The sequence below is a fragment of the Rhinoraja longicauda genome, chromosome 6 (assembly GCF_053455715.1).
Source record: "Rhinoraja longicauda isolate Sanriku21f chromosome 6, sRhiLon1.1, whole genome shotgun sequence".
Taxonomy (NCBI): Eukaryota; Metazoa; Chordata; class Chondrichthyes; order Rajiformes; family Arhynchobatidae; genus Rhinoraja; species Rhinoraja longicauda.
Window position 1 is genome coordinate 232,366 of NC_135958.1, and position 105,733 is coordinate 338,098.

The following is a 105,733-nucleotide window of genomic DNA, read 5'->3' on the forward strand; positions in this document are numbered from 1 at the left end:
CAGTAACTAGTGGGATACCGCAAGGCTCGGTGCTGGGACCGCAGCTATTTACAATATACATTAATAACTTGGATGAAGGGATTAAAAGTACCATTAGCAAATTTGCAGATGATACAAAGCTGGGTGGTAATGTGAACTGTGAGGAAGATGCTATGAGGTTGCAGGGTAACTTGGACAGGTTGTGTGAGTGGGCGGTTGCATGGCAGATGCAGTTTAATGTGGATAAGTGTGAGGTTATCCACTTTGGTGGTAAGAATAGGAAGGCAGAATATTATCTGAATGGTGTCAAGTTAGGAACAGGGGACGTACAACGAGATCTGGGTGTCCTAGTGCATCAGTCACTGAAAGGATGCATGCAGGTACAGCAGGCAGTGAAGAAAGCCAATGGAATGTTGGCCTTCATAACAAGAGGAGTTGAGTATAGGAGCAAAGAGCTCCTTCTGCAGTTGTACAGGGCCCTAGTGAGACCGCATCTGGAGTACTGTGTGCAGTTTTGGTCTCCAAATTTGAGGAAGGATATTCTTGGTATTGAGGGCATGCAGCGTAGGTTTACTAGGTTAATTCCCGGAATGGCGGGACTATCATATGTTGAAAGACTGGAGCGACTAGGCTTGTATACACTGGAATTTAGAAGGATGAGAGGAGATCTTATCGAAACGTATAAGATTATTAAGGGGTTGGACACGTTAGAGGCAGGAAACATGTTCCCAATGTTGGGGGAGTCCAGAACAAGGGGCCACAGTTTAAGAATAAGGGGTAGGCCATTTAGAACGGAGATGAGGAAAAACGTTTTCAGTCAGAGTGTTGTGAATCTGTGGAATTCTCTGCCTCAGAAGGCAGTGGAGGCCAATTGTCTGAATGCATTCAAGAGAGAGCTAGATAGAGCTCTTAAGGATAGCGGAGTCAGGGGGTATGGGGAGAAGGCAGGAACGGGGTACTGATTGAGAATGATCAGCCATGATCATATTGAATGGCGGTGCTGGCTCGAAGGGCCGAATGGCCTCCTCCTGCACCTATTGTCTATTGTCTATAGCACATAAAATGAAACTCCTGAAATGAGCAGCCACTCCAGTCATGCTCTGGGGACTCAGAAGAATTGGTCTAGAGTTGAATGGCACTTTTATTCAAGACAGGGAGCATTAAGATATCACGATTGCTTAGTGTGTCAGTCTTCAGCTGAAATCAGTACAATATTTCAATAGGTAACCACATGACATATTCTGTTAAGGTAGTAACCTCAATAACCTCAAGGTAGCAGTTGCTCCTAATAGTTAACCCTACAATGCTTCCTCTTTAACAGACAAGTACACCATGCTGTGTGAATGCCCTGTATGCCCTCTTGTACCCATTTGCCCTGTATCTCCATGTTACTCCAGATCTACTGTCCCTTTGAACGGTTCCAGGGAGATGTACAAGCTCGCTCCACCTGTCTCACGGACTCTACCTGTGTCTCTATTTCTAATGTTGAAATGGAATCTTCTCAGAAGCTGCTCCTATCCACTGCTCCCCCTTCAACTTGCCCTCGTCATCTTCAGATCTTTGCTCTGGCCTCCGCCTGCGGCCAAACACAACAAATCCATTTGTGCCACAGTGAAGTGATGGCACATTGGGCAGATGATATCCAGTTAAATTAGTCTTTGCCTTATTGAGGAGATTTACTGATCAGTCATAGTTAGTTCCTGTGCATTCTTCTCTCAATTTGTCCAGCTTCATCTGAAACTTTCACTCCTGTCAAAAACACCATAACTGGCGAGTCTAGGTCAGAATAGCCATTAAAAAAAGGATTCTATATGCTTTGGTCTTAATATTGGTTTATTATTAGGTGTACTGCGATACTGAAATATTGTTTTGTGCTATCCAGGCCAATCCTATGTACAGCAGGTAGTGCAAAAGAGAACATGAACAGATTGCACAATAGTGTTACAGGGATACATCTTTGAGATACATAATTGGTGTTTAATGTAGTCTCGCTACAAAGTGTATGTAGAATACCAGTCATGCTTTTCTTTGGATCTTTCCTTCCTCATGACCAACATCCCAGTGTTGCATTTCTTCCAGCTTTGGTGAATCAGCCATACTCAAACTCTACAGATTCCCAGAGAATATTTACCATTCCGATCGCTCAGAGGAAAGCTCCATTTACCCCCATTGTTTCACTGATCTACACCGAGTCACTGTATACAAATTCCTCTCTTGTTTCTGCATCTTTATACTGATTTAAATGCTCCTGTTCTTGGGTCACTTTGTTGCCTTGGTGTAGCTGACCGTATCGCCCGAGTTTTAGTCTCAACAAACTCAAGTGCTCTTCACCTATGACATTCACATAAGCTGACTTTGATCAAACTTAATGTGGGTATCAATATGGGTCTTTATTAAAAAGAAAAGTCTTCACGTTGAGAAGTCTTCACAGCCCCTTTCAGCTTTGTGCGCCGTTTTCCTTGGTGCAGATTTTTCACAAACTTCAACTATCTATTTTCACTATTCCTTCACACCATTTAACTCACATGTCACTTATGGTTCTTCATAGCACATCTTCTACCCTGAATAATTCAGCTGCTTCTCTTGCAATTCTACAATGACTTGCCTTGTTGCTCAGAGCTTCCCATAAGGTCTGTGCTGCTGTGCACCTTTCTGGCGGCCACATGTTGCAGCTGCTGACTTGCAGTATCACTGTGACCTGCCCGGGCGCTTCCTGCCACCATTTGCTTTGTTTGGCTAACTGCCTTCCTCCTTGTCACCAGGCCAAATCACAGCCAATACAAGGGATTCTGAAGGGAAAGACTTGCACACTCAGTCCTTACTTTGAACTGCTCCACCAACTGTGCCAGAGCAGACTGGTTTAGCGAGGCAATGCACCAGTTAGTTTCACATTTTTGACAAAGCCTTGGTTCACTAGTTTCCTCTTCATTGTTTAATCTAAACGTTTACAGTTGAATCCACCTGCAAAAAGCTTAGCTGGGGTGTGCACAGGAATTTAAAATAGCCACCATCTGTTGGAAAGGTTTGCAACTCTTGAATGCATAGACTCATGTCTTTGTAAATGATTACTGGAGAACCGGGGGTGTGGTGGGGGAGAGAAAAAGGAATCATCCCACGAGACCCTAACTTATACACCTCTGAGCGGAGTGCAAAAACTGTCATGCGAAACAGGACAAATATTTAACACTTTTAACATTGTAATCTGATCTCAGCACCCAGCCTCAGAATTCCTAACATTTATGGCCACATTATATCATTCCCAAAAGCTCCAACCTACTGAAACAAAACATCTCAGAATATCCAAAATGTCAGAGACTTTTTTAAAGCTATCTGCAGTTTGATAAAACAAAGTGTTTCAATCACATGGGTACAGGTGTCAAACCTACATCAGGTAAAAAGTTGATTCTTTCTGCTGTGAAGTATTTCTTATTTCAATAAGTCCTTACACCTTGAACCACCAAGCCTGTCACACACCCAACTTCATGGTGGACCACTTGCTGCCTTCTCAAAAGCTTCTCACCCACCCCACATCCACCACCACTTCCCCACCATGGCCTGTTATTTTGCTTCATTGTGGTTCCCAAGTTGTGAATAACGGAGGAACTGCATCACTGGCCCCGGACTGACGAGGGGATTAGCCGTCTGCCTTTATTCAGTTCCCACCATCTGCCTCCATTGCCATCTTTAAAGCAAAACACAAATTGCTGGAGTAACTCAGCAGTTCAGGCAGGATCTGTGGTGGGAATAAACAGGCAATGTTTCAGGATCGGACCCTTCACACTGATTCCCTCCAAAGATGCTGCCTGACCAGCTGAGTTCCTCTCGCACTTTGCGTTTTGCTCAAGATTTCAGATTCAAAGTTCCTTGAGTTGTCAGTTTTACAATGGTTATTTAATTGTTTATCTTTGTTTCTCTTGGGTGGCACAGCGGTAGAGTTGCTGACTCAGCGTAGAGTTGCTGACTCAGCGTAGAGTTGCCACCTCACAGCGTAGAGTTGCCATCTCACAGCGTAGAGTTGCTGACTCAGCGTAGAGTTGCTGACTCAGCGTAGAGTTGCTGACTCAGCGTAGAGTTGCTGACTCAGCGTAGAGTTGCTGACTCAGCGTAGAGTTGCCACCTCACAGCGTAGAGTTGCCATCTCACAGCGCCAGAGCTGCTGACTCAGCGTAGAGTTGCCATCTCACAGCGTAGAGTTGCCACCTCACAGCGTAGAGTTGCCATCTCACAGCGTAGAGTTGCTGACTCAGCGTAGAGTTGCCATCTCACAGCGTAGAGTTGCCACCTCACAGCGTAGAGTTGCCACCTCACAGCGTAGAGCTGCCACCTCACAGCGTAGAGTTGCCACCTCACAGCGTAGAGTTGCCACCTCACAGCGTAGAGCTGCCACCTCACAGCGTAGAGTTGCCATCTCACAGCGTAGAGTTGCCATCTCACAGCGCCAGAGCTGCTGACTCAGCGTAGAGTTGTTGACTCAGCGTAGAGCTGCTGACTCAGCGTAGAGTTGCCATCTCACAGCGCCAGAGCTGCTGACTCAGCGTAGAGTTGCTGACTCAGCGTAGAGCTGCTGACTCAGCGTAGAGTTGCTGCCGCACAGCGCCAGAGACCCAGGTTCCATCCTGCCTATGCATGCCGTCTGTACCGAGTATATACGTTCTCCCCGTGACTGCGTGGGTTTTCCCCGGGGTGATTACTGGTTGGTACGGACTCGGTGGGCCGAAGGGCCTGTTTCCGCATTGTTTCTCTAAACTAAACTTTGTATAATTACATTCACTGCTACAGGATTAAACATTACATATGTACAGAGTTTGTTATCACAGGTTAAACTTGACACTTCATGTAGAAAGCTGCCAAAGCTAGCAGCTCTGACACAGATCGCTATTAAGGAAGGCAGGTGGTTAAAGATCGCAGGTCTTTTCTAACCAATGTGTCTGTTAAAGGTGTACCTAAAAGAAAGGTGTTTGGCAGCTTGGTTTCAGAACTTCAGTAAACTAAAAAGAAGTTAGAGCACAGATGACTAAGTGACAAAGTCAAGAAACAGAAAATACAAAGCAATGGAGAAGCACTCGGAAGAGAGAATTTATTCCTCAAAACTTCAAAGCAAACTGGCTTATCCATGGCTCGACATCAACAGCGAGCTGTTCTACTACCTTAACTTTCAAAGTTTTGTTGTTAAATACATGCAAGTGTAAAACAATTATTCACACTTAAAATCTTGATGGTATTCAACATCGTTTCTAGCCTTTGGACACAAATCCCAAGTCACTTACACTGTGGTGCTCAGTGCAGTCAGTATGTAGTCAAAGTTCAGAACTGGGATGTGCGATTCTGTGCTCAAACACCATCGCCAAAGGTTAAGCAGTCCAAACAAATATTACCATTTCACGCAGGAAACTTTGTATTACAGACATCTCTAAATACAAGTAACACTGCTCCCTCGGTCGAGCCATCCATCTCATGGGCTTTCTGGGAAAGGGTGGGACCGAAAGACTGAAGATATGATCCGTCCCCCTGTGTTAATGATGATATCACTGTCAGAGCTGGATTCTGCATCAGAGTCACTGCTGCCCGAGTATGCCCCAAGACCAGGCAGTATCCCCACACACACAGAAGCTGAAGGATGTTGGATTGCCACACTGCTCGAGTAAAACTGTGTTTGATCACAGGAGACATCATCTGAAGAAAAATTCAAATGAAATGTCAGGAAGCAGCATAGCCTACTTACAGCATAACATTTTCTAGCATCCGCAGAGAATAGGTTATATACGCATTAGTTAACAATGCAGTTAAGATTCAATGCTGCTCGATTGAATATGGCACCAGAAGTCAGAGATAATATTCTCAAATGTTCATCTCCTATGAGCCTTGGGACTTTGAGGCTAGTTAGATTTACAAATGAATTAAAAAAAAATAAAAAAATTTAAAAACCTAAGCAATAAGCACAGATGATGAAACTGTAATTCTAATACATTGTATAATATGTTCTGTGGCATAGCACTTAATAAAAAGCTTAGGCTACCAATACTGGGTTACATGCAGTAATAATGCTTCAAAACAAGGTGAGCACACTTGTTCATAGCATTCTGCACCCAGCCTTCTCCACCTGTACAATAGGTGCAAGGCATTTAATTTAACATTGTGCTAGCTACATTTTGAACTTGTGGCTGCCTCTCCCTTAGCGATGGGCCAGAAAGATGGAATAAAGTGAGGAAGAGACACAATGTCCCTTCTACCAATGACTCCTTCCTTCCACCACACGTCACATCCTCCCCCCCCCCCCACACCCTGCCCTCCCCTGTACCCTGCCCCCCCCACACCTTGCCCTCCCCTGTACCCACCCCCTCCCCTGTACCCTGCCCCCCCCACACCCTGCCCTCCCCTACACCCTGCCCTTCCCTGTACCCCACCCCTCCCCCCTCCCCTGTACCCCACCCCCACACCCTGCCCTCCCCTATACCCTGCCCTCCCGTACCCTGCCCCCCCTGTACCCACCCCCGCCACACCCTGCCCTTCCCTGTACCCCACCCCCTCCCCCTTGTACCCTGCCCATCCCTGTACCCCACCCCCTCCCCTGTACCCCACCCCTCCCCCTTGTACCCTGCCCTTCCCTGTACCCCACCCCCACCCCCCTGCCCTTCCCTGTACCCCACCCCCTCCCCTGTACCCCACCCCTCCCCCTTGTACCCTGCCCTTCCCTGTACCCCACCCCCTCCCCGCTGCCCTCCACTGTACCCACCCCCTCCCCTGTACCCTGCCCCCCCACACCCTGCCCTCCCCTACACCCTGCCCTTCCCTGTACCCCACCCCTCCCCCTCCCCTGTACCCCACCCCCCACACCCTGCCCTCCCCTATACCCTGCCCTCCCGTACCCTGCCCCCCCTGTACCCACCCCCCCCACACCCTGCCCTTCCCTGTACCCCACCCCCTCCCACTTGTACCCTGCCCTTCCCTGTACCCCACCCCCTCCCCTGTACCCCACCCCTCCCCCTTGTACCCTGCCCTTCCCTGTACCCCACCCCCTCCCCTGTACCCCACCCCCCCCCTCCTGCCCTTCCCTGTACCCCACCCCCTCCCCCCTGCCCTTCCTTGTACCCACCCCCTCCCCTGTACCCTGCCCCCCCCCACACCCTGCCCTCCACTATACCCTGCCCTTCCCTGTACCCCACCCCCTCCCCTGTACCCCACCCCCTCCCCCTTGTACCCTGCCCTCCCCTGTACCCCACCCCCTCCCCCCTGCCATTCCCTGTACCCCCCCCCTGCCCTTCCCTGTACCCCACCCCTTCCCCCCTGCCCTCCCCTGTACCCACCCCCCACACCCTGCCCTCCCCTACACCCTGCCCTTCCCTGTACCCCACCCCCTCCCCTGTACCCCACCCCCTTGTACCCTGCCCTTCCCTGTACCCCACCCCCTCCCCCCTGCCCTCCCCTGTACCCCACCCCCTCCCCTATACCCTGCCCTCCCCTGTACCCACCCCCCCACACCCTGCCCTCCCCTATACCCTGCCCTTCCCTGTACCCCACCCCCACACCCTGCCCTCCCCTATACCCTGCCCTCCCCTGTACCCTGCCCCCCCTGTACGCTGCCCCCCCTGTACCCACCCCCCACACCCTTCCCTGTACCCCACCCCCTCCCCCTTGTACCCTGCCCTTCCCTGTACCCCACCCCTCCCCTGTACCCCACCCCCTCCCCCTTGTACCCTGCCCTTCCCTGTACCCCACCCCCTCCCCCTGCCCTTCCCTGTGCCCCACTCCCAAGCCTCAGGCTCCTTCAGTCTCACAGCTATTCCCAGGGCTTTCACTCAGAGGGGGGTGGACACATGGAACGAGCTGCCAGAGCAGGTGGTTGAGGCAGGTAAAGGAACAGCATTTACAAGACACTTGCATAGTACATGGAGAAGAAAGGTTTGGAAGTAGGGATATGGACCAAGCTTAAATCTGTTCTACTGTTGTGTGAGAAAAATCACTGGCCTCCATCCAGAAAACTCAGAGCTTCATGGGGTAAATTTCTTAGAGTCCCCAGATGGTTTATATAATGGAATTGGAAAGGGCCTCCATGTGCAAGTTTGTGGTGAACCTCCACCCATTGATAGCTCACAACCTACAGTGTGACTGGTTTGGTGACATAGCTGATCAATGCAGAGCAGCTCGATCTTCCTGACTGACCATTAATCATGGTTTGCTGACACAATCCTAGCTTGTTAGAATGTAATAAAAAGGAACTGCATATGCTGGTTTGCTGCAAAGATTTACACACAATGATGGAGTAACTTAATGAGTCAGGCAGCATCAAGAGGTTCAACTGCCTCAAAGCATTGTCGATGCCTTCACATTTACTTTTCATTTTCTGCTTTCTATTCTTCCTGGCCTTGCAATAATGATTGGGCTGCATTACAGTTTGCAATAAGTTACCACAAAGTAAAAAGTCTTACAGCGCATTTCCAGAGTAGTTAAGCATTGAAAGCTAGATGTGTAGAAAGGAACTGCAGATGCTGAACATAGACACAAAGTGCTAGAGTAACTCAGCGGGTCAGGCAGCATCTCTGGAGAAAAGGGTTTTTGACATTTCGGGTTGGGACCTTTCTTATATTGCACCATTCTGCAGCAATCTGAAGAAGGGTCCCGACACAAAATGTCACCCATCCTTTTACTCCACAGATGCTGCCTGACCCACTGAGTTACTCCAGCACTTTGCGTCTCTCTATTGAAAGCCAGATGTTCTGGATGACTGCAGGGCACTCTGTTCCTCATGTATGGACCTCTCAGCAGAGAGATAGTCCAGGTAGATCTTGTCCTCAAAAAGCTGCCAGTTCCTTCCCCCCCTGTACCCTGCCCCCCCTGTACCCTGCCCCCCCTGTACCCTGCCCCCCCTGTACCCTGCCCCCCCTGTACCCTGCCCCCCCTGTAACCCCCCCCCCCCCCCCCCCCACAGGAGCCCATAAGCTGCTGCTGGTGCAGTTTACCATCTTTCACAATGTTATGTAGAATGGAACAGTGATGGCTCTGCAATCTCAACCCTGCCTGGGGCTTGGACGACATCTCTGTCCCCACTTGCAGGGGCTTCAGCTTCTCCAGATGAATTGCTCCTCAGAGGTGAATCCTGGACACACTCACAGAGGAGCAAAGGACGAGCCTCGTTACCGCACAAGAGCCACAGCTTATCACAGCTCGTGTGGTAAATGGTGAGGGATTAAGGGAGGGAAGGAAGAACTCAGTCAGGGCTGCTTCCATGACGATGCAGTGATTATTTTACATGTTGATGATGAATACAAACGTTGCATTCAGAACAGGTCAGCGCGATGCAGTGTACAGCTAGTAAGCTGGGTTACCTGCACCACACCATGACGATGCAGTGTACAGCTAGTAAGCTGGGTTACCTGCACCACACCATGACGAGGCAGTGTACAGCTAGTAAGCTGGGTTACCTGCACCACACCATGACGATGCAGTGTACAGCTAGTAAGCTGGGTTACCTGCACCACACTCAGATACATTGCTTCTGCCTGGGTAAATAGTTGAACAACACATCTCAACTGGAGTTAACTCTAAGTTTTGTTCTATGGAAGATTGCCTAGGTTTTTTTTGGTGGAAACAAGTTATAATGACTTGAAGATCATTTGTAATATGAACAATACCACAAACATACATTAAAGGTCTTCAATAAAAATTCTCCTCACAGAGAGAACACTCCACACATAAGACTAACACGACACGCTTATACTGACTGATGTGGAACAGATGGCACACAATATGATTTGGGAATTAGTACTCACCATCTAGCCCACTTCCCTCAACATTATCCACCTTCTGCTTTTTGACCATTTCAGAACTTGTTGAGCTGGAGTGAAGTGACAAGAGTGAAAGTGAAAGTGAAATCAGCATTTTAATATATTTGATCCTTCCTGCTGTGATTGATAATGCATTAAAATTCCCTGTGATTCACTTTGAGATTGGAAGAACAATCACCGTTATCAGGAACAGCTGCTGTGACAGATCAAGTAAAATCACTTAAATAGTTCTTTATGTTTTAAAACAATATTTGTAGAATAATATGGTTAAACTAAAATTGTTTTCCAGACTGTGTGCATAAGGTATGTTTATCCAATACTGCTTGAATCAGATTAGCTTGTTGAAAGATCCACACCAACAGGTACTGAAAATGTCTTTAATGCAGAACCCAGTGGTTCACAGCAGCAGAGACCAGCCCGGGTTACATCCTGACTCGGGTTGCTGTCTATGTGGAGTTTGTACTTTGTCCCAGTGACCACATGGGCTTTCCGCAGTTGCTCCAGTTTCCCCCCAGATTCTAGAGATGTGTAGGGGTTGTAGGTTAATTTTGCTTCTGTAAATTATCCCTAGTGTGTATGATGCAAAATTGGGATAACAGAGAACTAGTGTGCAGCTGGTCGATGCTCAGCATGGACTCGGAAGGCCGAAGGGCCTGTTTCCATGCAGCATCGCTGAACTAAACTCACCGCACCATACAATAGACAATAGGTGCAGGAGGAGGCCATTCGTACTTTCGAGCCTGTACGCACAGCCATTCAATGTGATCATGGCTGATCATTCTCAATCAGTACCCCGTTCCTGCCTTCTCCCCATACCCCCTGACTCCGCTATCCTTAAGAGCTCTATCTAGCTCTCTCTTGAATGCATTCAGAGAATTGGCCTCCACTGCCTTCTGTTTGGAGGGAGGATCAAAGCAAAAGTTACAAAATTAATGAGCAAGGCAAAGAAATCATATTTATATGTGCCTGTCGTAATGTTTCATCAAATGAACTCACATATTATTGTTAAAGAATTTTTGAGACTTATAATTTAATAAAACAAACAACCCCGACAGGATGTCCACGCACACAATAATCCATTAGGGCCTGATACAATAGTAGAAGCTGCACCACAACTGGAAAATACTTTCACAAGTTGAGCAGATTCCACCAGTCAAGATTATTTAAGTCGAAGATAGACACAAAATGCCAGTGTAACTCAGCCGGACAGGCAGCATCTTTGGAGAGAAGGAATGCGTGACGTTTCGGATCGAGACCCTTCTTCTGTACAAGGGTCTCGGCCCAAAACGCCAGTATGAAGAAGGGTCTTGACCCGAAACCTTACCCATTCCTTCGCTCCAGAGATGCTGCCTGTCCCGCTGAGTTACTCCAGCATTTTGTGTCAACCAGCATCTGCAATTCCTTCAAACGCAAGATTATTTAAGCTCTGGATTTGGATTTTCAAAGAGCTTTCAACAAGGACACACATGATGGCTTCCAAATGAAAGTATAACCCATATGAATCCACAGTACACGTGTGACTGAGTTACTTGAATTTATTAAACAATTAACCAATGTAAATGGTATGGTGGCACACTGTGAGAATGGGTGGTAATGTAAGTGTGTTGCTTTGTACTTAAAGGAAGTTGCCTTGAAGCCAATACTGTTATTGTTAAAACAGCAGAACACAATAACTAACTCAGGGTGCAGCTAACTCAGGGTGCAGCTAACTCAGGGTGCAGCTAACTCAGGGTGCAGCTAACTCAGGGTGCAGCTAACTCAGGGTGCAGCTAACTCAGGGTGCAGCTAACTCAGGGTGCAGCTAACTCAGGGTGCAGCTAACTCAGGGTGCAGCTAACTCAGGGTGCAGCTTACTCAGGGTGCAGCTAACTCAGGGTGCAGCTAACTCAGGGTGCAGCTAACTCAGGGTGCAGCTAACTCAGGGTGCAGCTAACTCAGGGTGCAGCTAACTCAGGGTGCAGCTAACTCAGGGTGCAGCTAACTCAGGGTGCAGCTAACTCAGGGTGCAGCTTACTCAGGGTGCAGCTAACTCAGGGTGCAGCTTACATCTTAAGTATCTGGACAAACAAATGAAAACATACATTGAATCCAATACAGACATAAAATAAAGAGATTTAGATTTAGAGATACAGAGCGGAAACAGGCCCTTCGGCCCACCAGGTCCGCGCCACCCAGCGATCCCCGCACATTAACACTATCCTACACACACTAGAGACAATTTTTTTAAAACATTTGCCCAGCCAATTAACCTACATACCTGTACGTCTTTGGAGTGTGGGAGGAAACCGAAGATCTCGGAGAAAACCCACGCAGGTCACGGGGAGAACGTACAAACTCCGTACAGACGGCGCCCGTAGTCAGGATCGAACCTGAGTATGATCAATGTGCCCACGATTAATAGTACTGTGGCGCGCCGAAAAGCCCGAAATAAAGGCGAGGAGCCACGTATTTCGGGAGGGATTTAATCGTGGTGTCTCTAGACCAGTCGAGTCTGCCAGAGAGAGATCGCGCCTAAACTCCGTTCTTTATACCCGTAGCTCAGAGCCACCCCCCTGGACCGGTCCATTCCCGTGCCGAGGGGTCGGTAGTGGTATGGCCCAACCCTTGGGAGCCGCCATAGGACCCCCCACAGAACCGGAGGCACGAAATGCACTGGCGGTCGCACAACCCGACCGGACCACGTACAAAAATCGGCCGACAGAGGGGCCGGCGGAGGCACAGGTGGGGGGACAGGTGGTGGGGACAGGTGGGGGGACAGGTGGAGGGACAGTTGGGGGGACAGGTGGAGGGACAGGTGGAGGGACAAGTGGGTGGACAGGTGGTGGGACAGTTGGGGGGACAGGTGGGGGGACAGGTGGTGGGACAGGTTGAGGGACAGGTGGGGGGACCGGTGGGGGGACAGGTGGGGGGACAGATGGTGGGACAGGTGGTGGGACAGGTGGTGGGACTGGTGGGGGGACTGGTGGGGGGACCCGCAAAGGTGGACGACCTCGCGGCCGAGGCTGGGCAACCAGCACCGGTGGGTCGATGTCCAAGTGCGCCGGCTTTAAGTGGTCAATTGACACGGCCCCCATGTCCAACACAAAGGTTGTCTGTCCGTGCTCCAGCACCCGGTACGGGCCCTCATACGGCCTCTGGAGTGGCGTCCGATGGGCGTCACCGCGCAGGAACACGTAGGCGCAGTCCTGGAGGGCCGATGGCACGTACGGGCGGAATGTCCCATGGCGGGACATTGGCACCAGTGCGAGCTTGCCCACTCGCTCACGAAGGCGCTGTAGGGTGGATGAGGGCGGTTCCTCTCGCCCTGGCAACGAGGGCACGAACTCCCCGGGCACCGTGAGCGGCGACCCGTACACGGGCTCCGCTGAAGATGAGGCCAGGTCCTCCTTAGGCGCAGTCCGGATGCCCAGCAAGACCCACGGTAGTGCGTCCATCCAGTCCGAGCCGGAGAGTCGCGCCTTCAGCGCTGCCTTCAGCTGCCGGTGGAACCTCTCCACTAGGCCGTTTGCCTGCGGGTGATAGGCCGTGGTGTGGTGCAGCCGCACGCCCAACAGGTGAGCCATGGCCGACCACAGCTCAGAGGTGAACTGTGGCCCCCGGTCCCACGAGATGACCACCGGCAGCCCAAAGCGAGCGATCCAGTGCGTGGCCAACGCACGAGCACATGTAGCTGTGGCTGTGTCAGCCAGCGGTATGGCCTCCGGCCACCGCGTGAAGAGGAGGTGGCTGAAGCCTCGGGACGGCGGGAGAGGGCCCACAATGTCCACGTGCAGGTAGACCGATCTCCTGCAGCGGCGCCCGGACTTGTCGTTGGATCTTCGCCGTCTGGCACGGAATGCTGGTGTCTCTCCATTGCTGTCATAATGGAGCCGAAATACAGAACCGACCGTCCGTCCAGATCACCGGCCGACCAGGCCCCGTCTATCGACGTAGTCTCCATCAAACTCCCGACGTTCTGGACCACCCGGCCTGGCGTTCGGTTTCACCAAGCGGAGGCTCAGTTCCAGCTGCGGGGCATCACGATAGACGACACCCACTGTATCCACCTGGTGGGAGCCCTTGACCAGGACACGGCCGAAGACGTCAGAGAGTTCCTCGAGGACCCCCCGGCCCACGATAAGTATAAAGCCCTTCAGGAGCTGCTGCTCCAAACTAATGGGCTGACCAGGATGGAACGGGCTGAAAGGCTCCTCCACATGCAGGGCCTAGGCGACCGGCGCCCATCTAGCCTCCTCAATGAGATGGTCGGCTGCTCGATGGGCACAGGCCGTGCCTGATGTTTGAATACACCTACCTGCACCTGCTGCCGACCGACATCCGCCTGCAGCTCACGGACGCCTCCTTTGATGACACCCGGGCCCTCGGCAGGCGCGCTGTGGATGGAACGACGGGATGACGTCAGCGCGCTGAACAATAGACAATAGGTGCAGGAGGAGGCCATTCGGCCCTTCGAGCCTGTACGCACCGCCATTCAATATGATCATGGCTGATCATTCTCAATCAGTACCCCGTTCTTACCTTCTCCCCATACCCCCTGACTCCGCTATCCTTAAGAGCTCTATCTAGCTCTCTCTTGAATGCATTCAGAGAATTGGCCTCCACTGCCTTCTGATGCAAAGAATTCCACAGATTCACAACTCTCTGCCAGAGAGCGATCGCGCCTAAAATCCCATCCTTTATCCTCATCTCAGTTCTAAATGGCCTACCCCTTATTCTTAAACTGTGGCCCCTTGTTCTGGAACCTCACTCGAACAGCGCCCGATTTTCTCTGGTCGGGCGGGGGAGCTGTGGAAGGAGTGACAGCTGCTCCCCGGAGGCCTGTGAGATCGCCCCCCGTGGCCATTGCGGGTCCTGCACCTGCAGTCCCACACCAGCAGGCTCCAGCCAGCACCAGCAGGAGGCACTGGTGCTATTACCACCAGCGCTGGGGTACTGCAGCCCGACGATGCCGCCAGCTGTGCAAGTTCCCGGGAAACGGCGGCCGGCCAGATTCACCGCCTCTTCGCCTGGGATCGGCGCTCCGGGGGCCGCTTCCTCGTGGATACCGGGGCGGAGCTGAGCGTCCTGCCCCCTTCGCTGCTGGACATTAGTTCCGGGAAGCGGGGGCCCTTCCTCACCGCTGCAAACGGAAGGCACATCCGTACTTATGGGACACGTCGTTTACGGCTCCGGCCATTTCACGTGGCGGTTCACAATCGCGGACGTTTCCCAGCCGTTGCTCGGGGCCGACTTTCTGCGGGCTCATTCTCTCCTGGTGGACGTCAGGCAGCAGCGCTTGGTCCATGCTGCCACGATGGAGCCCATCGCGTCGGGGTCACCAATGTGGCGCGTCGAAAAGCCCGAAATAAAGGTGAGGAGCCAGGTATTTTGGGAGGGATTTAATCGTGATGTTCTCTAGACCAGTCAGGTCTGCCAGAGAGCGATCGCGCCTAAAATCCCATCCTTTATCCCCCTAGCTCAGGGCCGCCCCCTTGCCCGTGCCGAGGGGGTTGGTAGTGGTATGGCCTGACCCTTGGGAGTCGCCACAGGACTTTCAATTTCGACATGATGTAGAGCAGCAATTAAGAAAAAAATTGGACAACACCACAACAGATGGAAACTAACTGGAAAGCATCTAAAATGAATAATCTTTTAATTATACAGCTTAACAAGTGAAGCATAAGTTTTGAAATCTGGCAAGATAATTAAACAAAACCTATGTGTGTATTCTGCACACATACTCAGAATAATGGTTCAAGTAATGTCAGAACTATTCGACATGATGACAAATTTAACTGAATAAAAAGTTTATTTTAAACAGATCAGAAAAGAAATTATTCTCAGTGTACCGAGCATTCAAAATAGACTTCCAGATGAAGTAGAATCATGAATGATATGGACTGTGTTAAACTACCCAATCTAATCCAACAATGCCAATATATGGAAGTCTTTAAGAAAAAATCCTCTCATGGGGAGAACACTACACACTTCAAGAACCAGAGGGCGTAGCGTTAAGGTGAGAAGGGAAAGATTTAAGATGGTGGGTATGTGGAACAGGCTGCCAGAAGAGGTAGTTGTGGCAGATACTGTAACAGCATTTAAAATCCACTGGAACAGGTAGGAACGGTTAAGAGGGATGTGATTCAAATGCAAGCAAACGGGACTAGCTTTCGGGCCTGTCCCAATTAGGCGATTTTTTAGGCAACTGCCGGCAACTGTCATAGTCGTAGCAGGTCGCCCAAAAACCAGCGACTGGACACCCCCTAGGACAATGTCTACAACAAGCTACAACAACCTACCACCTAGTCGATGTCAACCTATGGCAAGCTATTGACAACCGGCGACCAGCGACCCAATCGTCACACGTAGGACGTCCACCTACGACCGCACCTACGACGACATCTACAACAACCTACCACCACAGAGGCGACAACCTACGACAACCGAAGTCAACCTACATCCACCCGCGACAAGCTACGACAAGCTACGACCCTGAAGACCGAAGACAACTGAAGACAACTCACGTTTCACCCAGTTTCCCTATAAAAGGGGGTGTACGGTCGGGTTTCCAATCATTCTGCATCATGACTGTGTGAACGTGATGCCATGAGAAACTACTCTGAAATACAATAACTTCCTACATCAATTTTCCATCAAAATGTCAAGAATTTCCTTTATTGATATTGAAACAAACAATTTTTTTTTTAAGGTTGATAAGAACATACAACAGTGTTTACAAAAATATTGTAATAAACTTCAATAAATTTCAATAAACTTCAAACGTCAAAATTCAAACTTTAAACAGAATACGTGCAAAAACATACAAAATCTAACATCATTTATGGACACATTACACTGATGGGTGATCAGATCAAGTCCACACTTGGAATTCACCGAAGTCAGCACCGGCGACAACCTGCGTCACCTGGCGACAACCTACGTCACCTGGCGACAACCTACGTCACCTGGCGACAACCTGCGTCACCTGGCGACAACCTACGTCACCTGGCGACAACCTACGTCACCTGGCGACAACCTGCGTCACCTGGCGACAACCTACGTCACCTGGCGACAACCTACGTCACCTGGCGACAACCTACGTCACCTGGCGACAACCTGCGTCACCTGGTGACAACCTGGCAACAACCTACGTCACCTGGTGACAACCTGTGTCACCTGGCGACAACCTACGTCACCTGGTGACAACCTGCGTCACCTGGTGACAACCTGGCGACAACCTACGTCACCTGGCGACAACCTACGTCACCTGGCGACAACCTGCGTCACCTGGCGACAACCTACGTCACCTGGCGACAACCTGCGTCACCTGGTGACAACCTGCGTCACCTGGTGACAACCTATGTCACCTGGTGACAACCTGGCGACAACCTACGTCACCTGGCGACAACCTATGTCACCTGGTGACAACCTGCGTCACCTGGTGACAACCTGGCGACAACCTACGTCACCTGGCGACAACCTACGGCAGCGCCTACATCAGGAGACGTCAAGCTACGCTCATTGGCGTCAAACCCACTGTCGCCGAAAAATGTTCACCATTCTGAAAATCCAGCGGCGACCAGAAAGACGCTATGACTCTTTGGAGACGACACACGACGTACAGGCGGCACCCCGGCGACCGTGTGGCGACAGCCTCGTCGCCTGTAGTCGCCTAAAAAATGGCCTAAGTGAGACAGAGGCTTTAGTTTGGGCATGTTGGTCGGCATGCATGAGGTTTCCCTGTCTCCATGCTGTATGACTGTGACTTCCAAGAACTATTTAACATTTCTGCCTCTAACACCAATCCACGACATTGAATTCCAAACCCCTGCAGCACTTTGGGTGAAAACTGTTTCCTCATTTCCCAATTAATCTTTCCATCTACATCTTTGTGCCCCAGTTTTGAGCACTCAACTGTGAGAAAAATCGATTAGGAATTCGAGAAATGGCAGAATGCTATTGAAGAGATCCTAGGGTGACGGAGGAACTGAAGGAAATCCACATTAGGCAGGAAATGGTGTTGGGTAGACTGATGGGACTGAAGGCTGATAAATCCCCAGGGCCTGATGGTCTGCATCCCAGAGTACTTAAGGAGGTGGCGCTAGAAAGTATGGAAGCATTGGTGATCATTTTCCAATGTTCTATAGATTCAGGATCAGTTCCTGTGGATTGGAGGGTAGCTAATGTTGTCTCACTTTTTAAGAAAGGAGGGAGAGAGAAAAATGTAAATTATAGACTAGTTAGTCTGACATCAGTGGTGGGGAAGATGCTGGAGTCAATTATAAAAGACGAAATTGCGGAGCATTTGGATAGTAGTAACAGGATTGTTCCGAGTCAGCATGGATTTACGAAGGGGAAATCGTGCTTGACTAATCTTCTGGAATTCTTTGAGGATGTAACTAGGAAAATTGACAGGGGAGAGCCGGTGGATGTGGTGTAGCTTGACTTTCAGAAAGCCTTTGACAAGGTTCCACATAGGAGATTAGTGGGCAAAATTAGAGCACATGGTATTGGAGGTAGGGTACTGACATGGATAGAAAATTGGTTGACAGACAGAAAGCAAAGAGTGGGGATAAATGAGTCCCTTTCAGAATGGCAGGCAGTAACTAGTGGGGTACCGCAAGGCTCGGTGCTGGGACCGCAGCTATTTACAATATACATTAATGACTTGGATGAAGGGATTAAAAGTACCATTAGCAAATTTGCAGATGATACAAAGCTGGGTGGTAGTGTAAACTGTGAGGAAGATGCTATGAGGTTGCAGGGTGACTTGGACAGGTTGTGTGAGTGGGCGGATGCATGGCAGATGCAGTTTAATGTGGATAAGTGTGGATAAATTTTGGTCTCCAAATTTGAGGAAGGATATTCTTGCTATTGAGGGCGTGCAGCATAGATTTACCAGGTTAATTCCCGGAATGGCGGGAATGTGTCATATGTTGAAAGACTGGAGCGGCTAGGCTTGTATACACTGGAATTTAGAAGGATGAGAGGGGATCTTATCGAAACGTATAAGATTATTAAGGGGTTGGACACGTTAGAGGCAGGAAACATGTTCCCAATGTTGGGGGAGTTCAGAACCAGGGGCCACAGTTTAAGAATAAGGGGTAGGCCATTTAGAACGTAAATAAGGAAAAACTTTTTCAGTCAGAGAGTTGTGAATCTGTGGAATTCTCTGCCTCAGAAGGCAGTGGAGGCCAATTCTCTGAATGCATTCAAGAAGTGAGCTAGATAGAGCTCTTAAGGATAGAGGAGTCAGGGGGTATGGGGAGAAGGCAGGAACGGGGTACTGATTGAGAATGATCAGCCATGATCACGTTGAATGGTGGTGCTGGCTCGAAGGGCCGAATGGCCTACTCCTGCACCTATTGTCTATTGTCTATTGTCTAACATATGTTCACAATGTACAGCTCTCCAGTTTTCACGTTTGATTTGTGTTAATGTTTAAGGATGTCAAAATCATCCTGGAACCGACATTATAACTCAAATAAATTAATATCTTTTATTTACAATATTCTCCTTGACATTGACATTCCGTCATCAGAATCTTATAGACGAGCATGGGAGGACGAATTGAATCAAGTTATAATGCAAGATATATGGGATGAAAGTTTACAACATATACATCAATGTTCATTGAATACTAGACATTCCCTAATACAATTTAAAATAATACATAGATTACATTATTCGAAGACGAAATTAAATAGGATTTTTCCTAGTATCTCTCCTATGTGTGATAAATGTCAATTTCAAGAAGCTAATTTAACTCATATTTTCGTAACTTGTATAAAAATGCAAAACTTCTGGTTGGAGATTTTTTAAATAGTTTCTAAAGTTATTAATAAAAAATTAGATATGGACCCAAAATTAATTATATTAGGATTATCAGAACATACTACAAATTTTACAGTAAGTCAGGTACATTTTCTTGATTACAGTCTAATAACTGCGAAAAAACTAATACTTAAATTTTGGAAAAAACCAATAACCCCCACAATTAAAATGTGGACTATGGAAATGACAGAGACCCTGCATTTGGAAAAAATAAGGTTTGCCTTAATCGACAAACCTGAGTTATTTTTAAAAATATGGTCTCCATTTATTGAATTTTTAGAAAAGTAAATGGGCTTGGCACAGGACTAAAATAAAAAATAAAAAATTTAAATAAAAAGTTGAAACTTGAGTTGGGGGTTGGATGTACAGCTGTGGTTTTTGTCTCCCGGATCTACTCCCGTTAATTTTTATTGTTAGATCCTTTTTTCTTTTTTTTTTTTAACCCTCTTACTCTCTTTCTCCCCAAGTTTATAGTTTTATATTTTTATTTTTACTTTCTCTCTTCAAAAATTTAAAAATTGAAGCTATGTAAGAACTTTGTAACAAATGTGTTTTTTCTTATTTCGATTTGTACATATGCTTTTCAAAAAAAAAAATAAATAAAATAAAAAATCATCCTGGAACCAAAAGTAAAAGTATCTCCTAAATCCACTCTGATAAAGACCAAAGTAATTGCATTCTTGTTACTGTCTCGATATCTGCAAATGGAAAGGTAGTCATTTATAATTATAATTGAACCATTTCTGCACACACAATAGATCACTGAGCATTATCGCTGATTGGTCTAGCATTAAAAAGTAACACATTTTTTACACACTTGATTTGATTTCCCCTTCAGACTACCTTTCACATGGCTTGTGAAAGTAACTGCATTTCTGACTATCGGGAACTGTGCATCCACAGTACTGTGTGGATAATCCGAACAATGACACAACCTTTTCCTTTTATTCGTCATATACAAGTGCCTTTATTGCTTCCCTTAAATTCTCGAAATGGCAACTGTGTGAATTGTTACAAGCTTATTTTCCTTCCCGTTTGAGATAGTTCTGCATCTCACTCTCGAACTGAGGGATAACATCACTCCTAAAGCTGGAAAATACTCATTCTTTAATTTAACAACCAAAACAATAGCAGCAATGGTTTCAAGTCGGATCCATCCCCAAAGCCCTTGCTTTCCACTGGAAATCTGTCTCCTATACTGAAGACTTCTCCAGGAGACAGGCATGCTGGTGACTTTACAACCTTGCATTTGACGCAGAATAATATAGTTCATGATGCAAACAACAGTACAATTAAAGAGTATTATTTTAAATAAATGGTTATTCACAGTCAAATACCACTGCCCTGCATTCCAGATGAAATGGATTTCAATAATTTATATGATAGAAAAGGTCCTTTTGCTCTTTTGCTACGTTGTGATATTAATGGAAATGACATCTGATAGTCCAGGGAATCAGCCAGTCCACCAAAGTCCCAAATGTGCCGAATTATTGACCTGTTACTGAACATGGTGACATCCTATTGATCTCTGATGCTTCTGAATTGTAAAACCTAAACTGGAAATCCCACCACCATCACTTAAAGCAATAAGGGATAGCCAATAAATCGCCCCACAAACTAGGAATAATATCATATATGTAATGGATCTAAAGCAGTTTTGAAACATTTTCTAAATGTCACATACCACTATATATGCATTTTGTGGCTTAATTATATACTATATTCATAATTACATTGTTTTAAAACCAAATAATAAAGATCTAAAGTAATTGAACACTTGGTGGCACAGCGGTAGAACTGCTGCCTCACAGCACCAGAGATCCAGGTTCGATTCTGAATATGGGGGCTATTTGTGTGGAGTTTGCAAGTTCACCCTGTGATTGGGTGCTTTTTCTCTGAATGCTCTGGTTTCCTTCTACTATCCAAAGACAAGCAGGTTTGTAGATTAACTCTCGTCTGTAGGATGCGAATGTGTACTAGTGTACGGGTGATCAATGTTCCATGTGGATCTGGTGGGCCGAAGGGTCTGTTTTTATACTGTATCTCGAAACTAAACATAAAATCTGGCATGATTCTGAAAGGTTTTATATTACACTGACTAGCTGATAATAAAAATGCAATAAGTTGCTCCAGAAGATTCTTCAGACCTTTGATGTATCATCTCAAATTAAATGTAAATACCTTGCAGGCATTAAAACTTCCACAAAATGAATAGCCAACATAATGAAAATACCACATGGTGTGTTAGCAGCATCCAGACCAATGCAAGCTATCTCTAAATTCTCCATAAAGATTTATGGAGCGCATTAACAATAAGTCGGCTTCGCACTTTGCATCATAAATATCCAATAATCACTAAAAATGTTTCTGTGCAGAAACAGGATTAGGCCATATTGTACTGCACTGCATGATGAAGTCAAATCATGGAGTCATACCACCCAACCCGTCCACCCAATGCCCCATTTGCCCACATTTAGCCCATATCCTTCTAAACCTTTCCTATCCATGTTCATGTCCCAATGTCTTTCCAGTGCTGTTTTTACACCTGCCTCAACAACTTCCTCTAGCAGCTCATCCAATATTCCCATCACTCTCTGTGAGGTTATCCACTTTGGTGGTAAGAATAGGAAGGCAGATTCTTATTTGAATGGTGTCAAGTTAGGAAAAGGGGACAAACAATGAGATCTGGGTGTCTTAGTGCATCAGTCACTGAAAATAAGCATGCAGGTACAGCAGGCAGTGAAGAAAGCTAATGGAATGTTGGCCTTCATAACAAGAGGAGTTGAGTATAGGAGCAAAGAGGTCCTTCTGCAGTTGTGCAGGGCCCGAGTGAGACCGCACCTGGAGTACTGTGTGCAGTTTTGGTCTCCAAATTTGAGGAAGGATATTCTTGCTATTGAGGGAGTGCAGCGTAGGTTTACTAGGTTAATTCCCGAAATGGCGGGACTGTCATATGTTGAAAGACTGGAGCGACTAGGCTTGTATACACTGGAATTTAGAAGGATGAGAGGAGATCTTATCGAGACATATAAGATCATTAAGGGGTTGTACATGTTAGAGGCAGGAAACATGTTCCCAATGTTGGGGGAGTCCAGAACCAGGGGCCACAGTTTAAGAATAAGGGGGAGGCCATTTAGAACGGAGATGAGTAAAAACGTTTTCAGTCAGAGAGTTGTAAATCTGTGGAATTCTCTGCCTCAGAAGGCAGTGGAGGCCAATTCTCTGAATGCATTCAAGAGAGAGCTAGATAGAGCTCTTAAGGATAGCGGAGTCAGGGGGTATGGGGAGAAGGCAGAAACGGGGTACTGATTGAGAATGGTCAGCCATGATCACAGTGAATGGCGGTGCTGGCTCGAAGAGCCGAATGGCCTCCTCCTGCACCTATTGTCTATTGTCTTTATCTTCTGAATGAATTTCACAGGTTTATATTCCACATTGCACTGGGGACCAGAGCATCTCAATTATTCGTAACCCTATCAGCAGTGCGCAATGTTCACACAGTGAAGCAGCGTCTACCATACACACCCAGCACCACTGACAGGCAGGAATCTGCCCTTAATCCCAGGGAGAGATTCATTAATTTAATCAGGCACTCAAGTTAGCTTGAGAATATATCTTCAGCTCCAGTAAATGAGTCTTACGGACCAGTTACATCAGTGTTTTGTGAAATCATGGGCAGCATTCTGAAATTCTCTAAAAGCAAGGCCCAGCAAATAATTACATCCAGTAGCCACTCAGTCTACACTTACTCAATGGGGAAACATTTTATACAAAGTCTCCCAAGGAATTGCAAGATGGTAATGACAGAGGGGAGGGGAGGGGAGGGGAGGGACAGGCCGCAGATGCATCTGAGAGTTGCACGTAACCTCGGTTTTAGTTTTTGCATTTGGAGAAACAGCATGAAAACTTGCCCTTCAGCCAACAAGGCCATGCAGACCGTAGGTCAACTGTTCACACTAGTTCTATGTTCTCCCACTTTCGCGTCCACTCCTTACACTCTGGCGAGCAATTAATAAAGGCTAATTAACCTATAGACCTCCCCCCCCCCCCAAGTCTTTGGGATGTGGGAGGAAAACTGAGCACCCAGAGGAAACCCACACGGTCACAGGGAGAATGTCGATATTCCACACAGACAGCACCTGAGGTCAGGATTGAACCTGTATCTCTGGTGCTGGGAGGGACAGCTCTACCAGCTGTGCCACTGTACCATCTATCAGTATATTGCTCTTCAATTACAATGCAGCATGTTTGCACCAATAATTACATTCATTGCTGTAGAGAGTAAACATAAATGCAGAGCCAAATTGATTTGAATCAGCACACTCAAGCAACCATTCAAAATATAATAATCCAGTAGATGAGTAAAATTACATGCTGTATCCAGGACATAGTTTCCTCCAGCAAGTGAAATGTCCTCCCTTACAACTCTCCAGTTGAAAGAAGAACATTGCGGATCCAGATCCAAATATCTGAACAAGAGCCAAAGCATCACTCTCCAAAAGATAATAATCATAATGGACAATTTCAGCAGCTGTGCTCAATCGAGAGCTTCACCACTAAAATGATTTAAGGTTATTCATTTAGTATTTGAAAAAGAGCACTGCTACATTTGAATAGCTAATAAAGAGAATGTCACCTTCAAGAGTTTTTTCCCCTCCTATTGGGAGCCACCCACTAACTGTGCCGAACAGTGAACAGTATCAGCCTTCTGTGCCCAGTAAAGACGAGTGGCACGGTGGCACAGCTGCAGCCTCACAGCGCCAGAGACTTGGGTTCGATCCTTGAGTGCTGTCTGTGTGGAGTTTGCACATTCTCCCGGTGATCGCATGGGTTTGCCCCAGGTACACAGTTTTAGTTCAATTTAGTTTAGTTTCGAAATACAGCGTGACCTTATCAAAGGCTTTCTGAAAGTCTAGATACACTACATCCACTGGCTCCCCTTCATCCATTTTACTTGTCACATCCTCAAGAAATTCCAGATTAGTCAAGCATGATTTCCCTTTCATAAATCCATGCTGTCTTGGACTTATCCTTTTACTGCTATCCAAATGCACCGTTATTACCTCTTTATTAATTGACTCCAGCATCTTCCCCACCACTGATGTCAGGCTAACTGGTCTGTAATTCCCCGTTTTCTCTCTCGCTCCTTTCTTGAAAAGTGTGATAACATTAGCTATCCTCCAATCCACAGGAACTGATCCCGAATCTATTGAACATTGGAAAATTATCACCAATGCGTCCACTATTTCTAGAGCCACCTCCCTGAGGACCCTGGGATGCAGACCATCAGGCCCAAGGGATTTATCATCCTTCAGTCCCATTAGTCTACCCAATACTATTTCTCGCCTAATGAAAATTTATTTCAGTTCCTCTACCCCCCTAGATCCTCTGTCCTCTAGTACATCTGGGAGATTGTTTGTGTCTTCCTTAACGAAGACAGATCTGAAGTACCTGTTCAACTCTTCTGCCATTTCCTTGTTACCCATAATAATTTCACCCGTGTCTGCCTTCAAGGGACCCACATTTGACTTTGCTACTTTTTTTCTCTTAACATATCGAAAGAAGCTATTACTGTCCTTTATATTCTTGGCCAGCTTCCCCTCGTACTTCATCTTTTCAGCCCGTATTGCCCGTTTTGTTACCTTCTGTTGTCCTATGAAAGTTTCCCAAACCTCTGGCTTCCCGCTACTCTTTGCTGTGTTATACATCTGTTCTTTTAGTTTTATTCCATCCCTAACTTCCCTTGTCAGCCACAGTTGCCTCCTACTCCCCTTAGAATCTATCTTCCTTTTTGGAATGAAATGATCCTGCATCTTCTGGATTATGCCCAGAAATGCCTGCCATTGCTGTTCCACCGTCATTCCTGCTAGGATCCCTTTCCAGTCTACCTTAGCCAGCTCCTCTCTCATGCCTTTATAGTCCCCTTTGTTCAACTGCAACACTGACACTTCCGATTTAACCTTCTCCTTCTCAAATTGCAGATTAAAACTAATCATATTATGATCACTACCTCCAAATGGTTCCTTTACCTCGAGTTCTCTTTATCAAATCTGGTTCATTGAACAACACTAAATCCAGAATTGCCTTTTCTCTGGTAGGCTCCATTACAAGCTGCTCTAAGAATCCATCTCGGAGGCACTCTACAAACTCTCCTTCTTGGGGTCCAGAACCAACCTGATTTTCCCAGTCTACCTGCATATTGAAATCCCCCATCACCACAGTGGCAATACCTGTCTTACATGCCAGTTTTAACTCCTGCTGCATCTTACACCCTACATCCCGGCTACTATTTGGGGGTCTGTAGATAGCACCAATTAGTGTCTTCTTGCCTTTACAATTCCTCAACTCAATCCACAGTGACTCTACCTCGTCAGTCCCTATGTCACCCTCACAAGGGACTGAATTTCATCCCTCACCAGCAGAGCTACCCCACAGCCTCTGCCCACCTGCCTGTCCTTTCTATAGGACGTATAACCCTGAATATTAAGTTCCCAGGCCCGATCCTCCTGCAGCCACGTCTCTGTAATCCCCACAATGTCATATCTACCAACCTCTAACTGAGCCTCAAGCTCATCTACTTTACTTCTTATACTTCGCGCATTCATATCCAATACTTTTAATTCCTTACTCATCTCACCCTTCACATCGATCCCTATTACACTTGGCCATACCCTCCTATCCCTTTGTCAGCTTTCTTTCCCGTTAATTCTGGGGTCATTAACTATCCCATTACTCTCTTTCCCTTTAACTCCATCCTTGACTATCCCATTTGACACCCCCCCCTTATTTAGTTTAAAACCACCCGTGTAGTAGTGGCATTTCACATACCTTTGCAAAATTTCAACAGGATTATGATGGTCATAGTGACAACAATAAAACATTATCTGTTCACATTTCAATAAACAATGTATAGAATGAATGAGCAATGCTCAGAAGTTACTAACCGACAATGATGCTTTTGCTCAACAATTCCATCCCTGATCAAACCAATTTAAAATTACTTCTTTTTTAAAAGAAAATTTATTTAAAATAGGCACAAGCCTGAATCTTTGCAGCTAAATATTCAAGATTCAAGTCAATATTCATTTCACCAAATAAAGAAAGGAAAAGAGTAATACTCTGAAGTTTAAGTTCATTACCAACGCAAGAACTAACTTTAGACTTTACTTTAGACTTTAGACTTATAGCGTGTTAAACAGATCCTTCGGCCCACTGAGTCCGTGCCAAGTAGCGATCAAGCTGGGGACAATTTACAATTTACAGAAGCCAATTAACCTACAAACCTATACTTCTTTGGAGTGTGGGGGAAACCAGAGGACCCAGAGTAAACCCACACAGTCGTGGGGAGATCATACGATCTCCATGCAGGCAGCACCCGTAGTCAGGATCAAACCCGGGTCTCTGGTGCTGCAAGGCAGCAACTCTACCACTGGGCCACTATGCCACCCTTGTTCAACTGGACAAATGAAAAATCTTGATCCTGCATTAGAGATTTCGATGAAGGGATTTTCTATACTTGCATATAAACAGAAATTAATTACTAGCAAAAAGAAAATTACACATGCTCAGTTACGATAGATCCACAAGAAGTAAAAACATGGGATTTAAGTTCATATAACTGTTGCATAACCTCGGTTTAAAAAAGACAGAGAATCTAGAAATTCAAGATGGAGAAAAAAAGAGATGCTATAAAGAACTGGATGTGAAGAAAAGATGAGAAGTGGTGATTTTAAAACAGACTAGGTTAGATAAATGCATTCTCCAGAAACAAAATACTGCATAACAATTTACCACAGAGATTTAACTGCTTTTGATTTCCGAACAAGTACTTGTTATCTCCTTTTATACACACTGGTTAACAAGCATGAACACATTTTTTAATGGATGTAAGACCATACAGCAAAATTGATCATGACTCTGGTACTAATTGACAATTTCACAGAACATAGAACGGTACAGCACAGGAACGGCCCCATCAACCCACAATGTCTATGCTGAACATGATGCCACAATGAACAAATCTCATCTGCCTGCACATGATCTATAACCCTCAATTCGCTGCATGTCCATGAGCCTCTCTAAAAGCCTCTTAGATGCCACTATTCACCTGCCTGGCAGTACATTCCAGGCACCCAGCACCTCCTGTGTTAATAAAAACGTGCCCCACAAATTTCCCTATAAACTTTGCCCCCTCTGATCTTAAAGCTGTGCCCTCTAGCCTTTGACTTTTCCACCACTGTGTACCTTATTCAAGTCTCTCCAACCTTTATATACTTTTGTCAGATCTATCCTCAACCCTCAGTGCAAACGATCCAAGACTGTCCAACCTCTTCATGTAATGAATACCCCGATACAGCTGCATTCTGATAAGTCTGCACCATCTCCAAAGCCTCCACATCCTTCTTGTAATGGGGCGAACGGAATTGCACACAGTGCTCCAAATGCAGCCTAGCCAGTCTTAGAGAGCTTCATCATGACTTCTTGACTCTTATATTCATTGCCCCGACCAATGAAGCCAAGCATAACATTTGCCTTCTTTACCACTCCATCTACTTGCTTTGCCACTTTCAGGGAGCTATGGACTTGCACCCGACCTCATTCAGAATTATGGCACATGAAAACATAAAGTGGTAAAATAACATTTTAAATCTGGTTTTCTTCAAATGAATTCTCTTTTGGAGCACACAGCAAGTTAACAAGTTCAAGGGTGCACCAAATATGCAGCTGAAATGCTGCACAAGATTGCATAATAGGATTTTCCATTTGTATTGTGTAAAACCAGTTTGTTTCGATCTTAAATTAAACTAGTAACCTCCCCTGCAAAATAGCAGCCAGCACGGATCAAAAAAACAGACTGGGAAGCATTGGGTTCAGATGTTGGCTATTCAAATTAGGTGTGTTAAACTGGCCATAATAAAACGATTACAACTTACTTCAGTTCACCCAAGGTAAAGTGGAAGCAAAAAATAATTCTCATTGATTAGGGTTCTTGAATATTATTCCTACCTTGTAGTAAAATAACCTGGCAAACTGTACCATCAATGATCCTAATTGAACAACAAACCGATAAGAATGACAGACTAGTAAAGATAGAAACATTTGATTGAAATAAACAAACAAACAAGTTAAGCTTTGAAAATTAATTATTCATGACCACTGTTAACATTAGGTTATAATGGAAATTAATTGGTTGTAATATTTATCACATCTTGTTGGTTTTCTTTACTAAATGGTACAAACCTTTTGCGTTTTACTGCTCCAGCCAACAGCTTTGCTTGAGAGAATTTATTCTTGTTTTCTGCTGGCTTGGCAGCCATTTTCCTTTCTTGGTCTTTATTAGATTCAACACTTGCCGTTAGTTTTGTGCGGGCACTGTTGGTACACAGTTAAGGATTAAAAAAGACAATTTCAGATTACATTTCTGGATATTTGAGTCTTGTGGTTTGGAAGTTTCCTGCTAACAACATGTGAGAAACAATTTAAAAAAAATAGAAAGCACTGCACTGGTTACAATGTAAGCCTCTAACAACAAGCAATCCACTCACACCGACTAAATTTGGTTTTTTTTTAATTCACAGGATATAAACATTATTAACAATGTCTACATTTGTTGTCTTTCTGTAATTGTCCCCAAGCTAAGAATGTAATTAAGTGTCAATATATTTGTGAATTTTGAGTCACACACAGGAGCAGAAATTTTAACTGATGGAGCAGCCAATTCCAAAGCTGAACAAAAATATGAAAGGATATATATAACATGGATATGTGTCAGATACTACATATATCAAGGTACAAGTCCTCTACAAATTGTGTTTAATAACCTCTGAACAAAAGTACAAAAGATTTAGAAAGGTTTTGTCGTGCTTCTTGAGTATAGAACAAGACAAACTGAATCATGAATATAGAACTAAATGGTGGAGTATAATCAGGGGGAGGATGGAATGAATTTGCACACATAATACTTAACATCAGATCACTAAATTTACAAAGGACTATGGTCAGTCCTTGCACTATTGTGCCAAACACTTGGCAAATAAGGAAACATCTGTGTTAATGTTTCAGATTGATTACTTTATATCAAAGTCATCTTTCTCTACAGATCCAGCTGACATGGTTCTTCTGATCAATAAATAAAATCTACTTCAAAAAGAACAATAAATTAATAGAGAGATGGTTGGTTGAGAAATGTGCTATGTTGGAACATAAGGGACTAAGCCAAGTGGTTCACTGATAAGGATGGGTTATAGAGTCTCCTTTAGGCATTGAACATAACTCAAAGAATATTTAGAGAGTGCAGGAATGTTCAAAGCTCAAAGGAGAGGAGATACAATCTCCAAAATCAAAATACAGAATATGTTAGAATTCTGAAATAAAAAAACAGCAGATAAGGCAGCATTTGTGGTCAGAAAAATAAATATATATTTCATGGATGTAATCTTTCATCAGCACTCCGTTTCTTTCTCCATTCAATTTGCCTGACCTGATGTATTTTTAATTTTATAATTGAATGTGACTGTTTGGGTACCTGCAAAATACAGGGAGAATATTTAAGGATGTGTCCCTTAGCCTTCTACAATGTTCCCACTGAAAGTCCCCTGGAACAAAAGCCACTTTCAACCTCACTGTGCAGCACACTAACAGCCACACAATGACAAGGAGGAGCCAGTGCTGCCCTCGCAGCTGCGGCTTGCCTGCAGTCCGTTTGTCTTTTGTGTTTTTTGTCTTAATTGTAGTTTAAATATGATGTAGTGTTTGTGGTTGTGTGTTATGTGGGGGGGGGAGGGGGTGGGAACTGTAAAAGTGTCTCTCCCGAACGGAGACGTGACCTTTGTTTTTGGGCCGTGTCTCCGTTCCCGCTGCGGCCTACCACCGGCCATGCACCTGGAGCTGGCGGGCTCCGGCTGGGACCACCTGGGCTCTGGTTCGCAGAGCCCGCGGCCCGGACTCACCACCTGCGGCGCTGGCTGCCTTCGGATGCTGCGGGAGAGGCTGCGACTTGTCTCCGGAGGCTCCGGCGCGGGCCGCCTGGACGTCGGAAGCCCGCAGGCCCCTGGGTGGGGGCCGACATCGGGAGCTCCGGCAGCGGCAGCGGCAGCGACAGCGTCTTCGCCCGCCCTGAATCGTGGGGCTTGGGTCGGCCCGCCACGGACCTTTCTCCGCCCGGCGGGGGCTTCAATGTCGGGAGCCACGACTGCCCCGATGTGGCAACTCCAACAGCCTGACCGCGGGAGAAGACGGCAGGGGAAGAGAAAAAGACATTCTGGCCTTCCATCACAGTGAGGAGGGGACTGGAGGAGACTCACTGTGATGGATGTTTCTTTTGTTTGGTGTTGATTTATGATTGTATGTGTTATTGCATATTTTTATTGCTTATTCTTAATGGTCTTATTGTTGAACTGCGGGTAATTTTTCATTTCACTGCACATTTATGTGTATGTGACAAATAAATTGACTATTGACTATTGACCTGCACTGCAATTTAGTAAGAACATGTAGAAAGAACTGAATTATTTGATAAAATAATGAGATCCATTAGAAATTATTTGAAAAATGCCTGGAATAAACAGGACCAAAAGTATTAAAACACTTAGGTGTTAATTACATAACACATGCAATAAAAATAACAGACCATGTGGACCAACTGGCCTGTTTTATTGTATGCACTGCATGGAGCTTCTCCATCCTCTCTCTCTCCCCATCAGTTCAACATGTCCCTTGCCCACCACTGTCTAAACATATATTTACCTGACTCCTGCTTAAACTGCCTTAATGCTCTTTACCAATAAATGACCCCATTACCACCATCATGTTCTCTTAATACCTTGTTCACGCTTCAAACCATTAGGCCAAGTAACGTTCTGAATGTCATTCTGCAAAAGAATCGATAAACTAACAATGAATTTAGGGAAAAGACTGGCGGTAAAATGGGTCAAATAAACCACAAGTTGCAGAGATTCTAACACCATTTTTAAACACAATGTTGTATTTTGAAATAGTATCACAGATATACTTTGCAACTTGCATTTATTTTTAAGTGTAGCATTTCATTTCAGAATATTAGGTGTTTGGTTTATCTTTAGCTTTAACAACTCAAGAAAACAGTAATCCTGTATATTAAGGTCATTTTAATAGATACTTTACTGTAAAGGTAATTAAGGCACATTTCCAATGGGAAATGTATTCAAAATAAAATGATTCAACATTTTATTTTTCACTTGTTTGTAAACCCATTTAATCCAACAGCAACCAGCTTACTAGTTCCCATGCAAACAAATCTTTCCATGCTAATTACCTGCGCCTGTATGATTTGTTACGCAAAGTGGTAAAGATTCTTAAAAAATTAAATGTGAGGAATTGTCTTTTCATCCCCATGAATTTCAACCCAGAGGAAAAGAAACGTACAAGAGTCTGTGAGCACAGCTCACTCCCCCTGGACAAAATAAACAATCACCCTCCAATTTGCATTAACAGCTGTGACATTATCTCTCCCATGTACAATGATTTTCAGCTGGCTGGCCCAGTGCCTATCCATGGAGTGGGTCAGGCAGCTGAAGATCACAGCACGTGGTAGAGCGCTGCGGAAACCAAGGAACTGAACAAAGACAAAAGTTAAACAAATTAGACCTTTTTAAAACACCTCAAAGATGGCAAATCATCTCATGTGTTTTGATGCCAAGTCGAAGGTAACGTGAAATCATGTAATTAATGCAGACGAAGGTAGATAGTTATAAGAAAAGGAAATAATTAAACAAGCACAGATCTATGGAGGGAACAGCATAGCATCTCAAAGAGGAAATAGAGGTAAACAGGTACAGAAACAGCTTGACAGTTGAACACATGGCCACCAAGTATGGAGTGACTGAACTTGGAGATGTTCAAGAGCCCAGAACAAGAGGAGCAATGCCCGAGTGGGACTGAAGTGTGAGAGGTACGTACAAAGATAGGAACGGCCAAATACCACAGAGACAAATGAAACCAGGAATGAGAACATTAAAGTCTAGACATTGCTTAATCAGGAACCAATGTAAGTCAACCAAAACAGGGAAAACAGATGAACAGGATTGAAGCAAGCTTGGACACAGGCAGTAGAGTTTTGGATAATCTTAAACTGTTGGATGGTAGAATGGAGAATTAGGTCTTTAATTAATATTTCTCATCTGTATTCCTGAAGGAGGATATTGTAGTGGAAGAAGTCAGGGAGGAGGACAGTAAAATTCTGAACTGGTTACCATCTATATACTAAAACTCTTGTTTGTTTGTTTGTTTGTTATTATTATTAAGGGGTTGGACACATTAGAGGCAGGAAACATGTTCCCAATTTATTCACAAAATGTTGGAGTAACTCAGCAGGTCAGGCAGCATCTCGGGAGAGAAGGAATGGGTGACGTTTCGGGTCGAGACCCTTCTTCAGACTGATGTCAGGGGGGCGGGACAAAGGAAGGATATAGGTGGAGACAGGAAGATAGAGGGAGATCTGGGAAGGAGGAGGGGAAGGGAGGGACAGAGGAACTATCTGAAGTTGGAGAGGTCGACGTTCATACCACCGGGCTGCAAACTGCCCAGGCGAAATATGAGGTGCTGCTCCTCCAATTTCCGGCGGGCCTCACTATGGCACTGGAGGAGGCCCATGACAGAAAGGTCAGACTGGGAATGGGAGGGGGAGTTAAAGTGCTCGGCCACCGGGAGATCAGTTTGATCAATGCGGACCGAGCGCAGGTGTTCAGCGAAGCGATCGCCGAGCCTGCGCTTGGTTTCGCCGATGTAAATAAGTTGACATCTAGAGCAGCGGATACAATAGATGAGGTTGGAGGAGGTGCAGGTGAACCTTTGTCTCACCTGGAAAGACTGTTTGGGTCCTTGGATGGAGTTGAGGGGGGAGGTAAAGGGGCAGGTGTTGCATCTCGTGCGGTTGCAGGGGAAAGTGCCCGGGGTTGGGGTGGTTTGGGTAGGAAGGGACGAGTGGACCAGGGAGTTACGGAGGGAACGGTCTCTGCGGAACGGAGAGAGGGGAGGGGATGGGAAGATATGGCCAGTGGTGGGGTCCCGTTGTAGGTGACGGAAATGTTGGTGGATGATATGTTGGATCCGCTGGCTGGTGGGGTGGAAGGTGAGAACGAGGGGGATTCTGTCCTTGTTGCGAGTGGGGGGAGGGGGAGCAAGAGCGGAGCTGCGGGATGTAGAAGAGACCCTAGTGAGAGCCTCATCTATAATGGAGGAGAAGGAATGGGTGACGTTTCGGGTCGAGACCCTTCTTCAGACTGATGTCAGGAGGGCTGCTCCCCCTCTGTGTTTATCAACATGTTCCCAATGTTGGGGGAGTCCAGAATCAGGGGCCACAGTTTAAGAATAAGGGGTATGACATTCTGAATGCATTCAAGAGAAAGCTACATAGACCTCTTACGGATAGCGGAGTCAGGGGGTATGGGGAGAAGGCAGGAACGGGGTACTGATTGAGAATGATCAGTCATGATCACATTGAATGGTGGTGCTGGCTCAAAGAGCCGAATGGCCTACTCCTGCACCTATTGTCTATTGTCTATTGTTTGTTCCTGAACTACAGCCAAAATGGTACAGGATAGCGCAACAATTTTAGGCCCACCTTACTTACCGTCGTCCCTTTGGTGCTAATGGAAGAAGTTTCATTGAAATCGGGGTTATATATTTAAAGTTATTCACATTTTAAAGTTTAAATCTATCTCCTATGAAGGGCGGGAGGGGGTTGGAGGGAGGGGGGAGGGAGGATAAGGGTGGTTGAGGGGGATGGATTGGGGGGAGGGGAGGGGGGAGAGGAGGGTGGAGAGGAGGGGAGGGGAGAGAGGGGATAGGGGAGCCAGCATGGAAATTGGTACGCCAAGAGGCAGCTGCATGGAAGTTGGAAAGAGGAGCTAACCAACCATAGATTCTTGGCAAATGCAAGAAAAACGTGCAGAAGCAGGAGGAAGAAGAATATTGGGGTCTATTGCATGAAAGACTGTGATCAATTCAAGACAAGGAGTTATCCCATAAACCAGTAGATGTCTTTACAGACTTTGGTACAGAGGTAGCAGCAGGAACATGACTGGAGGCAATAAAACGTGGAACTCAGGACAGAAGAGAATGACTTCCTAACACAACTGCCCATTCAAGAACTGTTCAAGACAGGTTAAATGAAAGGATACATGATGTAAGCAAATTCAAAAGATAAGGAAAAACCAAGTGCATATTGAGCAAGGTGGACAGCAAGGTAATAGGCACAGGAGACTCAAAAGTTGACCATAAAATGACAGCAAAAGAATATTAGAGAGACAGAAGCAAACAAGCCAGAAATAGAATGCAAGAACAAAAAGACTTAATCGTGACCATAAAGTACACCAGATAAACCATCCAGTAAATGCTTAGGTTTCTGCTTTCACTAGTTTCACAAAGCCTTGTTGAAGAGATTATTCAGTTGATTATCAAAATGATTTGATTTCACTTTGCCAGTGACCGCAGCTGACAACCCAAAACATTGGGCCTTTGGCAAATCTCTTTATTCATTAAAAATGAGATGAAAGGGAAGAATTTTTACTTGAGTCAAGTAATAACAGGTAATATGGGAGGGAAAAGCATATATAATTAAACTGAATCTACAATGAAGAAAGCTTTCAGTTTTATGATGAAATGAAACTAATTTCCCAAGATCCTGCAATCAAGATTCAATTGTGCTGAACAAAAGGATATTCTCCATTCTTTTAGCTCTTTGTCATCCTCTTCTCTCCGTTGCGTCTCTATGAGCAGCCGCTGCCTGGAAACTTCATCGAGGTAGCTCGTTTCATCTTCGTCGAGACCTCTTACCATATTTTCTGAATGAAATCATAAAATCACAACATTGTTCTAAAGTTCATCAGAAGGAACTTGCCACATAAATCGCACTACCTAGTAAGTCTTTTATTCACAAATTATTTTTAAAAAGAATGGATGAACAGAAATACTTCCAAAACATAAACGTCAAATGTTTTCTACAATAGTGCACAAAAAATAAATACATTATTTTATGTATCCAGCACTGCACTGAAAATAAATGCACAGAATAAATGCATATATAAAAGCAATTTATATATTTATATAAATTGATAAATGTACAGCTATTATATTGCCTCTTTATAAAACGTGAATGTAACGAGATGAACTAGCAATCTCTTCATGTCTTCAGTATTGACACAATCATCTAAAGTTATGTTTCGTTTAAATCAAGTCCGATGTTTAAAGCACACCCAAGAAACCTGCTCAAACCAGACAATGAAAGGTTTCTAGTTGGTTCGCGATCCCCTTCTCTGGGCAAGAGACTCTGCGCTTCTACCCGATCTATTCCTCTCATGATTTTGTACACCTCTATAAGATCACCCCTCATCCTCCTGCGCTCCAAGGAATAGAGTTCCAGTCTGCTCAACGTCTCCCTGTAGCTCAGGCCCTCGAGTCCTGACAGCATCCTTGCATGCGACCAAACTGCTTTCCTCCTCGTAAACCTTGCACAGCTCATCCAGTGGAAATTTGCAAAGAGAAGCTGGCCAGCCATACACTACAGTGAAGCGAGAGGCTGCACAGTGGAAGATCGTTGACCATATAATTGCTATCAAATGGGACAATTTGGGCGTTGGGAAATGAAAAAAAGAGACCAACTTTAACATTTAGAAGCATTCAAATACACTACCATTTTTAAAAGATCAAAAGACCTATAAATAAAATAAGGCTCAGTCCGCCTTAACCAACCTGATCTCCCGGTGGCTGAGCACTGAAGTTTGAAGAAGGGTCTCGACCCGAAACGTCGCCCATTCCTTCTCTCCCGAGATGCTGCCTAACTTGCTGAGTTACTCCAGCATTTTGTGAATAAATACCTTCGATTTGTACCAGCATCTGCAGTTATTTTCTTATACTTCAACTCCCCCCTCCCACTCTCAGTCTGACCTTTCTGTCATGGGCCTCCTCCAGTGCCATAGTGAGGCCCACCGGAAATTGGAGGAACAGCACCTCATATTTCGCTTGGGGAGCTTGCAGCCCAACGGTATGAACATTGACTTCTCCAACTTTAGATAGTTCCTGTATCCTTCTCTTCCCCTCCCCCTTCCCAGTTCTCCCACTGTCTTCCTGTCTCCACCTATATCCTTTCTTTGTCCCGCCCCGACATCAGTCTGAAGAAGGGTCTCGACCCGAAACGTCACCCATTCCCTCTCTCCTAGATGCTGCCTGACCTGCTGAGTTACTCCAGCACTTTGTAATACCTATAAATAAAATAAAATAATTTGGAAATAAAATTCCCCTTGCAGCTAGTGCTTTCCATTGGAATAAATAAGCAAGTTATCCAGGTGTCGGTAAAATGGTGTTTGTGCAGAAATACTGAAGTTATTACAGTCAGGAGGGAACTAATAACGGTCAACATGGGGCCAGCATTTATTTTCAAAATCAATTCTTCTTGCAAAAAGTCTAACATGATAGAATCCTGTAAGGCACATACAGGGATGAGGTCCACACTGTAAACACACCAAGCAGCTAGCTTTTATAGACATAATTTCATCAACACAAAATAATATGTTGTAGCGCGTCGATAAAGGCAAGGAGCCAGGTATTTCGGGAAGGTATATTTTATTGTATCGTGGGTCTCAGACGGGTCTAGTCTGCCGGAATGGCTTGGCGCCCAAACCTTGTCCTTATATACCTGAGTCCAGGACCGCCTCCCGGGACTGGTCCATTCCCGTGCCGAGGGGTCGGTAGTAGTATGGCCCGACCCTTGGGAGCCGCAACAATGTTATTGAACTGCTCCTATATTTCTTCAACTCAATAAGCAGCTGGGTGTTCTGTCATCAATTCATTAGCAACAATAAATACTTTGCAGGAAAGGTACACTTATATTGAAAGGTACACCACAGTAATTGGGAGATTTTAACTACAAGTCCCCAGGAAGTAAAGCTCAGGAGAAGTCTTACTAAATTTAAACTGCTCCTCGAATTCAGACTGTTTCTTATCTTTTTGTTCTTGAAGCTTTTCAAACAATGAACGAGGATCGTAAGCCTCCTCTGGGCATTCTGTAATGGAGAAAGAGGAAAAAAAATCAATGGCTGTAGCCAGTTAGTCCTTTATGCAATTCATCCATTTGTTGTGTACATTTTTCAGAATTTTAATTTTTTCCAGCATGTTTTGTAAATTACAAAATGAACATTATTTAAATAGGTGTCATCCAATTTCTGGCCTTGAAATATGTGCCGGAGATTGTATAAAACTAAGGAAACATGTTGCGGTTAACTATTAGTGAGAGTTCAACTCCTCAAAAGTCATGTAATGAGGTGGATAGGCAACAACTCACGAATGAAGAGAAAATCTTTGTGTTTCAGCAAGAATATTTTTTTTACTCAATAATGACACCAGACCATTATTCTGAAACAATTCTAGTTGCTAATCTCAGCAGTGGTGGGGGGCAGGAACACAAATCCAACCACATTGAGGACCTTGTAAAATAGACATTATTTTATACACGTGGCTGCATAAGCCCACATCTTTTAATGCTCTCCCCGCACACTGAACTAAAGTAAACAGGAAAAGAGCTCCGTAATTTGAAAGGAAGAATTAGAAAACATGTTTAGTTGAGTTAGTTTAGGGATACAGCCTGGAAACAGGCTCTTCGGCCCACAGAGTACATTGATCACCTGTTCACACTAGTTCGATGTGAATCCATGTTCTCATCCACTCCCGATACACTGGGGGACAAATACGGCGGCCAATTAACCTACAAACGCCTGTGGGATGTTGGAGGAAATCGTAACACCTAGAGGAAACCCATGCAGTCACAGGGAGAATGTGCAAACTCCACACAGATAGCACCACAGGTCAGGATTGAAGCTGGGTCTCTGGTGCTGTGAGCCAGTGGCTCTACAAGCTGTGCCACCCTATGTATCAGGAGTCTGAAAGTGGAATATCACAAAAGGTGGCAGAGATATTGATCCAAGAAAGTTCCTTTTAAAGAAAAAAAGTATAATTTAGTATGCTTTAAATTGCACACTGCATATGCAATATTAATCACTGCTGAAAGGGTACTATCCGATTCACCTGTCCTCATTGTGGGCATTTAAGCTTGTCTCTGGAACTGATGCACTACAACACTGAGAACTATATTGTGCACTCTGTATCTTCCCCTTTGCTCTTATCTATTGTACTTGGGTTGGATTTGATTGTATTTGTGAATATTTATATCTGATTGCTTGGAAAGCAGAGTTTTTTCCATAGTTTCTCAGCACACGTGACAATAATAAACCTAAACCTAATTTGTTAAGTTGCCGCAATTCAATTCCTGCAATCTTCGTTTCCACTGGTTCAAGTTTAGGCAGTGAGTACAAATCCATTTTATTTCTCCAAAAGATTATTCCACAGATTGGAAATAGCCTCACTATAAAAAAGGCAATAAGCATGCTTTATTACTGATGCAAGACAATCTAAAATCAGCAGAAAGCCAATATCATTTTATAATGCAAACTGAAAGTTGCAAACAATTACCAATCGCATCAATTCTTACCAACTTAAGTGATGAATGACCCTAAACCATCTGCATAATTACATTATAAGTACATTATGGTCTTAAATGGGAGCACAAGTGGAATAATTTGTTGCACATGGCCAACGAAGAGAGGAATCCTGCAGTTAAAGTACAGGTTTATCATTACAATGTTTTGATTTTCAGACTTACTGACAGAAAATATTGGTCTTCATTTCAGAGGTCTGCTTTCAAATGCAATGTGCCCTTCATATCCATTCCAGAATCTAATATTTGCAAATGATGAAAAAAATACATTCATAGTATTTGCTTTGCCCACATACCAAGATCCAAGATGACTAAGATCCAAAAAGATGACTTACAATGAACGTAGCAATGTCACATATTTTCTTTGGCATTACAATTAATCATTGCATTCCTACTACATCTATTTTGATAGGTTTCAATTTATTATTGTCACATGTACTGACGTATAGTGAAACATTTTGTTTTGCATGCTATCCAAATAGATCAGATATACCATACATAATTACAATCAAGTCAAACTCAAGTGCAACACATAGATGAAAGGGGAAGATTCTAAGTGGAGAATATCGTTCTCCGTTCCATAGACAAAGTCCAATGTCCTCAATGGCAAGGGTGAATCAGCAGTGTCCGAGTTTATGGAATGACCATTCAGACACCTGATAGCAGAGGGGAAGAAGCTGTTCCCAAGTCTGATGATGAGTGCTTTCAAGCTTCTGTACCTTCTGCCGGACAGAACCAGGGAGAAGAAGGAATGACCGGGGTGGTTAAGACTTTAATTATGTTGACTGCTTTTCTGAGGCAGATGGAGCCAATGGTGGAAGATATGATCTGTGCGATGGACTAAGCTACAATTTCTTGCAGTCCACATTGTACTTTGTGTAATAATATCTCAAAAGAGTAGTAAGTGCACTCATTTAGAGTAGGTAGACACTAGGTATTAAGTAGGTGTCACATGGGGCAGCTGCCTCACAATGCCAGAGACTCAGGTTCAGTCCCATCCTTCGGCACTGTCAATGCAGAGTTTGTCCATCTCTCTGTGGGACTCCTCTGGGTGGTCAGCTTTCCTCCTACATCCCAAAGATGTGGGATAGACACAAAATACTGGGGTAACTCAGTGGGACAGGCAGCATCTCTGAAGAGAAGGAATGGGTGAGGTTTTGGGTCAAGAAGTTTGAAGAAGGGTCTTGACCCGAAACGTCACCCACTCCTCTCCAGAGATGCTGCCTGCCCCGCTGAGTTACTCCAGCATTTTGTGTCTATCTTTGGCTTAAACCAGCATCTGCAGTTCCTTCCTACACCATACAAGTCGGGAACTGCCTAACTTTTCCATTGCATTCTCCATACAAGGCTCTCCTTGTCTCATTACTCTTCCAGGCAGAATGGGGCATCAAACTCCACAGGTAAATAGCCCTGTTTAGCACAAGGGCATCCACCAAAAACAATGTGGTTACAGAAGCATGAAATTAGAACAAAAATGGAATTCACACTTAACTTTAATTAGCTTAAATCTGTTCACCAGTTGCATGCTGATGCAGACTATTTATATGGGACAAAAGAGAGCGGTGGAAAACACAGGAAAAGAAGTTAAATCATTTTCCTTCTACACCAATCAATGGAATAACTGAGACGAAACAAAGTTTCATCCTTGAAGGTACAATTCTGTATCAAAAGATGTAGAATTCCACATTCTGACAGAGGCCTTTAGTGGAACTGGAATTCACTTGGAAACCAAAGTGACAAAATGAAAATAATTCTCTTTAAATTGCCGTCAAGGACTTTTTAACTTCAACACACATAATTCAAGACTTCCATCTATTTCACATTTCAGAATTAATGGCGAATATAACATGACATTTCACAGACTGTCTTTTGCAACATAACCAGACATAAAGCTTCCGATTACTTCTTGGTACAGAATGTACCTCCATTATTGTAGCTGCTTTTGAAGGAGATTTTAATTCTTGCAGTTATTTTTAACAAAATCAAACAATTTGTCATTTAAAGGTTGATAAGCTAACTCCATTCAAAGATTAGCTAAAAGGGTTCAAAAAAAGAGAATGCAATTGAAATGTTATTGGAGTACAAAATATATTTAACAATTAATACACCTTAGATAAGCAATAAATTATTATGAATCACTAAATTTTCATCATCTCCAAATTACCATCAAGACAGTCATTAATAAAACATTTATTCATGTGCAATGTCTTCCTTTCTTTCATGATATTTCTGAATCCTGGATGGATACAGTCAACTCTGAGATAGTGTGGGAGACGGTTTAACCATGGAGGACATCACATGCGAACAAGTTCTTATCTATACCCAAAACCCAACAGAAGTCAATCGTCAATTGGAGCAGAGACTTTAGAAACACAGAGTGGAAAGAGCCCTTCGGCCCACTAAGTCTGTGCCGACCAGCAATCTCTCCATGCACTAACTCTATCCTGCACACTAGGGACAATTTACAAGTTTTACTAAAGCCAATTAATCTACAAACCTGTACGTCTTTGGAGGGTGGCAAGAAACCGGAGCAGCTGGAGAAAACCCACGAGGTCACAGGGAGAATGTACAAATTCAATACAGATTGCACCTGTAGTCACGATGGAACCTGGGTCAGTGGCACTGCAACTCTATAGCTATGCCAAGGTGTCACCCTTAGACTTAAACTAAAATACCAAGAAAGTAAGTCAAAAAGCATACAGTCTTGAACACTGCCCTGTTTGAGATTAGGTAATTCGGCGCTCCAAAGAGCTTTGCACCATATTTATTGATTAGACAGTCAGCAAGAATTTTGTGGAACATTCATTCATTAAACACAGTAGTGGAAATTAGAAAATTGACAGAACAATTCACGCTGATAAACAGATACAATTACAGTACCACAGGTACAAGCAGGTCGGCTGCCAAAAGAGGAGTCATCGATGCTCAGGTTTGCAACAGAGCAGCATGTCTCACGCTATCCCCAAATTTCCTGACAGCATCATATGCTGCATGAACAAGTCTCAGCCTTGGATCGATAGGCAGCACCCCCACTTGAGAATCCGACGGTCATGTTTTTATCCCACTCCAGAGTGCTGGAGAAGTGATCCAGCCAGACATGTCTATCATCATGAATGTGCCCGCAATGAAGGAAGATATGGGCAGTGGACTTTATCCTCTCAGCAAATATTCAAAGCTTGTGTTCGGCAGAAGAAAGTTCTCCTATTGCCCTGGCATCCTTTGTTCTGCAACAATCATCACAGAACTATGGCTTGTTCTGGAGTCATACAGCATTGAAGTAGGCCCTTCGGCCCAACTTGGCCATGTCAACCAAGATGCCCTATCTACTCTAGTCCCACCTGCCTGCATCGGAGCCATATCCCTCCAACCCTTTCCGATCAGTGTGCCTGGCCAAATGTTTGTTGTACAAATTAATTGCTACATTGCTTAATATAAAAATGAAAATTTGATTCCTTAGCCTGTAAAGAGCCTTGGAATTTGTACTTTGAAGAAAGTTTGCTAATTTACACCTGATTTTGCTTATACTGTACTGTATAACATCACATATGATACTTCGACGTGGATTGTCACCTTGTCGTGGTGAAGCTTGTGTGGTCCTGAGATCCTGAGAGCGATGCTGTCTGGAGCCACGCTCCTGGTAGGGTCACCCAAGGTGGCAAGGTCGAGGGGGAGGTCCCTGACAAAGACCTCCAACCAATCCAACCAAGACCTCAACAGTGGAACAGGCGGAGGATGATGGCTGACTTTAGTGGAGCGTCACCACGGCTGGGAAGGCGGATGGATGAAGGCTGCAGTGGGCAGGTGCTATAGATGGGAAAGTAGACGCTCCCACCCCCACGAGTCTCGGGCAGATGAGGCTCGTCAGCCTGGGAAGGCAGTGCATCTAGGAGAGGGAAAACTGATCTAAAACCTCCACTGCCTTGTGGCCTTCCAGTCGTGGAAAAGGCTCCAGGAGTAAACCTCAAGAAAATCCAGAGTCGGAGTCCCTAAGGCAGTTGGTCGTTGTCTCCAACCTCGTTCTGGCAGCTCCTGCAACAGCGCTGGTGCCAAACTGTAACGGCTCTGCTGTTCCTTTGGATCGATCAGCGATGTGGAGAGGGGGGACGTGCTGCACGGGCAACAGCGTGTCCTTCATATGACATCGCCCAGGCTTGCATCCCACCACACATCCACGCTGCTCTAGCCGAGGCTTGGAGCAAGCAGCCAACAATCAGGATGCATCACCCATGGTCAGCCATGACTGAGGGAGCCTTAGCCTAGCCTTACATGTGATATTACGGATAGATGGGAAGTGTTTGTTTTTACAGGAGCACATTCGGAACATCCACTTCATTAAGAAAGGTAACAAGATATTTCTCTATTTGAAACAAGTGTTTCATGAAAGGAACAGATCGGGTAGATACACCAGAGGAAATAGGTTTAAGCTGATGGGGAAAAGATTTAATAGGAATCTGAGGGGTAACTTTCTCACACAAAGGGTAGTAGATGTATGAAACAAGCTGCCAGAGGAGGTAGTTGAGGCAGGGACTATCCCAACATTTAAGAAGCAGTTAGACAAGCACAAGGATAGGACAGGTTTGGAGGGAAATGGACCAAATGCTGGCAGGTGGGACTAGTGTAGCTGGGACATGTTGGCCGGTGAGCAAGTTGGGCCAAAGGGCCTGTTTCCACGCTGTATCACTCTATGACTCTAAGCTGAGATGTGGGCTCTGTACTATAAACATGGAACATGCTATTTTCTCCAAATCCAGATGCATATTTTAATGCGATCCTGTGACAGAGGAGGGCTACGTAATCAACGACAGTTTTAGGACACTGGGCCAGACTGTCCAACCTGATGTCTACCGACCACTTTATTAACAAATGTTGCCTCATTGCTTGGCAATGTTTAGCAAACCTATCCTCCCAACTCCTGACTGAGTGAGCAGTTTGTCACCATGCCAGACTGCACATCATCTGTTGATGTGCACAGGTCAAATGACTGCCTTGTGCACATTGATAATATTGCCTTGAGCAACAACAGCCCATCAAAAGCTGCATTTTCAACTTAACCACAGCCTGGAAATTAAAGGTTGTCAGGGCCCTGCTGCAGCAACTTCAGTGTTCTGATTCAGATTAGTTTATTGTCATAAACACCAGGGTGCAAAGAAATTCCTTATTCACACGAAACTCACAGAGTAAACAGTATACATGCAAGAGTGATAAATGCAACAATGGATAGATTGTTGAGTGCAAAACAGCAGTATGGCTCAAAATTATTAAAGTACAATAACAGAATATTCGAATGAGGTAGGAGTTAAGTGTGGGAAGGAACTGCAGATGCTGTTTTAAACCAAATATAGACACAAAAAGCTGGAATAACTCAGCATCTTCAGTCTGAAGAAGGGTCTCGACCCAAAACGTCACCCATTCCTTCTCTCCAGAGATGCTGCCTGTCCTGCTGAGTTCCTCCAGCATTTTGTGTCTTCCTTAGGAATTAAGTGTATAAGACAGCAGTTGGGCGAATGGGGTGTGAAAGAGGTGATTGATCCAGGAGTCTGACAACAATGGCAAAGAAGCTGTTCTTAAGCCAAGCTTTTAAATTCCCATACCTTTTTCCAGAAGATAGAACAAAAAAAAGGGAATGGCCAGGCTTGCAGGCATCCTTAGCAATACCTCATAGTCTTCCTGATGCAACGCACTGTAACATGGACTGGATGGATGGAAGTGAAGAGTCTGTGATGGACACAGGGACTGGATGGATGGAAGTGAAGAGTCTGTGATGGACTGGGCTGTGTTCACCATTCTCTGTATAGGAAGGAACTGCAGATGCTGGTTTAAACTGAAAATAGACACAAAAAGCTGGAGTAACTCAGCGAATCTGAAGAAAAGGAATAGGTGTCTTTTTGGGTCGAGCCCCTTCTTCAGACTGCTGGTCAGTCAGTTAAGAGCAGAGCAGTTGCCCTGCCAGGCTGAGACATATCCTGTCAGAATACCTTCGAAAGCATAACTGTAGACGTTTGAGAGAATTCTCATCAACGTGCCGATTCTTCACAAATACCTAAAAGTAAATATGCTGCAGCATGGGAATGATGGAGGTTTCTTTCCTTGAGGCAGATGGGGACAGTGAACCTTTGAAGTGGGAGGCTGAAGATGGCCAGTTGATTGGGGCTTGATTTCAGAACCTGTTCAGGGACTCCATTCATATCAATGAATTTGTGAATCAATTAATACAATTTTTTACTAATTATCAAACATGGGTGGCCTTTCCAATGCATAAAATAAGCATACATCAAGAAAATAACCGTACATGAAAATAACCGTACATGAAGAAAATAACCGTACATGAAGAAAATAACCGTACATGAAGAAAATAACCGTACATGAAGAAAATAACCGTACATGCATAAAATAACTGTACATCAAGAAAATAATAAATAATCTTTGCCCCTTTTAATATTGTTTATTTCAGCCATTATTTCACCAATTGGTGATTTACTTATCAAGCTAAAGGTGTATTTACCATGGGAAACAGAATTATTAATACAAATATTCATATTTGGTAGACCTACATCTAAAATTTTAATGAACTTACTTTTCTTTAGAGGAAGAAAAAAATGGTGCTATTACCCAGGGCTTTGCAAAATTCAGCAAGGAGCCAAAATAAGCTTGTGTGTCTGAAATGTAAATTAAACATCAAAAACTATAAAAGGGCAAGAAGAGTATGGGTATAATGGAGAAACAAGGAAATGCAGATTTTTTTTTACAAGAAAATGGACACAAAGTGCTGGAGTAACTCAGTGGGTCAGGCAGCATCTGTGGAAAACATGGATAGGTGAAGTTTCACAAAGTGCTGGAGTAACTCAGTGGGTCAGGCAGCATCTGTGGAAAACATGGATAGGTGAAGTTTCACAGAGTGCTGGAGTAACTCAGTGGGTCAGGCAGCATCTGTGGAAAACATGGATAGGTGAAGTTTCACAAAGTGCTGGAGTAACTCAGTGGGTCAGGCAGCATAGGTGGAGAACATGGATAGGTGACGTTACACGGAGTGCTGGAGTAACTCAGCGGGTCAGGCAGCATCTGTGGAGAACATGGATAAATGACATTTCAGATCAGGACTTTTCTTCGGATAATGGAGTGATGCAATGTAAATAAATAATTTGCAGTAGTTTTCCATGTTCTAGAGATATTGCCTGACCTGCTGAGTTACTCCAACACTGTGTGCCTTTTTTTGTAAACTACCATCAGCAGTTCCTTGTGTCGTCACTCTAATACATTGAGACCCACACGCATATCACAATTTAGTTGAAGAGCTCACTTTGACAATGACCCTCAGTTTGATTTATACTGCATCAAACTTTCCATAATTTCTCAGATCAAATCCAGCTTCAAATAAATAGATTGGGCAACAATGTGATGTGGTGTGCCTGCCTCTCAAAGAACATAACATATCTGAAGAAGGGTCTCGACCAGAAACATCACTATTCCTTTTCTCCAGAGATACTGCCTGACCTGCTGAGTTACTCCAGCATTTTGTGTCTATAACACAAAACGCAACTGTTTGTATCATGAGCTTAAAGGCGTAACATGCAAAGACCGGATGTGCTATCTTGCAAATAGACCTTTATCCACGGACATAAACTCGGTGCCTCAACGCGCTATTGAAACATTAGAGGACAGGTTTGATAATAGATCATGTCCCCAAGGGGTTGGATAAGACATTGTGCACAACATGGTTACCCAAGGACATACTGTCACAAAGAAAACAAGCTGTTTGAAGAATTATTTTATCATGCCAAGGGAGAATGTTTAGTTTAGAAATACAGCATGGAACAGGCCATTTGGCCCGCCGAGTCTATGCTGACCATTGATAGTTTTATGTTATCCGATTTTCTCATCCTACTCACAGTTTAAAGGCCAATTAACCAACAAACCTGTACATTTTTGGGGTGTGGTAGGAAACCAGAGCACCCGGAGGAAACCCACGCACATGGAGTGTGTGCAAACTTCACACAGGTCTGAAGAAGGGTCTCAACCAGATACATCATCCATTCCTTCTATCCAGAGATGCTGCCTGACCCACTGAGTTACTCCAGCATTTTGTGTCTATCTTTGGTGTAGACCGGCACCTGCAGTTCCATCCTACACACAGTCAGCATCCATAGTTTGAATTGAATCTGGGACTCCAGTGCTGTGATTTTATGCATTTTGATCTCATCTTAGTTTAGTTTAGAGTTACAGCGTAGAAACAGACCCTTCTACGTGTTTTGTTTAGTGTAGATTAATCATGAAAGAATTTAGTTTGCCCAATCTCAATGAACTAATCAGTAAAAATAGGACCATTAAGCTATTCCAATATTGTATGCAACTGTGCCTCTGATTATTCTTTGGTCAGTCACGTCTTGTTTACATTTAACAGCTGCATAATGCATGTAAAACCTTATTAAATGTTGAAAAGATAGTTATTAGTGTTGTGGGAGGACATTGCAATTTTTATGTACAGGTTATGTCCAAATGCTCAACCCAATTTACTGGAAACTGTGCTATAAATAACCCTGTAGCACAAGTAAATTTGAATAAACATCCTCCTTACCCTCAAGAATCTAATTATTGAAATCCCGGTGAGCTTTTAGTAAAGAGGAATAATGCGGTAACAAATTGGCTTGGTTCCACTGTTTTAATATATTGCCATGTGATGATGAGGACTTACAGGCTTGCAAAACACTGATATATATATATATATATATATATATATATATTCCTTTATTCGTCCCACACCGGGGAAATTTAGTGTTACAGCAGCAAAGTGGAGAGCAAGAGATCATTCATTATAAATAAAAGATACATAAATTGTCATCAGTTTTCTGTGTGTTCTTAGCTGTTACTGTTGACTCGTCTGCTGGGAGCAGTGCTGGTTGTGCAGTCTCACAGCAGCGGGAAGGAAGGACCTCCTAGATCTCTCCTTCACACACTTGGGGTGAAGGAGTCTGTCACTGAAGGAGCTACTCAGTGCAGTGACAGTATCCTGCATGGGGTGGGAGTCGTTGTCCAGCAGCGATGTTAGTTTTGCCATCATCCTCCTCTCTCCCACCACCTGCACTGAGTCGAGGGGGCAACCCTGGCCTTCCTGACCAGCTTGTCGAGTCTCTTCCCTTCCGCCGCTGAGATGCTGCTGCTCCAGCAGACCACTCCATGGAAAATGGCCGATGCAACCACCGTGTTGTAGAAGGTCCTTAGGAGTGCCCTCTGCACTCCAAAGGACCTGAGTCTCCTTAGCAGATAAAGTCTGCTCTGGCCCTTTCTGTATAGCACATAAACAGGAGGATCGGTGAATTCAGGAGAGAAACATTCAATATCATGGTGAATACTTATTCATCATTTTTTGGCACAAGTATTTCCTGCTTTTAATTAATTATTCTTGATAAGACGTTCGTTTTAAAATCTAGCCATTTATTTCTGCAACTTTTCAAAAAGAACGGTTATCAAAGGTTATCTTTCTCTTTGTGCCACAGCATCTCGAGATTTTCAGCCCAACGTTTGACCCTCTTGGGTTGTCATAGCAATAGAATTAATACATTGTGAGGAGAGCACTGAAAATACTGCTTTTGGAAGGCTACTGCCAAAACTGGAGAATTGGACTTAAAATTTAGTGCTATGCTGCTGAGACCAACTTCCAGAATTTTAATCTATTTGTGAACCTGAACATATGTTGCTCAAAAAAAATCTTACAATGCCTATGTATGAGCAAAACGGACTGGTCTGCTGAATATCAGTGCACATTCTTTGTGTAACATCGGGGATTTATATATCACTAGCCCGGCGTGGACACTTTGGTTCCAAGTCTCTCCTGCGGGCGCGGCAGCCACCGCTGGGTGCAAGTCTCTCCTGCGGGCGTGGTGGTCCCCGTTGGGTGCAAGCCTCTCCTGCGGGCGTGGTGGTCCCCGTTGGGTGCAAGTCTCTCCTGCGGGCGTGGTAGTCCCCACTGGGTGCAAGCCTCTCCTGCGGGCGCGGCAACCCTCCCCCTACTGACGATCCGTGGGCCCGTTCCCGGTCGGGGAGAGGCCGACGGGTGGGCGAGGGGGGAGAGAACAGGGAGAGGGAGCCACTCACCTCAGTCCCGGGCAGCCAGCTGTTGGGTGGAAACGTCTCCTGCAGCAGCAGCTCGGCGGCGACAGCCATCTTGTTTGACCCCTTGCCGCCGCGCCGCGCTACACCACAGGAGGAACATCAGGCACGGGCATGTCAGGACGGGCGCTGGTCCTCCCGGCAGGGGGCAAGAATCACATTTATTAAAGTTTATTAAGTTCATTATTTTTTAAATGTAACAAAAATTGAGACCGCAGGGGAATGGTGAGTAGGGTGGGCATAAAATAGTTGCGTTAGCGCGTACTGTTTTGGCTGTATTTTGGGAACAAATCTATCCACAAACCCACAAATATACAAGATGAGAGTTTTAGTAGTATAATATACTAGACGGAGGTGGACTGGTTGGGGGCCTCTCCTGGGGCAACCCTCCCCCAACTGACGATCTTGCGGGCCCGGCTACCCTCTCCAACTGACAAAGCCCATTGCCGGGCAGGGAGTGTCCCCCGGGGGCTGTGGGCAGGCGAGGGGGGACAGGGGAGGGGAGAGGGGGGACAGGGGAGGGGAGAGGGAGGACAGGGGAGGGGAGAGGGGGGACAGGGGAGGGGAGAGGGGGGACAGGGGAGGGGAGAGGGGGGACAGGGGAGGGGAGAGGGGGGACAGGGGAGGGGAGAGGGGGGACAGGGGAGGGGAGAGGGGGGACAGGGGAGGGGAGAGGGGGGACAGGGGAGGGGAGAGGGAGGACAGGGGAGGGGAGAGGGGGGACAGGGGAGGGGAGAGGGGGGACAGGGGAGGGGAGAGGGGGGACAGGGGAGGGGAGAGGGGGGACAGGGGAGGGGAGAGGGGGGACAGGGGAGGGGAGAGGGGGGACAGGGGAGGGGAGAGGGAGGCCCTCACCTCGGCCCCATGACACCAGCGCTGCAGCCAGAGGGAGCCGAGAACCCAAAGCCTCCCCTGCATTGGTCTAGCACCCTCCCCTCTCCATCTCCCCCTCCCCTCCCCCACTGACCCACTCCATTCCCCCCCCCTTCCCCTCCCCCCCCACCCCACCCATCGTGGCCTCATTGGTCGTCAGTCGGGCGGGTCCCATTGTCACATCACACGCTGAACATGGCAAGCAATCGGTTTAATAAGGTGATTTTTTAAACTAAAACCTCTCTAACTTGAAAAATATAAGAGCAATTTGAATGAAACTTTGATGAATGTGTCCCCAGGACAACGGTGGGTAAGGTGGGCCTAAAATTGTGCGGGTCATGTACCGTTGTTTTGTGGATAAGCGCATACAGGAACGGACACGGAAATAACAGGAACAAACAGACGGAACAAACACGATGAGATTTTTAGTAATATAACAATAGATAGATGTAAAGGATGCATCAAAACCAATGATTTACAGTGAACAAGACAAATTCAATTTATATTAAAAGGTATCCTGGGATTTATTGCTCATCATTCTGTGAGAACGGTATCTGGCCTTCAAAGTGGATATTAAATTAACTAAAAGTTATGCATAGGTATTTGAAATCCATTCATTGCCGGTTCTGAAGCCAAGCTGATGTCAGATGTAGCAGCTGTGGTTATAACCCAGATCTCACATAGTAGGAGTAAATCATTAGCCACTCAAGCCAGAGTTCCTCCACAAGCTCTGCTTTTTTCAATCCAGCATTACCCAGCTCTAATTTTTAGCCAATGTCTCGAAGTCTTGAATTTCTCCATCAGTGGAAATAGTATCAGTTCTCCTTTAATCACGGAAACCTGTCACATAATCCTAAACTTATCTAAATTCCTAGGATAATAACCTGCTTCTGTAATACTTTGGGACAGCCAAAGGACCCACATGATGCTGGCTATGCTCCCATTTCATTCCTGAAATAAGGACGGTGGTACAGGAGTCTGTAAAATAAGTGATCTCCTGGTTCAGGAACAGTCTCTTCCCAACAGCCACCAGATTACTGAACACTACAAATACCAATTAAATTCCAAACTATCCCAGTGGGACTTCAGAATCTTGTTTTGTTTTGGACTAATATTGTTTTCTTTAATTTATTGATTTTGATTTAATTCTGATATCTGTTGAGTACTGTGTTTACATACCTGTTATGCTGCTCTACGTACAAATTTAATTGTTCCATTTCAGTATATTTTACAATTAAACACCCTTGACTGTTGTCTCAGGGCAAACCTTGGAGTTTGGATATCATTCTGATAAATCTATAGGGCATTCAGACCAAGACCTACAGTATATCCCTTCCAAATGTGGGTGGTCAGAAAAAACGTAAAATATTGCAAGTATGGTCTTAGTTCAATAACTTTCATTTATTTATATCTTACACTAAATTTTGTATCTGTGCACAGCTTGATTGTATAGTCTTTTCTTTGACTGGATAGCACACAAAAAATAGCTTTTCACTATCCCCCAGTACACGTGACAATAATAAACTAAAGTAAGCAAGGCAGAGTAGATACCTGCTGGTTCTTCAGTCCTTTAAATATGGATGGATGCATATCCATGACCTTCTGGATCATTTTCTGCACTTATCCAAGGCATAATGTTATCTATTTATTCACAAAATGCTGGAGTAACTCAGCAGGTCAGGCAGCATCTCGGGAGAGAAGGAATGGGTGACGTTTCGGGTCGAGACCCTTCTTCAGACTGATGTCAGGGGGGCGGGACAAAGGAAGGATATAGGTGGAGACAGGAAGATAGAGGGAGATCTGGGAAGGAGGAGGGGAAGAGAGGGACAGAGGAACTATCTAAAGTTGGAGAAGTCGATGTTCATACCACTGGGCTGCAAACTGCCCAGGCGAAATATGAGGTGCTGCTCCTCCAATTTCCGGTGGGCCTCACTATGGCACTGGAGGAGGCCCATGACAGAAAGGTCAGACTGGGAATGGGAGGGGGAGTTAAAGTGCTCGGCCACCGGGAGATCAGTTTTGTTAATGCGGACCGAGCGCAGGTGTTCAGCGAAGCGATCGGCGAGCCTGCGCTTGGTTTCGCCGATGTAAATAAATTGGCATCTAGAGCAGCGGATACAATAGATGAGGTTGGAGGAGGTGCAGGTGAACCTTTGTCTCACCTGGAAAGACTGTTTGGGTCCTTGGATGGAGTTGAGGGGGGAGGTAAAGGGACAGGTGTTGCATCTCGTGCGGTTCCAGGGGAAAGTGCCAGGGGTTGGGGTGGTTTGGGTAGGAAGGGACGAGTGGACCAGGGAGTTACGGAGGGAACGGTCTCTGCGGAACACAGAGAGGGGAGGGGATGGGAAAATATGGCCAGTGGTGGGGTCCCGTTGTAGGTGACGGAAATGTTGGTGGATGATATGTTGGATCCGCTGGCTGGTGGGGTGGAAGGTGAGAACGAGGGGGATTCTGTCCTTGTTGCGAGTGGGGGGAGGGGGAGCAAGAGTGGAGCTGCGGGATGTAGAAGAGACCCTAGCGAGAGCCTCATCTATAATGGGGGAGGGGAAGCCCCGTTTTCTGAAGATTTTTTAATCTATGTTATCTATATGGATGCCCAAATATCTTTGGACATGTAATACTTTCAGCTTTTTGTCATTTAGCAGGTACTCTGTTCCAACCCTGTTAGGCCTAAGTGGATGAACACACATTTATGTACATTAAAACCCATTTGGTGTGGTTATGTCCATGCATTTAAATTGTTAAAAGAATTTTGCAATTTAATGCATCTTCTGCGATGCTTACTATGTTTTCTCCAGAATACTCATCATTAGTTGTTACTGCTTCTCCATTCAAAATAGCTTTACCTCATCAACATACCTACTGAAAAATAGCTTTACCTCATCAACATACCTACTGAAAACTTGAGAGATGTACAAAGGAGAACAAAGACTCATTATGGATCATACCATAGCTAGAGTTCTGGAGAAGACCTAAAACGGGCTTTAAAAAAGTATTAACAGTTCTTTTCACAACAGTTGTGCACAAATTCAACCATTGTTGGTCAAAGATGGTGGTATATTGTAATTTGTTTTGCTCAAGTCATCCAAAGACTGATTTCTTTAACATAGAATGCTGCAATCTACCAATATCTATGATGCTGGCTTGATAAAGCTATTGGCATTGATCTATTTGTATTTTATAAGTCTGCATTCCAGTATCACATCTGCATCGCTGTGACTAAATCGAAAGATGATATGGTTGTATTTTGTTTTGAACATATTATAAATTAGGAATAATGGTATGTAATATCCAATGCTATTAATATCTAAGTTGGCTGATCGATACCATCACAAACGAGTTATGATCAATGTCATGGGTGGGTGTGAATCACATGACAACTACTCCTCGTCTGCCATACATGCATTTAAGTTATAAAAAATAAACTGAATGTGACTCTTAAAAGAATAAATGAAGAATGGTAACATTGAAAAAATATATTTTATTCAACTTTATTTCCTTTTATTTTACGCAACTGTCATTTTTAAAACACTTAGTAAACTGGATCTCCTCTGTATGTGTATGTAGTGCCTCATGGTGAGTAACCAGTTCTGACCGTTTTATACCTATTTTCATGGGCTTGTATTATAATAATTACACAGTACCACAATAAATCCATTAAATTAAAACCTTGTGATGACACCTGGTGGCAACCCAAGGGCAGAACGAACCATCGGCTCAGGGTGTGGGAGACCCTAGCCAGGGGGTCGGTACCCGAGTTGGTATTTAAGGCCGGGCAACACCCGTGACTTGAAGGGGAGTAGGGAGCTGTATTGGAGAGAATAAACACATCTAGTGCACGCAACTCGTGTCCGATTAGTTTTTGGCTGGACCCCTTCGCGTTCCCGCCACAACCTGTGATTTATTACCAAAAGTACAAATTATTAGTAGTAAAGATTTTGAATGAAAGTTTAAAAAAAATTAAACGAACTCCTAAGACAAATGTTGTCAACTGTGTAACACAGGCTTCAAAATTAACTGAGAATCTACCCTGTCAGCTGTATTCTTGCTATTTGCGACTCTTTAAGCAAAACAACCATGTGTTTTACGGCAAATCTGGTCCCCATTTCTTATCCACTCATTATAAGCCTGTGTATAGCACCATAAATTCTGCTTCAACCTAACACTTCCCTGTTAGCTGTGGGCTGTCGTATGTTGAAAGGCTGGAGCAATTAGGCTTGTATACACTGGAATTTAGAAGGATGAGGGGGGATCTTATTGAAACATATAAGATAATTAGGGGATTGGACACATTAGAGGCAGGAAACATGTTCCCAATGTTGGGGGAGTCCAGAACAAGGGGCCACAGTTTAAGAATAAGGGGTAGGCCATTTAGAACGGAGATGAGGAAGAACTTTTTCAGTCAGAGAGTGGTGAAGGTGTGGAATTCTCTGCCTCAGAAGGCAGTGGAGGCCAGTTCGTTGGATGCTTTCAAGAGAGAGCTGGATAGAGCTCTTAAGGATAGCGGAGTGAGGGGGTATGGGGAGAAGGCAGGAACGGGGTACTGATTGAGAGTGATCAGCCATGATCGCATTGAATGGCGGTGCTGGCTCGAAGGGCTGAATGGCCTACTCCTGCACCTATTGTCTATTGTCTATTGTCTATTTATACCAGACCCAACCAATTATGTGATGCTAATCATGACTGTGTAGCTTCCAAATGGTCCTTTTAACCCATTTTGGTCAACGGCTTATAACTGCTTTCTGTGTTTAAAAGAGGCTAACTTTCCTGTTGATGTGTACTCGTGCACATTTGAAATGAGAAGATTAGAATGAGTTACAATATTCTTTTTAGAGCACGGTTCTCAGACATACTGATATACACAAAAGGTTCATGGGGTTTATATTGACACAGCTTTTAGATATAACATTGCAAATAGACAGTATGAAACTTGTTTCAGTCACTAATTTAAGATTTCATATTAAAGATGAACCCCAGGAAAATACCTCTATTTATTTTCAGCTGAAGCATGCAGGTACAGCAGGCAGTGAAGAAAGCCAATGGAATGTTGGCCTTCGTAACAAGAGGAGTTGAGTATAGGAGCAAAGAGGTCCTTCTGCAGTTGTACAGGGCCCTAGTGAGACCGCACCTGGAGTACTGTGTACAGTTTTGGTCTTCTCCTTCTTCTGTCGTATGTCTTTTAGACCTGCAGCTCCGTTGAGGCGAGCCAGGCCAATGTGTCATCGTCCAGGTCAATCAGACCTCGTTCACCATTCGGTGGCCGGTATTTGGGGCAACTGGTGACTATGTGCTCCACTGTCTGTGTTGGGTCCCCACACTCGCAGAAGGCACTGATTTGGTCTCCAAATTTGAGGAAGGATATTCTTGCTATTGAGGGCGTGCAGCGTAGGTTTACTAGGTTAATTCCCGGAATGGCGGGACTGTCGTATGTTGAAAGACTGGATCGATTAGGCTTGTATACACTGGAATTTAGAAGGATGAAATGGGATGTTATTGAAACATATAGGATTATTAAGGGGTTGGACACATTAGAGGCAGGAAACATGTTCCCAATGTTGGGGGAGTCCAGAACCAGGGGCCACAGTTTAAGAATAAGGGGGAGGCCATTTAGAACGGAGATGAGGAAAAACCTTTTCAGTCAGAGAGTTGTAAATCTGTGGAATTCTCTGCCTCAGAAGGCAGTGGAGGCCAATTCTCTGAGTGCTTTCAAGAAAGAGCTAGATAGAAGGCAGGAACGGGGTACTGATTGGGAATGATCAGCCATGATCACATTGAATGGTGGTGCTGGCTCGAAGGGCCAAAGGGCCTCCTCCTGCACCTATTGTCTATTGAATGGGATCACATGCACACGGTTCCTTAACTGTCCATTCTCTTGCAGGTAGTAACAAGTATCTGCTCATTCTCCCACTGTATGCCCCAAAGTTTCCCTTAGATCTACACTACATACCCTTTTACTTCTCATCCACATAATTTATTTGGCAAGATTATTGGAAAACATTGTCCCTTTCAACTGCACTTTGATAATCGCCAGCTTTAGGCAACTACCTTAATATTTTCTTGCGAGGTTCAGTATGTTTAGAATGTTAGATCTGAAGATGATGAATAAAATACAGCTCACTGGTCTGCCCCACTTGTTTTACTGCAAATTAAAAACAGATCAAATGTGGCACAGCAAAATAGACAGCCAACTTGCAAATAGACTGTAATGCACCAAATGGAACAACTACGAAGAGAAACGTGAATCAAACCAAGTATTGTCAAAGCAGCATGCAGTCTGAAGCACAGTGATGTCCTGCCACATTGAACATAATATCAGGTTGCGCATGCATGCCACTGTAAGGCTTGCTCTGTAAAACATTTAAATTTGATTAAAAAGTGAAATAATCATTTTAGTAATCCACCTGGATTACATTGCTTATTTAGAAGGTCAATGAGGGGTCAGGAAACAAGCAGTATATTAATAAGTTCTTGAAAACATTTATTAAGTTGTTTTGACTCAAAATCAAAAGGTATTTTTTAAAAACCATTTGAAGTACTAATGCAAGTAAACAAAATTGGAACGTAGTCATTCGTTTGATGTTAATTTAACCTGAAAGATTCCTCGCAGGAATATTAATAGAACACAACAGGCAAAGGAGCAGAATTAGGCCATTCGGCCCATGGTGTCTGCTCTGCCATTCCATCATAGCTGATTAATTTTTCCCCTCTAAACCCCGTTCTCCTGCCTTCTCCTTGTAACCTTTGACAAATTTTACAAATCAAGTACCTATCAGTCTCCACTTTAAAAATACCCAATTAATTGGCTTCCACAGGTGCCTGTGGCAATGAGTTCCACAGATTCACCACCCTCTGGCTAAAGTAATTCCTCCTTTTAGCTTTTAAAAATCATCGTTTTAAAATTATTTTAGCTTTTGATTTAAGATGATTACACTAATAATTTAATTCTGCAGTAAAAATTATTGTAAAAATATTGTAAATGCAATCTAATCGTGAAAGAGTTAAACAAAATCTCCCCATTTTGTAACAGGCCAACCTACTCTACAAACTCCAGAAATGTTACAAATTTAAATCTAAATCATGAGGAAAAAGAAAGAGATCAAGTGTGTTAATGATCTATTCTGATCTATGTGGATCGATATGATCTTTCCCAATGATTAGGATAAAAGGTTCCTCTCAGCGTGTGATAACTATTACTGCAATGAACAACAAAATCCCAATTCTTTATCTGACATCAATAATAAAAAGACATGTTTTTTAAATATAAAGTACTCATTCAAACCTAGAACCGATAGTTACTCCCCCAAACAATCAGGTCAATCCTGTGAAAACATTGTGACCCGTGTTTTTTGTGTCAATTAAATGCAGTCGTTTTTTACAGCTTCATTAAGCAAGCAAGCTTTGAGTGGCATTCCAATTACTCAGCCAAGCTAGCCCACATTTCCAGAAAGGCAAATGGCTAATATTAAAATCTGCTGTCTCAATGTTGCATGCTGCAGCACAAAAAGAATTTCATGAAAAAAACCACTGTAGATGCTGGCACATTCTTTCAAATTCTAGTAGCACTAAGACTAGTATTTGGATCACTTTGAAATCAAACGTGGTCACGATGTTTTTTTATTCCTGAAATTATTTTTCTGCTGCCAAGCAGAAAAGACGAAGAATACCTAATTTAAAGTCACTACAATGCAATTTGTTTTGTCATGTTAATGACTGCGACTTCTTTCAATTTAACTTGCAATTATTTACACCCATAACTACAATTCAACTGATTATGGCAGAGAATATTAAAAATATCAATTTGTTCTCTTTCAGGGAGAGATTAGGCTAATTACCAAGGTTTATAAAATTACAAAGATAACACTTTATATTAAAGCCAATTATAAAATAATTAGTTTGGAATAAATATTGCAAACATTATTTACCTTCTGCTAAGAAGGTTCAATGTAATGTATATTCCAAACACATTGGCCTTATTGAGCACAACATTTTCTTGGCATTAGGTCATAAGTTCATAAGGAATAGGAATAGAATTAGGCCAATTGGCCCATCAAGTCTACTCCGTCATTCAATCATGGCTGATCTACTTCTCCCTCCTAACTCCTTTCTCCTGCCTTCTCCCCATAACCTCTGACACCTGTACTAATCAAGAATCTATCCATCTCTGCCTTTAAAATATCCACTGATGGCCTCCACAGCCGTCTGTGGCAAAGAATTGTACAGATTCACCACCCTCTGACTAAAGAGATTTCTCCTCACCTCCTCCCTAAAAGAACGTCCTTTAATTCCGAGGCTATGACCTCTAGACCTAGACTCTCCCACTAGTGGAAACATCCTCTCCACATCCATTCTATCCAAGCCTTTCACTATTCTGTATCGGACATATTTGCAATAACCTAGATTCTGTTCCAGCATGGTGCCCTCAAAAAGCACTGAGATCTACAGTGCATTCAGAAAGTATTCAGACCCCTTCACTTTTTCCACATTTTGTTACGTTACAGCCTTATTTTAAAATGGATTAAAAAAAAATTTTTATCATCAATCTACACACAATACCCCATAATAAAAAAACTAAAACAGGTCTTTAGAAATTAATTTAAAAGAAATAACTGAAATAACTGATATATATTACTGAAAGTAATTAAAAATAAATAACTGAAATATCACATTTACATAAGTATTCAGACCCTTTACTCAGTACTTTGTTGAGGCACCTTTGGCAGCGATTACAGCCTCAAGTCTTCTTGGGTATGACGCTACAAGCTTGGCACACCTGTATTTGGGTAATTTCTTCCATTCTTCTCTGCAGATCCTCTCAAGCTCTGTCAGGTTGGATAGGAAACATCGATGCACAGCTATTTTCAGGTCCCTCCAGAGATGTTTGATCGGGTTCAAGTCCGGGCTCTGGCTGGGCCACTCAAGGACATTCACAGGCTTGTCACGAAGCCCCTCCTGCGTTGTCTTGGCTGTGTGCTTAGGGTCGTTGTCCTGTTGGAGGGTGAACCTCTGCCCCAGTCTGAGGTCCAGAACGCTCTAGAGCAGGTTTTCATCAAGGATCTCTCTTGCTCCGTTCATCTTTCCCTCGATCCTGACTTGTCTCCCAGTTCCTGCTGCTGAAAAACATCCCCACAGCATGATGCTGCCACCACCATGCTTCACCGTAGGTATGGTATTGGCCAAGTGATGAGCGGTGCCGCTTGGCATTCAGGCCAAAGAGTTCAATCTTGGTTTCATCAGACCAGAGAATCTTGTTTCTCATGGTCTGAGAGTCCTTTAGGTGCCTTATGGAAACTCCAAGTGGGCTGTCATGTGTATTTTACTGAGGAATGGCATCCGTCTGGCCTCTCTACCATAAAGGCCTGATTGTCCTTCTGGAAGGTTCTTCCATCTCCATAGAGGAACTCTGGAGCTCTGTCAGAGTGACCATCGGGTCCTTGGTCACCTCCATGACTAAGGCCCTTCTCCCCCGATTGCTCAGTTTGGTCGGGCGGCCAGTTCTATGGAGAGTCCTGGTGGTTCTGTGGAGATGAGGAACGCAGAGCCAGATCTGTCCTTTTTGTTTGCTTCGGCCACTGGACTCCGCATGGACCGGGAACGCGAACTCGACGGTTCCAAAGTTCTTCCATTTAAGAATGACGGAGGCCACTGTGCTCTTCGTGACCTGCAAGCTGTAGAAATTGTTTTATACCCTTCCCCAGATCTGTGTCTCGATACCATCCTGTCTCGGAGTCTATGGACAATTCCTTCACCTTCATGGCTTGGTTTTTGCTCTAACATGCAGTCAATTGAGGGACCTTATACAAACAGGTGTGTGCCTTTCCAAATCATGTCCAATCAATTTAATTTACCACTGGTGGACTCCAACCAAGTTGTAGAAACATCTCAAGGATAATCAATGGAAACAGGATGAACATAAGCTTAATTTTGAGTGAAATAGCAAAAGGTCTGAATACTTAAGTAAATGTGATATTTCAGTTATTTCTTTATAGTTACTTTTTCAAATATTTCTAAACACCTGTTTTCGCTTTTTTATTATGGGGTATTTTGTGTAGATTGATGATTAAAAATAATAACTTAATCCATTTTAAAATAAGGCTGTAATGTAGCAAAATGTGGAAAAGGTGAAGGGATCTGAATACTTTCTGAATGCACTGTATGAGCAGCAGAAGAAACAGTGAAACCATTCAAAATAAAAGAACATGTAAAGAATCCTCACCTGATCGGCAGCGTCTAAACCAAGTTTAAAAATAAGAAAACAAATTACACCAAAGAAATGCAAGTTAAGATGTTGGGAAAAAGAACTGGCCAGATTGACAAATAAATTTGGTTTAAAAGAAAGTTGTAATAAAGAGAGTAGAATCTCCAACATTAACTTCTGTAGCTATAAACTCCATGCTTGTAAAATGAAAATTTCAAGGCCAAAGGCGAAAAATTGCCTGTTATTATCACCTTTAATATCATAATTTCTGCAATTTACATCAAAATATCCCAGCAACAACTTTCCCGGGGAAAACAATTGCATTGATTGCCTCCTGTGATAGGTTTTATAATTTGTACAGTGTAGCTTTCAATATCAGCACACTTTGGTCTGATTTCTCGTGCTGAATTCAGGCCATCCAAACAGAGTGGGAGGTTAATTCCAACAATGCAGCGACTCTAGTTTGCATGAAGATTTACATGTACCTTGCTGTTTAAAGGTTATAAAGGTCAAAGGAACAAGTAGTACACAAATAATGGCATAAACAGAAGTGTTGGATGAAAGAGAGAAACTGCCTGAAGTATTCAGCAGATTATACACCTTCTTTGGAGAGATAAGAAAATCAATAATCCTTAATGCAACTGGATTAATGTTCTACCCCAAATCACATTTACTGTCGCAACCTTAATTTATTTAAGAAACATTTAGACAGGAACATGGATAGGGCAGGTTTAAAGGGATAGTGCCAAATGCAGATGGGGCATGTTGGTCGGTGTGGGCAAGTTTCCACACTGTATAACTCTGTGACTGCAGTAATGAAGATAACACTGCTGCTGGTGCCCTCCTCCAGGAGGGGGATAACAAGAATGATATTCTCTTCCTCTCAGGTCACATAAAGTTGCCATCAGAGTAACATTTACAATTTTATAATACAGGAATAGCACGCAGAATCACATATTGTTTATCATATTCATTCATTTGTGAATAGGATATAATCCATTTTTTCATCTGTTCTTTTCAAATTTGTAACTTTATACCTTGACACTTGGTTTCAGATTCAACAATAATTGCAGCAAATATTTTCTTCTGATAATGCAGCATGGAATTCAAATAAGCAAAGTGGATAAACAACGCATAAACAGTAAAAATTTGATGAACAATTATACCTCAATGTAAAACTCTACAAACTCATGAGATGTTAAATTTAGAAGGAAAACATGGAAATTCCTATCCCCATTAAAAAGGTGCAAAACCTTTCCTTATTATTTTCCCCACAAGATGCAGTGCACCAGAATGGCTTAGAACATAGTATTGTACCTTCTGGATCATCGGCCTTTCGAACCTTTTCCCATTCCTCCTGTCTTATTTTGCGCTTTTCATCTAATTCAGCCTCAGTCACAAACCGTTTCTTAATGAGGCTCCCTTCAGTCCCACTTTCCATTCTTCAATGAAGTCACTGCAAAACAAGTAAATAATTTGACATTCATCTGTGCTGTTCACTTGACTGTCCAACCTCAATCTGCCAATGGGGTGTGCTTAAAAGAACTAAAGGTGACATGATCAAAAAATTGACATACATTGTGATAGAAGTTAGAAGTTCCCAAACCCACAGATTTAATTTCCTAATACAGAATTCAAAACTGGAAACTCCAAGGCTGAGAGCATCCAGACTACATTTTCAATCACAAGCTCTAGAACTAGATCATTTTCCCAAACTCTTGTGCACATGAACTCTTCCCCGCCCATTTCTACCAATATCTTAGCAAATGATTTCTTTAGTCTTCTAATTCAGATGTAATGTTCAAATGTGTAATCGCAAGCCAACATTACCACTGACGACTACTTGTACTTTGAAACAGCCATATTATTTATAATGACAATTTAGCAATGCATCGGGAACATGCAATGAAGTATACTACAGAAACTGGCTTGAAGCAATGGGGAATTAAATAAATATGTAGAGATAGTTAAAACCAAAGACGAGCAAGACGGAAATAATGAGCACCATTGTCAACTGACTTCAGTTTTCTTTTATTCAATCTTAAATATCATAAATCATAAAACAAAGAGAAAATAAATCACCCTTGGAACAAGCATATTCTCTTGGGTAAGCTGCATCAGTAATGAGGCTCTTTTCATTCATCATTAAACAATGAATGGACCATTCAATTCACTGGGAAATGGAGACTAAAGTATGAATTTGTAAAAGTAAATCAGGCAGTAGCTGTCATTTGATGAAGGAAAGATATCAACTTTATAAATTCCCAATTTCTCCACTTTTTATGCATTGACTCTCATCACAAGTGTGATAAAAGGCAGAAATATATACATAAATCGTGCAGTATGCTTTTAAATACACATCTAGGCTCTTGAGCAATTTTCCTCACTGTCTTAATGGCAGGTATAGCTTTAACTAACTGGCATCAAGCTCCAAAATGTCCCCTCTAAACGTTGCCACCTCTCTTGTTTCCTCATGCTGTTCAAGTTTTTGAGAATCTTTGCACACGTTTTAAGATTGTTCCTTTGTGTTTGATGATGCTGGTGTGAAGGCCCTTGCGATGACTATTTTAAAGGCCTTATATAAAAAATGAGGAAGGGTCTCAACTCGAATGTCACCCATTCCTTCTCTCCAGAGATGCTGCCTTTCCCGCTGAGTTACTCCAGCATTTTGTGCCTATCTACCATGTACAAAATAAAATTTATTATCAAAATCAACAACTTCGTAACGTGATCGCACATCCTCAGATGTTCAATTATTTTGTAACAATAATAGTTCTTTGATAAATAAGTAACCATTACACTGCATTTAATTTTATTCCATTTCCTTCTTAATGAGAATTGAATATTTGTGGTTAATCTTATTTAGTGCACATGCTGGTTTGCACCGAATACACAAAATACTGGAGTAACTCAGCGGGTCAGGCACCATCTCTGGAGAGAAGGAGTGGGTGACGTTTCAGGTCGAGACCCTCAGGCTGAGAGTTAGGGGAGAGGGAGTCTAGAGATATGGATGTAAATGTCCCCGGTGTGGGACGAAGGAATATATTATTATTATTATTAAGGGTAAGGTGTGAAACAGAGATTGCATACAGATCTAGTTATCCTGCATCAGACATTTTAGTCATAAACAAAAGTTTATATGTACAGAATGTAAACCTCCTTTTGCTATTTAACAAGAAAAAAATGAAAACCCCTCATTCCCATTTATATTGGGGCATCTACCACTGGGATGATACATTTTGCTCAGCTGGAGAGGAATAAGAAACCTTGCCCATCAACCAAACTTAATGGAGAAGATGATTTTCTGGTTCTTTATCATTATTCGGAAAATCTTACATTGAACAAATTAGTTATGGTGTGTAGGAAAGAAAACTGCAGATGCTGGTTTAAATCGAAGGTAGACACAAAATGACGGAGTAACTCAGCGGGTCAGGCAGCATCTCTGGAGAGAAGGAATGGGTGACCTTTTCAGGTCGAGACACTTCTTCAGACTGATGTCAGGAGGGGGCGGGACAAAGATAGGATGTAGTAGGAGACAGGAAGACTAGTGGGAGAACAGGGAAGGGGGAGGGGAAAGAGAGGGACGGAGGATCTATCTGAAGTTAGAGAAGCCAATGTTCATACCACTGGGGTGTAAACTGCCCAAGCGAAATATGAGATGCTGTTCCTCCAATTTGCGCTGGGCCTCACTATGACAATGGAGGAGGCCCGGGACAAAAAGGTCAGATTGGGAATGGGAGGGGGAGTTGAAGTGCTCAGCCACCGGGAGGACAGGTTGGTTAAGGATTGAAGGTAGACATAAAATGCTGGAGTATTATTTATGGTTATTTATGATTATTCCTCCATTACAACAGTGACTGCATTTGAACAACACTTTATTTGTTGATTGTGAAACTCTTCAGAATACCTTTAAAGTACATGTAGGCCATTGTAAACATGCTAGAATAGTCAATAATTTGGGAAGGCAAACATTCCTGACCTTGCTCCAAATCAATTAAATATTTACTGATTGGGGATTAGCCTTCACAATTAAAGCAAATTGGCGGGGGGGGGCGGGATCCTGTCTTGCATAGGTATCAAGCACTAATTAACAAAATTAGAGAGGCATGCTAAAAAAATCTATCTCCGTGGAGGGATGTGGAGAAAAAATAGAGGAAAGATGGGGGAAAAAAAGCAGCCTACTGTGTGTAGCTCTCATATATTGAGGGCATATTTCAGCACCAAAGCAAAACAGAAATAAAGCACAGCAGGAGACTGACATGCAAATGCGTTATCATTATCAGAGGAAAGTACCACTGGGAAATTTCTGCTGAAAGTTGAAACAAATTTAAAAGCTTAATGAAGGTTAATGTTGTACAAGCTGACATTTCGGCAAAATTAAAACTAGGGTCTCAATAGAGATCAAAACAATAAAGAAAATCAATTATTTTTATCAATGTCCACTTTGTCATAGATATCAAAAAAGGGGATCATTTTATCTTGCTTGCCATTTTGAAGACTTGAAAGCTGAAATACCCTAATATTTCCATTTATACGACTGGTTACATTTCAAATTTCAGGGGACACAAAAACAAAGTACATATTTTCTCATATTAACTTCACTCAAGCATTTAAAAGGGGGCTGCCTCGCCAACGGTCTGTCTTGTCTTTTCCCTTTGTGTTTTTAATTTGTTGTAAAATGTATGTTTTAGTTTATCTTTAGTTTTGTGTTACGTGGGGGTTGGGGGAAACTCTTTTTATCTCTTTCCTTGACGGAGATGCGACTTTTTTCCGTGTGGTATCTCCTTCTGCACTGCGGCCTAACATCGTGGAGCTGGCGGCCTCTTACTGGGACCTCGGAGCTCCAACCGCGCGGGAGCCTACAGACATTAACATCGTGGAGCTCGCGGTCCCTGGTTAGCGACTGGCTTTGGGAGTTTCGACCGCCCCGATCACGGGAGCTTCGATTGTCTGCTGCGGGAGCTTCAATCTTCAATCGACTGTGGGTGGTTCGACTCCCTCGCGCGCGGGAGAAAAGAAGATAAGACTTTATTGCCTTCCATCACAGTGGAGAATGGAGGAGCCGCTGTGGTGGATGTTTATGTCAAATTTTTATGTAGTTGTGTGTCTTGTTGCTTTTTTGGTATGACTGTATGGCAAACCAAATTCCTTGTATGTTGCAAAACATACTTGGCTAATAAATTACGATTGTGATTATTATGATTATGACTATCATAAGGAATTTTCGTATTACATAACTTTTGTTTTGTCTATCAAGCGTCTCTTTTAATCCATTATTATTTGAGTGAAACATTGAGAATTATACTGAGCCTGGAGACATAGTGACATGAAACCTTAGGAATCAAGAAGCTGTTTGCTGCCACATTTAATGACTGCAGTAATCATCCATAAACAAGGCATTGCTTTCTACTATGCCATAACCAAAATAACTCTGCTCCCCAACAGAATGAACCATCCACTCTAACTCAGAATATGCTGTGAATGGTATTGTATGGCTTGACTGGTTGAGGATGCAAGGCATGATGTAAGTGACAGCACAATGGCTAAGTTCACCAATATACCTCATTTGGCCATTTTCTACAATTTTTCACTTTCTTAAGCAGTTTTAGCATCATAGCTGCTGTTCAATTCACTTACATTTGTCAAATATACTACCAGCTGCAATATAATGCTTACATTCATCCACTTACTACCTTTGGTGGACCTCTGGTCATTCATGTTAACAAATCCTTTATGCTACGAGGCTGAGATTACTGTTCACAATGATGGCTTGACAGAGAAGGCAAAGAGAGGGCCAGGGGGTGACTTGAAACATATGTAAGTGGGAGTCCTGCTAACATCTGTTGGAGACTAAGCATCCATTAATCCAAAATGTCTGCCACTTAGTAAGCAAGATGGCAAACAATAATTAAAATTACATAATTGTTGCTGGGAGCCGAGAAGGTCCTCTCAAATTCATGTTGGGGTAATAAAGGAGAAGGTTTGAATGATGAGAGAATAAATATCCTGTTCTCTGAATAGAAGATGACTGCTTTGGGCATCAGATTGGGGGATTAAACTCCACTCCTATCAGAAATTTACATAAATTAGTGAGTAAAATAATGACATTGAAAATAGATTAAATATTTTTTTCAATTCAATAGTTGTACGTGTAAAATATAAAGTTAATTTCACGAGACACAACATTTCTACCCCATGTATGAATGAGCCAATGGTACCCAAAATGTTCAGAAGTAGCAGCACAGTGGTGCAGCTGGAGAAGTAGCAGCACAGTGGTGCAGCTGGAGAAGTGCAGCACAATGATGCAGCTGGAGAAGTGCAGCACAGTGGTGCAGCTGGAGAAGTGCAGCACAGTGGTGCAGCTGGAGAAGTAGCAGCACAGTGGTGCAGCTGGAGAAGTGCAGCACAGTGGTGCAGCTGGAGAAGTGCAGCACAGTGGTGCAGCTGGAGAAGTGCAGCACAGTGGTGCAGCTGGAGAAGTGCAGCACAGTGGTGCAGCTGGAGAAGTGCAGCACAGTGGTGCAGCTGGAGAAGTGCAGCACAGTGGTGCAGCTGGAGAAGTGCAGCACAGTGGTGCAGCTGGAGAAGTGCAGCACAGTGGTGCAGCTGGAGAAGTGCAGCACAGTGGTGCAGCTGGAGAAGTGCAGCACAGTGGTGCAGCTGGAGGTGGCAGCACAGTGGTGCAGCTGGAGAAGTGGCAGCAGAGTGGTGCAGCTGGAGAAGTGTAGCACAGTGGTGCAGCTGGGGAAGTGCAGCACAGTGGTGCTGCTGGTAGCGCTGCTGCCTCACAGCACCGGAGAGCCAGATTTGATCCTGATCTTTGGTGCTGTCTATGTGGGGTTTGTACCATTTTCATACAACCACATTTGTTTCCTCCAGGTGTTCCGGTTTTCACCCACATCCCAAAGGTTTGTGGGTTAATTGGTCTCTGTAAATTGGTCTTTGTAAAAGGAATGAATGAGAAAGTGGGATAACGTAGAATGACTGCGAATGGGCGAGTGATTACTCATAGACTCAGTGGGCTGGAAAGTAAAAAGTGCCATGCCGCATACAAGTTGAAGCCCAAAGGACTTTAAAATTAGTTCATCTAGGCTGTTCATCACCATAAGCAAAGATAAGAGACCAGACAACATCCCAGCTGTAGTACTGTAAACCTGTCCTCCAGAGCTAATTGATCCTCGAGCCAAAAAAACTCAGTGCAGTTACAGCATTGGCATTTTCCCAATAATGTGGAAAATTGCCCAGGTATATTCCATTCACACAAAGCTGAACAAATGCAATCTGGCTAATTACTGTCCAATCAGTCTGATTTCAATCTTCAGCAAAGTGATGAAGCTGTTGTCACAATGCTACTAATGAGCACTGACTCACCAATAACTTACTCACTCATGCAGAGATTGGGGTTTTACTAGGACCACTCAGTTCCATATCTTATTACAGGCTTGATTCAAATATGAACTTAAGAGTTAGACTCCAGAGTTGAGGAAATAGCAACTATCCTAGCTAGAGACCAGTATTTAACTAAATATGCTATTGTAACCCTCGTGAACTGGTCGATACTTATCAAAGGAAACCACATCAAGATTGGAGTCTTATACAGTGGATATATTTGTTGATGAGTAGACAATATTCACTTCCTTTCCCAACTCCTCAGCTTGTAGCAAGACATAGACGGCATTCAAACCTGGGATAAGGAGTGGCGCAAAGGCGTTCCCAACCATGACCATCTCCAAAAAGAGGGTATCTAATCATCTACCCTTGACATTCAATGGTTTTGCCATCGTCAAAACCCGCACCATCAATATTCTGGAGGTCACCATTGACCAGAAACTCACGTGGAGGAGTGAAGCAACCCTTTGGTTCCCCAGCTAGATCTGCCTGGACCAGGTTGGAACCACAAACAATTTATTCTCTGTGACCTTCAAGAACACACTGTGCTCTTGTCGAAATACCATCACAAGCAGATACGTTTGTCACAATAGCTGGCAAAATTGCAGGAATTCTGGTCCTGTTTTTGTTGCTACCCTTAATTTTGTGCAATGCTAAAAAGACAGAGAAAAATCAAAATAAATGTATTGAAATGCCAAAAACGTTAAAGTATGAATCAACTGTTGTCAGGTGTAAATACGTTTGATTGTTTGCCACAGGTAAAAGAATACAAGGATCACGTTGGTTATTGCAGTGTCAAAACAGAAACAAAAGTTAAATAAAATCAACAACTAATAAAAATCATCGCATGCTCGTTCTATGGAGGCTGCAGCTGCAGCGTATAAATTACATTGGTGGTGTTCAGCTGTTTGAAAAGATGCTTCATGTAGCAGGACCAGAAAAGACATTGACCGAGCTCCACCTAATGGGCAAACCAGATACTACCACAACAACTTGGTGATCTGACCAGCCAGAATTTCAAAACATTTTTAGTAGGACAAAAACATGACATACTAATCATTGTGTTAGCTCCACCTTTCCCTCTTCTGTAACTAGCTTCACTTGCACCACATTCACTTTAATTTCATGTTTCATGTATTTTGTGTTTTTATGACTGTTGGCAGATCAATTTCCATCCTGGAATAAATAAAGTTCTATCGTATGGTATGGTATGGTATTTATTCACAAAATGCTGGAGTAACTCAGCAGGTCAGGCAGCATCTCAGGAGAGAAGGAATGGGTGACGTTTCGGGTCGAGACCCTTCTTCAGTATGGTATGGTATGGTATCGTACATATGTGATCCAGCAATTCGTCCATATGAATTTCTGGTCGACCAACAATTTCCTCTCCATTTGTGATAACGTTGACATCCTTCAGGGGCGATTATTTCGTGGGCAACCAATGAATGCCCTCTGATATTTTGACTTGAAATGAAATGGAAGTGAGGTATCTGCGAAAGCAGCTGTTAAACCTGTCATCATCCAGTTTCTGCTCAAAGTTGGAAGACCTCCCAAAGCAATGAACATAGCTGCTATTATTACTGCTTCCCAGGTACGACCATCCAACAGCAATGAGCATAGCTGCTATTATTACTGTTTCCCCAGGTAAGACCATCCACAGCAATGAACATAGCTGCTATTATTACTGCTTCCCCAGGTAAGACCATCCAACAGCAATGAGCATAGCTGCTATTATTACTGCTTCCCCAGGTACGACCATCCAACAGCAATGAATGTCATGATTTGAATGGACCAACCACTTCCTACCAGAAGCAGCAGGTCATAAGGTGTCAGAGGTTATGGGGAGAAGGCAGGAGAATGGGGTTAGGAGGGAGAGATAAATCAGATCAATCAGTGAATGGTGGAATAGACTTAATGGGCCGAATGGCCTAATTCTGCTCCTATCACTTATCATCCCAAAGACTTCTCATTCACTCAATACCATCACCTTGTTAGTTTTTAAATGAACTTTTAACAACATTGTTTCAAACTAAGATACGGTGTTTGCAAATATATCTGACACATCTTCACAGGTAACAGTACCATAATATGAAAATATTGCAGGAAAATGCAGGCAGTTCTGCATGCAACTCTGAAATTCAGATTCCCCATGTAAATCACAGAAAATTAGGGATTTATACACATGCAAACATGAAAATGCCAAAACACCTTCCAGCCATTTGTGGCAAATTCCATAGCATTTCCCATCCGGAACCAATTCACCAACTTGTCACCAATCTGCCACTGGGATTTAGGCAAAGGTTCACATTATTATGTTGTTTCTTCATTTTATTTCCATTTAAAAATGTTTTGAAACATTCAAAAAGATAGTATTGTTCATAAACCTCCAGATGTTTATGGATGTTTAGGTTTTTTAATGAATGACAGAACTAATCAAAGCATTCCGAGTTATTGAGTCATACGGCTCACATACAGACCCTTTGCCCAATGCGTCCATGTCCATGCTAGTGCCATCTTCAGCAAATGTAAACATTCCAGGCACGAGACTTCAGTTACATGGAGTAGATACAAGAAGCAGGGATTGTTTTCATCGGGAGTGTGGAGGTTTTGAAAGGATGCAAGTAATTTAAAATTATGAAGGATCATACAGAAATAAACTAATTTTAATGGTACAAGGGTCAATAAGTAAAGGATATAAAGTGAAGAAGTAAAAAAATGCAAAAAACATTGCAGATGTTAGAAATTTGAAATAAAATAAGAAAAAGTTGTGTAATGAACTGGATTTGATCAGGGAACTCAAGGTTAAAGAGCTATTAGGAGGTAGTGATCATAATATGATGTTTTAATCTACAATTTGAGAGGGAGAAGGGAAAATCGGAAGTGTCAGTGTTGCAGTTGAGCAAGGGGGACTATGGAGGCATGGGGGAGGAGCTGGCCAGAGTTGACAGGAAAGAGGGAAGACAGCGGAACAACAATGGCAGGTATTTCTGGGAATAATGCAGAAGGTGCAGGATCAGTTCATTCCAAAGAGGAAGAAAGATTCTAGGGGGAGTAAGAGGCGACCGTGGCAGACAAGGGAAGTCAAGGACAGTATAAAAATAAAAGAGAAGAAGTATAACATAGCAAAGATGAGCGGGAAGCCAGAGGATTGGGACTCTTTTAAAGAGCAACAGAAGATGACTGAAAAGGCAATACGGGGAGAAAATATGAGGTACGAGGGTAAGTTAGCCTAGAATATAAAGGAGGATAGTAAAAGCTTCTTTAGGTATGTGAAGAGGAAAAAAATAGTTAAGACAAATGTGGGTCCCTCGAAGACCGAAGCAGGTGAATTTATTATGGGGACAAGGGAATGGCAGACGAGTTGAACAGGTACTTTGGATCTGTCTTCACTAAGGAAGACACAAACAATCTCCCAGATGTACTAGTGGGCAGAGGTCCTAGGGTGACGGAGGAACTAAAGGAAATTCACATTAGGCAGGAAATGGTGTTGGGTAGACTGATGGGACTGAAGGCTGATAAATCCCCAGGGCCTCACAAAATGCTGGAGTAACTCAGCAGGTCAGGCAGCATCTAGGAGAGAGGGAATGGGTGACGTTTCGGGTCGAGACCCTTCTTCAGACTGATGTCAGGGGGCGGGACAAAGAAAGGATATCCTTTGCAGATGAATGGCAGATGCAGTTTAATGTGGATAAATGTGAGGTTATCCACTTTGGTACAGGACCTAGTGAGACCACACCTGGAGTACTGAGTGCAGTTTTGGTCTCCAAATTTGAGGAAGGACATTCTTGCTATTGAGGGAGTGCAACGTAGGTTCACTAGGTTAATTCCCGGAATGGCAGGAAAGGCATATGTTGAAAGACTGGAGCGACTGGGCTTGTATATACTGGAATTTAGAAGGATGAGAGGGGATCTTATTGAAACATATAAGATTATTAAGGGATTGGACATGCTAGAGGCAGGAAACATGTTCCCAATGTTGGGGGAGTCCAGAACCAGGGACCACAGTTTAAGAATAAGGGGTAGGCCATTTAGAACGGAGATGAGGAAAAACCTTTTCACTCAGAGATTTGTAAATCTGTGGAATTCTTTGCCTCAGAAGGCAGTGGCCAATTCTCTGGATGCTTTCAAGAGAGTTAGATAGAGCTCATAATGATAGCATTGTCAGGGAGTATGGGGAGAGGGCAGGAACAGGGTACTGATTGTGGATGAACAGCCATGATCACATTGAATGGCGGTGCTGGCTCGAAGGGCCGAATGGCCTACTCCTGTACCTATTGTCTATTGTGTATTGTCTATTGTCTAAAAAAGCTCAGCAAGTCAGCCAGCATCTGCAGAGAACCTATACTTGACAAATATTTCTAACATGTTCCGTCTCTATTTTAAAAAGAAGAAACAAATGTGACCTTGTAAACCATGATGAATGCTTGAAATCTGGAAAGCACCATTAGAGTAGCAGTGGATCCAGGTTCACTTGCAGCAGATAAAGTAGAGCTGGTTAAATACTTGTGAGGCAACATGTTTTTAGGGCAATGAGGAGAAGCAGTGGAATGGTCCAAGATAGATTGTTCTTGCACAGGACCCATACAGAGTCAAAGACCTTCCTGTCACATTGTCACTTTTTAGTGATTCTGTTATTCACTTGGTGTTAAAAAACCAGGAGCAGAGAATGATACAGGGTAGCATTTGAACATTCAATAAATCATGTCTGACTAGTTCTTTTCGAGAAGCCACCGCATCAGTTCATTTCCCCAGTCATTCTCCATCTTCCACCAAATTATTCTTGGTCAACAGTTTCATCCAAATTCATTCAGAACGTTAATTTTCAATGTGCTTCCTCTATTATTTCATTCTAAATTGTAACAACTGTCCTTGCTTCTTCATCTCAAATTGTTTTAGCCACTAGACATGTTTACTCCTTGTCAAAACTTTGTCATATGCAAGTATCGTAATGAGGATTATGATACTTGCATACCGTAGTGGGGATTAAACTAAATTTTAACAATAACATTTGTAAAACGTTATTTGGCCAGGCATATATCAAGAGCTAAAAGTCAGCATCTAAAGATACTTTAGAAAGTTAATGATTTTTTTTAAATGTCAGGTCATCGTTAGAACATACAATAGACAATAGGTGCAGGAGTAGGCTATTCGGCCCTTCGAGCCAGCACCACCATTCAATGTGATCATGGCTGATCATTCTTAATCAGTACCCCGTTTATGCCTTCTCCCCATACACCCTGACTCTGCTATCCTCAAGAGCTCTATTTAGTTCTCCCTTGAATGCATTCAGAGAATTGGCCTCCACTGCCTTCTGAGGCAGAGAATTCCACAGATTTACAACTCTCTGACTGAAAAAGTTTTTCCTCATCTCCGTTCTAAATGGCCTACCCCTTATTCTTAAACTGTGGCCCCTGGTTCTGGACTCCCCCAACATTGGGAACATGTTTCCTGCCTCTAACGTGTCCAACCCCTTAATAATCTTATATGTTTCGATAAGATCCCCTCTCATCCTTCTAAACTTCAGTGTATACAAGCCTAGTCGTTCCAGTCTTTCAACATACGACAGTCCCGCCATTCCGGGAATTAACCTAGTAGACCTACGCTGCACGCCCTCAATAGCAAGAATATCCTTCCTCAAATTTGGAGACCAAAACTGCACACAGTATTCCAGGTGCGATATCACTAGGGCCCTGTACAACTGCAGAAGGACCTCTTTGCTCCTATACTCAACTCCTCTTGTTATGTTAACATTCCATTGGTTTTCTTCACTGCCTGCTGTACCTGCATGCTTACTTTCATGAGCCACTGTCGGTGTTTTAACATTCAGAATGTTATGTTCCCCAATTCATTCTTATTTCAAAAATCAACTTTTTAAATAGGCAGGGTACAGCACTGGACCCAGAGAAGCTTAATAGTGACAATCGTTCATAAACAAGTGGACATAGAAATACAGTGCATGCCACATAAAAACTCTTGACATTTCCCAGGTATTATTTAATACCTGGGAATTAAATAAATTAATTTAGCTAAATAAATTATGGCAAAGGGTTGTTTCAAGAATCTGTTATCTTTAGCTCAAGTACAAAATAATGGATATTATTTTGTATTTGATATATATAACACAGCTATATACTGATACTCCAAAGTATTTTTGAAAGCCCTAAAGCACTCAAAGCTTCAACAAAATAATTTATAAATGTCTAACACAGAGCGACAGGTCACACTATAACAAAGTATCACTGCAACAATATCTGCACTTGTGGCCTTGTAGAGGGCGGCTGCAGAATCCACCGATATGTTTCCATTTCCACAACAGAATTTATAAAAAATAACAAGATAAATTGCAACTAAATTGGCACAGTATGGATTCAGGCCCAAGTCCAAGCTGACCATCAATCAACTGCCATCCCACTTTCGTGTCCACTCCCTACACACTCGGGGCAATTTACAGAGGCCAATTAGCCTACAAACCCACACGTCCTTGGGGTGTGGGAGGAAACCGGAGGACCTGGAGGACCCATGCAGTTACAGGGAGAACTCTGGTCTCTGGCACTGTGAGACAGCGACTCTACTGGCAGCGCCACTGTGCCACCCTTAAAATAGAGCTAATATACTGGCTTTTATTGACATCAAATGCCATGGATATAGAATCACATGTAACAAAACACTGCGATATGTTGCTTCACTTCAAGTAACTTATCAATAATAAAATAACTGAATAATATTGAATAAAAACAGCCACTAGATAAAATCTGAAAACTAAACAGATTACTAGAGATTCATTGACAAATTATAAATAAAAATACACAGGATATGATGTCCAAAACTCCTTCTTTATAAAGTAATTCATTCCCCTGCCCTGCTACATTTTCCTCTCTCCTTGAAATATATTTTATTTGGGAAATGAATGTCTTTTAATAAAACAGGAACAAATAAGATTACACAAATAAACAATTTACTGTTATTCAGAAAGAGCATAAATCAAATTTATATTTACATGGTGATTCATCTCATCATTTTGATTTCTCTGTACCTTCACGATACAAATAAGAGGAAACTGGTGCATCTCAATAAAACAATAGTTCTGAGGCAGCATATTTGTTCCCATGTTAGAAGTGTTAAAGGTTTAACACCTACACCATATTTGAAGACATGTCCACTACAGTAATGGGTGGTGCTAATCTCTTCAGCGTGGATACAAAAGATCACACCCCAGGAACATACAAACAGACCAGCCAAGTCCGTTAGACCATGCAATGCAATCATGGGTGATCCAACAATTCTAGTCACCTATCTGGGTGCAGAACTTTCAGCGGCTTTGTTATCTCAAGTATCTATGGATTTCACTTTTAAATTATCTACGTTTGAGTGCAAGTGTTTCCCAATACTCTTGAATGATCTGGCTCAGTTTAAAATTACATCACCTTGCTGTTGTCTCCATTGTCCTACTACATAATATACGAAGACCTGATGTAACTGCTGGATTGCGGGATGCAATGGGAAGACATTGCAATAGGATATGATAAGAGAGCCGCTCAGCCCGTCGATACCGTTGGCAAGGACGCGAGGCCCATCCTTTGGCAGGTATGAGGCACATTGACCTTCTGCGCCTGACATGGCCTCGCCTCAGCTGGATTTCACAGTGGGCGAACACTGGAGCCGGGGCGGTGGGTGAGGCCGGGGCGGTGGGTGAACACTGGAGCCGGGGCGGTGGGTGAGGCCGGGGTGGTGGGTGAACACTGGAGCCGGGGCGGTGGGTGAGGCCGGGGCGGTGGGTGAGGCCGGGGCGGTGGGTGAACACTGGAGCCGGGACGGTGGGTGAGGCCGGGGTGGTGGGTGAACACTGGAGCCGGGGCGGTGTGTGAGGCCGGGGCGGTGGGTGAACACTGGAGCCGGGACGGTGTGTGAGGCCGGGGTGGTGGGTGAACACTGGAGCCGGGGCGGTGGGTGAACACTGGAGCCGGGGCGGTGGGTGAGGCCGGGGCGGTGGGTGAGGCCGGGGCGGTGGGTGAACACTGGAGCCGGGACGGTGGGTGAGGCCGGGGTGGTGGGTGAACACTGGAGCCGGGGCGGTGTGTGAGGCCGGGGCGGTGGGTGAACACTGGAGCCGGGACGGTGTGTGAGGCCGGGGTGGTGGGTGAACACTGGAGCCGGGGCGGTGGGTGAACACTGGAGCCGGGGCGGTGGGTGAGGCCGGGGCGGTGGGTGAGGCCGGGGCGGTGGGTGAACACTGGAGCCGGGGGGGAGATGGCAGAACTGCGCAGCTCAATCCCTCGACCTCACACCGGGCCCAGGTGGAGCATCCCCTCCCCCCTCCCCCCGCCGCCGCCCGGGGCCGGCCTGATCCCGGGGCCCGGCTGACTTGCTCGGCCCAGCAAGCCCGAGCCCAGCCGAGGGGGCCACAGGCTGAGGCGAGGCTGGGGCTGAGGTGAGGCTGAGCCTGAGGCCGAGCTGCGACTGTCCAGTCCGAGCGCCCCCGGGCCGCGCGCCTCCCCGGACCCTCACCTGTCCGGCACCGCTTCCCCGTCGCTGCCACAACTCCTTCCCCCCGCTGCTCGCGCCCCTCGCGAAGGTTCCGGGAGGAGCTGCTGCTGCTGCTGCTGCTGCTGCTGCTGCGGGCGGGCAGACGCAGCCTGGACCAACGTCAGTCAACAACAACAACAACAACCTGTGTTTATGTGGCACCATCAAAGTAGTGAGCTGTGACATCAAGCAAGTGGACATCCAGTCTCAAAGGCAGATATTGTGACGATAACTAAAGCCAGATGAGAGAGTATCTTTCCCATCTGTGCCCCAGAACCATTCCTGTTTGGAATCCTTGGCCACCGCAGATAAAATCTGCTGCTGATAGTAAATCTTTTAAACTTTTGCTTGCGAACACTAAATGTTAAATCTGCAACTGCATGCATGAGGGACTGCACGTTTACAGCCCAACAGCGGCGGCTGGTGCAGTATCAACAAGGCAAGATTGAAAGATTTAGGCAGTTGAAGTCAGGGCTGCCAGTGATGGGGCACAGGTATCTTGGAGAGATGAAGGAGGGATGGCAAGTCCAAGGTGAGGCAAGAGACAAAGGTAAGAGTGGTTTTCTTAAGAGGAAAATACTGCTGGTAATATGAAATAGAAAATGCTGGAGTGCTCAGCAAGCCATACAGCATCTGTGGCGCGAGAAACTGAGGTAATATTTCAGGTAAATAACTTTAATAAGAACTGGAGAAAGTACAAGTAAAACAAGTTTTAAGTAGAAGGGAAAAGAGGCAAAAAGAACAAAAGAAAAGACTGTGATAGAGTGGAGTCCAGAGCGATTTGTGCAAGTGGTGGTGGCAGCAGCTACATGTGGATGGTGATGGCTAATAAATAACAAAATATACATTAATGACTTGGATGAAGGGATTATAAGTACCATAAGCAAATTTGCAGATGATACAAAGCTGGGTGGTAGTGTGAACTGTGAGGAAGATGCTATGAGGTTGCAGGGTGACTTGGACAGGTTGTGTGAGTGGGCGGATGCATGGCAGATGCAGTTTAATGTGGATAAGTGTGATGTTATCCACTTTGGTGGTAAGAATAAGAAGGCAGATTATTATCTGAATGGTGTCAAGTTAGGAAAAAGGGACGTACAACGAGGTCTTGGTGTCCTAGTGCATCAGTCACTGAAAGGAAGCATGCAGGTATAGCAGGCAGTGAAGAAAGCCAATGGAATGTTGGCCTTCATAACAAGAGGAATTGAGTATAGGAGCAAAGAGGTCCTTCTGCAGTTTTACAGGGCCCTAGTGAGACCGCACCTGGAGTACTGTGTGCAGTTTTGGTCTCCAAATTTGAGGAAGGATATTCTTGCTATTGAGGGCATGCAGCGTAGGTTTACTAGGCTAATTCCCGGAATGGCGGGACTGTCATATGTTGAAAGACTGGAGCGGCTAGGCCTGTATACACTGGAATTTAGAAGGATGAGAGGGGATTTTATCGAAACATATAAGATTATTACGGAGGGGTTTGCAAGGGGTTGGGCACGCTAGAGGCAGGAAACATGTTCCCAATGTTCGGGGAGTCCAGAACCAGGGGCCACCGTTTAAGAATAAGGGATAGGCCATTTAGAACGGAGATGAGGAAAAACTTTTTCAGTCAGAGAGTTGTAAATCTGTGGAATTCACTGCCTCAGAAGGCAGTGGAGGACAATTCTCTGAATGCATTCAAGAGAGAGCTAGATAAAGCTCTTAAGGATAGTGGAGTCAGGGGGTATGGGGAGAAGGCAGGAACGGGGTACTGATTGAGAATGATCAGCCATGATCACATTGAATGGTGGTGCTGGCTCGAAGGGCCAAATGGCCTTCTTCTGCACCTATTGTCTATTGTCTATCTCTCTGGAATTGCTGCAAGTTGTGAAAAATGAAGGAAAACCAGGAGAGGAGAATGAAAAAAATGAATGCTAAAAATGTGAGATGTTGAAGGTGATCTTCAACTCCTCTTCTTTTGAACCTTTTCAACGTTGCCAATGATGTTATTCAGAACAGTAAAAGGAAGAATGCAGATATATTTTTGAAGGATGCTTGTTTCAGGAATTTAAATGGAAGCAGACATTGGTTGGATAAATGAAGATAAGACTTCATTACTTTCCATCACAGTGAGGGAATGTGGTGGAGCTGCTGTGGTGGATGGTTATGTTAACTTTTATGTAGTTGTGTGTCTTGTTGCTTTTTTTTTGGTATGACTGTATGGTAAATCAAATTTCACTGTACCTTAAATGGTACACATGACAATAAAGATTGAACCGTCGAACCATTTTTCTGAAAATGCATTTTTACTTTTGTGATTATAGTTTAATATTTCTTGCCTTTCATTTTTCATAAGTGTTGGATTATTTTACTGTCATTATACACCAGGGTGCATTGAAATTCCTTGTTCACGTGATGCCGACAGAGTACACAGAATACATATAGGAATGATAACTACAACAATAAATAAAACAAGTGCAAAACAACAGAATGGTGCAATACCGTAGTGTAAAATCTGAGTAATGTAAAAGAATAATAAAGGACAATAACAGAATAACCAAATAATGCTCAGTTGAGTAAGAGGAAGCTACAAGACAAGTAGGATGAATGCACAGAGTCTTTTACCCAAGAAAGGGGAATCAAAAAACAAGGGAAACGTGGGTTTAATGTGAGAGAAGAAAGATTTAATAGAAACCTGAGGGTCAACATTTTCACTCAGAGAGTGGTGGATAAATGGAATGAGCTGTCTGAGAAGGTAGTTAAGGCAGATATGATAACAGACGTTGGAGAGTTACATGGATAGGAAAGGCTTCGGGGAATACATGGAGAGTTACATGGATAGGAAAGGGTTCGGGGAATACCGGCCAAACGTGGGCCAATGGGATGAGCCTAGTTGAGGCATCTTGGTCGACATGGATAAGTTGGGCCAAAGTGCCTGTGCCTATGCAGTACGACTCTATGACACTAATTCCACCACCTTCCCAGATCATAACAACACATTGTGCCTCAGACCCAAAACTGAAGTCCTTTCAATCATGCTGAAGAATTTCAAGGTCATGTGGTTTTAACTGTGCCAAATGCAGAAAATTCTTGAAACTTTGAGTGAACGATGGTGTTTTTTTGAGGCATGTGGTGTAGCAACATTAATCATCAACCATCCGTGATGATTTATAGGCTCTCACTTCCTCATTGGAGTTACTGCCACAGGAGGAGTAGAATCCATTGAACATGCAGTATTTTTCCAGAACATTCTGGGCCAAGGTTGAAATACGTTGGAAATCGACAAATAAACAGATATTTTATTGTGTGATTTAAATCACAACGATTGGAATAATTCAGGGGTACTGTGCAGAATAAGAGGGTAAATAAGGAAGCATCCACTAAAAATTGCAGGAAGAGGCAAAGATTTAGCTGAAAGTTTCAACGCTACTAATGACTGAATGTATATATTCATTCATTGATTAGTAGCAATTAGTAGTTCAAATTGAAAGCTTTGGAATAAATGAAAAATTATGCAAAATAACCCTATTGATGTCCAATCAAAGCATTTGTCCAGTCAAGCCAGAAAGTGAGCCGTTGCATGTGCCCACATTCTACGTGTAGAGTGTCCCCTGCATGGACCTTCAACAGAGATGTGAAACTCGGTGTGGGATTTCACAAGGAGTTCAGTTTTTTGTGGTTATATTATTTGTTGGAAATTCCAGAAAATCTGCACATTGATCTTCAAAGATCAGGCATCTAAATTTTAAGTGTGGATGCACTGCTAGTGTGGTGCCGGATTGCCAACAGAGCCTCATAATTTTAGCATTATAGAAAATAAATCCAGTAATATGACTTTATGTTCATTAATTTTATGGGCTGCACTTTGAAATCATTTCAATGACAGGTGAAGGACCTTGATATTGTGTTTGAATGTGTTCTGGATTGTACGAGAAACAGCAATGCACGCTTCACACTATGTATGTTGAAGTAAAGGAGTCTTTGCAGCTTCCTGTGAAGCGCTTGGAAAACAAAGTCATCTAGTTATATAACCCAATTATGTAATCACCTGAACAGTATGCCCAGGATGGTTGAGGGAGAGAAAACAAATTTGTTTTCCTGTACTGCACTCAGTCTTTGTTTAGGTTTCATGCCGGAGAAGCTGAGAGCAGGAGCACTCTTGTTGAATCCAAAGTTTGTGGGTTTGAATCTCACTCCAGAAACCTGAGCACCATATTTCAGCTGACATTCATACCAGTACGGTCTAGGAATTGTTCCTTGAAAGGTGCAATAAACCAGCAGAGCATGGGGACCATCTTTTGTACAAAAACAATCCACCACAAAAGAACCTCAGTGCCACTATCCTCCCGACGGGACATTAAACCAAGACCTTCTCAGTCCTTAAAGGTGGACATAAAAACTCGTGGCACCAGTCTAATGGAAAGTAGTAGACTTTTAGCCAATCAATGGCAACCAATAGGACATAAAGTGTTGGGGTAACTCCACAGGTCAGGCAGCATATCTGAAGAAGATGGATAGGTGATGTTTGGATCAAGAACAATAACTTGTTATCATAATGCCATTTGAGAGATCTTCCTCTTTGCAAATATACTACCCTGTTCCCCACATACGTCAATGTGGGAAGAATTTAACTGTAAATAACTAAGTACTACATAGGTACTTATTTATTTATTGAGCTGAGTTTGAGTTTAGTTTATTTCCACGTGTACTGAGGTAGTGAAAAGCTTTTGTTGCATGCTAACCAGTCAGCGGAAAGACAATACACAATTACAATCGAACCATTTACAATGAACCATGGGGTATGAATTGAGTTTATCAAATGCAGTCATTTATTTGTTTCTTCCTTGGATTAAAGGGGAGGAGCAGGAGAAGGAACATCGGGAGGCTCATTCTTGGAGGTGAATGCACACCTTAATTCCATGGGACAATTGTGCATCCTTAGGACATCTGAACCTTGTTGAACATAATTTTATAGATAATTATTTGAAGGTGTCCCAGCTGCCCCTCCCCCTTGTATACATCCCATGGGAGAAGGTGTTTATGCAGGGGAGTGAATGAACCCAGGCAAAACATTGGCAAGGCCATCTCACTTCCCTATATCCTGGCTCTTTACAACAATGGGGAAATTGCTCATAAGCAAGTAGTTATGTTAACCTGCCCAGATGAGGAAAATGCATTTAGCTGATGATAGACACAAAAGGCTGGCGCAACTCAGCGGGGCAGCATCTCTGGAGAGAAGGAATCAGATGGCACCTGTCCCGCTGAGTTACTCCAGCTTTTTGTGTCCATCTTCAGTTTAAACCAGCATCTGCAGTCCCTTCCTACACTTTTAGCTGATGATATTGATATCAAACAAGAAGATAAGTAAGCTGTAAGGTAACATTGCAAAGAGGTAAAGCAGGTAAGACTCTTGTCTCCAGATTGATAAACGCATCATAAAGTCTGGTTCTAGGGATATTTTTGAAACAAAGGTTCCTACTTGATTCATTGGAACATGCACAACCATCAGATCCCAGGTTATCTAGACTGTCCAGGATAATGCAGGTGACCTGTCCAGGTCACTAAATGCACCAGTTCCAAGTAAAACTACAAAATGTTTTGAAAAGCACTTTTCACTGTCTGATTCTTACTTCTTTGTTGCATAGTGCCATGGTGTGACAGGATGATGGAATTACATTCCTTAGTTCCTCTTTCAGAAAAGGAAATCGATAATGTTTATCCTAAGAAATCAGTTGTGCACAGTGTCTGGATAAATAAGAATATTTTGTTTATTAGGTTTTCTTTGTAACATGCACTTGGTGATGTGGTGAGAGTTGCATTCCCAGCAGTTGGGGAAACTTGAAAGAATAACTGGAAACAATCTACAGGAATCTCAAAATCAAAACCCATAAAGGAGTTTGCAAAGAAAATTTGTTAAACAACAGTATTAACATAATGTGGAGACATAGAGAGCATAGAAGAGTGCAGCGCAAGAACAGGCCCTTCAGCCCACAACATTAGTGTCAAACATGAGGCCAAGACCAACTCTTATCTGACTGGACATGATCTATATCTCTCCATTCTCTGCATATCCATGTGCCTATTCAAAATTCTCTTAAATGCCACCTTCGTATCTGTCTCCACAACTATCCCCAGTGGCACGCTCCGGGGCTAATCACCCACTGTGTAAAACAAAACTTGTCCCGCACATCTCCTTAAAACTTTGCCCTTCTCACCTTCAAGCCATGCCCTCTAGCATGGGTCCTTGGGGAAAAAAGGCTCTGACTGTGCACCCCATTTCTGCCTCTTATAATTTTACATACTTAGATCAGGTCTCCCCACAACTCTGACATTCCAGAGAAATGAATCCAAGGACTGGTATTCTGAGAGATGAAACTAAAGTAACCAGAAGTAATAATTAATTTTCATGAATTATTGGCTCTTGCACTGATTACACTCCCGGAACTGTAGCGCAAGGGGATATCCAGATCTTGGAGTAAATACAAAGACAAGTAATTAAGTTAATTACTGAATATTAGTACCCCGGCTGGGAGAAACAATTACAGATTTAAAGGATATTTTATTTGCAGGTTATAGTTGGGATATTTAACAGCTTAAAAGGAATGAAAAAAAACTTGATCCCTTGGCAATGCTTGATATTAACAAGAGCTCTCATTCAAAGGACTAAAGATTAAAGCATTAAAAAGAAGACAAACACAGTTTTAAACTGCTCAATGCAGCAATGGGAGAGGCAATATTATACGTTTCACAAGGTTATTGGAGACACTTTTTGGCAGACAGGGTTATTGCAAGATATGAAAATAATGCAAAGTATGTAATCCAGGAGCGCTGAGATTAGCCTGAAGGACAGAAATATTCCCAGCTGCTCTTGATCCTGCAGTCATTGCGACAAACAGGGCAGGGGCGAATAGTTGAGAATGTCTAATAATGCTTCATGGGTACCCCCCTGTTTCCTGGACCTTGTTAGATTATCTGAGGGAATTAGGGAGGAATTTTCTCCTTTTCCCAGATTCCGTTACAGATTTTGCGCATCCTGTATTTGTTCCACCCAGGATTTAACATAACCTGCAATTATGGGATGAAAATAAGCATTGGAATTCTGCATTTACATTGTGTCTTTCTATTCCCTTTTGGAAATCATTTTAAAGCACTTAATAGTTTAAATACAATAGCCAAAAACACTTCTTGACAATGAAACGTAGTCATTGTTTCAATGCTTGGTAATCTCCACAATCAACATATAGTACTGATGAGGGTCTCGACCCGAAACGTCACCCATTCCCTCTCTCCTAGATGCTGCCTGACCCGCTGAGTTACTCCAGCATTTTGTGAATACATACCGTCGATTTGTCCCAGCATCTGCAGTTATTTCCCTATGGTACTGACGAGGTAGCCTGTTTTTAACATTGACTGAAGGTTAAACGTTGGTCAGGTTAACAGAGTAAACTCCCCTACTCTTCTTCAACATTATTGCATGGGATATCTTACAATTATTTGGGAGAGCTGGCAAGGTCTCGGTTTAATATCTCGTCCTTGGATAAAGGGATTAAAAGTACCATTAGCAAATTTGCAGATGATACGAAGCTGGGTGGCACTGTGAACTGTGAGGATGATGCTATGTGGTTGCAGGGTGACTTGGACAGGTTGTGTGAGTGGGCAGATGCATGGCAGATGCAGTTTAATGTGGATAAGTGTGAGGTTATCCACTTTGGTGGTAAGAATAGGAAAGCAAAGTATTATCTGAATGGTGTCAAGTTAGGAAAAGGGGACGTACAACGAGATCTGGGTATCCTAGTGCATCAGTCACTGAAAGGAAGCATGCAGGTACAGCAGGCAGTGAAGAATGCCAATGGAATGTTGGCCTTCATAACAAGGGGAGTTGAGTATAGAAGCAAAGAGGTCCTTCTGCAGTTGTACAGGGCCCTAGTAAGACCGCACCTGGAGTACTGTGTGCAGTTTTGGTCTCCAAATTTGAGGAAGGATATTCTTGCTATTGAGGGCGTGCAGTGTAGGTTTACTAGGTTAATTCTTGGAATGGCGGGACTGTCATATATTGAAAGACTGGAGCGACTAGGCTTGTATACACCGGAATTTAGAAGGATGAGAGGGGATCTTATCGAAACGTATAAGATTATTAAGGGGTTGGACACGTTAGAGGCAGGAAACATGTTCCCAATGTTGGGGGAGTCCAGAACCAGGGGCCACAGTTTAAGAATAAGGGGTAGGCCATTTAGAACTGAGATGAGGAAAAACTTTTTCAGTCAGAGGGTTGTGAATCTGTGGAATTCTCTGCCTCAGAAGGCAATGGGGGCCAATTCTCTGAATGCATTCAAGAGAGAGCTAGATAGAGCTCTTAAGGATAGCGGAGTCAGGGGTATGAGGAGAAGGCAGGAACGGGGTACTGATTGAGAATGATCAGCCATGATCACATTGAATGGCGGTGCTGGCTCGAAGGGCCGAATGGCCTCCTCCTGCACCTATTGTCTATTGTCTATTCATACTTCTCCTTGTAGAAGGCATATATGGCAGCAGGATCTGGGGAAAGGCCAGGTACATATTCCGTGCGGCAGCCTCACGGGATATGTCTTCTCGACAACTTCCATACTCTTAGCACGAACTGGTCATATGCTTCAGGTGTAGACTCCAAATCCCCAATCGACTGGTCAAGGTCCAACGCAAAGCCCTGCCAGTCCGCCTTTTTGAAGTTGTAACACCTTCATAGGAGTGTTATCTCAGGTTGGACAACAGCTGGAATTAATACTGGCATGTAACAAAGGTAATGCCACTGTGGTTATGGGGGATTTCAATGTGCAGGTAGACTGGGAAAATCAGGTTGGTTCTGGACCCCAAGAAAGGGAGTTTGTAGAGTGCCTCCGAGATGGATTCTTAGAGCAGCTTGTACTGGAGCCTGCCAGAGAGAAGGCAATTCTGGATTTAGTGTTGTCCAATGGACCAGATGTAATAAGAGAACTCACGGTAAAGGAGCCGCTTGGAAGTAGTGACCATAATATGATAGTTTTAATCTACAATTTGAGAAGGAGAAGGTTAAATCAGAAGTGTCAGTGTTGCAGTTGAACAAAGGGGACTATGAAGGCATGAGACAGGAGCTGGCCAAGGTCGACTGGAAAAGGATCCTAGCAGGAATAATGGTGGAACAGCAATGGCAGGAATTTCTGGGCATAATCCGGAAGATGCAGGATCATCTCATTCCAAAGCGGAAGAAAGATTCTAAGGGGAGTAAGAGGCAACCGTGGCTGACAAGGGAAATTAGGGATGGAATAAAACTAAAAGAAAACATGTATAGCACAGCAAAGAGTAGCAGGAAGCCAGAGGATTGGTCAACTTTCAAAGGATAACGGAAGGTAACAAAAAGGGCAATACGGGCTGAAAAGATGAAGTCCGAGGGGAAGCTGGCCAAGAATATAAAGAAGGACAGTAAAAGCTTCTTTAGGTATGTTAAGAGAAAAAGAGTAGCAAAGTCAAATGTGGGTCCCTTGAAGGCAGACATGGGTGAAATTATTATGGTTAACAAGGAAATGGCAGAAGAGTTGAACAGGTACTTCGGATCTGTCTTCACTAAGGAAGACACAAACAATCCCCCAGATGTACTAGAGGACAAAGGATCTAGGGAGACAGAGGAACTGAAAGAAATTTGCATTAGGCAAGAAATATTATTGGGTAGACTGATGGGACTGAAAGCTGATAAATCCCCAGGGCCTGATGGTCTGCATCTCAGGGTACTCAGAGAGGTGGCTCTAGAAATCATGGACGTATTGGTGATCATTTTCCAATGAGATTCAGGATCAGTTCCTATGGATTGGAGGGTAGCTAATGTTATCCCACTTTTCAAGAAAGGAGCGAGAGAGAAAACGGGGAATTAAAAACCAGTTAACCTGACATCGGTGGTGGGTAAGATGCTGGAGTCAATTATTAAAGAGGTAATAACGGCACATTTGGATAGTAGTAAAAGGATTGGTCCAAGTCAGCATGGATTTATGAAGCTTGACTAATCTTCTGCAAGTTTTTGAGGATGTGACAAGTAAAATGGATGAAAGCGGGCCAGTGGATGTAGTGTATTTAGACTTTCAGAAAGCCTTTGATAAGGTCCCACATGGGAAGTTGGTGAGCAAAATTAGAGCACATGGTATTGGGGGTAGGATATTGACCTGGATAGAGAATTGGTTGGTAGACAGGAAGCAAAGAGTGGGAGTAAACGGGTCCTTTTCAGAATGGCAGGCAGTGGCGAGTGGAGTGCCGCAAGGCTCGGTGCTAGGGCCGCAACTATTTACAATATATATTAACGATTTGGATGATGGAATTAGAAGTAACACTAGCACATTGCAGATGACACAAAGCTCGGTGGCAGTGTGAACTGCGAAGAGGTTGTTAGGAGGTTGCAGGGTGACTTGGACAGGTTGAGTGAGTGGGCAGATGCATGGCAGATGCAGTATAATGTAGATAAATGTGAGGTTATCCACTTTGGTGGCAAAAACAAGGAGGCAGATTATTATGTCAATGGTGTCACTAAAAGTAGGCATGCAGGTACAGCAGGCAGTGAAGAAAACTAATGGCATGTTGCCCTTCATAACGAGAGGATTTGCATATAGGAGCAAAGAGGTCCTTCTGCAGTTGTATAGGGCCCTGGTGAGACCACATCTGGAGTATTGTGTACAGTTTTGGTCTCCTAATTTGAGGAAGGACTTCCTTGCTATTGAGGCAGTGCAGTGTAGGTTCACAAGGTTAATCTCTGGGATGGCGGGACTGTCATAGAGGAAAGATTGGAAAGACTGCGGTTGTATTCACTGGAGTTTAGAAGGATGAGAGGGGATCTTATAGAGATGTATAAAATTATAAAAGGACTGGACAAACTAGATGCAGGAAAAATGTTCCCAATGTTGGGGAAGTCCAGAACCAGGGGCCACAGTCTAAGAAAAAAGGGGAGGCCATTTAAAACTGAGGTGAGAAGAAACTTTTTCACCCAGGGAGTTGTGAATTTGTAGAATTCTCTGCCACAGAAGGCAGTGGAGGCCAATTCACTGGATGAATTTAAAAGAGAGTTAGATAGAGCTCTAGGGGCTAGTGGAATCAAGGGATATGGGGAGAAGGCAGGCGCAGGTTACTGATTGTGGATGATCAGCCATGATCACAATAAATGGCGGTGCTGGCTCGAAGGGCCAAAGGTCCTCCTCTTGCACCTATTTTCTATGTTTCTACGTTTATGCTCCAAGTCTGTACAGCAGAGCCTCTCTGGCAATGGATCAATTTCTCACTTTGTCAAGTCCATTTCGTAGCTGCTGGTTAATACCCTCCCACTGTGAAAAGAAATAAGGCAAAGATGTTTTTCATTCCTCCAGATCAAATTCTTTTCACATTGCCATCATAGGCTCATTATCCAGCAAGATCATATTTCTGGACAAAGATAAAGAACTGCTGAGGAGATGGGATCTTTAATCTTTCTGTGATGGTTGTTGCCACGCACAACACTATAACATAACCAAACATCTACGTCCAATTGATTCAGCTGGCACAAAGTCAAATCCAAAAATATATCGGAATCACCAACTCAGTGACATCTAAATGAACTAAATATAAAAGCCTGTGGCTCCCAAATGTATTTTGCTGAGTGACACTTCAGAGTGGTCTGTTCTCTCTGGGTGCCATTCCCTTGCAATAATTACAAACAATAATTCATTTTCATTTCACCCATTGCTCCTGTTTTTAAAGTTATTGTAGCCCATCTCCATCTCTGAAAACTATTGATCCAGACTGCTCTATTCCCTCCTGAGTTTATAGACAGCAATATAATCCATCCTTAATATACTTTATTCCTATAACATAAAGTTTACTGGAACTCCAAAGGAAAAAAAATATTAGGAGGGTTTTCACCATAGGATAGGTTTCCAACATGTGGACTCTTTATGGCGCATCAAATATTTGGTCCAAAACACCGTATGAATAAAATTTGCCAGAAGCACTGAGTTAGCCATCTCAGACAGAATTGCAGCAAGACTGTTTCAGATGCAACCGAACCCCTGAGCTAGGGAGGGAAAAGTAGAGCAATTGGAAGTAAATCCAGAATGAAAATGAAAGAAAAGACTTGACAAACTGAATTTCAAAATGATCAAACAGTGGCTTTGACCATATTTCCAAGTTACTTAGTAACTGGTCGTATTCAAAAGAGAACAGACCCATCTCCTTAATAATTCAATTTAATAAACTAGACTGGAATTATTCAGGAAGACGACACTCGCATATGAAGCAATAGCCACGTTATTTTTACTGTTATCACTGTTGTGACATTTTGCAAACACACTGTAGTTTCCAGATTTGTCCATGCCACCCAGCTTTACCTCATTAATTCCTTGTGACTCCCCCTCCATAGCCTTCCAGCAATGAATCTTGATGAGGTTCTCCTCCTACCATCTACATTTTTAAAGTGGATTCCATCTCAACTTGAATGGAATTTGGTTCTGCAGCTCTCTCTGCCATAATGCTCCTGCCTTCTGGTATTCTTTACCCAATTTTTTGCTTTGTCATCATGTTCAAAATCTTTCTCTGTATCCTTACCTTTACAGACAATCTCACAAAGTCCATGTGCAGGCTCCTGTGAGGTCTTACTACATTTGGAACAAGACGTATGCAAGTTGCTGGTGCTGTAGTCAGCACACATGTGAATAAAGATTGGGCGTGTTTTATCAAGGTATTCACCATAATTTGTCGATGCACCGACAGAGTTTAGGTTCAAGTCCATCTCAAGAAATCAGTGCACAAGAGCTAAACTGACTCTTCAGTACAGTGGCAGGAGAGTGCAAGAATCGTAAGAACCATTTTTTGGATCACCTTAAAACAGAATCCCTCTCAGATTGATGTACATGATCTCACAGCATTATTTTGAAGGTGAATAGTTGAAGTACTTTAGTTAATACTTAGCTCAACATCGCTAATTAAGAACATCTCACCACCTAACTCGTAGCTTTTCGTGTGATTTTGCTTTGTGAAATTTTGGGCCTCAAAGGTGTTAAATAAATGGCAGTATTTAATTCTGTTGATTTAGTTTGTTGACATCCTGTGCAGCCAAGGAATTGAAGATGGGTGAATCAGCATCCTTTTGTATAGCAAAGTTAATTCATACTGGAAATCAGAACATGTTTAATGAGTGAACAAAAAAGAAACTACATCAGTGCCTTCCAATAAAAATGGGGTAATTTCTGTAGAAAAATGTAGGGAGATAAGTTACAAATTTGGCATTTGCATAAAATTATTTCTGGCTGTATGAGCAACATGCTTGATCTGCAGGAGAGTTACCCAGTCATCTCCACGCTGGCTGCCCATGGGCTCATCAGCATAAGCAGTTTTATCTTTGCTATTTTTTCTCTGGCAGGCGGTTGCTGGTGATATTTATATCAGTTGTTCTGGGTAATAAGTGGTGACTGTCAAAGCACACTTACTGTAACTCATTTTGCCCAGTGAGGTTTGATGCACTTCCCCAGGGCTATCCCCAGTAACGTGGCCAATTCCACCTTGATTCAAACTAGGAATGGCAATCACCATTCTTTAAACCTTATTGATGCGCTGCCCATTCTTGTAATAGCTATAAAAGAAATAAACAGTTGTAACTTATGTCAGTAGTTTACAGTATTGCCCACTCGACCTTTGTTCATGTTGAGTGAGTTGTGTTCAATGGTACTATTGTCACGAGGTGCAGTGAAATTTCTTGCACACAGTTCAGTAAAAGTCTTACTGTACATAAGCAAGTTCTCATACTCAAGTACAAGAGTGTGGGATTAGTAGATACACTCAGGCAGTACACAAGAGTCGCCACGTTTCCTGCGTCACCTTCCCCCCTTTAAGTTCAAAGTTGTTAAAAATATTGCGTCTTAACTTGACCATAAAGGCCGGTTGTCCTGACAAACGCACTGGAGTGTCCCAGCATTACACGCTCGTTGTTATCTGATATATTGGAGCTTAGCACATAACACTAATGTTCTGTGATCCAGATGACTTTGATTGTTTCCAACAGTTGTTCCAGAGTATCTCCGTTACTCCCATCTCCCACCGTCACGGGGGCTGCATGAGACTTCTCAGGGCTGCACCAATTGCTTTCCGTTTTCTCAGGGTGCGTAGTGTTTTTTTTAGTCATTTCTTTATTTCTTCCCTGTGTAAATAATTGTATCTGTGGGTTTGAAGTTATGGCAATGCTGAGTTTAGAAGCGGGACGGATGAAGTGCCATTTAAAGATGAGAGCGCAGTGATGGGTGCGGACAAAGTGAGAGGGACAAGTTATATAAGTGCGGTTTTCACACATTCGCGAACAACGTGCTGGGAAATAATCTCTTGCTGCTAACCTCTGGCGCTTGCTCTCACGTCGCTACTTTGTCTGGAAAGATAGTTTGCACCTAATCGCGGTTTCGATCGAAACAAAGGTAAACGTTCATCGATTTGATGTCACGCCCTTGTATCTCTCTTCTTCGTGACTATTATTTTCTTACCTTCCATTTGGAACAAAAAGAGGAGTCGATTCACCTGTCGATAAACGAACTCTGGATTATAAATGGATTGACTTGGCATTTGGGTTTTATCCACTTTTATAAAACAGAGGAGGAGGAAAAAAAACTGCAGATGCTGGGACAAATCGAAGGGAGGCACAAAATGCTGGAGTAACTCAGCGGGTCAGTCTGAAGAAGGGTCTCGACCCGAAACGTCACCCGTCCCTATACTTCTCTCCTGAGATGCTGCCTGAGATGCTGCCTGACCTGCTGAGTTACTCCAGCATTTTGTGTAGGAAAATAACTGCAGATGCTGGTACAAAATGGTAGGCACAAAATGCTGGAGTAACTCAACGGGTCAGGCAGCATCTCTGGAGAGAAGGAATGGGTGAAGTTTTGGGTCGTTTAAATGCGTGATACCAGCATTTTGTGTCTACCTTTATAAATTAGTTTGAAGAAGTGTCCAGGCTCGAGAGTTCACCTATCCATGTGTAAGGGGTTAAACATTCTAACATTTGGCCATATGGGTTTTATTGCAGGGGTGTAAAAAAGGTGTAAAAGCTCCAGCTCGATTATGTTGCCAGGACAGCACAGAGGCACGGTTTATGGCTAAGTGCATCCTTTGATATGGGCAACTGGCTTTAAGGCTTTGATGGTTGACCATCCTTTGATGGTTAAGGGGAACATTTGGTCATATCGACTGTTCTTTGGTCCTGGGAATACCGAGGACATGTAGGTCACACAGGACACGGAGGACATGGGGGGTCCTAAAGGGGACATAAAGATTTATAGGACATTGTAAAACTTGCCATATATGGTAGCAACAGGAAATGTATTTTGGGTATAAATATGTGTAATTGTTAGCATTCGGGGAGAGAGACTACACTAGCTTCCTGAGTGTTTCTAAACGCTCCGGTTTCTAGACTCTCTCCCACCTGGGTGAGTAGAATAAAGAGGTTATACGAATTCGGTTGTCTGACTATTCTGTTCATAGGGCACGAACTACAACATTTGGCGTAGTCGGCAGGATCTCTTTGGCACTGTCAACCACGATCGACTAAGAGGCAGCGGTGACTGAAACACGTCCGAAGGGGACAGAGTGCACTTCTCGACCGTTGTTCGAGACCCCGGACGTTGATGTTTTTCAGACACTGAAGTCCCTCGTTTGGGGTTGATTTTGTGTTCAACTGAGATTCACAGACGAACCGATAAGGAAAAGGGCAAGGATAAGGATGATATTGAGGTAAGAGTCTTTATCGCATGAGTCTGTGGTCTGGGTAAATTTAAGAATAATTTCATAACGTGATATAGTGATTGGTTGTCAGGCCAGGAATGGGACAGGCTACGGATATAAGAGAAATTGTTCGTTTGGTAATTGGATGTCAGACATGTGAGACGGACTTTGGATAAGGTGATGGCGGTGCCCCGGTATTATAACGTAAAGGGCGGTCACTCTTGTTGACATTGTCTTGGTCTGGGTAAATTGATCGTTTGGTAACAATTAATGTGGGAGCGAGAAGCAGTGAAGAAATGGAAAAAGAGGATTTAAAAAATGGAAAGAGGGGGAAGCACCATCAGGAGTCAAGGGAGCGAAGTTGGAGGGAAAATGCAAGTAGTAGAGGGATATCAGTGTGTGATAGGTTGGGAATACCGAAAACATGCGATATTTTGCAAGCGGAATGTAAGGTGTATGATCTAAGACTTGACCGTGCTACCCGAGCTCGAGGTGCATTTAAAACCGGTACCAAAGGGATATATCTCCCCAACAACAACAAAAGTCAGAATCCGAACCACTGGAGTCTATAGCGGCTTTATTAGGTAATCAGGAGTCCGAGGGTGACGAGGAACCCTGAACACGTCCGATCCCCACGGCCCCACAGGCAGAGCCACCGGCTGCGGTGGTGCCAGTCCCGGTTCTACTCTCCCCGCCAGAATATTGGGGACTACCCCCCGATAATGAGACAGCATCAGGGATTATGGATAGGTCCCAGACAAAGGGTTAAGTTGCGCCACGAACAAGAATCCGCACGATCGGCGCTAGAGATTGATGATACTGCCCACCCTAGCCTTTGTCAGTATACCTCATGCTGCCCAGCAGGCTGAATTATTTGCCCTCACGCAGGCCTGCCACCTTTGCGTTGACCAATGTGCTAATATTTACACCGACTCACGATATGCCTTTGGGATTGCACATGATTGTGGTAACCTGTGGCAGCACAGGGGCTTTTTGACTGCAGCAGGCACTCCTATTAAAAATGCCCTGTTTGTCCGAAGTCTACTAGCGAGTTTAACACTCCCGAAAACCTTGGCTGTCATTAAATGTAATTCGCATACATCTGTCAAGGATCCCATTTCTTTCAGGAATGCATTGGCTGACACATTGGTACGCACAGAGGCCCTGACCCCTACCATTTTAGTTTCTTCAGGTGAACAACAGCAGTTTTCTGCAAATACTGCTATGCCCAGTGTTTCGGAATTCTGCCAGCTTCAGGGGGACGCCCCCGAGGCTGAGAGACACCAGTGGAGCCAGGATGGGTGTTCCCCTCGCGAATCTGACTTGCTTTGGGTTACTGCCTCTGGCAAAGTTTGTGTCCCTAACGCGCTTTTACCTGTTTTGTTGCATTATGTGCACTCTCTTACCTATGCTGGTAAGAGGGGAATGTTGGATGTAATAAATGCTACATGGTATCACCCCAAAATACATTGGGGTTTACAAATTGATTTTATTGAATTGCCACGTGTACATAGTTATAAGTATTGCTTAGTTATTGTTGATGTGTTTAGCTGATGGATTGATTTTGCTATTGATGTTGCTATTTTGCTATTGTTACTCCTGCTATTAGGGGAAGTGCACTCAAGATCTATATGGGATTGTGGTTAATCTGTATTTACTCCATGACATTTATGTAAAGACGTTCAGATGATATGCAGAGGAGGCAATGGCACAATACCCTGGAAGGCAGAAAGAATAGGACCCTGCTCAGGATGGTTTAATAAGACCAGAGCTAAACAATTGAGAGACCAAGCCTATTGGGTTGTACCCTGTGGACATGCTTTGTGCCAGTTTAATTTCCAATGCCTGACAGATGAATTTAGATTTTGTCTTTCAGTCCAGGTATTTTTAAATTCGTGTTACAAGTTGACAAAGCTTTTAATCAGGCATAGCAACTTCATGGTGAACTATTTTATGGATAATACTTTTCCTTACTCCTATTCCATGCACGCTTTACTATTGACTTATTTATTGCCTAGTATTGAGAGCGATAACCATTTGCTCGGAGGGTGAGCTGGTGTTTCAGAACACCAGGTCAGCATGTGACAGAGCTGATGTTGTCACCCAAGGATTATGAATGCCTGTTTTTGCAGGAACAAAAACGGTTGATAGCAGCTGTTCTACACACGTCCAGTATTCTGGCTGTTCCACGTGTTCAGGATGTGCATGCAATAATTCAGCATTTCTCATTGGGGTACCCCTTCATACAGGGATATAACAAAGAAGGAAATTTGAGCACAAGACTGCTGGACTAGTGTAGATGGTCTAAACGAACTGGGATCTGTATCTTTGGCTTCACATTTCAACATTTGTTTTTTTTAACTGGATGAATTGAATATTTGAGAATGAATTGAAGATTACAATTGTGCTGGAATTGTGGACCCTTCCCATTTTTGTACTAGCTTAGTTGATAAATTAGCCTTTGAAGCTTATTTACTTGGGTCAGTGGGTACATAAGATATTTAAAGTAAGTATTTTGCTTTTCATTTATTCAATGCCTGAGGAACACATTTAGAAAACCTCTATGCGTATAACCCCACTCTACTACAGGATTAGCCCCAGCTGAGGTATTATACGGGAAACCACTCCGAACCCCTTGGGGGATGGAGGGAGAGGGGTGCATCAACCTCCATGAACTGTACGACCTGGATGAGCGTTTAATTGAATAAATGAAATTATTAACCCAATCTTTATCAGCCTAGCATTCTCAGGTCCGAGACGCCCAGAAACCACGGGACACCATGAGGCTGAGATGGGATTGTGGATTATATTGACCCTCGGTAGTCAGATAGAAGGACGAACCTCGGATCTCCGGCAAACCAATCGTTTCTTCAACCAATCGTTTGACCAACCAAGCGAACAAATCGTTTATGTCAGACATATGCTTCACAGGTGGAACGGTCTGCCTGTTGGGTGTGCGCCCCAGGTTTCAACACATGGAAAAAGCATGATGCCTCTTTACCCGGTCCCCTTCACTCCGAGTGAAGTCAGGTCTGCCCGGTTCTTTTTGAATCACTCACAGAGCCCTGGCCCCAATAATTGGTGTACGGATTACGACAACCAATCAGATGACTGTGGATGTCAATGTTTTAATGGGTGGTTCTTGAGATCCTATCTTAATCAAACACAGGAGAATTGGCCCCGGATGCAAGTTAATTCTCCTCATGACTCTCCAGAAACACCAATAAATACAACCTGTTTCTGTAGAATGGGATTCAGCACATGCACCCATATCAGTACTACAGTTCCCCCAAGACCTCTCAATGGGACTTACTTAATATGTGGGAGCTGAGCATATGTCTGGTTACCAGGTCTTTCGCCACAGTATGATCAAGGATCTTATGAGACCTGGACAGGATGCTGTTATCTAGCTTTTGTAATCCCACATTTACGAATTATAAATCATCCCCTACAGCATCCAGAGTGGCGCTCCAAACGAGCTGTATCGGAGTTTGAGAGGTTTTGGTGGATAGTATTCCCAAGATGGGGAACCGCCCGAGCGGGAACTGAAATTAGAAACTTAGCTAGTACCCTGGAACAATTAGCAAATTGTACAGCTGACGGACTGTACGAGACTCAGGAACAAATAGGCCAGTTAACAACTGAAATGATGGCCCTGCGTCTTGTCACTCTCCAGAATCGTATGGCTCTAGATTTCCTGCCAGCCGAGAAAGGGGATACCTGTGCTATGATAGGCCAAGAATGTTGTACATTTGTACCAGATGTATCCTCTAATATCACCAATATCGCGGGGCATGTGAAGGAGGTTATAGAAAGAGCATTTAGTGTTTGAACCCTCTGAGGGGGCGCAGTGAACTGTTTATGTATATGCTGTTATGTTTGTGTGCCATTGTATGTATGTTCTTAGTACCTGAACAGATGTACAGCGCTTTGGTCAATGTGGGTTGTTTTTAAATGTGCTATACAAATAAAATTGACTTGGCTTGACTAGGAAAATAGGGGCAGATTTAGCCCAAAATCAAATTAATGCTTCAGGATGGGATTGGTTTGGTTTAGGATATTTGTGGGGGCCGATTTTCCATTATGGCAGTATCTTTCTGTTAATTGTAGTGATTCTGTTAATTTGTTATTGTTTCGGTCCATGTATACGCCAACTACTTGTTAATCGGTCAATTTAAAAAGAAAAAGAAAACAACACAAACGGTGATTATAGTATAATCAAAGAGGGGAATGTAAGGGGTTAAACATTCTAACATTTGGCCATATGGGTTTTATTGCAGGGGTGTAAAAAAGGTGTAAATGCTCCAGCTCGATTATGTTGCCAGGACATCCTGTTGACAGCACAGAGGCACGGTTTATGGCTAAGTGCATCCTTTGATATGGGCAACTGGCTTTAAGGCTTTGATGGTTGACCATCCTTTGATGGTTAAGGGGAACATTTGGTCATATCGACTGTTCTTTGGTCCTGGGAATACCGAGGACATGTAGGTCACACAGGACACGGAGGACATGGGGGGTCCTAAAGGGGACATAAAGATTTATAGGACATTGTAAAACTTGCCATATATGGTAGCAACAGGAAATGTATTTTGGGTATAAATATGTGTAATTGTTAGCATTCGGGGAGAGAGACTACACTAGCTTCCTGAGTGTTTCTAAACGCTCCGGTTTCTAGACTCTCTGCCACCTGGGTGAGTAGAATAAAGAGGTTATACGAATTCGGTTGTCTGACTATTCTGTTCATAGGGCACGAACTACAACACATGCTCTCCTGAGATGCTGCCTGATCCGCCGAGGGACTACAGCACTTTGTGTCTTTAAAGGGATGGGTCAGGGTAAGAAATGATCCTGTTAGATCGTAATGCAGAACTCAAGGCTGGTGGTCGATGCCATGCCCAAGCATTGGCTGCTTAGAGCATCGTTCCAATACACCATCCCTGCTCAGAACGCAGTCCATCAGCCAGTTAACTGCCTGTTAACGCAGTCTAGCGAAAGACGCTTCTTTCAACATCTTTCTTTTTAAAAGTATTAACAAAATAAAACTATTCCTGTAAGATTTTAAGTCATAAAAAGAAACAAAATTACAGCTGAGACCAATTCCAACTGTAGAAGGATTTGGACATGCAACTATTTCCCCACATCAAGAAAATCATATTGGATATTTGGGGGACTTTTGCAGGGTTTTATTCTGACAATTAATTACAAAAGGCCAAGACCATCAGAAGTTTCATAGATTTCAGACAATTATTACATTTTTTGAAAAAAATGCTTTGAAAAAATGCCCCGATATTAAAAAAATTGTACTGGGTGAGTTTCCTCTCTTCTCAGTGGTTTCGTTTAGAGATGCAGTTTGGAAGCAAGCCCTTTGCCCCGAGTCCATGCTGACCAGCAATCACCCATTCATACTAATTAGAAACATAGAAAATAGGTGCAGGTGGAGGCCATTTGGCCCTTAGAACCAGCACCGCCATTCATTGTGATCATGGCTGATCATCCACAATCGGTGACCCGTGCCTGCCTTCTCCCCATATCCCTTGATTCCACTAGCCCCTAGAGCTCTATCTCTCTTTTAAATTCATCCAGTGAATTGGCCTCCACTGCCCTCTGTGGCAGAGAATTCCATAAATTCACAACTCTGGGTGAAAGAAATTCTTCTCACCTGAGTTTTAAATGGCCTCCCCTTTATTCTTAGACTGTGGCCCCTGGAAAGCCATTAGCTTTCTTCACTGCCTGCTGTATCTGCACGCCTACTTTCATAGACTGGTGTACAAGGACACCCAGGTCTCGCTGCACTTCCCCTTTACCTAATCTGACACCATTGAGATAATAATCTGCCTCCTTGTTTGTGCCACCAAAGTGGATAACCTCACATTTATCCACATTATACTGCATCTGCCCACTCACTCAACCTGTCCAGGTCACCCTGCAACTCCTAATATCCTCTTCGCAGTTCACACTGCAACCCAGCTTTGTGTCAATCTATGTTATCCCATTTTCACATCCACTTCCTACACACTAGAAGCAATTTACAGAAGCCAATTAACCTACAAACCCACATGTATTTGGATAATGGAACGACTGCACAGGTTTCTCAAAGGGAAAATCAGAGTGAATCCATTCACGATTATTGTAATACTGTTGCTGCTGGATGACTGAAGATGGACATTGCCATTGTGCGGATTTCAGAAAGGAGTTGTCAGGAGACCATGCCCCAGTTATTTATTGATGAATTGGTGGGTGTAGAGAGTTAGAAGCTTCAAATTCCTGGGTGTTAATATTTCAGATTACTTGGCCTGGACCCAGTACATAGATGCGATCACAATAGACAATAGACAATAGGTGCAGGAGTAGGCCATTCAGCCCTTCGAGCCAGCACCGCCATTCAATGCGATCATGGCTGATCACTCTCAATCAGTACCCCGTTCCTGCCTTCTCCCCATACCCCCTCACTCTGCTATCCTTAAGAGCTCTATCCAGCTCTCTCTTGAAAGCATTCAACGAACTGGCCTCCACTGCCTTCTGAGGCAGAGAATTCCACACCTTCACGACTCTCTGACTGAAAAAGTTCTTCCTCATCTCCGTTCTAAATGGCCTACCCCTTATTCTTAAACTGTGGCACGACAAGGCACGACAATGAAGGCACGACAATGCATCTGGTTTCTTAGAAGTTTAGAGATTCAGCATTTCTCCAAATACTCTTAACAAACTTTTACAGATGTACTGTCGAAAGTATGCTGATTACCTGCATCATGGCTTGAAATTGCAATTTTAATGCATAAAAATGCAAGCGGCTGCAAAGAACAGTGGAGTCAGCCCAGTCCATCATGGGCAAGGCTTCCCCTCCATCAAAAGCATCAACGTGAGGCACTGCCTGACATCTATCATCTATCATCTGGCATCTATCATCAGATATTGAGATGAGGAAAAACATTTTCACGCAGAGAGTTGTGAATTTGTGGAATTCTCTGCCTCAGAAGGCAATGGAGGCCGATTCGCTGGATGCATTCAAAAAGAGTTAGACAGAGCTCTTGGGGCTAACAGAATAAAGTGGTACGGGGAGAAGGCAGGAACGGGGTACTGATTGTGGATGATCAGCCATGATCACATGAATGGCGGTGCTGGCTCAAAGGGCCAAATGGCCTCCTCCTGCACCTATTGACTATGTATCTATGTATCAAGGATCCCCACGATCCGGGCCATGCCCTCTTCTCATTGCTACCATCAGGCAAGGAGGTTCAGAAGACTGAAGACCCACACCACCAGGTTAAGGAGCAGCTATAATCCTACAACAATCAGATTCTTGATCCAACATACATAACCATAATTCTACCTCGACTATGGAACATTATGGGACATCTCTTGCACCACTATGAACTTGCCTCTTTTCTAATTATGTTTTTGCCATAATGTTTGTTTTTTTGCACGGTCTTTCTTTTAAAAATTTGTCTAATTTATGTGTAACTTATGTATAATTTGTTTTTGCGTGTTTGTCTGAGTCTATGTGTCTGTGATGCTGCTACAAGCAAGATTTTTCATTGTACTTGTACCCAACTGTACTCGTGCATGTGACAGAAAATTTGACCTTGAACTTTGTCGAGCAAAGAAGAAGATGGAAGATGGCGAGATCAAAGTAGTATGGAGAGTTACTCTGATTGTTGGCTGAAAGCTCAGGTTGGCTGAGAAAGCAATTCCAGAGATGGGGCTTGCCACTTATGAAGGGAAGAGCTGCCTTTAAAGACCATATTGTCAGTGCAAATCAAGAGATAGGGAAAGAGTGATAACAATCAGCTCAACACTCACTAGGCAGACCATGCTCAGCTCAGCTGTCACCCAAGATAGGCACAAAGTGCTGGAGTAACTCAGCTAGTCAGGCAGCATCTCTGGAGAAAAAGGATGGGTTAAGATTCGAGTCGGAATACTTCTTCAGACTGAAAGTCAAGAACTTTCAAGAAAGTCAGACTGACTTTCAGTCTGAAGGATTCCGACCCGAAACGTCACCCATCCTTTTTCTCCATAGATGCTGCCTGATCCTCTGAGTTACTCCAGCACATTGTGTCTATCTTCAGTACAAACCAGCATCTGCAGTTCCTTCCAACGCATAAGCAGTCACCCAATCGGCATTTAATATCTCAAATGTAAATGAAACCATACCTTGAGCTTCATATGCACTAAATTGAGAGAAGTACAAGTTAATCGCTGCTTCACCTGGAAGGACTGTATGGGTTCCTGGAAAGTGGGAGGAGAGGTAAAAAGGCAGGTGTTGCTTAGGTGGGAAAGTGCATTGAGAAGGGCAGTGGTTTGTGGAGAATGAAGGTAAATCATAAATAGGTTGTATGAGTGAATGAGAGAGCAAACAGTGCAAGAGGGACAAAGAGGGAGTGATTTAGCAAGCTCCTATCCTAAGGTTGGAAGCTGCAGGAGAATGAGAGAGTTTCTCAAAGAATGTTTGAGAAATTAAATAGCATTATCGACAGTGAAGGTTCTTCCCTCAATGTTGTGAAAATCGTTTAACCTCCCGAGCCCTTCACAACCCCACCTTATGGCTTCTGCTGTGGCTACTGATATGTCCTCAGTCCATGTTGCCCCACTGACCACTATCCCCTCTCCCAATCCAGCTGCAGGCTACTTGGCTGTGATGTGTGCCATGACTGGTGTATGCTACTTGACCCAGAATTTCTGTATTTGTTGGAAATGCTGAAACAATATGCACGGCGTGAAACCTCACATCTGACAGTGAATCCAAGAGCAGGGAATGAAACAGACCTGAGACTGAACAAGCGAGAGACAACGAAGAAGCAGGTTCTGAGAGGAAGGAAGATACCGATTCTGGTTGATCACAGTATTGTCTTACCGATAGAACAGTAAGGACAGTCAAAGAAAAAAGTGACTCATGGAAAATAGTTAGGACAATGAAAAGAGAATGTGGAAGCAGAACCAAAGGCAAGAGTTGTAGAACTAAAGAATAAGTATCAAGGTGGGAACTCAGCATGACTGCTCTTGCAAAATTGTTTATTACTGAAGGCTATGTTGTTCCTGACAGAAACCTCCATGGCAACCTACTGTAGGTAGCCTTGGGAAGTCTTCTCAAGCATTTGTTTTCATTGTAATTAAACTATTCAATGACCAAACCAAGTAGAACTGAGGCATGTTTGCTAAAATCAGTGGATCAGATCAGTGAAGTTATCTACTAAATGCATTACAGGTTTAACTATTGTCACTTCCTTGAACACAGGACATTCCTGTGGGTGCCGTTGTTTATCAGCTTCTTCAACTATGTTTCACTAAACTTGGAAGTACATTCCCTCTTCTCTTGCAGAACAGGGGCAGCCACATCTGAGTCATCAACATTCCAGTAGCCCCAGGGGTGTGGTGCTGTTGTGCATGTGCTGACTGATAAACTCTTATCTGTGTGGCTGTGCTCACAGTGACAAGAAATTCAACTGGAGCTTTTCCGTAATGCCCACTAAAACTGAAACAGTGCAGGAAGGAACTGTGGATACTGGTTTACACCGAAGAGAGTAAAACTCAATTCAACTAATTTTACTATCGTTTCTTACTATATTCTAAGTAATTGGTGTAAAAATGTGACTAGCTTTAAACATGTATGTATAGCAATTATTCCTGGTCTTATCACATACTTTACATTTCTCATTATATTTGAATGCTGTTTTCTGCATGTTTTTGTCTTCTACATCCCTTTAACATATTATTTAATTTTACAGTACTCTGCAGATAATCAGTTGATTTAATATGGGGTTACATTATAAAATGGCTCTAACTGTAATGCTTCCAATGCTTCGTTGATCTGCTCCACATCAGATTTGGGCAAACATAACTGAGAAATGTTTGTTTTTGCCACTGATTGCCAGTTTAATTATAAAAGAACCAAATGATTGGTAGGTTCCTTCCTGCAATGAGAGTAACAGGAAAGTAACTGTGAATGAGAATTTTAACTGAATCTTTTTGTTGCAACTCAATGATACGAATCATCATGTCCGCTTCATTGTCTCTGCTCTGTTCAGGAAACATTATTAAAATCTGGTCACTTTCATTCCAATGTATTTGTCTATTGAGACAAATATTATTTTAACATATATATATATCCTTGGCAGTCTTGAAATCTCCCACATGAAGCCCATTTAACTGTTTTGTTTCACTTAGTTGTACCCAGAAAAATATAGTTGTACATTTTTCAATGAATTGGTTAAATTGTAATTACCCCCAAATTATCCAGTCAGTACAGAAAGAGTTTCATGCAACCACAAGAGATAAAACATTTACCGAATTAAGGTTTCTTTCCATGTGAATGTTGAATGTGAATGTTTGAGATCTCTTGTGTATCTCATACATTTATTGTAAACTCTGCAGATACAACTGTATAATACTGCAGTCAGTTTTCATTATTTTTTTATTTGAATATTATTTGCTTGAGAAAAAGTTTGGGATGATAGTGCCCTTATGTAGGTAGCTGGTGAAAGTGCCTCGGGATGGGAGAGATGAGTGAACCAAGGCGTCTTGGAGGGGGTGGTCTGTGTAGAAAGTGGTGGAGATGGGAAGCTGCGGCTGGTGGTGGGACTGCATTGAAGACACCATTCCCTGTGCCCAGGCACTTTCCCCTCCAACCACTGGAGAAACATCACCTGTCCCTAACCTCCTCCCTCACCCCCAGGCTTACAGGGGAGAGGGGTTTACTTGCACCTTCTCCGACCTTGTCTCTTGAAGTCAGCTTTCGATTAGTAAGGGTGTCAGGGGTAATGGGGCATAGGCAGGAGAATGGGGTTGAGATAGGCAGGCGGGGGGGGGGCGGGGGCTGGGGCGGGGGGGGGCTGGGGCGGAGGGGGGCTGGGGCGGAGGGGGGGCTGGGGCGGAGGGGGGGCTGGGGCGGGGGGGGGGCTGGAGCGGAGGGGGTCTGGGGCGGGGGGGCTGGAGCGGAGGGGGTCTGGGTCGGGGGGGCTAGAGCTGGAGGGGGGGCGGGGGGGCGTCTGGGGCGGGGGGGGGGCTGGGGCGGAGGGGGTCTGGAGCGGGGGGGGGGAGCTGGGGCGGGGGGCTGGAGCGGGGGGGCTGGCGCTGGAGCGGGGCGGGGGGCTGGGGGTGGCTGGAGCGGGGGGGGGCGCTGGAGCGGGGCGGGGGGGGCTGGGGGTGGCTGGAGCGGGGGGGGGCGCTGGGGCGGGCTGGAGCGGGGGGGCTGGCGCTGGAGCGGGGCGGGGGGGGGGCTGGGGCGGAGGGGGTCTGGAGTGGGGGGGGGAGCTGGGGCGGGGGGGCTGGAGCGGGGGGCTGGCGCTGGGCGGGGGGCGCTGGGGGTGGCTGGAGGGGGGGGGGCGCTGGGGTGGGCTGGAGCGGGGGGGCTGGCGCTGGAGCGGGGCGGGGGGGGGGGGGCTGGGGCGGAGGGGGTCTGGAGCGGGGGGGGAGCTGGGGCGGGGGGGCTGGAGCGGGGGGCTGGCGCTGGGCGGGGCGCTGGGGGTGGCTGGAGCGGGGGGGGGCGCTGGGGGTGGCTGGAGCGGGGGGGGGGCGCTGGGGGTGGCTGGAGCGGGGGGGGGGCGCTGGGGCGGGGCGGGGGCGCTGGGGGTGGCTGGAGCGGGGGGGGCGCAGGGGCGGGCTGGAGCGGGGGGGTTGGCGCTGGAGCGGGGCGGGGGCTCGGGGTGGCTGGAGCGGGGGGGGGGCGCTGGAGCGGGGGGGGGGGCGCGCTGGAGGGGGGGGGCTGGAGCGGGGGGGGGGCGCTGGGGCGGGCTGGAGCGGGGGGGGGGGGGGGCGCGCTGGGGCGGGCTGGAGGGGGGGGGCTGGCGCAGGGGCGGGCTGGAGCGGGGGGGGGGGGGCTGGCGCTGGAGCGGGGCGGGGGCTCGGGGTGGCTGGAGCGGGGGGGGGGGGGGGGGGGGCGCTGGAGCGGGGGGGGGGGGCGCTGGAGCGGGGGGGGGGGCGCTGGAGCGGGGGGGGGGGGCGCTGGAGCGGGGGGGGGGGGCGCTGGAGCGGGGGGGGGGGCGCTGGAGCGGGGGGGGGGGGGCGCTGGAGCGGGGGGCGCTGGAGCGGGGGGGGGGGCGCTGGAGCGGGGGGCGCTGGAGCGGGGGGGGGGGGGGGCGCTGGAGCGGGGGGGCGCTGGAGCGGGGGGCGCTGGAGCGGGGGGGGGGGCGCTGGAGCGGGGGGGGGGGCTGGAGCGGGGGGGGGGGGGCGCTGGAGCGGGGGGGGGGGCTGGAGCGGGGGGGGGGGGGCTGGAGCGGGGGGGGGGGGGGGCGCTGGAGCGGGGGGGGGGGGCGCTGGAGCGGGCTGGAGCGGGGGGGGGGGGGGGGGGCGGCGCTGGAGCGGGGGGGGGGCGCTGGAGCGGGGGGGGGGCGCTGGAGCGGGGGGGGGGGGCGCTGGAGCGGGGGGGGGGGGCGCTGGAGCGGGGGGGGGGGCGCTGGAGCGGGGGGGGGGGGGCGCTGGAGCGGGGGGGGGGGGGGCGCTGGAGCGGGGGGGGGGGGCTGGAGCGGGGGGGGGGGGGGCGCTGGAGCGGGGGGGGGGGCTGGAGCGGGGGGGGGGGGGGGCTGGAGCGGGGGGGGGGGGGGGCGCTGGAGCGGGGGGGGGGGCGCTGGAGCGGGCTGGAGCGGGGGGGGGGGGGGGGGGCGGCGCTGGAGCGGGGGGGGGGCGCTGGAGCGGGGGGGGGGCGCTGGAGCGGGGGGGGGGCGCTGGAGCGGGGGGGGGGGGCGCTGGAGCGGGGGGGGGGGGCGCTGGAGCGGGGGGGGGGGGCGCTGGAGCGGGGGGGGGGGGCGCTGGAGCGGGGGGGGGGGGGGGGCGCTGGAGCGGGGGGGGGGGGGGGCGCTGGAGCGGGGGGGGGGGGCGCTGGAGCGGGGGGGGGGGGGGCGCTGGAGCGGGGGGGGGGGGGCGCTGGAGCGGGGGGGGGGGGGCGCTGGAGCGGGGGGGGGCGCTGGAGCGGGGGGGGGGCGCTGGAGCGGGGGGGGGGCGCTGGAGCGGGGGGGGGCGCTGGAGCGGGGGGGGGCGCTGGAGCGGGGGGGGGGCGGGGGGCGCTGGAGCGGGGGGGGGGCGCTGGAGCGGGGGGGGGGGGCGCTGGAGCGGGGGGGGCGCTGGAGCGGGGGGGGCGCTGGAGCGGGGGGGGGGGGGGGGGCGCTGGAGCGGGGGGGGGCGCTGGAGCGGGGGGGGGGCGCTGCAGCGGGGGGGGGCGCTGGAGCGGGGGGGGGCGCTGGAGCGGGGGGGGGGGGGGGGGGCGCTGGAGCGGCGAGAGGAGCCAATCGCAATGTGAGGGGGGCCGCGGCGGCGGCGGCGGGTCGGGCAGAGCGCGGGCCTTTACAAATACACGGCGAGCGGCGGCCGCGACTGTCACTGGGCCGGGCCGGGCCGGGCTTCCCGCTTGTGGGCGGCGGCGGTGAACCACACGGCGGTTGTTGATCAGCGGCGGGCGGAGGCGGAGGCGGAGGCGGAGGCGGTTCCTCAGACCCGGCGGGGCGGGCGCGGCGGCAGCGGGGCGAGCGGGAGCGGCCTGTGTGTGTAATCCGGAGATGGCGGCGCCGGCGGCGGTGGCGGAGCTAAGATGGCGGGCGGCCTGGTGCCGCGGCGCGGGTGTGTGCTGCCGCTAGAGCCGCACTGAGAGGCCGGCGCCGGGGACAGGATGGTGACGCTGCCCTCCTAGATGATCGTCGCGGCCTGGACCGTATTCCACGCCACTAGGAGCCTGCTGCTGCGGGGCTTTCTGCTTTCCCGAGAGCCGCCCGGCGCCGCCGCAGGCCGCATGGGGAAACAGCTGTGTGTGTCGGGAGGACAGCGACACCGACGACAACGCGGCGCCCCCGGCCCAGCGCTGCCTCCAACCGCCCCCTCCTCCGCCGCCATCCTCGTCCTCTTCTCATCACCGCCAACATCACCAGCATCACAACAACG

The 105,733-nt window shown here is 44.9% G+C and overlaps 2 protein-coding genes across 3 annotated transcripts in view; one reads left to right on the forward strand and one right to left on the reverse strand.

Moving 5' to 3' along the window:
- Positions 1 to 1,687: 1,687 nt before the first annotated feature.
- Positions 1,688 to 76,295, reverse strand: psme3ip1 (proteasome activator subunit 3 interacting protein 1). 2 transcript variants are annotated; one of them, XM_078400295.1, is made up of 7 exons: positions 75,085 to 75,828; positions 61,589 to 61,727; positions 37,514 to 37,612; positions 35,273 to 35,395; positions 28,815 to 28,947; positions 9,747 to 9,811; positions 1,688 to 5,652 (listed from the first exon to the last, which is right to left on the reverse strand). In XM_078400295.1, exons 2-7 carry the CDS (start codon positions 61,710 to 61,712, stop codon positions 5,432 to 5,434), a joined length of 765 nt encoding a protein of 254 aa, XP_078256421.1. In that variant the 5' UTR covers positions 61,713 to 61,727; positions 75,085 to 75,828; the 3' UTR covers positions 1,688 to 5,431. The 2 variants fall into 2 exon arrangements, with proteins under 2 accessions (XP_078256421.1, XP_078256420.1); XM_078400294.1 differs by lacking the exon at positions 75,085 to 75,828 and adding an exon at positions 76,166 to 76,295 and having other exon boundaries at positions 1,689 to 5,652.
- A 28,845-nt stretch (positions 76,296 to 105,140) lies between these two features.
- The window catches only part of rspry1 (ring finger and SPRY domain containing 1), a 38,696-nt gene continuing 38,103 nt past the window's right edge, over positions 105,141 to 105,733 (forward strand). The window contains 2 exon segments of the mRNA XM_078401525.1: positions 105,141 to 105,587; positions 105,589 to 105,728. Coding sequence (XP_078257651.1) covers positions 105,486 to 105,587; positions 105,589 to 105,728 — 242 coding nt within the window. The 5' untranslated portion in view covers positions 105,141 to 105,485.

Coding starts and splice junctions, on each gene's coding strand:
- psme3ip1 (XM_078400295.1), bottom strand. CDS start 61,712: ATGGAAAGTGGGACTGAAGGGAGCCTCATTAAGAAACGGTTTGTGACT. Junction 28,948..35,272: donor AGAGCTAAAAGAATGGAGAA/TATCCTTTTGTT, acceptor TGTGTACCAACA/GTGCCCGCACAAAACTAACG. Junction 9,812..28,814: donor GGAGCAGTAAAACGCAAAAG/GTTTGTACCATT, acceptor ACTTCACTCCAG/CTCAACAAGTTCTGAAATGG.